This window comes from Salmo trutta, chromosome 20, assembly GCF_901001165.1.
Source record: "Salmo trutta chromosome 20, fSalTru1.1, whole genome shotgun sequence".
NCBI classification, from domain to species: domain Eukaryota; kingdom Metazoa; phylum Chordata; class Actinopteri; order Salmoniformes; family Salmonidae; genus Salmo; species Salmo trutta.
Window position 1 is genome coordinate 5,434,007 of NC_042976.1, and position 119,711 is coordinate 5,553,717.

A 119,711-nucleotide genomic window follows, 5' to 3' on the forward strand; every position below is an offset into this window, starting at 1 on the left:
AGGGGCTTGAATGAAAAACAACCAAACAAAATAAGTAATTTTCAGTTTAGATTTCAACTGACACAGTAACGTAATTTGTTTGAACGTCACAGACATTGCTTTTAGTCAACATCAGCTCTTAAAGTTCACTAAAGCTAAGAATCAATCCCGGGAATCGGCATTCTGAGATTTCTCAAGCCTTTCAGTTTCCAGAGAAACAAAATTACTACGTTGCACTGATGCAACATGAATATAGCATATTTAATTAATTGGAACATATTTAGGTGGAGCATTATTTCAATTAAATTATCTACCATATGAATGGTTAGGTCCAGCCTACAGTTTAATAATGTTAAAAAAATACATTAAAATGTATTAAAATGTTCATCACAATTATCTAAGCTACCACTAATATGTCTGAGATGACTATCAAAAGCCTAACAAACAAACTATCAAATTAAAGACCACAACAGATTATGTCCACAAGATGCCACAGAATGGAGCCAAATGTTGACCCAAAAGGATACTGAAGCTTCTCCACAGCATCATTATCGATGGTCCCTCGACTGTTGTAGACCAGAGTACTGCTTAACAGAATGGCCAGGGAGAAGATCCAGGCATCATTCTTAGAATCCCCCTGAAACAAGTATCACGTCAAATCAAAGCAAATTTTATTTGTCACATGCGCCGAATACAACAGACAACCTTACAGTGAAATGCTTACTTACGAGCCCTTAACCAACAGTGCAGTTTTAAGAAAAATACAAACAAAATAAAAATAAAGAAAAGTAACAAATAATTAAAGATCAGCAGTAAATAACTGTCACGTTCTGACCAGTAAGGGGTTATTGTAGTTTGGTCAGGACGTCGCAGGGGGGTATTTGGTTTATGTGGTTCGGGGTGTGTGTCTATGTAGAGGGGTGTTTGATTTATGTATTCCGGGGTTTTTGGGCACTGTTCTATGTTAGAGTATTTCTATGTTCTGTCTAGTCTAGTCTATTTCTATGTTTAGATAATTGGGGGTTGAGCCTTCAATTGGGGGCAGCTGTTTCTTGTTGCCTTTGATTGAAGGTCCTATAATTTAGTTAGTAATCTAAGAGGAATATGAAATATAAACTCGGACAAAACAGAGATGCTTGTTCTAGGTCCCAAGAAACAAAGAGATCTTCTGTTCAATCTGACAATTAATCTGGATGGTTGTACAGTCGTCTCAAATAAAACTGTGAAGGACCTCGGTGTTACTCTGGACCCTGATCTCTCTTTTGAAGAACATATCAAGACTGTTTCAAGGACAGCTTTTTTCCATCTACGTAACATTGCAAAAATCAGAAACTTTCTGTCCAAAAATGACGCAGAAAAATTAATCTATGCTTTTGTTACTTCTAGGCTGGACTACTGCAGTGCTCTACTTTCCGGCTACCCGGATAAAGCACTAAACAAACTTCAGTTAGTGCTAAATACGGCTGCTAGAATCCTGACTAGAACCAAAAAATTTGATCATATTACTCCAGTGCTAGCCTCCCTACACTGGCTTCCTGTTAAGGCAAGGGCTGATTTCAAGGTTTTACTGCTAACCTACAAAGCATTACATGGGCTTGCTCCTACCTATCTTTCCGATTTGGTCCTGCCGTACATACCTACACGTACGCTACGGTCACAAGACGCAGGCCTCCTAATTGTCCCTAGAATTTCTAAGCAAACGACTGGAGGTAGGGCTTTCTCCTATAGAGCTCCATTTTTATGGAATGGTCTGCCTACCCATGTGAGAGACGCAGACTCAGTCTCAACCTTTAAGTCTTTACTGAAGACTTATCTCTTCAGTAGGTCCTATGATTAAGTATAGTCTGGCCCAGGAGTGTGAAGGTGAACGGAAAGGCTGGAGCAACGAACCGCCCTTGCTGTCTCTGCCTTGCCGGTTCCCCTCTTTCCACTGGGATTCTCTGCCTCTAACCCTATTACAGGGGCTGAGTCACTGACTTACTGGTGTTCTTCCATGCCGTCCATGGGAGGGGTGCGTCACTTGAGTGAGTTGAGTCACTGACGTGGTCTTCCTGTCTGGGTTGGCGCCCCCCCTTGGGTTGTGCCATGGCGGAGATTTTGTGGGCTATACTCGGCCTTGTCTTCGGACGGTAAGTTGGTGGTTGTAGACATCCCTCTAGTGGTGTGGGGGCTGTGCTTTGGCAAAGTGGGTGGGGTTATATCCTGCCTGTTTGGCCCTGTCCGGGGGTATCATCGGATGGGGCCACAGTGTCTTCTGATCCCTCCTGTCTCAGCCTCCAGTATTTATGCTGTAGTAGTTTATGTGCCGGGGGGCTAGGGTCAGTCTGTTTCATCTGGAGTATTCTCTTGTCTTATCCGGTGTCCTGTGTGAATTTAAATATGCTCTCTCTAATTCTCTCTTTCTCTCTTTCTTTCTTTCTTTCTCTCGGAGGACCTGAGCCCTAGGACCATGCCTCGGGACTACCTGGCATGATGACTCCTTGCTGTCCCCAGTCCACCTGGCCATGCTGCTGCTCCAGTTTCAACTGTTCTGCCTGCGGCCACGGAACCCTGACCTGTTCACCGGACGTGCTTGTTGCACCCTCGACAACTACAATGATTATTATTATTTGACCATGCTGGTCATTTATGAACATTTTAACATCTTGACCATGTTCTGTTATAATATCCACCCGGCACAGCCAGAAGAGGACTGGCCACCCCTCATAGCCTGGTTCCTCTCTAGGTTTCTTCCTAGGTTTTTGGCCTTTCTAGGGAGTTTTTCCTAGGGAGTTTTTCCTAGCCACCGTGCCTCTTTCACATGCATTGCTTGCTGTTTGGGGTTTTAGGCTGGGTTTCTGTACAGCACTTTGAGATTTCAGCTGATATACGAAGGGCTATATAAATACATTTGATTTGATTTTGATTTGATTTGAATGTTTAATGTGGATTGTAAAGAGATTGAATTTTGACCCCTCACCTTCTCCACGTCCCCCAGCCCCTCTGTATCCAGCAGCACCAGGGTGTGGTCTGTTTTTTCAGGATGAGGGACACACTACATCCAGATGCCCTTAGTCTTGGACTGGATGGTGGCTCCAAGGGCAAAACCTAAATCAACAGAGATTATTGAGGACATTTACAGTATAAATATTAAACCAGCCTATAACACTGTTACAGAGCTGGACCAGAGCTACTGCAGACCAGAACAAGCTAGCTACTAGCTACGCCTTAGACCAGAGTTAGTTAGTACGGATGAGAACTAGTGCAGGCCAGAACTAGCTAACTACTAGCTACGCCGTGGACCAGAGTTAGTTAGTGCAGACCAGAGCTAGTGCAGACCAGCGCTAGCTAGCTACTAGCTACACCCTGGATCAGAGTTAGTTAGTGCGGACCAGCACTAGCTAGCTACGAGCTCTTACTAGTTTGTGTGGACCAGAGTTAGTGCGGACCAGAACTAGCTAGCTACTAGCTATGCCCTGGATCAGAGTTAGTTAGTGCGGACCAGCACTAGCTAGCTACGAGCTCTTACTAGTGCTGGTCCACAGTATAGCGGGGGGAGGGTGGCGGGTGACTCTCAGCTTTAATTTAAGTGTATTTTCCTCCATATTAGGTGAACTGTTTAGAAATTGTTGCACCTTTTGTACATATTCTCCCCTATTTTAGGGGACCAAAAATACTGGGACAAATTCACTTAGAAATTAATGGTAAATAATGTATTTTGTCATATTTGAGTCACTTTTGTTGTAAATAAGAATACGCATAGTTACGCATAGTCCTGAATGAATCGTGAATAATGATGAGTGAGAAAGTTCATACCTCCAAGACATGCTAACCTCTCACCATTACAATAACAGTGGAGATTAGCATTTTATATCATACCCCCAAGACATGCTAACCTCTCACCACTACAATAACAGTGGAGATTAGCATTTTATATCATACCCCCAAGAAATGCTAACCTCTCATCATTACAATAACAGGGGAGGTTAGCATTTTATATCATACCCCCAAGACATGCTAACCTCTCACCATTACAATAACAGGGGAGGTTAGCATTTTATATCATACCTCCAAGACATGCTAACCTCTCACCATTACAATAACAGTGGAGATTAGCATTTTATATCATACCCCCAAGACATGCTAACCTCTCACCATTACAATAACAGTGGAGATTAGCATTTTATATCATACCCCCAAGAAATGCTAACCTCTCATCATTACAATAACAGGGGAGGTTAGCATTTTATATCATACCCCCAAGACATGCTAACCTCTCACCATTACAATAACAGGGGAGGTTAGCATTTTATATCATACCTCCAAGACATGCTAACCTCTCACCATTACAATAACAGGGGAGGTTAGCATTTTATATCATACCCCCAAGACATGCTAACCTCTCACCGTTACAATAACAGGGGAGGTTAGCATTTTATATCATACCTCCAAGACATGCTAACCTCTCATCATTACAATAACAGTGGAGATTAGCATTTTATATCATACCCCCAAGACATGCTAACCTCTCACCGTTACAATAACAGGGGAGGTTAGCATTTTATATCATACCCCCAAGACATGCTAACCTCTCACCATTAAAATAACTGGGGAGGTTAGCATTTTATATCATACCCCCAAGACATGCTAACCTCTCACCATTACAATAACAGTGGAGATTAGCATTTTATATCATACCCCCAAGACATGCTAACCTCTCACCATTACAATAACAGGGGAGGTGAGCATCTTTCTGTCACTGTACCAATACTTTGTTAGCTCACTGTACATATATTTTTGTAACTCAGTCAGGGTCTTAACTTACTATTGAGAGTCAGAAAATCAGAATACACAAAGTGCAATTTCAAAATGCGTTGGTGCATCAGCAGTTTCCCTCTTGTTACTGTACGTCATTCACTCAATTAACCCATGTCAGCTTTTACGGTAGATTGCTAGGTAAGGTAGTCCAGACAGTTATCTAACCCTTAGAGTAGGCTTAATCATCACCAAATGACTGACTGGACAAGCAGGGCTTGTGCTCAGGGGCCCTGACCTCCAGGGGGTTTCCCATTGATTTTGTTAGTCACTCTCAAACAGATATGTTATGACCTGGCTCAATGGAAAGGGAAAGGGGGATACCTAGTCAGTTGTACAACTCAATGTATTCAACTGAAATGTGTCTTCCTTATTTAACCCAACCCCTCTGAATCAGAGAGGTGCAATCAACACCAAATGGACCCCAATTTAAGTTTAATTTAAGAACAATGTAGTTACACAGGATATACTTGTAATTATCATGTAGCAACTTATTGTAAAGTGAAACCCAGTAGTAGGGTATTTTAAATTCTATACTAGTTACAATGTAAAATTTGCAGTTAATAGGCTAATGAGGTGAAATTAGGAGACAACAGAACATTAAGTATAATATTACCATATTCTCTTTAAAGGATTTCAAGGATGAGAAAGTAATTTCAGAAGTTAGCATATTTCATTATTTACCAAAAACAGCTGCAAATTCCAACAAAACAACATCATGTTTTTAAGTTCTAGTTCCTTGCCTTGTCTAACAACACTATCATGAATCTAATATGTTTTGTGGTTCAGAGTGCAGTATTTATTTAGTTTCATAAGGGAGATGGAGAGGACAGGTTATGATTGTGACCATGGTGATTTCAATACTTTTGTTTAAATCTATCAAAAGTAGAGAACTTTCCAGACCGTGAGCGGTCTTCTTTCACAACATGTAATGAGGACAGGAAGAAGGGGTCCTTATGGTAAAGCTGACCCTGCTCATTCCTGATTCATTTAGGATTTTTAGAAAGATCTGAGTTGACCAACATTCTGCACACGTTTTTAAGGAATCACAGTTTTGGGAGAAATATTCCTTGACGTCACAGAGGGCTATTGTAAGGAACTACATGAGGTCATTTTTTCAGGTAATATTCATTTTTTACATTTTTGCAACAACTTTTTGGGAGAGTTTGAAATTGTGATCATTTCCTCATGACATTGGCATTTCTGTGCATGGAAATTAATAAAGTAAAAAAAATATTTGATATATATATATATATCTTTCTACGGTTATTACTGTGTAGCTACAGAGTTTTAGGGGAAACTTAATGTACAGTGTTACCAAAAAAGACTGATGATGTCCAAACCTGTTTGTAAAGAAAGATATATTTGTCTCTCACCATTTCTCTTCTGAGCCAGCTTGTTCATGAGGTAGGACTTGCCGGTGCGATACAGCCCGACCACAGACACAACTACGACTTTCTGTTTCAGTCCCTTCAGGTAGTCGATGGCCTCTGGTTCTATGCAAAGCTCTCCGTCGGCGTTTTTAACGAGGCACATTGGGGAGTCCATGGTCAAGTGACTTCACAAGATCGCTTCAAAGTAAATGGTTGATACAAGTTAATCATCATTAATACTTATTTTACCTCTATGATGCTATTCCTTGTCATGTCAATAGCAAAATACAACACATTTTGTCATCATGAACCATTTTACTTCCAATAATGATCTGTAACAATAATAAATAGTAAATAGTTAGACAGCATCTTAAGGCAAAATTCTAATGCAGGGATCTCCTGCTCCAGTAGTGACTGGTTCTATAGGCTTGTATTGTAATCCAGCACTAACATGCCTGGTCCAAAATATCAAGGTCCAGACTGAAGATCATCATTAGTTGATCATTTGACACAGGTTTGTTATTGCTATTTGTGTTTGTCTGCAAGAGTGACAGTAAAACATGAGAACAATTCTACAGCCAAATCAGGGTGGAGCAGATGATATAGATAAACTCTGAAAAATATTGATCATGAAGGAACGCCTGGGGTGAGAAATTTTATAAATGTCTCTTCATATTTATACAACGATCAGAGTTTTTCAGTTTGGTAGTTTAGTGCAAACAATACGAAAGTGGTCGCTGAAATCATTTTAAAAGACATCACAGGCCAAGAGTTTGAATACCTATGCGCTTGGAAATCAGAAGAGACAGGAAGTCAGGCTTGATACTCACATATACTCGTAGTTTCGCTGAGAGCCAAGTATCCTCTGCAATGATGGCAAAAGCACTAAGCTGCAGGCTATTTAAAGTCTGCAGACACTGAAAGTGAAAGTAGCATCCTATCTGATGAACTCTTTCATGACCTAAGTACAACAAGAATCCATCATAACAGGAACTGCTGTGGGAAACTACCCCAGATTTCAAGTGCCTTGTAGTAATGGGGGGTTGCAGACATTTTTTTTAGCCCGTGCTACAGTGCACTATTTTTGTGAGAAAATAAACAGTTTTTTTCCCCAAAATATGAGTTATTTATGAATATATTTTTTTATTTATTTTGACTTTTCAGTACCCTCGGCAACCCTACTTCCCACGGCAATGGTCCTAAGGTACTATGCCTTCTAACAAAAGGGTTTATCAAGAAAAAAGTCCTAAAGGATTCATTCAAGGCAGAAAGGAGATGGAGCACTCAACAAAAAAATGCAGAGATTAATTTCTTATTTGCTCAGTTTTAATCCATTGTTTGTGTCAAGAGAGGAGAGGTGAATAGTCTATAGTGCTAGTAAAACTAGAGTATAGACAGTAGGGGAAAAAGACCTGCTGTTATATCCATGGGGCGCAAACGTTCATTAAATATTGTCCGGATGTAGGGTGGATGGGTGGCGGTCTGGTTGAATAAAGAGAAAATAACCCAGTAAAAATCCATAAATAAATCATATTTCTTGTGTAATTTATATCGGTTTTCTCTTTCATTATTTTTATATTTCTGGCATTAGTGTTTAAGCCTACATTTTAGGGCCTAATTTTACTCACACCAAATAGCCTACAAGCCAATCCCCAAATGCTTTTGTGAATGATTGATACGAGTTAATCCTCATTAATTAAATAATATTATATGTTTGAGTATTACATATTAAATGCCCGAAATAAATCGTAACTCTCCATTTCTTGTGCCAATTGCAAAATACAAGGCCTGGTGTTCACTATCAATGTCTTAACTTATTGGAGGCTTTTATTCCAACCAAGCACTAACACACTATTCAAGTATTTAAAGGACGACTGCACTTCCTAATTTGGCCTCGTTTTTTCACCAATGCTCATTAACAAATGCTAGCGGCCATGACTGAAGCCAAACAAGAGTTGTCTTGGTGTGTGTTATGTTTGCCCATCATACCCAGGCAGGTACTGTTGTTTGTCCTTCCTGAGTCACAGTAGCATCATAGCCAGTTCCTCAAAATAGTAACTTCCTCAAAATAATCAGAATGAATCTAAGATCAATCAAAAAATCTGTAATTCATTTATACTTTTTTAGAGCAGAAATCTTAGTTGCGCAATTTTACATCTAGCTAAGGTTTTCGGGGCAGTATTTCTCAAGTAAAATTATTTGCATGAAAAACTAGTCAGTGCACTGCATACAGTCTATGGAGTCAGGAAGTCTAGCCGCGCGCTCAAGACTGCTTTATGAGAAAAATAACATGTCTCCATCATAGTTATTAAAGAGGCACATTGGGGAATCCATCGTCAAAATCCATGGTCAGTCAGGAGGCTGAGGAAATTTGGCTTGGCCCCTAAGACCCTCACAAACTTTTACAGATACACAATTCAGAGCATCCTGTCGGTCTGTATCACCAGCTGGTACTGCAACTGCACCGCCCGCAACCGCCCACCGGGGGCACACTGCCGGCCCTCCAGGACACCTACAGCACTCGATGTCACAGGAAGGCCAAAAAGATCATCAAGGACATCAACCACCCGAGCCACGGCCAGTTCACCCTGTTATCATCCAGAAGGCGAGGTCAGTACAGGTGAGACTGAAAAGCAGCTTCTATCTCAATGCCATCAGACTGTTAAATAGCCATCGCTAGCCGGCTACCACCCGGTTACTCAACCCTGCACCTTAGAGGCTGCTGTCCTATAGACATGGAATCACTGGCTACTTTAATAATGGAACACTAGTCACTTTAATCATGTTTACATACTGCTTTACTCATCTCATACGTTTGTACTGTATTCTATTCTACTGTATTTTAGTAAATGCCACTGAAGGGGTTAAGGTCCCAAAGACCCTCCCCATTATGTTTTTCTGCAGGCCTTATAATACGATACTGTTGCTACGTGTCTAAAGCTCTGCAACTATACGTTGCACAAGATATCTTTATTAGTCTTTGTGGTTAAGCCCTGGTTGTTATGAGAGTGAGCCTGGAGGCTGGGTCTGAGTCAGACTGAAACTAGATATAGAGAAGTACCAACTGTCTTGTTTTGACATGTTGATCTTGTGTGGCAGTTGACAATGCTAATGAATTCAGAGAAGCTACTGTACTAGGTTGCCTTATAAGGTAACCTCAGCATATTGCTGTATACCTACATTGACGTAGGTGATCATACCACCAGGGAGTGATCAAATGTATATAATCAGCTGTGTTTTAAGGTGGGGTGCAGAACTTACTCTCAAACATGCGTGCTGTGTTTCCGTTGTCAACTTCTGTCTGCAATTGCATTAATAAAGGTTTAATTGATTTACTTAAAGAATATATTGTCTGATTGCTGATTTCACCAATAAGCCAATGATTGACAAGGAACAAGGAACCTACGCCGACACCACTCCGACATTGCTTGTCCTAATATTTATGCATTTCTTAATTATATTTATTGTGCAACCGGGTCCTGGACTTCCCAACGGGCCGCCCCAGGCGGAGAAGGTAGGAAACAACACCTCCGCTTCACTGATCCTCAACACATGCACCCCACAAGGGTGAGTGCTCAGTCCCCTCTGTACTCCCTGTTCACCCATGATTGCGTGGCCATGCAAGCCTCCAACTCAATCATCAAGTTTGCAGAAAACACAACAGTAGTAGGCCTGATTACCAACATTGACTAGACAGCGTACAGGGAGGAAGTGAGGGCCCTGGCGGAGTGGTGCCAAGAAAATAACCTCTCCCTCAACGTCAAAACACGAAGGAGCTGATAATGGACTTCAGGGAACAGCAGAGGGAGCACGCCCCCATTTAGATCGACGGGACCGCAGTGGAGAAGGTGGAAAGCTTCAAGTTCCACTGCGTACACATCACTGACAATCTGAAATGTTCCACCCATACAGACAGTGTGGTGAAGAAGGCACAACAGTGCCTCTTTAACCTCAGGATGCTGAAGAAATTTTGGTTATGGCCCCTAAGACCATCACAAACTTTTACAGATGCACAATTGAGAGCATCCTGACGAGTTGTATCACTGCCTTGTACGGCAACTACAACGCCCGCAACCGCAGGGCTCTGCAGAGGGTGGTGTGGTCTGCCCAACGCATCACCGGGGGCAAACTACCTGCCCCCCGGGACACATACAGCACCCGATGTCACAGGAAGAGCAAAAAGATCATCAAGAACAACAACCACCCGAGCCACTGCCTGTTCACACCACTATCATCCAGAAGGCGAGGTCAATACAGGTGCATCAAAGATGGGACCGAGAGACTGAAAAACAGCTTCTATCTCAAGGCCATCAGACTGTTAAATAGCCATCACTCTCTCTCTTTTTCTCTCCCTCTCTCTTTCTTTCCCCCTCCACCTTTCACAGAGAAGCTCGTCATATGGATATGACTTTGTTCCTGCCTTCTCTGGGCACTACGCCCTCTACGATGGTGAGTGACTTCAACCTTTAAAACTACCTCAAGCTGCGGACACATTTCTTTAGGTTGTTGGGTTGTAATTTCAAACACCAAAAGTTAATGTTTGTATGTAGGAGGAATGTAAATTATGGGGTCAATGGAGGGTGGATAAGAAGTACGGGCCTGGAAAATGACTAAGTAAGGGAAAAGGCAATCACGTGGTTGATAAGGGTGGATAGCTGTGGATTAGTGAGGAATGTGGGCCGAGATCAGGTCACATGAAGGCAGAAGGAACAGTTTCATTTCACACATCACTTAACTTCCTGCCTACAGTAGCAACAGAAAATGTAATGTTTAGACAAACGGAGGAGACTCCAGCTAAAGGGGGTAAAAATACTGGTGCTGGTGGGAACATGTTTTTGTCTATGCAGCTTTTGGAGCCATTGAGTGAATAAACTTGGTTTGAGCTAGTTGTCCATTTAGTTTTTCAATCTGCTTGTCAGAACCTAACAAGGTTTTACGTGATGTCACTGTATTTGAGGTGTGTTTAATTTAACACACATGTATTCTGACCTTCAGTTCAACAGAGATGCATGTATATATATATATATATTTAGTTTGATTTCATCCTTTTCACCATCTCTCCTTCCTTCTATCATCTGTAGACAGACTCAGTCCACTAACACATCTCACCTGGTCTTTGCTGAGCTGGAGGCTGTCTGTTATCAGACTAGAGGTAAGGCTTTTCATTCCATTCAGACACAATCACACACATCAGATAGCACTCTGATATTAACTAATGGATGGATAATTGTCCAGATCTTGGATGCCATGAACCAGGACTATGGGGTTCCTCTAAGCCAGCTACAGGTGGAGAGATGCATGGGTAGAGACACGTACACACCCACACACACTCAGTAAACTCTAATATGAACTTTGACTCAAATACACACATTTGTATGTCCACTCCCAAGTACACACAGGCACATTGAAGTCACTCTACGCAGGAAAACATGACTGTAAAAGCTGACACACACAGAGTACATTCTGAAAGCAGATACACACAGAGTACATTCTAACATGAACCTCTACCTACTCCTGAGGCAGTGCAGTATTGGATTATCAAGTCATATGTGTTCCTGCACTGGGTTCAGCCATGGCAGCTGGAGTAGCAGAGGGGGCCAGTGTCTGGAGCCTGGCCCTTGGTGACCTCACAACCTTCTCTACTGAGTAATATCAACCCCAGATCAACCCAGAGGGTGTGGGAGCAGCATCAGACCTTGATCAGCTCTTTAACCATGAATGTAAAACCTTGTTGTTTTTCCATGAGGATATTAATTCATTAATTTCATTTCAATCCACTTCGTCAATTGACTGATTTGACACCAACCCTGTCTTAGGCATGACCATGAGACGCCTTATCAATATTTACCTCAGACTGCCATCTGGTGGTTAAATGTATACATTACAGAACAATACAGGTGCAACTAATTGCATAGTTTTCATGAGGACAGGATGATCCAATGATGAGTCAGTATGTAACTGTCTCTTTTTCTCCTGTAGAGAGAGAGTTCCGGAACACACGCTGAAAGAAGGCCGTCCAGAGGGCCATGAACCGGGACACCACGGAGCCTATCAGCAATGGGAACGGTGAGTATTGACCAATAAGACCACAGACTAACTTCAGTAGCCATCTCCTTTGTTGTGGTCTATCCTGCACCATTATGTATAGTATACATGGTATAGTCTCACCATGATACCCCGGGTCTCTCTCTATGTCCTGTATAACTGCAGTGTTGGGACTGAGGGTGGATGGAGGTTCCTGGGGTATCCCTCCCACCTCTCTCTCCATGTCAACTGACTTCTAGAGTCTGGTTGACATGTTGTTTATGTTGGTTGGTCTTGAGTGAGATGCTTCTCCACTCTAAAACTACCATAGTCAAACCATCAACACATCTTAACTGCATATGTTGATCATTTCCATGACTTAAAGATGATGATAATAAACCAATGTTATTACCATCTCTATGCTGTCATCTAAACCTGTCACCCTCGTCTCCCTCTAATCACACAGGCCACCACTAATCACTAGGAACTAAGGTAGCATGGTAATGAATATTGAATTGAAGGGGGAACATACAAAATGTAACACCCACCCCTCCACAGGTCCACATAACACCTAAATCTGATGGTTGTTTGGGCATACTGTATATTGCCTTCTCCCTGAGAGTATTCCTAGTCTTCAGGCTGATGCCAAGTACTGACATGGCCTCCTCTCTGTATGCAGCATTTCTGTACACTACCCCCTCCTCTTAGGCCCATGGCCAAAATCCCTACTGTGAACTAATCAGTGAAGAAATGCTATGTAGTGTGATTGGTGGAACTAGATAGACTGTGTGACTGAACTGTGATGGAGGACAGGAGACTCATTCTTCATGCCTGGTTTTACTTTGAATGTTTTGAAGGGATAGATCAGCATTTTGATAACTAAGCCCTGGAAGCAATGACTGGAAGTCTACAGGTGCAGCGCCATTTAGCATGCTAGCTGCCATTTAGTATGCTAGTTGCCATTTAGCATGCTAGCTGCCATTTAGCATGCTAGCTTCCATTTAGCATGCTAGCTGCCATTTATCAAATCCAACTTTATTTGTCACGTGCTGAATACAACAAGTGTAGACCTTACAGTGAAATGCTTACTTACAAGCCCTTAACCAACAGTGCAGTTCAAGAAGAGTTAAGAAAATATTTACTGAATAAACAAAATTAAAAGAATTGTAAAAATTCACACATAACAATAACGAGGCTATATACAGGGGGTACCGGTACCAAGTCAATGTGCGGGGGTACAGGATAGAGGTAATTTGTACATGTAGGTAGGGGTGAGGTGACTGTGCATAGGTAATAAAAAGTGAGTGGCAGCAGTGTACAAAACAAAGGGGGTCAATATAAATAGTCCAGTGGCCATTCGATCAATTGTTCAGCAGTTTCATGGAATGGGCATAGGAGCTGTTAAAAACTTTAGGGATAGCCCCCTTTTTTTCAATTTTCGCCTAAATGACATACCCAAATCTAACTGCCTGTAACTCAGGCCCTGAAGCAAGGATATGCATTTTCTTGGTACCATTTGAAAGGAAACACTTTGAAGTTTGTGGAGATGTGAATTGAATGTAGGAGAATATAACACAATAGATCTGGTAGAAGAAAATACAAAGAAAAAACCAACCAATGTTTTTTTATCACCATTTTTTAAATGCAAGAGAAAGGTCACTGTTACAGCCATCACTCTGGTTGTAATTCCCATAGTGTCCACAAGATGGCAGCAGTGTATGTGCAAAGTGTCAGATGGATAACTTGGAGAATGACTGATCCTCAAGACTTTTAGTGTCGCCAGGTACATTTGGGCAAATCGTGAAGGAGACATTTGCATTCTTATTCCATTTTTCTGAAAGAATATTGTCAAATCTGTATACTTGGACTTGGATTTAGCTTTCCAAGTATTAGTAGCCATATAATAAATTCAACACTTGCAAAACAACCAGTTTTCATGACTTCATAACTCTGAATATCCTTAAATTTTTTGTCCAAAATGAAAAGGCATGCTGTTGTACAAGGTTAGGAGCTACATTTTATGACATATATACGGTTTCCAGATACTCCCGTAAAGCCCAGATCATTGGCTATCTAGCTAGCTTTGTTTGATCCTGATTGGTGCTTATTTGATAAAGATACAGTTGTTCAAGTGATGGCCGCACGCATCATCGGCGTGCCATGAAGGCGTCGCTCTCTGACCAAATATGGTGTCCTATAGGATATACTACACCCCAAATGAAATAGTGAAGTCTTGTTACCTCTAGGATCTCTGAGGAATAGATATAAATGTGATTTGACTCGTGATTTTCACAGATTTCTTTCTTTGCAAATTGAACGAGTGGAAATACAAAATCGATCGTGCGTGCTATATAGACCTTTTTACTATATGAAAAAGGATTTTATCTAACAAAACGACACTTCATGTTATCTCTGGGACCCTTTGGATGATAAACCAGAGCAAGATTTCAGGATGTAAGTACACATTTCACCTTCAGAGGTGAATTTATCAAACCTATCGCATTGAAAAAGTGTTTTGTTTTTAGGAGCTCTCCTCAAACAATAGTGTGGCATTCTTTCACAGTGATAGCTACTAGAATTTAAGCTTTCAGCCGATATGACACTTCTATGTACCGACATTTGTTGTTACTCTAAAATCTGTGATCTTGATATAATGCGCTGCATGATTTACGACTGTCCCGTGTCCCGCAATTTTATGGCTTGGGGGTAAAAGCTGTTCAGGAGCCTTTTGGTTCTAGACTTTGCGCTCCGGTACCGCTTGCCGTGCAATATGAGAGAAAACATTCTATGATTTGGGTGACTGGAGTTCCTGACAACTTTTTGTGCTTTCCTCTGACACTGCCTATTATATAGGTCCTGGATGGCAGGAAGCTTGGCCTCAGTGATGTCCCAGTGATGTACGCACTACCCTCTATAGCGCCTTACATTCAGATGCCGAGCAGTTGCCATACCAGGCGGTGATACAACCAGTCAGGATGCTCTCGATGGTGCAGCTGTAGAACTTTTGAAGGATCTGGGGACCCATGCCAAATCTTTTCAGTGTCCTGAGGGGGAAAAGGTGTTGTCGTGCCCTCTTCACGACTGTCTTGGTGTGTTTGGACCATGATAGTTCGTTGGTGATGTGGACACCAAGGATCTTGAAACTCTTGTCGTGTCTTTGGGGTACCATTAAACTGAAGACATGTTTATCAATTAACTCCCTGTAATTATTATCACGCAATTAAACTGATTAATCGTTTAATTGTAATTAACTAGGAGATCGGGGCACCAAGGAAAATATTCAGATTACAAAGTTCTAATTTTCCTAATATAACTTTCCTATATTATAACATTATATATTATATTCTATTATAGTATAGGCCGATTATCTTCTGGTTTAAATGGTGTATTTTACCTCGCGTCCAGTCTCATTCCAAACGTCGTAAATTGTTGTATCTGCACGAACCCAGCCTTTACTAAGAGTCATCCATACATCAATTGTCTTAAAATCATTTATTTACTAAACTAAGTAATTCACAGAAAGCATACAAACAGTAATTATCGTCACAAAGAATTGGTAGAGGAATGTGCCCTAGTGGGCTAAACAGGCATGGCTGGTCTGTTAGACAAAGGGTCATAAACGGTCAGCTGAGGAGACACACAGAGTTCATTAATATTAACAATTGATATGCTAATCCATTGTACATGAACGCTCACTCATTCGGGAACAACTGCAATCAATATATATTTACGCTCAGTGTGTCGTCGGGATCCTTGTTGAAGAGTCGTTCTGTTGGAGAGTTCTCTCTCTCTCTCTCTCTTGGTTAGAATGGATCTTTCAAAGCGACATTCATTAATGTCGTTATAGAATGGATGTTTCGTTGGTCTTCGCGTTCAATGATATAATTTCTAGCTGCAGACTATTAATTAATATCAAAGACTTGTTCTTATTCTGTCGGTATCAATAGTCTAAAAGTTAACCACGTGGTATAGTTCACTTTCAGTATAGGAATTGGATGGTCAAACCTATTGGCCAACTCGCAATGGAGTGGAGGCCTGGTCTGAAGAAAGTAAATCAGGGTGGGGTTTTATAGTGAACATAGAACAGGCTTGTCACATGACGCCTGGTCCTGTCTGTGTCCCTGGGGGGCGTGCCAATGACTGATTTAATCTTTGAACATAAATACATTCTATCACATTAACATCAGTACACAGCATCTCAATGTGTCACAAATAGCTTTATCCTTTACATCTTTACATTTTATCCTCTTACATCTAGACGTTCCGCTAGCGGAACACCTGCTCCAATATCCAATGATAGGCGTGGCGCGAATTACAAATTCCTCAAAAATACAAAAACTTCAATTTTTCAAACATATGACTATTTTACAGCATTTTAAAGACAAGACTCTCCTTCATCTAACCACACTGTCCGATTTCAAAAAGGCTTTACAGCGAAAGCAAAACATTAGATTATGTCAGCAGAGTACCCAGCCAGAAATAATCACCCATTTTTCAAGCTAGCATATAATGTCACAAAAAACAAAACCACAGCTAAATGCAGCACTAACCTTTGATGATCTTCATCAGATGACACGCCTAGGACATTATGTTATACAATACATGCATGTTTTGTTCAATCAAGTTCATATTTATATCAAAAACCAGCTTTTTACATTAGCATGTGACGTTGATAACTAACATTCCCACCGAACACTTCCGGTGAATTGACTAAATTACTCACGATAAACGTTCACAAAAAACATAACAATTATTTTAAGAATTATAGATACAGGACTCCTCTATGCACTCGATATGTCCGATTTTAAAATAGCTTTTCGGTGAAAGCACATTTTGCAATATTCTGAGTAGATAGCCCAGCCATCACGGCTAGCTATTTTGACACCCACCAAGTTTAGCCCTGACCAAACTCCGATTTACTATTAGAAAAGTTTGATTACCTTTGGTGTTCTTCGTCAGAATGCACTCCCAAGACTGCTACTTCAATAACAAATGTTGGTTTGGTTCAAAATAATCCATAGTTATATCCAAATAACGGCGTTTTGTTCGTGCGTTCAAGACACTATCCGAAGTGTAAATAAGGGTCACACGCACGACGCATTTCGTGACAAAAAAATTCTAAATATTCCATTACCGTACTTCGAAGCATGTCAACCGCTGTTTAAAATCAATTTTTATGCCATTTTTCTCGTAAAAAAGCGATAATATTCCGACCGGGAAAGCGTGTATCTGTACAAAGAGAGAGAAAATAAAAGCATGGGATCCCCTCGTGCACGAGCCTGAGTTTCATTGTACTGTGACCGGCCACTATCCAAACGCGCTACTTTTTTTCAGCCAGAGCCTGCAAAGCCACGATTCAGCTTTTTGCCGCCTTCTGAGAGCCCATGGGAGCCGTAGGAAGTGTCACGTAACAACAGAGATCCCCTGTATTGGATAGAGATAATCAAGAAGGCCAAGAAATGGTCAGACAGGGTACCTCCTGTACAGAATCTTCTCAGGTTTTGGCCTGCCAAATGAGTTCTGTTATTCTCACAGACACCATTCAAACAGTTTTAGAAACTTTGGAGTGTTTTCTATCAAAAGCTAATAATTATATGCATATTCTAGTTTCTGGGCAGGAGTAATAATCAGATTAAATCGGGTACGTTTTTTATCCGGCCGTGAAAATACTGCCCCCTAGCCATAACAGGTTAATACATTCTATACAACCATGTGGATGCAAGTCTCATAGCTGAGGCTATTATATAAACCGTTTTATGGTAATATGGCTATATTGTCTCTTCTGAGTATCACAAAATTATACCAAGCGGACCAGTTCGTAGCTGGATTCTTCACCAATCTTCCATACCTTCTCCAGAACACAAATGTCACTCGGTTCCCCAATTCTGTGAGTTGGAAGAATTTCCTGTGTCTCTCTATGGGCCATGTGGCAGGAGATTCTTCTCTGGAATTTTACCACCCCTTCACACAGGGCCTGGGTGGGGGGAGGTAGGTTGGGGGATGGTGCAAAGGGGGAGGGGGTCAACTGTCCTCCCTGTACTCAAAGAGGCCAACGTCATGACACTCTCAACCCGCTCCACTACAGCCCTGTCGATGTTAATGGGGGCCTGTTCGGCCTACCTTTTCCTGTAGTCCACGATCAGCTCCTTTGTCTTGCTTACATTGAGGGAGAGGTTGTTGTTCTGGCACCACACTGCCAGGTCTTTGACTTCCTCCCTATAGGCTGTCTCATCGTTGTCAGTGATCAAGCTTACCACTGTTGTGTTGTCAGCAAACTTAATGATGGTGTTGAAGTTGTGTTTGGCCACGCAGTCGTGTGTGAAAAGGAAGTACAGTAGGGGACTAAGTACACACCCCTGAGGGGCCCCAGTGTTGAGGATCAGCGTTGCAGACTACCACGCTGATCCTAGAACCAGGAACAGATATAGCCCTTGGTTCTCCCCAGACCTGACTGCCCTTAACCAACACAAAAATATCCTGTGGCGTTCTGCATTAGCATCGAACTGCCCCTGCGATATGCAACTTTTTAGGGAAGTTAGAAACCAATACACACAGGCAGTTAGAAACGCCAAGGCTAGCTTTTTCAAACAGAAATTTGCTTCGTGCAACTCCAACTCTAAAAAGTTCTGGGACATTGTAAAGTCCATGGAGAATAAGAACACCTCCTCCCAACTGCCCACTGCACTGAGGATAGGAAACTCTGTCACCACCGATAAGCCCACTATAATTGAGAATTTCAATAAGCACTTTTCTACGGCTGGCCATGCTTTCCACCTAACTACCCCTACTGCATTCAACAGCATTGCACCCCCCACAGCTACTCGCCCAAGCCTCCCCCATTTCTCCTTCTCCCAAATCCATTCAGCTGATGTTCTGAAAGAGCTGCAAAATCTGGACCCCTACAAATCAGCTGGGCTTGACAATCTGGACCCTTTCTTTCTAAAATAATCTGCCGAAATTATTGCAACCCCTATTACTAGCCTGTTCAACCTCTCTTTCGTGTCGTCTGAGATTCCCATAGATTGAAAAGCAGCTGCTGTCATCCCCCTCTTCAAAGGAGGTGACACTCTTGACCCAAATTGCTACAGACCTATATCCATCCTACCCTGCCTTTCTAAGGTCTTCGAAAGCCAAGTCAACAAACAGATTACCGACTATTTCGAATCCCACCGCACCCTCTCCGCTATGCAATCTGGTTTCAGAGCTGGTCATGGGTGCACCTCAGCCACGCTCAAGGTCCTAAACGACATCGTAACCGCCATCGATAGGAAACAATACTGTGCTGCCGTATTCATTGACCTGGCCAAAGCTTTTGACTCTGTTAATCACCACATCCTCATCGGCAGACTTAGTAGCCTTGGTTTCTCAAACGATTGCGTCGCCTGGTTCACCAACTACTTCTCTGACAGAGTTCAGTGTGTCAAATCGGAGGGCCTACTGTCTGGACCTCTGGCAGTCTCTATGGGGGTACCACAGGGTTCAATTCTTGGGCCAACTCTTTTCTCTGTATACATAAATGATGTCGCTCTTGCTGCTGGTGAATCTCTGATCCACCTCTACGCAGACGACACCATTCTGTATACTTCTGGCCCTTCTTTGGACACTGTGTTAACAACCCTCCAGACGAGCTTCAATGCCATTCAACTCTCCTTCCGTGGTCTCCAACTGCTCCTAAACACAAGTAAAACTAAATGCATGCTCTTCAACCGATCGCTGCCTGCACCTGCCCGCCCATCCAGCATAACTTCTCTGGACGGTTCTAACTTAGAATTTGTGGACAACTACAAATACCTAGGTGTCTGGTTAGACTGTAAACTCTCCTTCCAGACTCACATCAATCATCTCCAATCCAAAGTGAAATCTAGAATTGGCTTCCTATTTCGCAACAAAGCATCCTTCACTCATGCTGCCAAACATACCCTCGTAAAACTGACCATCCTACCAATCCTCGACTTCGGCGATGTCATTTACAAAATAGCCTCCAATACCCTACTCAACAAGCTGGATACAGTCTATCACAGTGCCATCCGTTTTGTCACCAAAGCCCCATATACAACCCAGCACTGCGACCTGTATGCTCTCGTTGGCTGGCCTTCACTTCATAATCGTCGCCAAACACATTGGCTCCAGGTCATCTACAAGACCCTGCTAGGTAAAGTCCCCCCTTATCTCCGTTCACTGGTCACCATAGCAGCACCCACCTGCAGCACGCGCTCCAGCAGGTATATCTCTCTGGTCACCCCTAAAGCCAACTCCTCCTTTGGTCGTCTCTCCTTCCAGTTCTCAGCTGCCAATGACTGGAACGAACTACAAAAATCTCTAAAACTGGAAACACTTATCTCCCTCACTAGCTTTAAGCACCAGCTGTCAGAGCAGCTCACAGATCTCTGCACCTGTACATAGCCCATCTTTAATTTAGCCCAAACTACTACCTCTTCCCCTACTGTATTTATTTATTTTATTTATTTTGCTCCTTTGCACCATATTATTTATATTTTAACTTTTAACTTTCTTCAAACTACAAATCTACCATTCCAGTGTTTTTCTTGCCATACTTTATTTACTTTGCCACCATGGCATTTTTTTGCCTTTACCTCCCTTATCTCACATCATTTGCTCACATTGTATATAGTCTTATTTTTTCTACTGCATCATTGATTGTATGTTGTTTTACTCCATGTGTAACTCTGTGTTTTTGTATGTTGTCGAACTGCTTTGCTTTATCTTGGCCAGGTCGCAATTTGTAAATGAGAACTTGTTCTCAACTTGCCTACCTGGTTAAATAAAGGTGAAATAAAGAAATAAAAAATACGTGTGGTTGCCTACCCTTACACCTGGGGACGGCCCGTCAGGAAGCCCAGGATCCAGTTGCAGAGGGAGGTGTTTAGTCCCAGGCTCATTAGCTTAGTGATGAGCTTCGTGAGCATGATGGTTTTGAACGCTGAGCTGTAGTCAAGGAACAGCATTCTCACATAGGTGTTCCTTTTGTCCAGGGGGGAAAGGGCAGTGTGGAGTGCGATTGAGATTGTGCCATCTGTGGATCTTTTGGGGTGGTATGCGAATTGGAGTGGGTCTAGGGTATTTGGGAGTATGCTGTTGTTGTGAGCCATGACTAGCATTTCAAAGCACTTCATGGCTACCGACGTGAGTGCTACGGGCGGTAATCATTTAGGCAGGTTACCTTGACTTCCTTGGGCACAGGGACTATCTATTACAGACTTGGTCAGGGAGAGGTTGAAAATGTAAGTGATGATACTTGCCAGTTGGTCCGCTTTGAGTATACGTCCTGGTTATCCTTCTGTCCCCGCGGCTTTGTGATTATTGGCTCAGGTGGTAGAGCATGGTGTTTGCAACACCAGGGTTGTGTGTTCGATTCCCACGGGGGACCAGTACGGGGGGGAAAAAATTATGAAATGTATGCATTCACTAATGTAAGTTGCTCTGGATAAGAGCGTCTGCTGAATGACTAAAATGTAAAATGTAAAAAAAAATGTTTAAAGGTCTTGTTCACATCGGCTACCGAAAGATATATCACACAGTCGTCCAGAACAGCTGTTGCTCTCATGCATGCTTCAGTGTTGCTTGCTTCGAAGTTATCATAAAAGTCATTTAGCTCGTCTGGTAGGCTCGCGTCTGTGTTTCCCTTTGCAGTCCATAATAGTTTTCAAGCCCTGCCACATCTGACGAGTGTCCGAGCCGGTGTAGTAGGATCCAATCTGGATTAGTGTCCAGCTCCTTGAAAGCGGCAGCTCTAGCCTTTAGCTCGACGCGGATGTTGCCTGTAATCCATTGCTCCTGGTTGGGATATGTACGTACGGTCATTGTGGGGATGACGTCATCGATGCACTTATTGATGAAGCCGATGACTGAGGTGGTGTACTCCTCAATGCCATTCGATGAATCCTGGAACATATTCCAGTCAGTGCTAGCAAAACAGTCCTGAAGCGTAGCATCCGCATCATCTGAAATCTGAAAAGTCACTGGTACTTCCTGCTTTAGTTTTTGCTGTAAGCAGGAATCGGGAGGATAGAATTATGGTCAGATTTGCCAAATGGAGGGCGAGGGAGAGCTTTGTATGCCTCTCTGTGTGTGGAGTAAAGGTGGTCTAGAGTTTTTTTCCCTCTGGTTGCACATGTGGCATGCTGATAGAAATGAGGTAAAACGTATTTAAGGTTGCCTGCATTAAAGTCCCCAGTCACTAGGAGCACCACTTCTGGATGAGCCTTTTATTGTTTGCTTATGGCCTTGTAGCTTTGGTTGAGTGCGGTCTTAGTGCCAGCATCGGTCTGTGGTTATAAATAGATGGCTACGATTAATATAGATGAGAACTCTCTTAACCTGTTGGGGCTAGGGGGTAGTATTTTCACGGCCGGATAAAAAACGTACCCGATTTAAACTGGTTACTACTCTTTTCCAGAAATGAGAATATGCATATAATTAGTATATTTGGATGGAAAACACACTAAAGTTTCTAAAACGGTTTGAATGGTGTCTGTGAGTATAACAGAACTCATATGGCAGCCAAAAACCTGAGAGATTACAAGCAGGAAGTGGCCTGTCTGACAATTTGTGGTCCTTCTGTTGCATCTATCAAAATTACAGTATCTTTGGGGTTACGTGACACGTTCTAAGGCTTCCATTGGCTCCAGAAAGTGGATTGGGGCGTCTGCTGTCTCTGGGCAAGGTACAGGAACTCTGTTTGCCTGGTGGCTCAGAGACAGGTGATGCGCTTTCACAAGACTTGGCCATTTTTTTCTTCACCTGTTTGAATGAATACAAGGTTGTCCGGTTGGAATATTATCGCTATTTTACGAGGAAAATCGCAAAAAAATTGATTTTAAACAGCATTTGACATGCTTCTAAGTACGGTAAAGGAACATTTTGAATTTTTTTGTCACGAAATGCGCCCGCGCGTTACCCTTTGGATAGTGACCTGAACGCACAAACAAAACGGAGGTATTTGGATAATAACTATGGATTATTTGGAAACAAAACAACATTTGTTGTTGAAGTAGAAGTCCTGGGAGTGCATTCTGATGAAGAACAGCAAAGGTAATACAATTTTTCTAATAGTAATTCTGAGTTTACTGAGCCTCGACGTTGGCGGGTGTCTTAATAGCTAGCCTTGATGGCCGAGCTATGTACTCAGAATATTACAAAATGTGCTTTCGCTGAAAAGCTATTTTAAAATCTTACACCGCGATTGCGTAAAGGATTTCTGTATCTATAGGATACAGGATCTCTGTATCTATAATTATCTATAATTATCTATAATTATAGATCTATAATTATGTATTTTGTAAACGTTTATCATGAGTAATTTAGTAAATTCACCGGAAGTTTTGGGTGGGTATGCTAGTTCTGAACATCACATGCTAATGTATAAAGCTGTTTTTTGATATAAATATGAACTTGATTGAACAAAACATGCATGTATTGTATAACATAATGTCCTAGGAGTGTCATCTGATGATCATCAAAGGTTAGTGCTGCATTTAGCTGTGGTTTGTGTTTCTGTGACATACACTGCTCAAAAAATAAAGGGAACACTTAAACAACACAATGTAACTCCAAGTCAATCACACTTCTGTGAAATCAAACTGTCCACTTAGGAAGCGACACTGATTGACAATACATTTCACATGCTGTTGTGCAAATGGAATAGACAACAGGTGGAAATTATAGGCAATTAGCAAGACACCCCCAATAAAGGAGTGGTTCTGCAGGTGGTGACCACAGACCACTTCTCAGTCCTATGCTTCCTGGCTGATGTTTTGGTCACTTTTGAATGCTGGCGGTGCTTTCACTCTAGTGGTAGCATGAGACGGAGTCTACAACCCACACAAGTTGCTCAGGTAGTGCAGCTCATCCAGGATGGCACATCAATGCGAGCTGTGGCAAGAAGGTTTGCTGTGTCAGCGTAGTGTCCAGAGCATGGAGGCGCTACCAGGACAGGCCAGTACATCAGGAGACGTGGAGGAGACCGTAGGAGGGCAACAACCCAGCAGCCTTTGTGCAAGGAGAAGCAGGAGGAGCACTGCCAGAGCCCTGCAAAATGACCTCCAGCAGGCCACAAATGTGCATGTGTCTGCTCAAACGGTCAGAAACAGACTCCATGAGGGTGGTATTAGGGCCCGACGTCCACAGGTGGGGGTTGTGCTTACAGCCCAACACCGTGCAGGACGTTTGGCATTTGCCAGAGAACACCAAGATTGGCAAATTCGCCACTGGCGCCCTGTGCTCTTCACAGATGAAAGCAGGTTCACACTGAGCACGTGACAGACTGGAGACGCCGTGGAGAACGTTCTGCTGCCTGCAACATCCTCCAGCATGACCGGTTTGGCGGTGGGTCAGTCATGGTGTGGGGTGACATTTCTTTGGGGGGCCTCCATGTGCTCACCAGAGGTAGCCTGACTGCCATTAGGTACCGAGATGAGATCCTCAGACCCCTTGTGAAACCATATGCTGGTGTGGTTGGCCCTGGGTTCCTCCTAATGCAAGACAAGGCTAGACCTCATGTGGCTGGAGTGTGTCAGCAGTTCCTGCAAGAGGAAGCTATTGATGCTATGGACTGGCCCGCCCGTTCCCCAGACCTGAATCCAATTGAGCACATCTGGGACATCATGGCTCGATGTCTCGCTCCATCCACCAACGCCACGTTGCACCACAGATTTCCATTGATTATTTTTGTGTGATTTTGTTGTCAGCACAGTCAACTATGTAAAGAAAAAAGTATTTAATAAGATTTTTTCATTCATTCAGATCTAGGATGTGTTATTTTTGTGTTCCCTTTATTTTTTTGAGCTGTGTATATGCTTGCTTTGAAAATGGCTGTGTGATTATTTCTGGCTGGTTACTCTCCTGACATAATCTAATGTTTTGCTTTCGCTGTAAAGCCTTTTTGAAATCGGACAATGTGGTTGGATTAATGAGTGTCTTATCTTTCAAATGGTGTAAAATAGTCATATGTTTGAGAAATTTAAGCTATAGCATTTAATGTTTTTGTATTTCGCGCCACGGTATACCACTGGCTGTTGAATAGAGTGGGACGCTCACGTCCCATGTTTCCCATAGAAGTTAATAGAAAGTGTGGTCTACAGCTTATCCTGTTGCGGATCGGATCACGCTAGCGGGATCAAATTCGACAACATCCGGTGAAATTGCAGCTCGCCAAATTCAAAATACAAAATCGTAATATTAAACATTCATGAAAATACAAGTGTCTTACACCATTCAAAAGCTTAGAATCTTGGTAATCGAAATTAGTTGTCCGATTTAAAAAAAGGCTTCACGGCGAAAGAATAGCATTTGATTATCTGAGGACAGCGCCTCACGTACAACATGTTTTCCAAACCAGCACAGGCATCACAAAATAACAAATACTGCTAAAATAAATCACTTACTTTTGAAGATCTTGCTCTGTTTGCAATCCCAAGGGTCCCAGCTACACAATGAATTGTCGTTTTGTTCGATAAAGTCTTTCTTTATATCCCAAAAAGTCTGTTTAGTTGGCGCCATTGACTTCAGTAATCCACTTGTTCAACATGCAGACAAATGAGTCCAAAAAGCTACCGGTAAATACATGATAATATTTCAGACGCAAGAAAGGTGTTCAATAGAAAAGGAAAATAATGAAGAGCGCTCCCTCGCGCCAAAAGTCTCACTGTCCTGATGACAACACCTTGGAGAAACTACAACTACTTGTTCTTTTTTCAAAAAACAAGCCTGAAACCCTGTCTAAAGACTCGACATCTAGTGGAAGCCATAGGTACTGCACTCTGGGAGCTCTTTACAAGTATTTTCAATAGGCAAGCATTCATTTTCCGGATGGATTTTCCTCTGGTTTTTGCCTGCCATATCAGTTCTGTAATACTCACAGACATTATTTAAACGGTTTTAGAAACTTCAGAGTGTTTTTTTATTCAATTCTACCAATTATATGCATATCCTAGCTTCTGGGCCTGAGTAACAGGCAGTTTACTTTGGGCACGTCAGACAGGATAAAATTCAGGATACTGCCCCCTAGCCCTAAGACTTATCATAAGGTACTCTACCTCAGGTGAGCAATACCTTGAGATGTCTTTAATATTAGACATCGCGCACCAGCTGTTATTGGCAAATAGACACACACCCCCACCCCTCGTCTTACCAGACGTAGCTTCATGGAAAATCCCACCAGCTCTATATTATCATTGTCGTCGTTCAGCCGCGACTCGGTGAAACATAAAATATTACCGTTTTTTTTATGTCCCTTTGATAGGATCATCTTGATCCTAGGTCATCGATTTTATTTTCCAATGATTGGCCAATAGAACGGATAACAGTGGGAGTTTACTCGCTCGCGTACAAATTCTCAGAAGGCAGCCTGACCTCCACCCCCTTTTTCTCTGTCTTTTCTTCAAGCAAATGACAGGGATTTATGGCCTGTTCCGGGGAAAGTAGTATATCCTTCCCGTCGGACTCATTAAAGGAAAATGATTCTTCCAGTTCGAGGTGAATAATCGCTGTTCTGATGTCCAGAAGTTTTTCTCGGTCATAAGAGACGGTAGCAGTAACATTATGTACAAAATAAGTAAAACAATTAGTGCCACTTGTTAAATCCACAGTGTAGATGAATGGGAGGAGACAGTGTTAAAGAAGGATTTTTAAGCCTTGAGATAATTGAGACATGGATTGTGTATGTGTGCCATGCAGAGGCTGAATGGGAAAGGCATTTGAACGGGGTATAGTAGTAGATGCCAGGCGCACCAGTTGAAGTGTTTCAAGAACTGCAACGCCGTTGTGTTTTTCACACACAACAGTTTCCTATGTGTATCAAGAATGGTCCACCACCCAAAGGACATCCAGCCATCTTGACACAACTGTGGGAAGCATTGGACTCATCATGGGCCAGCATCCCTGTGTAACGCTTTCAACACCTTGTGGAGTCCATACCCTGACGAATTGAGGCTGTTTTGAGGGGAAAAGAGGGTGCACCTCATTATTAGGAAGGTGTTCCTAATGTTTTGTATACTCAGTAGGTCCACTTCAAGGAAAATCTATGAAAAGCATTGCAGGTCCTTACAGCCCTTCAGAATGATTGATTTGTGTCTGAGTGCATGGTATAGGTACCATGCTCTGCTGGTTAATAAAGGGAAATAATGTAATAATGTAATAATGGTAATGCTTTGTGAGGTATTGAGATGAAAGGGGATCAATATAAAGGAAAGACAGAATATAGTGATACAGGAAACTACACTGAACAAAAATATAAATACAACATGTAAAGTGTTGGTCCCATTGTTTCATGAGCTGAAATGAAAGATCCCAGAAATGTTCCATATGCACAAAAAACGTATTTCTCCCAAATGTAGAGCGCTAATTTGTTTACATCCCTGTTAGTGAGCATTTCTCCATTGCCAAGATAATCCATCCACCTGACAGGTGTGGCATATCAAGAAGCTGTTTAAACAGCATGATCATTACACAGGTGCACCTTGTGCTGGGGGAAAATAAAAGGCCACTCTAAAATGTGCAGCTTTGTCACACAACACAAGGCAACAGATGTATGAAGTTTTGAGGGAGCATGCAGTTGGCATGCTGACTGCAGGAATGTCCACCAGAGCTGTTGCCAGAGAATGTAATGTTATTTTCTCTCCATAAGCCGCCTCCAACATTGTTTTAGAGAATTTGGCAGTACGTCCAACCGGCCACACAGCCGCAGAGCACGTGTATGGCATTGTGTGGATGAGCAGTGTGCTGATGTCAATGTTGTGAACAGAGTGCCCCGTGGTGGTGGGTTATGGAATTGGCAGGAATAAGCTACAGACAACAAACACAATTGCATTGTATCGATGGCAATTTAAAGGCACAGATATAACGTGTTGAGATCCTGAGGCCCATTGTCTTGACATTCATCCACCGCCATCACTTCATGTTTCAGCATGATAATGCACAGCCCCATGGATCTGTAGACAGTTCATGGAAGCTGAAAATGTCCCAGTTCCTCCATACTCACCAGACATGTCACCCATAGAGAATATTTGGGATGCTTTGGATCGACATGTACGACAGCGTGTTCCATTTCCCCCATATATCCATCAACTTCACACAGCAATTGAAGAGGAGAGGGACAACATCACACAGTCCACAATCAACACCCTGATCAACTCTATGGGAACAAGATGTGTCCCGCTGCATGAGGCAAATTATGGTCAAACCAGATACTGATACTGATACTGTGATCTGTTTATTTTTTATTTTACCTTTTATTTTACCAACAGTTCTGTCAGGTTAGACAAACTAAAAAAAAAATAACTACCCACAAAAAACAAAGGGAAAAACAGGCTGCCTAAGTATGGCTTCCAATCAGAGACAACGACTGAAAGCTGCCTCTGATTGGAAACCATACCCGGCCAAGACATAGAAAAACAAAACATAGAATGCCCACCCACCTGTCACACCCCGACCTAACTAAACAGAGACAAGGGCCTAATGAATTTATTTAAATTGAATGATTTCCTTATATGAACTGTAACTCAGTAAAATCTTTGACATTTTTACATGTTGCGTTTATGTTTTTGTTCAATTGACTGTTCAGTACAAGCTGGTCAGTTGCTTATTAATTACTGAGAAATGTCAACCTTTAACATTTAATTCTAAGCTGTTGTAAGAGTAAATTAACCTGTTCAATGTGTTTCATATCCCAGACAATGATACAGATAAGGACCTTGGCATGTATGATTATCATAATAGTGCTTTTGGAAAGTATTCAGACCCCTTGACTTTTTCCACATTTTGTTACATTACAGCCTTATTCTAAAATTGATTAAATTCACAAAGCAAAATGACAAAGCAAAAACTGTTTTTTAAATATTTTTGCTCATTAATAAAAATAAAAAAAATGATATCACATTTACATAAGTATTCAGACCCATTACTCAGTACTTTGTTGAAGCACCTTTTGGCAGTGATTACAGCATTGAGTCTTCTTGGGTATGACGCTACAAGCTTGGCACACCTGTATTTGGAGAGTTTCTCCCATTCTTCTCTGCAGATCCTCTCAAGCTCTGTCAGGTTGGATGGTGAGCGTTGCTGCACAGCTATTTTCAGGTCTCTCCAGAGATGTTAGATCGGGTTCAAGTCCGGGCTCTGGTAGGGCCGCTCAAGGACATTCCGAGACTTGTCCCGAAGCCACTCTTGTCTTGGCTGTGTGCTTAGGGTCATTGTCCTGTTAGAAGGTGAATCTTCGCCCCAGTCTGAGGTCCTGAGCGCTCTGGAGCAGGTTTTCATTAACGATCTCTCTCTAGTTTACAGAGAGGGTTGAAAAAAAATGTAATCCATTTTAGAATAAGGCTCTAACAAAATGTGGAAAAAGTCAAGGGGTCTGAATACTTTTTGAAGGCACTATACATTTTCTTAAAACAATGTGAATCTAAATATTCCCATTCCTCTGGGAAGACATGACCAGTATTGTTATTATTTTGTTGTACAGTAAATTGTTTAAAACTATACAGAGATAATTTTTGATAGTATTTTTTTGTCTGTCAGATGATTTGCTGGAATCTTTGTTTAGTCTTTTCTTGAGAAACGGGTTTGGATGCCTCCATTCTGTTGTGCAAGGATGAATGTGCCTTCAATATGGATGTGCTGTATGTGAATGTGACAATGCACATTGCAATAAAGTTTAACTTAAAAAATAGTGTGTCTGGATTTTCCTACACTACTAGGCACTATAATGGATTGATGGACGCTATAATAAACTAACTCTGAAGTAAATTAACTCTTCTGACTTCTTGCTCCAAATTTACTACTTAATCTATGCTGTCTCGCATACAAATGTGTCACACAATGAAAGTAACCTTGAACGCTGGTGAGATGACATGGCCTCTATAGGTACTGTTGGAAAATTCTTCATTAGTCTGGGGAACCCAGAATCAAATCCTGCATGAGTGCTGGCTTCCGATCGACTACGCTTGACAAACCTCCTTCCCAGAGATGCCACCACAGTTTCAAAAGTGGTGTGGGAAAAATGTATTTTCTGTGGCCTGGAGTTTTTCCTGCTCTCATGTCCTGGTCAGGTAAAACTCTGGGTCCTATTCATTGGCTTTGACAGGGTCCAACGTAAACTTTTTTTCTCACTGGCCCGACCAGGCCTGTTGGCTAAAAATATACTGTCCCCAACAGAATTTCTACTATCCCGACATTGTGTCGTTTTTAATGCATTGGGGTCATGCAGGGCCTATAGATTGGCATGGTTTCTCCCTATATTCAGCTGTTATAAGGCAACATTATGATATATATTATAAAGGCTGTGTAATATAATTTAACAGTGTTGAAGGCAGGGCCTATAGATTGGCATGGTTTCTCCCTATATTCAGCTATTATAAGGCTACATTATGATATATATTATAAAGGCTGTGTAATATAATTGAACAGCGTAAGTCTTGATTCTATTCTTTAGAATTGAATTGTATTAATTACATTCATTTTGTTTCTAAAGTATGGTATTTTGTGAAGATGTTTTTTACATGTCAACATAGGAGGCTGACCAGGTCATAGCACCATCTCTGCTTCTTCTCTGGTTTGAAATGATGTTATTACTTGTATTGATAAGAAGAAACACTGTGCAGCCCTTTTCATTGAAGTCTCTAAGGCTTTTGACACTATAGATTACTCATTCAGAGGCCTTGTAGCTGGTGTTAAAATTATTTAACGGACGGAATGCAATGTGTATTTACTGATGGTGTTAAATCAGGTTTTCTGGACACAACACAGGGTGTCCCACAAGAAAGAAAAAAAAAAGGAAATGTATGTATTCATTCTACTGTAAGTCGCTCTGGATAAGACCGTCTGCTAAATGACTAAAATGTAAAATGTTGATCCGGTTATTTTCATTATTTACATGAACAATATTGGTTTATCTAATAAAAAAATGTACCTGTACTTGTATGCTGATGACACTGTTGTGTATGCTATTTCCCCCACGGATGACCAAGCTGTTTCAGAGTGTTGGGTTCTTATTTTTCAGAGTAAATAACCCACGGACACTAGAGAAGCTTTAACCCAGTTTATTCTTCCCAAAGGTTCTGTACAGCTGAAAACAGACAGCAAAAGACTTCAGACTTCACTGTTTATATTCATCCTACTTAAGACACTCCCCTTTCTCTCCAATCCTTACATGTTATGGCTCTACAGGAAGCTAATAAAGAGGGTAACATGATTCCGAACATTTATTACTCTCTTAAGAGAATCTGTCCTCACCTCCTGACCTCAACCCCTCTTTCATCTAATACACAGATGTCCATCTGTCTCCCCTGTATCAACACATCACTCTCCTCTCCTCCATCAAACACATTCCAAAGCCTTCTTCTTTCTTCTGAGAACCATTAACTTCTAACATAACCCACTCTCTTTCATTTTCTATCATTCATTAAATATCTCAACGTTCAAAGTTTAGCCAATTCCAACAAGAGCTACAGTCTGCATTTGTTGCTTTCCAGAAAATCTTTGTTGAACTTAAATTGGTACTTAATGCAGATAAAACCAAGTGTACAGTATGTTGTTTTCCAAAACACTTAAAAACGTCTGATGATTTAGTTATTTGGACCTTGGATGGTGCCCACATTGATCGGGTCCCAGCTTATTAATATCTGGGCATCTGGATAAAAAAAAAAGCATACAGAGATCATAGATCCATGTGAATGGCATCCAAGTTCTCCTCCGAGGACACGTTTCAGATACTGTAGATACCAAACATGGATATTACTGTAACACACATTTCAATAGTCATTCATCTGGGTACTGTAACAGAGAGACATTTTGTCCTCTTGACAGAGGAAGGGAGGACTGGCCCCTACAAGAATCTTTGTGTTTTGGGCCATTTGCCATGTGGCCCCAGGTGACATAAAGCACACATTTGATTGCAGGGCCTGCGACATCTTAAACTAAGATTTAAGGTTCACAAAAGGTCAATCAATCACATTTATTTTATAAAGCCCTTTTTACATCAACAGTTGTCTCAAAGTGATTTACAGATACCCAGCCTAAAACCCCAAAGAGCAAACAATGTAGAGGCAGAAGCACAGTGGCTAGGAAAAACTCCCTAGAAGGCAGGAACCTAGGAAGAAACCTAGAGAGGAACCAGGCTCATGCGGCCATGAACGGCAGATATACTTTCAAGACGTTCAAACTTTCATAGATAACCAGCAGAGAGAGATAAAACAGCGATGGCTGTAGAGGACAAACACTTCAACGCTTCAAGATTCAATATCAGTTGGCTTTTCATAGTCAGGCATTCAAAGTGGAGTGGAGTGGATCACATTACCATACAGCCTCGTTCAACAACATGTACGGGGGCCTGTGATTTATTGTTGAGCGCCACCATTAACGCTTCCATCTTTTTGTTCTGTTCCTCAGCCTGCTGCTTGTAGCCATCCAGCAGAGCCTTCTGATTCTGGGTATTGGCGTCCCTTTCCAGTTGATTATTCTTCTTTATCTCCTCGATCTCTTGCCTCATTAGCTCAGCCTTCTCCTTATGGCCCATCTCCAGGAGATATTTCTGCTCCTGCATCCTGCGGTCCAGGGTCCTGTTGAACTCCTGCTGCTGTTGCTTCCTCTCTTCCTCCATCTTCTCTTCCATCTCCCTCAAGTACTTCTCCTGGCCCCTGCTAATGTTCTCAATGGTGCGCTCCATCTCTGCCTGTTTCTCCTTGGATGCTTCCTTCTCCTGCTCCAGCTCAGCTGTTTTCATCTTCTCAGCTGGAAGAGCCAAGGAGAGAGATAAATAAGTAGGAAAACTGGATAACTCATTTTCTCATACAGATTCATACACATTAAAACCCTCTAGAGTCTATTGGCGCAACGGTGCTTCAATCTAAGTAACATAATAACAAAAATACCTATCAAAATCTGGCAGTTATAGCTAGAGATATGTATTTTTGCATTGGGCTACATCTCAATCCACCACATCCACCTATGTCGCCGATCCGCAACAGAAGATGGAAAGGGGCAGAGCTACTGCGCTGTTTGTCAGACATCCCGCAAATCGTTCTTCTCATGCACGCTGACTTCGGTCACCAGTTGTACTGTGTTTTCTCAGACACATTGGTGTGGCTGGATCCGGGTTAAGAAAGCAGTGTGTCAAGAAGCAGTGCGGATGTTTCGAAGGACACTTGGCTCTCGACCTTCGCCTCTCCCGAGTCCATATGGGAGTTGCAGCGATGGGACAATATTGGATATCAATTGGATATCATGAAATTGGTGGGAAAAAGGAAAAACATCTCAATTTGATTTTAAAACAAAAAATGCTAAATTATACAAATTGTAAATAGGATAATTTGACATAGTCAGTGTCACCCCAAACAGATTTTTGTGAGACTTGTGGACGTGACTGCATAGCAACGTAAATTAAGGTTGGGTTTGTTTCAATCCTACCCACAGCTGGCAGCAATCAGTTAATCATCAATTCAGAGTGCAGCTGCATGAGACCCGGTCATAATGTTCAATTTGGGTTGACTTTGGATATCCCTATGGGGACAGTTAGTTGAGCACCAGATTGCTATACAGTACCTTCAGAAAGTATTCATACCCCTTGTTGTTGCTTTGCCACATTTTTTGCAGTATTACTTTAGTGCCTTGTTGCATACAGGATTTATGTTTTGGAATATTTGTATTTTGTTCAGGCTTCCTTCTTTTTACTCTTTCAATTAGGTTAGTATTGTGGAGTAACTACAATGTTGTTGATCCATCCTCAGTTTTCTCCCATCACAGCCATTAAACCCTGTAACTGTTTTAAAGTCACCTTAAGCCTCATGATGAAATCCCTGACCGGTGTCCTTCCTCTCCGGCAACTGAGTTAGGAAGGACGCCTGTATCGTTGTAAAGACTGGCTGAATTGATACACCATCCAAAGTGTAATTAATAACTTTACCATGGGCATAGGGATATTCCATTTCTGCATTTATTATTTTAATTTTATTTATTTTATTTTTATTTTTATTATTTTATCTACCAATAGGTGCCGTTCTTTGCGAGGCATTGGAAAATCTCCCTGGTCTTTGTGGTTCAATCTGTGTTTGAATTTCACTGCTCGACTGAGGGACCTTACAGATAATAATTGTATGTGTGGGGTACAGAGATGAGGTAATCGTTCAAAAATTGAGCTAAACACTATTATTTAGACTTGCCATAACAAAAGGGTTGAATACTTACTGACTCAAGACATTTCAGCTTGTAATGTTTAATTAATTCGTGACCGATGTTAAAACCATAATTCAACTTTGACATTGTGTGTAGGCCAGTGACAAAACATCTGAATTTAATCCATTTTAAATTCAGGCTGAAACACAGCAAAATGTGGAAAAAGTCAAGGAGTGTGAATACATTCTGAAGGCTCTGTAAATAAAATCTGATTTGCTTTGATTTTAATTCTTCTTTCAAAATAGTAAATACTAACTAAATGCTTATTTGTCAAATCTGCCATTTACATGTTCTGATGGCAACCAATAATACAATCCAATTTGGATATATTTGGTTATTTTTACTCCATAATATTTAGAAGTTGTCATTTTGGGCGGGGCCTGTCATTACGGCAGGGCCACTGGTCTTATTTGCATCTTCCGAATGTTAGCCTACCACAGTAGATTTTATAATTTTATAATTGGAAGAAAAAAAAAGATTGAGGTGTGGCTTACCTTGGATTTTTTTCTCATTTTCCGTCAGTTTTTTGTCAGCTTGCAGGATGGAGTTGGACTCTGCACTCTTTCCCTTCAGGAACTGCTCCAGAACCTCCTCAGCCTGCAGAAAACATGCCTTTTAGATATTTGCATTGATTTTGATTCAAACCGTAACCATATGACTGAAATTAGTTGAAATGTTTAATTGTTCAATACAAACTAATGATGGATGTTTTGATTCTCTAATACATAACGTTGTTGATGTTGTTTGGAATCTAGCTCTTACTCTGACTCCTTTGTTGGGCTCAGCCCGGTACTGTGCCACTATGTTGTCATGGTGATTGCAGTAAAGCTCATAGCCTCCTGGTGTGGCGTACGTCCCCTCCTTCATCCCCTGATCCATCTGAGCAGACAGATTCTCCAGAAGGGCCTTGCACTTATTCTCTGAGGCATCCTTGTTTTGTTTGAAAAGGTCGGCGGAGTGGTTACCAATGGCCTCCTGAAAGATTTATTGGCAATTTTCAGAATCAGGTGTGTAGAATAAGATAAAAGATCAGACAATTATAGAAAGACAGTTCTAGAAAAGGTTTATTGCAGCATGCTAACATTGGAGAATACAGTATACACCATATGAGAAACACAGCAGCTATAAGTCCACCTAGATACAATAACACATTGTAGATCAGAATGTTCTCTAAGAAGCAACATTTTATAGAGTACAAGGTCAGGTTGACCTTCAGCTGACACCAGCTTCAGACATGTGAACCCTGGTATGAAATGACACTAGCTTCAGACATGTGAACCCCGGTATGAACTGACACTAGCTTCAGACATGTGAACCCCGGTATGAACTGACACTAGCTTCAGACATGTGAACCCTGGTATGAACTGATACTAGCTTCAGACATGTGAACCCTGGAATGAACTGATACTAGCTTCAGACATGTGAACCCCGGTATGAACTGATACTAGCTTCAGACATGTGAACCCCGGTATGAACTGACACTAGCTTCAGACATGTGAACCCCGGTATGACCTGATACTAGCTTCAGACATGTGAACCCTGGTATGAACTGACACTAGCTTCAGACATGTGAACCCTGGTATGAACTGATACTAGCTTCAGACATGTGAACCCTGGTATGAGCTGATACAAGCTTCAGACATCTGAACCCTGGTATGAACTGATACTAGCTTCAGACATGTGAACCCTGGTATGAGCTGATACTAGCTTCAGACATGTGAACCCTGGTATGAGCTGATACTAGCTTCAGACATGTGAACCCCGGTATGAGCTGATACTAGCTTCAGACATGTGAACCTTGGTATGAGCTGATACTAGCTTCAGAAATGTGAACCCTGGTATGAGCTGATACTAGCTTCAGACATGTGGACCCTGGTATGACCTGTCACTAGCTTCAGACATGTGAACCCTGGTATGAACTGACACTAGCTTCAGACATGTGAACCCTGGTATGAACTGAAACTAGCTTCAGACATGTGAACCCCGGTATGCCAATAGTGATTAAGGGTTACATATTGGCTCCATATCTATATTAGGCTTTTATTCAATATTGTGTTCTTTTTAATCCAAGATTAAAAATCTAATCTGAGCACTGATTTTCACAGTAGTGTTCTTTTGTCTCTAGAAGTTAATTGATTAATTGATTGAGGAACACCAATTCCACCTGGTGTCCTTGGATCCTACTGGTGTTACTGTCACTGATGATTATCATTTTGTTGCATCAGCTAATCAATCATTTGTTCTATTGAATTGCCTTGATGATGCTAAAAATGCATTGTGTTAGAACCAGGCACAGATTTCAAATGATGACTCTTACCACCAGAGCTTTCAAGAACTCCTCATTTTCGTCTTTGAAAGATCGCTTCATGAACGTCTGTGTGGCCTCGGTCTCTGAGCGAAGGTGGTTCTCTGACAGCTGATTGATGTCCACCGGGAATAAGGCCTTCACATCCTCCATTCCCTTCTGGTACACCGCCAGGCCCTCATCCACAGCAGCCTGGTTCTCAATTTTAGCCATGGCCAACACAGCATTCTCCAGACAGGGCACATTGCCTTTGGCTATGGTCTCCACATAGGTGGTGACCAAGTGCCCCAGCACTGCAATCAGACAGGTCGGAGGAAAAATTTGAATGTTTGAATTTAGTGGCACAATACAATTCAGAATCAATATGTGTATCCATTTTCACATACTGTACTGTAGGTAGATGTCTGACTCACTCTCTCCGGTCAATGTGTGTCCCCCTATAACAGTCTTCATACGGCTTTCCTGGTAAATGAAGCGGCAGAAAGTATCTACGACCTCTCTGAAACTTTCAGAAAGCTCAGCCTCGTCCATGGAGTCCAGTCGGTGCATGTTATCAGGAGTTGTAGGGGAGGGGAACACAAAACACTTGCGTGAGGGGAAGAAGTTCCGGATGCACTCTCGCGGAACGTTGTAGTCATTGATCTTTTTACCATAACCTGAAAGATAACATTGGCATTACTGGATTTTATAGTACAAGCAGATCTTGGGTACGTCCAAATAAAATCTCCTTTCTCCTCCAACCTATCAGAGCTCTTACAGCATGAACTGTCATGTTGTCAACCGAATCAAAGGATCAGAGAATGAATCTAGTACTGAAAGCATAAGCTACAGCTAGCTAGCGCTGCAGTGCATGAAGTGTGGTGAGTAATTGACTCAAAGAGAAAGCCAATAGTTTAACAGTTAACAAATTAATCTCTTTAAAAATGAAGGAGAAGCGATAGTGTTTATTTTGTTGTATTTTATCCACTTAGCTTGTGAATGCAGCTAGTTAGTTTAGCCTACTCAAACAGCCGGCTAAAACAAAGAGGGATGCTATGGTACCTAGCTGAATGTCTATCCAACACTGGAACTTTTCCAAGGTAAGATTTTGGTTTTACTAATTTATTGCCACTGGGGCCCGCCGGTTTAACTGCTAAACTGCTTGCTGACTGTTAACTGTAACGTTACTGTAGGAATGTAGCGGGTTTGGAAACACCTTACTTCTATTAGCTATGTTGACTATGACGTTAGCTAATATGGTGACAATGATGTAGACTAAGTGTAGTAGTTAGCGGTTATGATATGAAGGTTTGGCTTGGATTTTTTTTTGTCTGGTCACAGACAGCTGATGTGTTGTGCACTGAAGTCTACAAGTGAAGGGAAAAGGTGAGAGGAGGAGAGAGTGTAGACGTGAGAAGGAATTATATATATATATATATATATATATATATATATATATGAGCAAAATGATCATGCTGTTTGTATGTGGCTGCGATGAAAGTGAACTGTGTTTGCGTGTGATCAGGGGTGTATTAATTCTGCCGATTCTGTTGAAAAACATTTCTTAAGCTTTCTGCCAATATGAGATATGTCTCCTGGGAAATGTTCTTGTTACTTACAACCTCATGCTAATCGTATTAGCCTACGTTAGCTCAACCGTCCCATGGAAGGGACACCGATCCCGAAGAAGTAATTAAACTGGGTGAATGGAATATTAATGACAGTCATCCAATACGCTGTAATAGAAATAAGGCCATGTTCATGAAAAAAAAGATAATCCTCCCTCATCTTAAACGTCACCGACCGCCGCTGTTTCATTCATCTGCTGGCTCTTATATGTAACCTCACATTGAAGTGTTTTACCATGCTCTTTTCAGGACAACAAGGTCTACACGTAGAACAACAATTTGACATAAAGTGTTGCATTTGTGAGTTTTATTGCAAATGTAAAAAAATAAAAAACACAGTCCGCCTTAACAGAAACCTAATTAAAATGAATTTATAAAAATGCTGTAAGTCCAGAAATTGTTTGCTTAGTGGGAAATGAATATCCAACTACCCAGTGATAACTGTGTGGAGTTTGGAGTTTGTGACAGCAACTATGTGATCCTATTACGGTATTATAGACATTATGTCCTGGGATTTACTATGATCATCTATGTAGAAGAACCCCTTACAGTATTATAGACACTATGACCTGTGATTTCCTATGATCTTCTATGTAGAAGAACCCCATACAGTATTATAGACACTATGTCCTGGGATTTCTTATGATCTTCTATGTAGAAGAACCCTTTAGCTTCTAACGACTCTTGTGTAGCTTACATGTGTGTGTTTGTGAGTGTCTCAGCTTTTCATATTGGGGTCATAATAGTCTGTAGCTCAAACTGTTCGGACATTACAGACGTTTTTTGTGAGAACTGTTTTCGGGATCCGCCCTTGTCACACAAACTCCACTCTATCTCAGCCCCCACACAGGTTAATGGTTGGTATCTGCGGATACAGAAGGAATAGACGAATCCGATGCAAAAAAATACATATGTAGCTCAACACACAATGTTTAAAAGGGGTTGTAGGTAATAAATCACGCCGGTGTGATTGTGGGACTCAAAGGGAGTCCCTACCCGAGCCCCCAGCAGGGCTCCTGTGCGCTCTGTCGTCAGAGAGGGCGGCCAGATTTTGTGGGTACCCCCTGCTGCCTGTGTCTGCCTCGGTCAAGCACCGTTTGCCTCTCTTCCCAGACATGTTGATGAACGGTCCGGTCCCACCCCAGTAAACCGTTTCCTACTTGGACTTTCGAGACTGGGCATGCTAAACAAGCACTGCATATAACTAGCTATTCCTACCTGCCCACGGTGGAGTTGCTGGGGTAGCTCTCTTGTTAAGAATACATAGCGTAAAGGTGCTTGGTTATTCTAAATAGATACTTCGGTCAAAGATGCTAGCTAGCCTACCTTGCCAGAGCCCTTTTTGCTCCACGCAGGTTATACAGTTTCATGGAAACACTACGTATGTTGGAAGCTTGTCTATGTTTAATGTTCCCCCCTTTGTTACCCCACGTTCCACAGTCTCAATGGGGTTCAGGGGCTAAATCAATCTCTCCAGGGTGAGAGTGAGAAGTTGGGTCTTTGTCCACAAGGGGGTGCCCCTCCCACATAGGTTGCTCATTACTGAGATTCATTGCTGATCCCTGCCTGTAGATCACTGGCCTCTGGTGTCTAGTGATACAGGTTATGGTCTCTATAGGGGATTAGTTGTTGGTAGCGGAGTTGAGGGAACGAGCAGGGTTGGACACTATTATCCCACACAAAGTCTCTGTGGTTCATATGAGCCCCCAAATGAGCTGTCTGTCTCCAGCTCAACACTTTGCATTCCTGGGAATTAGATTCAATTACGATTCGCCCTGGTCTGTTACAATAGCTTTCTGTCCCATTCCCAGCTATGTTACAAGGTATTTTGTCGCCAGTACCTATGACTGGTCAGTAGGGTAACCTCCATGATAAGGCTTTTTCCCTAGGTCTATTTGTAAAGCATGCGTTCCAGCGCTGGGTGCCAGCCGGTTGCCGGAACGCATCTTACCACCTAAACCAAGTGATGCTCGTCACTGATCGCCAGAGCCTGTGTACCCAGAGAGGACCAGGCTTTAGACAAACCTTGGCACATGAACACAGGTTTTTCAACTGAATTCCAGTGTTCACGGGTGTAAAAAGTGTTGTGTCTCCCACATATGAGTTAGATGAAGTGTCCCATCTCCACGTTCAGACACACAATTGTCAAGAGTGGTGGAAGAATCTCTCCAAGTCCCAGGATTTCATTGGCCATGTCAGGCGTGATTGTAGATCCTTCAACCAAAGTCGCGAGAGTGTGACTCCCCATAGTATGTTGTACTCCTTCAGGGAACAGTAGTTATAGTCATAATGCTACGCTTTGCATCATACCGTGGTATATTGTCTGATATACACACAGCTGGAATGCTGTTTGAGCCAATCAGCATCTAGGTCTCAAACTACCTGGTTTTATAATAATCAATATCACCTTTCTTGAGTTGCAGGGAATTCTCCAGGTACTGGTCTGGAGTGATTTCTCCACCGTCGATCTCGAGCTGTAGAGTGAAATCTCTGACGGTCCACACAAAATTAGGAAAGAACTGCATAAACTGGGTGCCCTCTCCTTCCTCCTCATTGTCAGTGGTAGACTTCACCTTGATCCTCTCTGTCAGCTCGTTCACATATCTATAGGACCGGTTGAGGATTGATACAGGAGTTCCCAAAGCTCATGTCAATGTCATGCACAGTTTGAGTACAGGGGCTTGAATTTCAGGGAAGTGAAAAACAACCAAACAAAATAAATAATTTTCAGTTTATATTTCAACTGACACAGTAACGTCATATGTTTGAATGTCACAGACATTGCTTTTAGTCAAGACCAGCTCTTCATGTTCAATAAAGCTAAGAATCAATCACGGGAACCGGCATCCTGTGATTTCTCAAGCTCTTTACAGTTTCCAGAGAAAAGAAATTCTGCGTAGAACTGATAAACACGACATATGCAACTTGCATATAGCATATTTAATTAAATGGAACATATTTAGTTGGCGAATTATGAACATTTAAATTCTCTACCATATCAATGATTAGGTCTAGCCTACAATTAAATAATGTTAAAAATATACATACAAATTCATGAAAATGACCATCACAATTAGCTAGGCTACCAATAATATGGCTGAGATGACTGTCAAAAGCCTAACAAACAAGCAAACTATCATATCAAATACCACAACAGATTATGTCCACAAGATGCCACAGAATGGAGCCAAATGTTGACCCAAAAGGATACTGAAGCTTCTCCACAGCATCATTATCGATGGTCCCTCGACTGTTGTAGACCAGAGTACTGCTTAACAGAATGGCCAGGGAGAAGATCCAGGCATCATTCTTAGCATCCCCCTGAAATAAGTATGACAACATGTATTGGATCTCTGACTAAGTAATCATCTCATTTATAATATGAGCGTGCAGATATGTGTTCACTGTGCTTTGTTGGTAAATGAAGGAATGTGAAAATTTAATGTGGATTGTAAAGAGATTGAACTTTGACCTCCCACCTTCTCCACGTCCCCCAGCCCCTCTGTATCCAGCAGCACCAGAGTGTGGTCTGTTTTTTCAGGATGAGGGACACACCACATCCAGATGCCCTTAGTCTTGGACTGGATGGTGGCTCCAAGGGCAAAACCTAAATGAACACAGATTATTGAGGACATTTACAGTTTAAATATTAAACAAGCCTATAAGACTGTTACAGAGCTGGACCAGAGCTACCGCAGACCAGAACTAGCTAGCTACTAGCAAAGCCCTAGACCAGTTAGTTAGTGTGGACCAGAACTAGCTAGCTACTAGCTACGCCCTAGACCAGAGTTAGTTAGTGCGGACCAGAACTAGCTAGCTACTAGCAAAGCCCTAGACCAGAGTTAGTTAGTGTGGACCAGAACTAGCTAGCAAAGCCCTAGACCAGAGTTAGTTAGTGCGGACCAGAACTAGCTAGCTACTAGCTAAGCCCTAGACCAGAGTTAGTTAGTGCGGACCACAACTAGCTAGCTACTAGCAAAGCCCTAGACCAGAGTTAGTTAGTGCGGACCAGAACTACTGCTGACCAAAGTTAGGGGGGAGGGGAAGATAGATGCCCCATTTTATGGGACAAAAAGTATTGGGACAAATTCACTTAGAAGTAAATGCTAAATAATGTATTGTGTCATATTTGAGTCACTTTTGTTGTAAATCAGAATAGTATATGTTTGTAAACACATTTACATTAATGTGGATGCTACCTTGGTTGCACATAGTCCTGAATGAATCGTGAATAATGATGAGTGAGGAAGTTCATACCCCCAAGACATGCTAACCTCTAACCATTACAATAACAGGGGAGGTTAGCATTTCATATCATACCTCCAAGACATGCTAACTTCTCACCATTACAATAGAGTGGAGGTTAGCATTTTTGGGGCGGTAGAATATTTGCAATCATCATTATTCACGATTTATTCAGGACTATCTGTAATCATGGTAGCATCCACATTAAGGTAGATGTGTTTAGAAACATATTATTTTCTTATTTACAATAAAAGTGACTCCAAAATGACACAATGCATTATTTACCATTACTTTCCATTAAGCACAAAACAATCTGAAATGCAACCTAGTCAGTTGTACAACTGAAGGCATTTAACTGAGATGTGTCTTCCTTATTTAATAATCCAACCCTTTACATTTTTAATTACAACCTTTGCAGACAACAGACTAACCAGGAGAAATTAGGAGACAGGAGAACATTTTTCAGTTTGACATCTCTTTAAAAAGGGTTTCAAAGTTGATAAAGTAACTTTGGAAGCTAGCAGATTTCATTATTTACCAACAACAGCTGCAAATTCCAATAAAACAATATGTTTTAAATTCACGTTCCTATCATGAATCTAGAAAATACGCTTTGGGGTTGAGAGTGCAGCATTTATTTTGTTAATTAAGGGAGATGGAGATGACAGGTTATGATGTTGACCATGGTGATTTTTATTATTATTGTTATTTTTCTTTCTCAAAGTAAAGGGAAAGATAATTTTAGATCTGTATGGAAATTATTTTCATGGAATATATATATATGTACACACACACACACACTATACTTTATATAGCTAATATACTTTATATAGCTAATTTTATTTTATTTGATTTATTTCACCTTTATTTAACCAGGTAGGCAAGTTGAGAACAAGTTCTCATTTACAATTGCGACCTGGCCAAGATAAAGCAAAGCAGTTCGACAACATAGAAAAACACCGAGTTACACATGGAGTAAAACAACATACAATCAATGATGCAGTAGAAAAAAATAAGACTATATACAATGTGAGCAAATGATGTGAGATAAGGGAGATAAAGGCAAAAAATGCCATGGTGGCAAAGTAAATAAAGTATGGCAAGAAAAACACTGGAATGGTAGATTTGTAGTTTGAAGAAAGTTCAAAGTTAAAATATAAATAATATGGTGCAAAGGAGCAAAATAAATAAAATAAATAAATACAGTAGGGGAAGAGGTAGTAGTTTGGGCTAAATTAAAGATGTGCTATGTACAGGTGCAGAGATCTGTGAGCTGCTCTGACAGCTGGTGCTTAAAGCTAGTGAGGGAGATAAGTGTTTCCAGTTTTAGAGATTTTTGTAGTTCTTTCCAGTCATTGGCAGCTGAGAACTGGAAGGAGAGACGACCAAAGGAGGAGTTGGCTTTAGGGGTGACCAGAGAGATATACCTGCTGGAGCGCGTGCTACAGGTGGGTGCTGCTATGGTGACCAGTGAGCGGAGATAAGGGGGGACTTTACCTAGCAGGGTCTTGTAGATGACCTGGAGCCAATGTGTTTGGCGACGATTATGAAGTGAAGGCCAGCCAACGAGAGCATACAGGTCGCAGTGGTGGGTTGTATATGGGGCTTTGGTGACAAAACGGATGGCACTGTGATAGACTGCATCCAGCTTGTTGAGTAGGGTATTGGAGGCTATTTTGTAAATGACATCGCCGAAGTCGAGGATTGGTAGGATGGTCAGTTTTACGAGGGTATGTTTGGCAGCATGAGTGAAGGATGCTTTGTTGCGAAATAGGAAGCCAATTCTAGATTTCACTTTGGATTGGAGATGATTGATGTGAGTCTGGAAGGAGAGTTTACAGTCTAACCAGACACCTAGGTATTTGTAGTTGTCCACAAATTCTAAGTTAGAACCATCCAGAGAAGTTATGCTGGATGGGCGGGCAGGTGCAGGCAGCGATCGGTTGAAGAGCATGCATTTAGTTTTACTTGTGTTTAGGAGCAGTTGGAGACCACGGAAGGAGAGTTGAATGGCATTGAAGCTCGTCTGGAGGGTTGTTAAAACAGTGTCCAAAGAAGGGCCAGAAGTATACAGAATGGTGTCGTCTGCGTAGAGGTGGATCAGAGATTCACCAGCAGCAAGAGCGACATCATTTATGTATACAGAGAAAAGAGTTGGCCCAAGAATTGAACCCTGTGGTACCCCCATAGAGACTGCCAGAGGTCCAGACAGTAGGCCCTCCGATTTGACACACTGAACTCTGTCAGAGAAGTAGTTGGTGAACCAGGCGACGCAATCGTTTGAGAAACCAAGGCTACTAAGTCTGCCGATGAGGATATGGTGATTAACAGAGTCAAAAGCTTTGGCCAGGTCAATGAATACGGCAGCACAGTATTGTTTCTTATCGATGGCGGTTACGATGTCGTTTAGGACCTTGAGCGTGGCTGAGGTGCACCCATGACCAGCTCTGAAACCAGATTGCATAGCGGAGAGGGTGCGATGGGATTCGAAATAATCGGTAATCTGTTTGTTGACTTGGCTTTCGAAGACCTTAGAAAGGCAGGGTAGGATGGATATAGGTCTGTAGCAATTTGGGTCAAGAGTGTCACCTCCTTTGAAGAGGGGGATGACAGCAGCTGCTTTCCAATCTATGGGAATCTCAGACGACACGAAAGAGAGGTTGAACAGGCTAGTAATAGGGGTTGCAATAATTTCGGCAGATAATTTTAGAAAGAAAGGGTCCAGATTGTCAAGCCCAGCTGATTTGTAGGGGTCCAGATTTTGCAGCTCTTTCAGAACATCAGCTGAATGGATTTGATAGAAGGAGAAATGGGGGAGGCTTGGGCGAGTAGCTGTGGGGGGTGCAGTGCTGTTGAATGCAGTAGGGGTAGTTAGGTGGAAAGCATGGCCAGCCGTAGAAAAGTGCTTATTGAAATTCTCAATTATAGTGGGCTTATCGGTGGTGACAGAGTTTCCTATCCTCAGTGCAGTGGGCAGTTGGGAGGAGGTGTTCTTATTCTCCATGGACTTTACAATGTCCCAGAACTTTTTAGAGTTGGAGTTGCACGAAGCAAATTTCTGTTTGAAAAAGCTAGCCTTGGCGTTTCTAACTGCCTGTGTGTATTGGTTTCTAACTTCCCTAAAAAGTTGCATATCGCAGGGGCAGTTCGATGCTAATGCAGAACGCCACAGGATATTTTTGTGTTGGTTAAGGGCAGTCAGGTCTGGGGAGAACCAAGGGCTATATCTGTTCCTGGTTCTAAATTTCTTGAATGGGGCATGCTTATTTAAGATGGAGAGGAAGGCATTTTTAAAAAATAACCAGGCATCCTCTACTGACGGGATGAGGTCAATATCCTTCCAGGATACCAGGGCCAGGTCGATTAGAAAGGCTTGCTCGTTGAAATGTTTCAGGGAGCGTTTGACAGTGATGAGTGGAGGTCGTTTGACCGCTGACCCATTACGGGTGCAGGCAATGAGGCAGTGATCGCTGAGATCTTGGTTGAAAACAGCAGAGGTGTAATTAGAGGGCACATTGGTTAGGATGATATCTATGAGGGTGCCAGTGTTTGCGGCTTTGGGGTTGTACCTGGTGGGTTCATTAATAATTTATGTGAGATTGAGGGCATCAAGCTTGGATTGTAGAATGGCTGGGGTGTTAAGCATGTCCCAGTTTAGGTCGCCTAGTAGCACGAGCTCTGAAGATAGATGGGGGGCAATCAGTTCACATATGGTGTCCAGAGCACAGCTAGGGGCCGAGGGGGGTCTATAGCAGGCGGCAACGGTGAGAGACTTGTTTTTGGAGAGGTGGATTTTTAAAAGTAGAAGTTCAAATTGTTTGGGTACAGACCTGGATAGCAGGACAGAACTCTGCAAGCTATCTCTGCAGTAGATTGCAACACCGCCCCCTTTGGTCGTTCTATCTTGTCTGAAAACGTTGTAGTTAGGGATGAAGATTTCACAGTTTTTGGTGGACTTCCTAAGCCAAGATTCAGACACAGCTAGGACATCCGGGTTGGCAGAGTGTGCTAAAGCAGTGAATAAAACAAACTTAGAGAGGAGGCTTCTAATGTTAACATGCATGAAACCAAGGCTATTACGGTTACAGAAGTCATCAAAAGAGAGCGCCTGGGGAGTAGGTGTGGAGCCAGGCACTGCAGGGCCTGGATTCACCTCTACATCCCCAGCGGAGCAGAGAAGAATAAGTATGAGGGTACGGCTAAAAGCTATGAGAATTGGTCATCTATGACGTCCGGAATAGAGAGTAAAAGGAGCAGGTTTCTTGGGGCGATAAAATAGCTTCAAGGTATAATGTACAGACAAAGGTATGGTAGGATGTGAATACAGTGGAGGTAAACCTAGGCATTGAGTTATGATGAGAGAGATATTGTCTCTAGAAACATCATTGAAACCAGAAGATGTCATAGCATGTGTGGGTGGTTGAATTGAAAGGTTGGATAAGGTATAATGAGCAGGGCTAGAGGCTCTCAGTGAAATAAGCCAATAAACACTAACCAGAACAGCAATGGACAAGGCATATTGACATTAAGGAGAGGCATGCTTAGCCGAGTGATTATAATGGTCCAGTGAGATTCAGACAGCTAGTCGAGCCATAGGTAGCAAGCTGGCAGAAGATGGAGGGAGGTCTGTTTTTAGCCACCCCGTGCGTTTCCGTCTGTAGATTAGTGGGGTTCCGTGTGGTAGGGGGGACCAGTCCAATTGGCAAAATAGTTGTAGTTATAGTGGCCCAAGGAAATTGTCCGAATAGACCTATTCTGTCACGTCCTGACCATAGTAAAATATTATTAGAGTAGGTCAGGGTGTGATGGGACGTTTTGTGTTTTTCTATGTTTCCTATTTCTATGTTTTAGTTCTAGTTTTCGATTTCTATGTTTTTTGGGGGGATGATCTCCAATTAGAGGCAGCTGGTCCTCATTGTCTCATATTGGAGATCATACTTAAGTAGGGTTTTTTTCCATCTGTGTTTGTGGGTAGTTATTTTCTGTTTAAGTCTATGTACCTGACAGAACTGTGTGCTTTCGTTTTTTCTCTTTGTTATTTTGCTTCAGTGTTTTGAGTTATAATAAAATAAAATCATGAGCAATCAACACGCTGCGCTTTGGTCCCCTCTCTACGACAGCCGTTACATATTCAGATAGCAGCCGATAAGACAGCTAACGATTAGCGGGCCGCAGATGGGCGTTCAGGTTACGTCGCGATGGAGGGGCCAGTTGGATAACTCCCTCGGGCAGATAACGTCGGTAGTCCAGTCATGAAGGCCCGATGGGGCTCCGCATCGGCAGTAAAACGGGTCCGGATAGGTGATTATAGCCCAGGAGTGGCTGATGGAACTCTTCAGCTGGCTAGCTCTGAAATAATTGAGGTTAGCTCCGGGACCGACGTTAGCCAATAGACGCTAGCTGCAAGCTCCAGGTGTAAATGTCCAGAGCCTGCGGTAGAAATCCGGGGATATGGAGAGAAAATAGGTCCGGTATGCTCTGGTCTGAGTCGCACTGTAGAAAACTGGCGATAGCTGATGACCGCCAACCGTGGCTAGCTGAACTCGAACTTTAGCCAGTGAACTGGCCAACCTCTGGCCAGCTTCTGCTGTGGATTTCAGATTTGAGGTAAATAATACATTTTTTTTATTTATTGTTGAGGCGGGTTGCAGGAGAGTGTTTTGAGGTTGAGTTTTAGAAAAAAATATATAAAAAAATATGCGAAGAAAAGATGTAAATATATATATATACACACAGGACACAACAAGACGAGGACAGAGGACATCTGACTGCTATGCCATCTTGGAATGATGAAGTAATTTACTAAATGTATTTTGTTTTCGGTAAATTGTCTGCTTTTTGTGCTTTGGATTTAGTTTACATAAGCCTATGTAACAATAAATGTCAATGTTATACAATTCCAAAGTAGTTGTCTTTTGTTTCATATTAGTTCACTGTTTACTGTTGTAAGTTTCATCCTCGTTACTTTGCAGAGGCCACTAAACTGTCACGGCCATTGGAGAGGCCACTAAACTGTCACGGCCATTGGAGAGGCCACTAAACTGTCACGGCCATTGGAGAGGCCACTAAACTGTCACGGCCATTGGAGAGTCCACTAAACTGTCACGGCCATTGGAGAGTCCACTAAACTGTCACGGCCATTGGAGAGGCCACTAAACTGTCACGGCCATTGGAGAGGCCACTAAACTGTCACGGCCATTGGAGAGGCCACTAAACTGTCACGGCCATTGGAGAGGCCACTAAACTGTCACGGCCATTGGAGAGGCCACTAAACTGTCACGGCCATTGGAGAGGCCACTAAACTGTCACGGCCATTGGAGAGGCCACTAAACTGTCACGGCCATTGGAGAGGCCACTAAACTGTCACGGCCATTGGAGAGGCCACTAAACTGTCACGACCATTGGAGAGGCCACTAAACTGTCACGGCCATTGGAGAGGCCACTAAACTCTCACGGCCATTGGAGAGGCCACTAAACTCTCATGGACATTGCTTATTTGTATGCATTGTGTGTGTGCTTCACACCTACTATGTGAGTCACTGTACAGATGAAGTCCAGGCTTGGTGTTTTTACTTTACAGTGATGTTGTTTTGTAAACTTAGTCAACTGTAATTCTGTGTGTCTTACAACAATATATCCCTTTATTTGATTCACTAAGGAGTGAAGGATGCAGAGGATTTGGATGATGACATTTGGGAGCCACCCCTCCCCAACAAGCTGCTTTCTGTGAAATGGAAGGACACTAGGGAAGTAACCATGCTCACCACACAGCATAAGGCATTCAATAACAACCATGTCTCAAGGAGGGTGAAAAAGGAAGAATGTCCCCATTCCTGTTTCTGTGAAGGACTTACAATGCCAGCATGGGGGTGTGTCAACCTATCTGATGCTCTGATAGGCTACTACCAGGCTACTACCAGGTCTTCCACAAGACCAGGAAGTGGTATAAGACTTTTTTTTAACCCTTTTGTGGACATTGCTACAGTAAATACTTTCATTCTCCACAAGCAAATGGCCAAAACAAAAGGTCAAACCTCTCTCTCCCAGTTGGCCTTCGGATAGCAGCTGGTGTGGGAAATGGCTGAATTGGGGTCCCAAAGCAACCTCACAACCATCACAAGACCCCCCACTCAAGGTGAGTGCCACTATCCAACACACATGCCAAAAGACAAAAAGAAAGAACTGCAAGCATTTCACTAAACACAGACAGGAGAAAAGGGTGCAATGCCAGATCTTCTGTCCGAAATGCCAGTTCTCTTTTTGTTTCCTGTCAGAGAGAGAGACTGTTTCAAAGACTAACACAACATGCACAAGCTACAGTGAAATCTAATCATCTACACCTGGGATGTAAAACAAACACGAACGCCATTTTGTAAATAATTCAGCTTATGTCTATTTTTGCACTTTTTTTAGTGAAGGACACATGTGTAACCAAGTTTGTGTTTGATAAGACATGTTGATATATTCTTTAATGTATATCTGTTGTTTTTATATTGTTTTTGTGAACAGTTAATTTGTATATACATTGGATATGCCTAGGCTAAACGTTAAAGCACTTTGGAGAGGTTGAAAAACCATTTGGATATCCCTTGTATGTCCCTTGACACCACCACAATGTTTGAGAGAAGTTGGTGTTGTAGAAATGTAGTTTTCATAGTGAACAATAACTTTTGGGCACATCAAGTGTGCAAAAACAGTGCAATTACCACATTCAGACATTTTTGATAGGTTGAAGGGGCACATGAATGTACCCTGGATACCCCATAACACCACCACAGTTTGAGTGAGGTTCTGCCCCTGAACACTGTTCCCTGGTAGGCCATCGTTGTAAATAAGAATTTGTTCTTAATGTAACTGTATTGCTTCCGTTCCTCTCCTCGCCCCTACCACCACCTAGGCTCGAACCAGGGACCATCTGCACGCACAGACAACTGCCTCCCCACGAAGAATCGTTACCCATCGCGCCACAAAAGCCGCGGCCCTCGCAGAGCAAGGTGGAACAACTACTTCAAGGTCTCAGAGTGAGTGACGTCACCGATTGAAACGCTATTAGCGCGCACCCTGCTAACTAGCTAGCCTTTTCACATCGGTAACATTATCTGACTTGCCTAGTTAAATAAAGGTTAAATAAAATAAAAATATGGTAGAAATTGTGTTTTTATACTGAACAAATAGCATTTAGGGATTGCAGATATGTAATAGTACTGGAATTATCACATTTACAGGACATCTGCCACTTTGGAGAGGTTTAGGGACACTTGGAAACGTCTCGTGACCACACCTGACACCACTTACTAAAACATGTCATTTTTGTGTTGTTGGGTCTATCAATCCCATTTTTATCCAAAGCTGTTTGTAAATAAAGATATATTTGTCTCTCACCATTTCTCTTCTGAGCCAGCTTGTTCATGAGGTAGGACTTGCCGGTGCGATACAGCCCGACCACCGCCACAACTACGACTTTCTGTTTCAGTCCCTTCAGGTAGTCGATGGCCTCTGGTTCTACGCGAAGCTCTCCGTCAGCGTTGTTAACGAGGCACATTGGGGAGTCCATGGTCAAGTGGCTTCACAAGATCGCTTCAAAGTAAATGGTTGATACAAGTTAATCATCATTAATACTTATTTAACCTCTATGATGCTACTCCTTCTTGTGTCAATAGCAAAATACAACACATTTTGACATCATAAACCATTTTACTTTCAATAATGATATATAACAATAATAATAGTAAATAGTTTGACAGCAACTAAAGACAAAATTCTAATGCAGGGATCTCCTGCTCCAGTAGTGACTGGTTCTTTAGGCTTGGATATTAATCCAGCACTAACATGCCTGATTCAAAATATCAAGGTACAGGTTTGATACAGGTTTGTTAGTGCTGTTGGTGTGTGTCATGAGAACATGAGAACAATACTACAGACAAATCAGGGTAGGGAATGCAGCTGATAGAGAAACTCTGAAGAATACAGATCACGAAGGAACGCCTGGGGCAAAATAAAATTATTAACGTCTTCATAAATCTACAACAATCAGAGTTGTTCAGTTTGGTATCTTTAGTACAAGCAATAGGAAAGTGGTCGCTGAGATCATTTGTAAAGACGCCACTGGCCAAGTACTTATGGAGACAATTTGTCAGGATTAGGTCAACCAGCGAAGAGTTTGAATATCTGTGGGTTTGGAAATCAGAACTCATGTTAAAGTCAGGCTTGATACTCACATATACTCGTAGCTTCGCTGACAGTCAAGGATCCTTGCAAACCAATTTGGCAAAATAACCAAGCAGCAGGCTATTTAAAGGCTGCAGACACTGAAAGTGAAAGTGACCCGTCTGGTGAAACTCATTCATTACCTAAGTACTACAAGAATGCAGTTTAACAGGAACTACCTCCGATTCCCAGTTGCTTTTATTCATGAGTGCCAATGGAACTGTACAATGTACTAAAGTACAATGCCTTCTAACAACAAGGGCTTATCAAGAAAAACCTTGATAAGCCCTTGGATAAGGACTAATTCGAGGCAAAAAGGAGTTGGAGCACTAAACAACAAAGACCGAGATTAATTTCTTATTTGTTCAGTTTGAATCCATTGTTAGTGTCAAGAGAGGAGAGGTGAATAGTCTATATGTCACGACCGTGGAGAGACGGACCAAGGCGCAGCGTGATTGGAGTTCCACATCTTTATTAAGTGAAACAAACAAACAAACAAACAAACAAACAAACAAACAAACAAACAAACAAACAAACAAACAAACAACAACAACAACAACAACAACAACAACAACAACAACAACAACAACAACAACAACAACAACAACAACAACAACAACAACAACAACCGTGCAGCACTGCGGTGCTACATGCACTCTCTCAAAAACAATATCCCACAAAGCAGGTGGGAACAGGGAACCCTTAAGTATGATCCCCAATTAGAGACAACGAACATCAGCTGCCTTTAATTGAGAACCATACCAAGATCACCAACATAGAAATATATAACTTAGAACACCCCCTAGTCACGCCCTGACCTACTACACCATAGAGAACCAAGTGCTCTCTATGGTCAGGGCTTGACACTATAGGGCGAGTAAGACTAGAATATAGACAGTAAAGAAAAATACCTTCTGTGGTTATATCCATGGGGCGGGACGATTTAGGGTTATGAAATGTGGTCTATTTGTAGGGCGGATGGGTGGCGGTCTGTTTGAATAAATAGAAAATAATCCATAAAAAATCCATAAATGAATCATCATTGTTGTGTAATTTATATCTATAGATTTTATCCTTCATTACTTTTATCTATCTGGCATTAGTGTTTAAGCCTAAACTTTAGGGCCTAATTTTACGCACATCAAATGGCCTACACGAAAATCCTTTTGTGAATGGTTGATACAAGTTAATCCTCATTAATACTTAAATATTTGTCACGTCCTGACCAGTAAAGGGGTTATTTGTTATTATAGTTTGGTCAGGACGTGGCAGGAGGTATTTGTTTTATATGGTTTTGAATGTGTGTTTATGTAGAGGGGCGTTTGATTTATGTTTCCGGGGTTTTTGGTTTAGTTCTATATTGTATGGTTCTATGTCTGTTTCTAGGGTGTTTATTTCTATGTTTAGTAAATGAGATTGGGGCCTTCAATTGGAAGCAGCTGGTTATTGTTGCCTCTGATTGAAGGTCCTATAATTAGGAGTATGTTTGGTTTTGGGTGTTGTGGGTAGTTGTTCTTAGCATAGCTGTGTGTTGCTTGCAAGACTGTTTGTTGACTGCAAGACTGTTTGTTGACCGGCTGTTCGTTTTCTTGTTTTTTTGGGGGGGTGAATAAAAATGAGCATTCACGTACCCGCTGCGCCTTGGTCCAATTCATACGACGGCCGTGACAATATTAAATATTTGAGAACTAAATATTAAATCCCCCAAATAAACCCTCACACATCTTTCTTGTGCCCATTGCAAAATACAAGGCCTGGTGTTCACTATCAAGGCCTGATGTTCACTATCAAGGCCTGGTGTTCACTATCGATGTCTGGTGTCCACTATCGAGGCCTGGTGTTCACTATCAAGGTTTGGTGTTCACTATCAAGGCCTGGTGTTCACTATCAAGGCCTGGTGTTCACTATCAAGGCCTGGTGTTCACTATCAAGGTCTGGTGTTCACTATCAAGGTCTTATCCTATTGGAGGCTTTCATTCCAACCAAGCACTAACACACTATTCAAATATTTAACGGACGACTGTACTTCCTGATTTGGCCTCGTTTTTCACCAATGCTCATTAACAAATACTAGCGGCCATGACTGAATACCCTGGCAGGTTCTGTTTTTTGTCCCTCCTGAGTCACCGTAGCATCATAGCCACTTCCTCAAAATAGTGACTTCCTCAAAATAATCTGAATAATTCTAAGATACATTAAGAAATCTGTAATTAATTTATACTTTTTTTGCCGCTGAAATCTTAGTCGCACAATTTTACATCTAGCTAAGATGTTGGGTGCAGTATTTATCAAGTAAAAACATTTGCATGGAAAACTAGTCAGTGCACTGCATACAGTCTATGGAGTCAGGAAAGTCTGGCAGCACGCTCAGGACTGCTTTCTGAGAACAATAACATGCAATTGTTTTTAAAGAGGCACATTGGGAAACCCATGATCAAATGATCACTTCAAAGCAGCTAATGGTAGATACCAATTAATCATCATTGATTCTTGAATTAAATTCCCATGATAATGCATTCCACTCTCTTGTGCCTAGAGACAAAATGTATGAACATATTTTATTCTAACCCAGCATTGACACGATATTAAAATATTTAAGGTCCAGACTTAAGACCATTATTAATGTATTATTTGAAACAGGCGTGTTAGTGCAGATGTGGAACAAAGACTTGGAGATACCTAGGAAAAATAGGGCAGAATTCATACTTGAGATGCATACGCACAGCAATTGTTATTGATGGGAGTTTGCCATGATAGATTGAATTGAAATAAGTTTAGCCTGCAGATCTAAAGTTAGGATTCAGCCCATTGGTTCCCTGAAATGCTGTGTGGATCCCAGATACTCACGTAGACGCGTATTTTCTTTGCCAGATACAGCCAAGGATCCCCTGCAAATCAATCTCTAAATGGCAAACACTACACAGCAGGCTACTGAAAGTGAAAGTAGCCTCCAAGACCATGTTGTCATAAGCTCAAATGTTTTTTGTCACATGCTTTGTAGACAACGCTGGGTCAACTGTGTGCAGCCCTATGGGGCTCCCAATCACGGCCAGTTGTGATACAGCTTGGAATCTCTGTGCTAAAGGTGTCACTACAGACCCTGGTTTGATTCCAAGCTGTATCCAATATCCAATGATAGGGGGTGGCGCGAAATACAAACTCCTCTAAAATCCGAAAACTTCCATTTTTCAAACATGACTATTTTACATGAGCATTTTAAAGACAAGACTCTCGTTAATCTAACCACACTGTCCGATTTCAAAAAGGCTTTACAGCGAAAGCAAAACATTAGATTATGTCAGCAGAGTACCCAGCCAGAAATAATCAGACACCCATTTTTTCAAGCTAGCATATAATGTCACAAAAAACAAAACCACAGCTAAATGCAGCACTAACCTTTGATGATCTTCATCAGATGACAACCCTAGGACATTATGTTATACAATGCATGCATGTTTTGTTCAATCAAGTTCATATTTATATCAAAAACCAGCTTTTTTACATTAGCATGTGACGTTCAGAACTAGCATACCCCCCGCAAACTTCCGGTGAATTTACTAAATTACTCACGATAAACGTTCACAAAAAACATAACAATTATTTTAAGAATTATAGATACAGAACTCCTCAATGCACTCGATATGTCTGATTTTAAAATAGCTTTTCGGTGAAAGCACATTTTGCAATATTCTCAGTAGATAGCCCAGCATCACAGGGCTAGCTATTTAGACACCCAGCAAGTTTAGCCTTCACCAAACTCCGATTGACTATTAGAAAAGTTTGATTACCTTTGGTGTTCTTTGTCAGAATGCACTCCCAGGACTTCTACTTCAATAACAAATGTTGGTTTGGTCCAAAATAATCCATAGTTATATCCAAACAGCGGCGTTTTGTTAGTGCGTTCAAGACACTATCCGAAGTGTAAATAAGGGTCACGAGCATGGCGCATTTCGTGACAAAAGATTTCTAAATATTCCATTACCGTCCTTCGAAGCATGTCAACCGCTGTTTAAAATGAATTTTTATGCCACTTTTCTCGTAAAAAAGCGATAATATTCTGACCGGGAAAGCGTGTATACGTACAAAGAGAGAGAAAATAAAAGCATGCTATCCCCTCGTGCACGAGCCTAAGTCTCATAGTACTGTTACTGGCCACTATCCAAACGCGCTAATGTTTTTCAGCCAGAGCCTGCAAAGCCACGATTCAGCTTTTTGCCGCCTTCTGAGATCCCATGGGAGCCGTAGGAAGTGTCACGTAACAGCAGAGATCCCCTGTAATGGATAGAGATAATCAACATGGTCAAGAAATGGTCAGACAGGGTACTTCCTGTACAGAATCTTCTCAGGTTTCGGCCTGCCAAATGAGTTCTGTTATACTCACAGACACCATTCAAACAGTTGTAGAAACTTTGGAGTGTTTTCTATCCAAAGCTAATAATTATATGCATATTCTAGTTTCTGGGCAGGAGTAATAATCAGATTAAATCGGGTACTTTTTTTATCCGGCCGTGAAAATACTGCCCCCTAGCCATAACAGGTTAATGCAACCGCTGTGACAGATTTAAAAAAAGCTTCACGGGGAAAGCACACTTTGCAGTAATACGGCGCTCAGAAAACAACAGCAGGCAATACAGATACCCGCCATTTTGGAGTAATCTAAAATCATAAATAGCATTATAAATATTCACTTACCTTTGATGATCTTCATCAGAATGCACTCCCAGAAATCCCAGGTCCACAATAAATGTTGTTTTGTTCGATAAAGTCCATAATTTATGTCCAAATACCTCCTTGTTGTTAGCGCATTCAGTCCACTACTCCAAATGCAGGAAGCGCCGAAAATTTCACGACGAAAAGTAAAAAAAAGTTATATTTACGTTCGTAGAAACATGTCAAACGATGTATAGCATCAATCTTTAAGGCCTTTTTATCATGAAACTTCAATAATATTCCAACCGGACGATTCCAATGTCTTGAAAATGTAATGGAACACAGCTACCTCTCACGTCAATGCACGCCAATGAACTCATGTCCTTTCCTGAGTCAACAACTACCAACTTCCTTTGTTCGCTCTCTGTTCACCATAGAAGCCTCAAACAGCTTTCTAAAGACTGTTGACATCTAGTGGAAGCCTTACAAAGTGCAAAATGAACCCTAAGTCACTGTGTGTTAGATAGGCAATCACTTGAAAAAACTGCAAGCCTCAGATTTCCCACTTCCTGGTTGGATTTGTCTCAGGGTTTTGCCTGCCATATGAGTTCTGTTGTACTCACAGACATCATTCAAACAGTTTTAGAAACTTCAGAGTGTTTTCTATCCAAATCTACTAATAATATGCATATCCTACCTTCTGAGTCTGAGTAGCAGGCAGTTTAATTTGGGCACGCCTTTCATCCGGACGTCAAAATACTGCCTCCTACCCTAGAGAAGTTAAGAAGTAGCACCTCTTGGGAGCCAGCTTCAAGTTGTGTTTTGACAGACGAGAAAACACCATCTGGAGGCGTTCAAGTGCTAACTGCTCAGTAGGTGCAAAGACCGTTATGTCATCAAGACAGCACAGTAGGCTTGTGAAGTTCTCATCACCAAATATAGACATCATCATACGCATGAACGTTGAACTGTTCGATAGGCCCTGTGGTAACCTATTGTATTCATGGAGTCCAAACGGTTGTGAAAACGCAATATACTTCTTGTCCTCTTCGTGTAAAGGAACGTTATAGAAGCCTGACGTGAGATCCATTGTTGAGAAAAATGCATTTCCTCCGAGTGCAGCTAGGGCGTCGGCCTGGTGGGGCAAGGGATGGGCATCTTTTATTGTTCTGGCAGTGAGCCACCGGAAATCAGTGCAAATTCTGAGATCGTCATTTTTCCTCAACACCAGAACAAGCGCAGATGCATATTCTCTCATAGACTTGCGAATGATGCCTCTTTCTTCCATCTCATCCAGGGCAGTTCTCAGCTTCTCATAGTGGCTTGGAGATATCGGTAAGGCAGATGGAACGGCTTGTCATCGACAAGATTCATTCTGTGGACAAAGTCCTTTGCCTCACCACAATCCATTTTGTGCCTAGAAAAGTTTGACTCATGATTTTCAATGAGGTGCAGCATTCCAATGAGACTTCACAGGACTCCAAGTCTATATCCTGCAATCCAAGATCTCTCAGAACACTTGCCATCTCTTATTTTGTTCTTGATGGGATGTCAGAGCTCTGTGCACATTAGACTGGATACTGTCAACCCCCGGCAAGTCCTCTACTGCAATGCAAGGAGACACCTCAGCAATTTTTGTATTTCTCTTCAGAATTGATTATTTTGTTTGTAGGATTGGCTACTTTAAGTGGGATAGAATCATCTTCCCATAATGGAGTGATAACTCTCTGTCATGACGTTGGCCTGTGGGTAAGGTTTATGACCCCCCCATAAATACCTTGTTCCCTTCCCCTCTCTTCCTGACCCTACTGAAGGACTGTTGAATAGCCTTTGTTAAATATAGAGAGTCTGGGAACATCAAACAAATGGGGAAAAGGAACCATATTTTGGTAATAAAACCAGTTGGAAATATGCTTTGGAACTTAATGAGTATGGATGTCAGTTCGGTTGTCATCTGAGACATTATGACTGATGACAGGACGACATAAACTGTACCTGGGAAAGTATACACCCTCTAGTTATCAGAGTCACGTGGAATTGTTATGCAATTGAAATGTTTGACATTGAAATTGTTTGTTAGGAGATTAAATGTAATTTTAGCTTCCAAATGAGAGAATTGGGTTTTCATAAGGAAAGTGCCCAGCTTTATCAGTGGCCCGCCCCTGTGAAGAGACAGGGGTTATAAACGATGACACACCATTCTCCCCTCGCCACTATATAAGACAATGACACAATGTAACCGGGTTCCACTACGTGAGGTCTGCAGCCTCTGCGTTACAAGGACACACATGTCAAGTACAGAACTAAGCCAACCCCGGTGTGAGTTTTGGTTGTGAATGGTATGAACTTTGAACTTTTTCACTACAGAAGTGATACTTCCTAGGCGTTGAGTTAGCAGCGGCCGCTGTAGACGTGGGCTAGGAAAGGACGGACGACGGATCCAGTCTACCACAGACGAAGATACTTCAATGTATCCACTTTACCACCATTGACACTCTTGCGAGGACCGGAAGATCTGTTGGCCAACCCGACCAGCATCTACAACCAATCTACCGAAGCGCAGCTCAGAGTAAATAGTTATTGCATTTTCCTTTTCCAAATGGGCGGTAATTTAGAATGCATAATATTCTGTATTTACGATAGCATAGCTGCTGTTTCTTTGTTCCTAAGTCTTCCCGCTCTTTCATTCAAGCCCAACCCCCTTTCTTTGTGTAACAAGCCGCCATGTCGGCTCCATCCACCATGGACGTTTTCTGTATGACATCATTTGTATTCTGTGTATATGTAATTCTGTGTGATTAGTTAGGTATTTAGTAAATAAATAATTAAACCCAATTGTGTTTTGCTGATTCAACTTATTAGCCAGGGTTCGTGAAAATAACCAAGAATTTACAACTTTCATTGTGAGACTGAAAATAAAATGAGGATTAATATTGACGGCAATCGATGTAAAATATTAAAGTCTTTAAGAGTTTATTCGGAAGATAATGGCTCTATAAACACTCTTCCGTGGTGTCCCGACTTTCTAGTTAATTACATTTACATGATTAGCGAATCAGGTGATATTAATTACAGAGAAAGGATTTTCTAGAATAGCATGTCATATCACTTAATCCGGCATAGCCAAAGACACGACATCGTCCCTATCAGTATGTGTTTTGGTCTGGTCTTGGATTCAGTGAGTTCAACAATCACTGTACTACCTACTGATATGACTGCAGACACAGGTAACTTGTCCCAAACATGATGTTCACTCTGTGGCGGTAATGTCACCCTTTACTTGAGCTTGACCATACCTACCCTGTCTGGCACAGTTTGGACTCCACTTCTTTCCAATTCAGAAAGATGTAATATAAACTGACAGTGTTCATCACTTTGATTGCTATCGGGCATAGACATGAGTCTCGGATTCTTTCAGTAGCTTTATCAGCTTCTTGATGGCATTGCTGCCCAGTATCATCTCATCAACTTGGCCTGGCACGACATCCGTAAACTGCGACGTCAAGATCATACATTGCTTTAGGGGTAACCTGATGACTGCCACAGCAAACAATAACAACATCATCATCTGAAAACAAAATGCATGGTATTTTCAAATGGCAGGCATGTTACTAATCATTAAATTGCTACATTGCTACATTGGCTGGACATACTATAGAGCAAGTTAAAGTGTACAAATATTTGGGTGTGTGGGATGATGATAAGCTGAGCTCCACTGTGCATGTAGAGAACTTGATAAGGAAGCTCAAGCTGAGAATTGGTTTTTATTATCGGCATAAGGCTAGTTTTTCTTTGGAGGCCAGGAAGGAGCTGGTACGATGTACATTACTGGCGGTTTTAGATTTTAGTGATGTTATATATGTGCAGGCCTCAACCACTACCCTGAGAGCACTTGATTCAGTGTATCATGCAGCCGTCAGGTTCATTACAAATCAGAAACGTCATCATTGTGATCTCTACAGCGCTGGTGGCTGGTCGTCATTGACCAGGTCATGGTAGAAATAGTTTTAGTTACTTAGCGGTCTGTTCAAGCCCTAAATGACTTTGACCACAACCTATTCTCTCCTATTTATATCCATGTTATTTTTCTTTCTCTGATTATTGTACTCGGACTATTGGTTATTGCCCCTGTTTCTAGGTTTTTATAATTGTTCTCTTTTTGAGTATATTCTTACCTGCCTTCATGTACATATCTACCTCATTGTGAAAAACTGAGTTTAAATGTATTTGGCTAAGGTGTATGTAAACTTCTGACTTCAACTGTATCTACCTCAAATACCTTATTATTATTATCTATCCTGATGCCTAGTCACTTTAACCTGCCTTCATGTACAAGGGATCTTGTATATGAAACAGTAATTTCCGGGGTAGTTATGCCTCAGTATATGTAAGAGCTGTTACACTACGAGCGACAAGAAACCTCAAGAGAGAGAAAGTACAGAAAACATGTCTCCTAGACCAATTCTAGGTATATTGTGATTCACCTTCAATGAATGAAATCCCTGTCTCTGTCTCTCTCCCCCTTGGGGTATGTGTGAGGCCTAGTTGCATGGGTGGTGACAGGTTACTGTCACGCCCTGCCATGAGAGAGACGTTTTTCTCTGTTTAGTTAGGTCGGGGTGGGATATGGGGTGGGCATTCTCTGTATTTTATGTCTATGTTTTGGCCAGATATGGTTTCCAATCAGAGGCAGCTGTCTATCGTTGTCTCTGATTCGGAACCATACTAAGGCAGCCTTTTCCCACCTGTGTTTTGTGGGTAGTTATTTTCAGTTTTGTATTTCTGTTTAGTCTATGTACCTGAAAGAACTGTGCGCTGTCCTTTTTTCTCTTTGTTATTTTGTCTTTAGTGTTTTTGAGTTATAATACATTTCATCATGAACACTCAACACACTGCGCTTTTGGTCCCCTCTCTACGATAACAGTTACAAGCTGTGGGGTTACAAGCAGAGAGAACCCGAGGCCTTCTTTTCTAAGACATTAAAACATCTGTCTTTCCAGCAATTAAAAATATTTATACATTTTAAATATATATTATGTAGTAATGTGTGATAATAATATGTATGAGATATATATATATATATATGGTTTAGTAAAAAAAGAGGTATAGTTTAATATTGCATAGTAAACTTTTTTTAATAGTAATATGTTTAAATGTTGGTAGTAATATTTTTTTTTAAATAAAGGGTTTTAAAATGTAGTTTACCTTTAATGAAATATCTCTGTCTGTGAGTCTGTGGCGGTGTGAGCATGGGGGTGTGTGTGTGGCAGGGCGTTAGGTTACAAGCAGAGAAACTTACTGAAAACATTATTTTCTAAGACAAATACATTTAAAAACAGTATTTCCTACAATAAAATAATTATACATGTAAACATTTAATGGATATTAAAGTGTAGTATTGTATGATATTAATATGTATGATTTATATAAATGTTTAGTAAAAAAATAAAATTAAGGTAAGTGTTGAGTGCTCATGATGAAATTTATTATAACTCAAAAACACTAAAGACAAAATAACAAAGAGAAAAACGACAGCGCACAGGTACCTGAGTTTCATAAAAATAAGGTATAGTTTCATAATGCATAGTGCACTTTTTAATAAAAGTAATATGTAGACATTTCTGTATTAACATTTTAGAAAGGAAATAAAAGTTTTTCAAAAAGAAAAGTGTATTTACCTTCAATGAATGACAGCTCTTTCACGGGCTATGTCTCTGTGGGTGTGTCCAGGCTGCAGGGGGGAGGTGTCAGGTCTGTGGGTTTACATACAGAGAATCCTGATCAAGGAGCAAAAGGCCTTGTTTTATATGAATACAGTTAAAAAAAAGTATTTCCTTCAACAAAATAATTATAAATATAAACATGTATTATGTAGTATTGTTCAATAATAATGTGTAATATGCATGCATTTCAGTACTAAAGATTATAAAAGGAAATGTAATTTACATTGAATGAAATATCAGGCTCTTTCTGTCTCTGTCTCTCCCTCAAAGGTTGGTGGGGTGTGTGTGTGTCTGGGGGGGGGGGGGGGGGGGGGGTCCTGGCGTGTCCGAGGAGCTCATGACCTCTGTCACCCAAAAATATATTAATATATTAATAAATGTATCATTAGTCACTTTAAATAACACCACTTTAATAATGTCTACATTTCCTACATTACACACCTCATATGTATATACTGTTCTATAACATCTACTGCATCTTGCCTCAGCCACACGGCCATCGCTCATCCATATATTTATATGTACATATTCTTATTCATCCCTTTACATTTGTGTGTATAAGGTAGTTGTTGTGAATTTGTTAGATATTACTTGTTAGATATTACTGCACTGTCGGAACTAGAAGCACAAGCATTTCGCTACACTGACATTAACATCTACTAACCATGTGTATGTGACCAATACATTTGATTTGCATAGCAGCATGTAGCCTCATATGTTTATTTTACCATAATGTAGAACTCCTAAATGCTTCTAGAAATATAGCACTGTGCCTTGCGTGAAAGCCTGTTTTTCCAGATGACTGTGATCTCGCTCTCCATGGCCGATGTGAGCAAAACAGGTTTACAATCACAAGGCCGCCGGGCCAGATGGAAATACCAAGGCGGGTTCTCAAAACATGCTCAAACCAGTTTGCAAGTGTCTTCACAGACATTTTCAATCTCTTCTTGTCCCAGTCTGTAATCCCAACATGTTTCAAGCTGACCACCATTGTCCCTGTTCCAAAGAGCTCCATGTTAACCTGCCTAAATTACTATTGTCCTGTAGCACTCACATCTGTAATGATGAAGTGCTTTGAAAGGCTGGTCAGGACACACATCAACATCATCATCCCAGACAATCCTAGACCCACTCCAATTCACATACCACCCCAACAGATCCACAGATGATGCAATCTGAAATGCACTTCACACTGCCCTCTCCCACCTGGACAAGAAAAAAACGGAAAATGCTGTTCATGGACTACAGCTCAGCCTTCAACACGATAGTCCACTCCAAGCTCATCATCAAGCAATGAACCCTGGGACTGAACCTCTCTCTCCGCAACTGGATCCTGAACTTCCTGATAGGCCGGCTTCCAGGTGGTGAGGGTAGGCAACAACATCTCTCCTACGCTAACCCTCAACACCCTCAGGGGTGTGTGCTTAGTCCCCTCCTGTACTCCCCGTTCACCCACGACTGCATGGCCACTCATGAATCCAACACTATCATCAAGATTGCTGATGACACAGTGGTGGTCGGCCTGATCACCGAAGGAGGCTGAAAAGATTTGGTATGGGCCCTCAGATCCTCAAAACATTCTACAGCTGCACCATCGAGAGCATCTTGACTGACTTCATCACCGCTTGGCATGGCAAATGCACTGCCTTTGACCGCAAAGTGCTACAGAGTGTGGTGGCGGACAGACCAGTACATCACTGGGGCCGAGCTCCCTGCCATCCAGGACCTCTATATCAGGCGGTGTCAGAGAAAGACCAGAGAAATTGCCAAAAACTCCAGCCACCCATGTCATAGACCACCCATGTCATAGACATGTCATAGACTGTTCACTATGTACATATCTACCTCATACCTTATTATTATCTATCCTGATGCTTAGTCACTTTACCCTCCCTTCATGTACATATCTACCTCAAATACCTTATTATCTATCCTGATGCCTAGTCACTTTACCCTGCCTTCATGTACATATCTACCTCAAATACCTTATTATTATCTATCCTGATGTCTAGTCACTTAACCCTGCCTTCATGTACACATCTACCTCAAATACCTTATTATTATCTATCCTGATGCCTAGTCACTTTTCCCTGCCTTCATGTACATATCTACCTCAAATACCTCATTACTATCTATCCTGATACCTAGTCACTTTACCCTGCCTTCATGTACCTATCTACCTTTAAAACCTTATCTATCCTGATGCCTAGTCACTTTACCCTGTCTTCATTTACATATCTACCTCAAATACCTTATCTATCCTGATACCTAGTCACTTTACCCTGCCTTCATGTACACATCTACCTCAAATACCTTATCTATCCTGATGTCTAGTCACTTAACCCTGCCTTCATGTACATATCTACCTCAAATACCTTATTATTATCTATCCTGATGTCTAGTCACTTTACCCCGACTTCATGTACATATCTACCTCAAATACCTTATTATTATCTATCCTGATGCCTAGTCACTTTACCCTGACTTCATATACATACAGTGGGGGGAAAAAGTATTTGATCCCCTGCAGATTTTGTACTTTTGCCCACTTACAAAGAAATGATCAGTCTATAATTTTAATAGTAGGCTTATTTGAACAGTGAGCCAAAAAAACAAAAATCCAGAAAAACGCATGTCAAAAATGTTATACATTGATTTGCCTTTTAATGAGGGAAATAAGTATTTGACCCCTCTGCAAAACATGACTTAGTACTTGGTGGCAAAACCCTTGTTTGCAATCACAGAGGTCAGACGTTTCTTGTAGTTAGCCACCAGGTTTGCACACATCTCAGGAGGGATTTTGTCCCACTCCTCTTTGTAGATCTTCTCCAAGTCATTAAGGTTTCGAGTCTGACGTTTGGCAACTCGAACCTTCAGCTCCCTCCACAGATTTTCTATGGGATTAAGGTCTGGAGACTGGCTAGGCCACTCCAGGACCTTAATGTGCTTCTTCTTGAGCCACTCCTTTGTTGCCTTGGCCGTGTGTTTTGGGTCATTGTCATGCTGGGATACCCATCCACGACCCATTTTCAATGTCCTGGCTGAGGGAAGGAGGTTCTCATCCAAGATTTGACGGTACATGGCTCCATCCATTGTCCCTTTGATGCGATGAAGTTGTCCTGTCCCCTTTGCAGAAAAACACCCCCAAAGCATAATGTTTCCACCTCCATGTTTGATGGTGGAGATGGTGTTCTTGGGGTCATAGGCAGCATTCCTCCTCCTCCAAACACGGCAAGTTGAGTTGATGTCAAAGAGCTCCATTTTGGTCTCATCTGACCACAACACTTTCACCAGTTGTCCTCTGAGTCATTCAGATGTTCATTGGCAAACTTCAGACGGGCATGTATATGTATTCTTGAGCAGGGGTCACATTGCGGGCGCTGCAGGATTTCAGTCCTTCACGGCGTAGTGTGTTACCAATTGTTTTCTTGGTGACTATGGTCCCAGCTGCCTTGAGATCATTGACAAGATCCTCCCGTGTAGTTCTGGGCTGATTCCTCACCGTTCTCATGATCATTGCAACTCCACGAGGTGAGATCTTGCATGGAGCCCCAGGCCGAGGGATATTGACAGTTCTTTTGTGTTTCTTCCATTTGCGAATAATCGCACCAAATGTTGTCACCTTCTCACCAAGCTGCTTGGCGATGGTCTTGTAGCCCATTCCAGCCTTCTGTAGGTCTACTATCTTTAATTGCAGGGCCTACGACATCTTAAACTAAAATAAGGTTCACAATAGGCCAATCAATCAAATTTTATTTCATAAAGCTCTTTTACATCAGCAGTTTTCACAAAGAGCTTTACAGATACCCAGCCTAAACCTCCAAAGAGAAAGCAATGCAGAGGCAGAAGCACAGTGGCTAGGAAAAAGTCCCAAGAAGGCAGAAACCTAGGAAGAAACCTACAGAGGAACCAGGCTCAGGAGGCCATGAACGCCAGATATACTTTCAAGACGTTCAAACTTTCATAGATAACCAGCAGGGAGAGATAAAAACAGCGATGGCTATAGAAGACAAACATCTGTTTTTTATGTTCCTCAGCCTGCCGCTTGTAGTCATTCAGCAGAGCCTTCTGATTCTGGGTATTGGCGTCCCTTTCCAATTGATTCTTCTTCTTTATCTCCTCGATCTCTTGTCTCATTAGGTCAGCCTTCTCCTTATGGCCCTTCTCGAGGAGATCTTTCTGCTCCTGCATCCTGCGGTCCAGGGTCCTGTTGAACTCCTGCTGCTGTTGCTTCCTCTCCTTCTCCATCTGCTTTTTCATCTCCTTCAAGTACTTCTCCTGGCCCCTGCCCATGTTCTCAATTTTGCGCTCCATCTCTGCCTGTTGCTCCTTGGATGCTGCCTTCTCCTGCTCCAGCTCAGCTGTTTTCTTCTTTTCAGCTGGAAGATCCAAGGAGAGAGAAAAATAAGTAGGAAAACTAGTCAACTCATTTTCTCATACAGATTCACACACGTTAAAATCCCCTAGTGTCTATTGGCACAACAGTGTATCAATCTAAGTAACATAATTAAAAACATCCCATTAAAATCTGGCAGTTAAAGCTAGAGATATGTATTTTTGCATTGGGCTGCGTCTCAATCCACCACATCCACCTATGTTGCCATTCCGCATCAGAAGGTGGAAAGGGGCAGAGCTACTGCGCTGTTTGTCAGACCAGGAGACATCCAGCAAATCGTTCTTCTTATAAAAACATCTGTAGCATCCGAACGGTTTGGCCTAAAAACTAATATGATCAATGATCAAAAAGGGGAGACTCTCACGAACACGATGGTGTTCTTCATTTTGCTCTACCACAAGTGTCACGGGCTCGTCTACAGGTAACCCACGGGCTCGTCTACAGGTAACCCACGGGCTCGTCTACAGGTAACCCACGGGCTCGTCTACAGGTAACCCACGGGCTCGTCTACAGGTAACCCACGGGCTCCTCTACAGGTAACCCACGGGCTTGTCTACAGGTAACCCATGGGCTCCTCTACAGGTAACCCACGGGCTCCTCTACAGGTAACCCATGGTCTCATCTAAAGGTAACCCACGGGCTCGTCTACAGGTAACCCACGGTCTCGTCTACAGGTAACCCACGGGCTCGTCTACAGGTAACCCACGGGCTCGTCTACAGGTAACCCACGGGGCTTGTCTACAGGTAACCCACGGGCTCGTCTACAGGTAACCCACGGTCTCCTCTACAGGTAACCCACGGGCTCCTCTACAGGTAACCCACGGGCTCGTCTACAGGTAACCCACGGTCTCATCTACAGGTAACCCTTGGGCTCCTCTACAGGTAACCCACGGGCTCGTCTACAGGTAACCCACGGGCTCGTCTAAAGGTAACCCACGGGGCTCGTCTACAGGTAACCCACGGGCTCGTCTACAGGTAACCCACGGTCTCATCTACAGGTAACCCATGGGCTCCTCTACAGGTAACCCACGGTCTCATCTACAGGTAACCCATGGGCTCCTCTACAGGTAACCCACGGGGCTCGTCTACAGGTAACCCACGGGCTCGTCTAAAGGTAACCCACGGGGCTCGTCTACAGGTAACCCACGGGCTCGTCTAAAGGTAACCCACGGGGCTCGTCTAAAGGTAACCCACGGGGCTCGTCTAAAGGTAACCCACGGGGCTCGTCTACAGGTAACCCACGGGGCTCGTCTACAGGTAACCCACGGGGCTCGTCTACAGGTAACCCACGGGCTCGTCTACAGGTAACCCACGGGCTCGTCTACAGGTAACCCACGGGCTCGTCTAAAGTTAACTTCTATGGGCTAGGTGGGACGCTAGGCTTTACGGCGAAAGCATAAAATTAGATTATGTCAGGACATAAACTTCACAAGAAAAACCACACAGCCATTTTCTAAGCAAGGACATGCATCACAAAAACTGAAAATACAGCTAAAATATTCACTAACCTTTGATCATCTTCATCAGATGACACACATAGGACTTCATGTTACACAATACATGTATGTTTTGCTCGATAAAGTTCATATTTATATCCAAAAACCCCATTTTACATTGCCGCGTGATATTCAGAAAATGTATTCCCACCAAAACAACGGTGAATGAGCACATCAATTTATAAAAATACTCATCATAAACGTTGATAAAATGTACAACAGTTATTGAAAGAATTATAGATATACTTCTCCTTAATGCAACCACTGAGTCAGATTTTAAAATAGCTTTACGGAGAAAGCACATTTTTCAATATTCTGAGTACATTGCTCAACCATAAAAGCAAGCTATACAGATACCCGCCAAGTTCTGGGGTCAACTAAACTCAGAATTAGTATTATAAATATTCTCTTACCTTTGCTGATCTTCGTCAGAATGCACTCCCAGGACTCCTACTTCCACAAGAAATGTTATTTTTGTTCGAAATACTCAATATTTATGTCCAAATACCTCATTTGTTTGTGCGTTCAGATCACTATCCAAAGGCATAACGCGTGAGTGTAAATCCAGACATGAAAAGTAAAATAGTTCCATTACCATTCGTAGAAACATGTCAATCGTTGTTTACAATCAATCTTTAGGGTCTTTTTAACATAAAACGTAGACAATATTCCAACCGGACAATAGCGTATTCATTACAGAGAAAAAAGAAGGAGTGGCGCGCCAAATGTGCCCGCGCAGTAAACAACTCACTGGTCCCGGGCAGTCCACTCATTGACTGAGCTTCTATTTTCTGCCCAGTAACAGGAGAGGGATGAAACACGTTTCTAAAGGCTGTTGACAGCCAATGGAAGTCTTAGGAAGTGCAACGTGACCCCACAGACACAGTAGTTTCGATAGGGATTCAAAAGAAGAACTACAATTCTCAGATTTTCCACTTCCTGGTTGGATTTTTCTCAGGTCTTTGCCTGCCATATGAGTTATGTTATACTCACAGATATCATTCAAACAGTTTTAGAAACTTCAGAGTGTTTTCTATCCAAATATACTAATAATATGCAAATATTTGACTCTGGGCCCGAGTATTAGGCAGTTTACTCTGGGCACGCTTTTCATCCGAAAATGAAAATACTGCCCCCTATACCTTAAAAAGTTAACCCACGGGCTCGTTTTAAGGTAACCCACGGGCTTGTCTACAGGTAACCCACGGGCTCGTTTTAAGGTAACCCACGGGCTCGTCTACAGGTAACCCACGGGCTTGTCTACAGGTAACCCACGGGCTTGTCTACAGGTAACCCACGGGCTCGTCTACAGGTAACCCATGGGCTCGTCTACAGGTAACCCACGGGCTCGTCTACAGGTAACCCACGGGCTTGTCTACAGGTAACCCACGGGCTTGTCTACAGGTAACCCACGGGGCTTGTCTACAGGTAACCCACGGGCTTGTCTACAGGTAACCCACGGGCTCGTCTAAAGGTAACCCACGGGCTTGTCTACAGGTAACCCACGGGCTCGTCTACAGGTAACCCACGGTCTCATCTACAGGTAACCCACGGTCTCATCTACAGGTAACCCACAGGCTCGTCTACAGGTAACCCACGGGCTCGTCTACAGGTAACCCACTGTCTCGTCTACAGGTAACCCACAGGCTCGTCTACAGGTAACCCACGGGCTCGTCTACAGGTAACCCACGGTCTCCTCTACAGGTAACCCACGGTCTCATCTACAGGTAACCCACAGGCTCGTCTACAGGTAACCCACGGGCTCGTCTACAGGTAACCCACGGTCTCGTCTACAGGTAACCCACAGGCTCGTCTACAGGTAACCCACGGGCTCGTCTACAGGTAACCCACGGTCTCCTCTACAGGTAACCCACGGTCTCATCTACAGGTAACCCACAGGCTCGTCTACAGGTAACCCACGGGCTCGTCTACAGGTAACCCACGGTCTCGTCTACAGGTAACCCACAGGCTCGTCTACAGGTAACCCACGGGCTTGTCTACAGGTAACCCACGGGCTCGTCTACAGGTAACCCACGGGCTCATCTACAGGTAACCCACGGTCTCGTCTACAGGTAACCCACGGTCTCGTCTACAGGTAACCCACGGACTCGTCTACAGGTAACCCACGGGCTCATCTACAGGTAACCCACGGGCTCGTCTACAGATAACCCACGGGCTCGTCTACAGGTAACCCACGGGCTCATCTAAAGGTACGAATCAAACAGAAAATGTGTACTTGAGCGAGGGGATTATTGCTAGACCAAGTAAACACATTTTGACGTGCATTATTTTGTAAATCAAATTGATCCCCACTGGAAATCACCCACAACAGCACATATTGCATGTACAGCTATGCAGTTTGAAGAGGGGAGCTTTGCAGGTAGTCTGGTTCATATCTAGGGCCTGGTGTATTCAACTTGTATTTTAAAGAGCAATTGCCCGTAAAAAAATGACTTCTTATTTAGAAAATAGCTTATCGATATGAGTAAAACATTTATTCCACTATCAAGATTTTCTACAAAGGCCTCCCGAGTGGCACAGCAGTCTAAGGCACTTCATCGCAGTTCTAGAGGCGTCACCACAGACCCGGGTTTGATCCCAGGCTGTGTCGCAGCCGACCGCCACAGGGAGACCCATGAGGGGGCGCACAATTGGCCCAGTGTCATCCGGGTTAGGGGAGGGTTTGGCCGGATGTCCTTTTCCCATCACGCTCTAGCAACTATTTGTGGAGGGCCGGGCGCAGTGCACGCTGACTTCGGTCACCAGTTGTACTGTGTTTCCTCCGACACATTGGTGCGGCTGGCTTCCGGGTTAAGCGGGCAGTGTGTCAAGAAGCAGTGCAGATGTTTCGGGGGACGCATGGCTCTCGACCTTCGCCTCTCCCGAGTCCGTACGGGAGTTGCAGCGATGGGACAAGACTGTAGTCACTAATTGGATATCACGAAATTGGTTATTCAATTTGGTTATTATTGTGGAGTATCTACAATGTTGTTGATCCATCCTCAGTTTTCTCCTATCACTGCCATTAAACTCTGTAACTGTTTTAAAGTCACTATTAGCCTCATGATGAAATCCCTGACCGGTTTCCTTCCTCTCCGGCAACTGAGTTAGGAAGGACGCCTGTATCTTTGTAAAGACTGGGTGAATTGATTCACCATCCAAAGTGTAATTAATAACTTTACCTTGGTCAAACGGATATTCAATTTCTGCCAATAGGTGCCGTATTACTGAAAATATTGGAAAACCTCCCTGGTCTTTGTGGTTCAATCTGTTTTTTGAAATTTACTGTTCGACTGAGGGACCTTACATATATCTGTATGTGTGGGGTACAGAGATGAGGTAATCATTCAAAAATCAAGATAAACACTATTATTTAGGCTTGCCATAACAAAGGGGTTGAATACTTACTGACTCAAGACATTTCAGCTTGTAATGTTTAATTAATCCGTAACCCATGTTAAAACCATAATTCCACATTGACATTGTGGAGTATTGTGTGTAGCCAGTGACAAAACATCTGAATTTAATCCATTTTAAATTCATGCTGAAACACAGCAAAATGTGGAAAAGTCAAGTATACAATCCAATTTAGAAATATTTGGATATTTTTACTACATAATACTTAGAAGTTGTCATTTTGGGCGGGGCCTGGCATTAGGGTGGGGCCACTGGTCTTGTTTGCATCTTCTGAACATTAACCTACCACAGTAGATTTATTATTTTATAATTGGAAGTAAAAAAAAGATTGAGCTGTGGCTTACCTTGGATTTTTTTCTCATTTTCAGTCAGTTTTTTGTCAGCTTGCAGGATGGAGTTGGACTCTGCACTCTTTCCCTTCAGGAACTGCTCCAGAACCTCCTCAGCCTGCAGAAAACAGGCCTTAAAGGTTGTGGCACTGATTTTGATTCAAACCGTAACCAGGTGACTGAAATTAGTTGAAATGTTGGTCATCATTACTGACTAATGATGGATGTTTTTTGATTCTCTAATACACAACGTTGTTGATGTTGTTTGCTTTCTAGCTCTTACCCTGACTCCTTTGTTGGGCACGGCCCGGTACTGTGCCACTATGTTGTCATGGTGATTGCAGTATAGCTCATAGCCTCCTGGTGTGGCGTACGTCCCCTCCTTCATCCCCTGATCCATCTGAGCAGACAGATTCTCCAGAAGGGCCTTGCACTTTTTCTCTGAGGCATCCTTGTTTTGTTTGAAAAGGTCGGCAGAGTGGTTGCTAATGGCCTCCTGAAAGATTTATTGGGAATTTTCAGATTCAGGTGCGTAGAATAAGATAAAAGATCAGACAATTATATAAAGACAGTTCTAGAAATGGTTTATTACCGGATGCTAACATTGGAGAATACAGTATACACCATATGAGAAACACAGCAGCTATAAGTCAACCTCGATACAATAACACAATGTAGATCAGAATGTTCTCTAAGAAGCAACATTTTATAGCATACAAGGTCAGGTTGACCTTCAGCTGACAACAGCTTCAGACATGTGAACCCTGGTATGACCTGACAATACCATCAGACATGTGAACCCCGGTATGAACTGACACTAGCTTCATACATGTGAACCCTGGTATGAACTGACACCAGCTTCAGACATGTGAACCCCGGTATGCATTGTGCATTGTGTGTACCAGGCACAGATCTCAAATGATGACCCTTACCACAAGAGATTTCAAGAACTCCCCATTTTCATCTTTGAAGGATCGCTTCATGAACGCCTGTGTGGCCTTAGCCTCTGAGCGAAGGTGGTTCTCTGACAGCTGATTGATGTCCACCGGGAATAAGGCCTTCACATCCTCCATTCCCTTCTTGTACACCGCCAGGCCTTCATCCACAGCAGCCTGGTTCTCAATTTTAGCCATGGCCAACACAGCATTCTCCAGACAGGGCACATTGCCTTTGGCTATGGTCTCCACATAGGTGGTGACCAAGTGCCCCAGCACTGCAATCAGACAGATGGGAGGAAAAATATGAATGTATGTATTTAGTGGTACAATAAAATGTAGAATCAATATGTATCCATTTTCATATACTGTACTGTAGGTAGATATCTGACTCACTCTTTCCGGTCAATGTGTGTCCCCCTAAAACTGTCTTCATAGGGCTCTCCTGGAAAATGAAGCGGCAGAAAGTATCTGCAACCTCTCTGAAGCTTTCAGAAAGCTCAGCCTCGTCCATGGAGTCCAGTCGGTGCATGTTGTCAGGAGTTGTAGGGGAGGGGAACACAAAACACTTGCGTGAGGGGAAGAAGTTCCGGATGCACTCTCGCGGGAGGTTGTAGTCGTTGATCTTTTTACCAGTACCTGAAAGATAACATTGGCATTACTAGATTTTATAGTAGAAGCAGATCTTGGGTACGTCCCAATAATACCTCCTTTCTCCTCCAACCTAGCAGAGCTCTTGAAGCATGTACTGACATGTTGTCAACCCAATCAAAGGAAAAGAAAATTTATTTATTACTGAAAGAATAAAACTTCTTAAGGATCCGCCCCTTTTTCTCAATTTTCACCAAAAATGACGTACACAAATCTAACTGCCTGTAGCTCTGGCCCTGAAGCAAGGATATGCATTTTCTTGGTACCATTTGAAAGGAAACACTTTGAAGTTCGTGGAAATGTGAAAGAAATGTAGAAGAATATAACACAATGAATCTGGTAAAAGATAATACAAAGAAGAAAACAACCGTTCTTTTGTATTTTTTTGTACCATCTTTGAAATGCAGGAGAAAGGCAATAATGTATTATTCCAGCCCAGGTGCAATTTAGAATTTGGCCACGAGATGGCAGCAGTGTATGTGCAAAGTTTTAGATTGATCCAATAAACCATTGCATTTCTGTTCAAAATGTTGTATCAAGACTGTCCAAGTGTGCCTAATATGTTTATTAATAACTTTTCATGTTCAAAATAGTGCACTCTCCTCAAACAATAGCATGGTATTCTTTCACTGTAATAGCTACTGTAAATTGGACAATGCAGTTAGAGTAACAAGAATTTAAGCTTTCTGCCAATATCAGAAATGTCTATGTCCTGGGAAATGTTCTTGTTATTTACAACCTCATGCTAATCACATTAGCCTACATTAGCTCAATCATCCCCTGGAAGGGACATCGATCCTGAAGAAGTTGCTAGCTAGCACAGCAGTAAATAAAGTGTGGTGAGTAGTTGACTCAGAGAGAAAGACAATAGTTTAACATTTTTTACAAATTAATTTCTTTAAAAATGAAGGAGAAGAGAGAGAGTGCTATATTTTGTTGTATTTTTTTCCACTGGCACTTAGCTAGCAAATGCAGCTAGCTTGTTCAGCCTACTCAAACAGCCGGCTAAAACAGAGAGGGATGCTATGTTATCTAGCTTGTCTATCCAACACTGGAACTCTTCCAAGGTAAGCTTTTGGTTTTAATAATTTATTGCCACTGGGTTCCGCTGGGTTAACTGCTAAACTGCTTGCTGACTGTTAACGTTACAGCATGAATGTAGCGGGCTTACTTCGATTAGCTATGTTGACTATGATGTTAGCTAATATGGTGAAAATGATGTAGACTGTGTGTAGAGGTTTGCGGTTATGATATGAAGGTTTGGCTTGGATTTTTTTTCCCTGGTCACAGACAGCTGATGTGTTGTGTACTGAAGTCTACAAGCAAAGAGAAAAGGTGAAAGGAGGAGAGCGTGAAGAGGCGAGTGTCACGGTTGTCGTAAGGAGGAGCGGACCAAAGTGCAGTGTGTGTGTCGTTCCACATTTTATTTATACTGTGAAACTATGCATTACATAAATATACTGACTGACAAAAAAAAAAAAAAAAAACATGACGCAGAGGTGAAAAATACACTACTCAAAATTAATCTCCCACAAACCCTGGTGGGACAAACACCAACTTAAATATGACCTCCAATTAGAGACAACGGTGAATAGCTGCCTCTAATTGGAGATCATCCCAAACACAGCCCAACATAGAAATACAAAACTAGAACCCATCATAGAAATACGAAACTAGAACATAATAACATGTCACGCCCTGACCTACTCTACCATAGAAAATAACAACTTACTATGGTCAGGACGTGACAGCGAGAAGGAATTATATTATATTATATATATATATAATGAGTAAAATGATCATGCTGTTTGTATGTAGCTGCTATGAAAGTGAACTGTGCATGTGATCAGGGGTGTATTAATTCCACTGATTCTGTTGAAAAACACTTCTGAAACGGAAGCAAACAGAAGGAAACGGGGATAAACATACCTGAATTTGTCCAATAGAAACTATCGTTTGCAACTGTTGGACTAATGATTACACCCTAGATCAGATAGATGAAGACAAGAGTGTGCAAGGTGGTATTGAATGTGTCACTGTCTGTCACATTGATTACTCAAATTTTTCTCACGACCTGTGCACCTACAGTTGAAGTCGGAAGTTTACATCCGCCTTGGCCAAATACATTTAAACTCAATTTTTCACCATTCTTGACATTTATTCCTAGTAAAAAAAAGTCTTAGGCCAGTTAGGATCACCACTTTATTTTAAGAATGTGAAATGTCAGAATAATGGTAGAGAGAATGATTTCTTTCAGCTTTTATTTCTTTCATCACATTCCCAGTGGTTCAGAAGTTTACATACACTCAATTAGTATTTTGTAGCATTGCCTTTACATTGTTTAACTTGGGTCAAACAATTCGAGGAAGCCTTCCACAAGCTTCCCAAATTTACCTCTCTGGGGTATGTGGGACGCTACTGTCCCACCTGCGGGACACACTATTCAACAGCCAGTGAAATAGCAGGCACATCAAATTCAAAACAACAAAAATCTCATAAATCAAATTTCTCAAACATACAACCATTATATCCCATTTTAAAGATACATTCTCGTTAATCCAACCACATTGTCCGATTTCAAAAAGGCTTTACGGTGAAAGAATAGCATTAGGACAGCACCTTTTCAAGAATAACCACACAACCATTTTCCAAGCAAGGAGAGGTGTCACAAAAACCAGAAATACAGCTAAAATTAATCACTAACCTTTGATGATCTTCATCAGATGGCACTCATAGGACTTCATGTTACACAATACATGTATGTTTTGCTTGATAAAGTTGTTATTTATATCCAAAAAAAACATTTTACATTGGCCCGTAATGTTCAGAAATGTTTTGCCTCCAAAAACGTCCGGTGAATGAACACATCAATTTACAGAAATACTCATCATAAACATTGATAAAATAATAAACTATTATTCAAATAATTATATATAAACTTCTTCTTAATGCAACCGCTGTGTCAGATTTCAACAAAGCTTTACGGCAAAAGCACACTTTGCAAAAATCTGAGTACTGCGCTCAGACAACAACATCAAGCAATACAGATACCCGGCATTTTGGAGTCAACTAAAATCATAAATAGCATTATAAATATTCACTTACCTTTGATCTTCATCAGAATGCACTCCCAGGTATCCCAGGTCCACAATAAATGTTTGTTTTGTTCGATAAAGTCCATCATTTATGTCCGAATACCTCCTTTTTGTTCGCGCGTTTAGTCCACTACTCCAAATCCAGGAAGCGCGCAGAAATGTCACGACAAAAAGTCAAAAGAAGTTCTATTTACGTTAGAAGAAACATCTCATATGATGTATAGCATCAATCTTTAGGATGTTTTTAACATAAATCTTCCATAATTTTCCAACCGGACGATTCCAATGTCTTCAAAAAATAAAAGGAACACAGCTGACTCTCACATGAATGTGCGCCACTGAGCTCATGTCATTTTCTGAGTCATCAACCATGAGCTCTTGTTCTTTTCCTATTCACAGTAGAAGCCTGAAACAATGTTCTAAAGACTGTTGATATCTAGTGGAAGCCGTAGGAAGTGCAAAATGAACCCTAAGTCACTGTATGTTTGATAGGCAATCAGTTGAAAAACTACAAACCTCAGAATTTCACACCTCCTGGTTGGATTTTTCTCAGGTTTTTGCCTGCCATATGAGTTTTGTTATACTCACAGACATGCTTCAAGCAGTTTTAGAAACTTGAGAGTGTTTTCTATCCAAATCTACTAATAATATGCATATCCTACCTTCTGTAGCAGGCAGTTTAATTTGGGCACGCTTTCATCCAAAATTCCGAATGCTGCACCGTACCCTAGTGAAGTTAATTTGGGTGAATTTTGAACCATTCCTCCTGACAGAGCTGCTGTAACTGAGTCAGGTTTGTAGGCCTCCTTGCTCGCACACGCTTTTTCAGTTCTGCCAACAAATTTTCTATGGGATTGAGGTCAGGGATTTGTGATGGCCACTCCAATACCTTGACTTTGTTGTCCTTAAGCCATTTTTCCACAACTTTGGAAGTATGCTTGGGGTCACTGTCCATTTGGAAGACCCATTTGCAACCAAGCTTTAACTTCCTGACTGATGTCTTGAGATGTTGCTTCAATATATCCACTTAATTTTCCATCCTCATGATGCCATCTATTTTGTGAAGTGCACCAGTCCCTCCTGCAGCAAAGCACCCCCACAACATGATGTTGCCACCCCCGTACCTCACGGTTGGGATGATGTTCTTCGGCTTGCAAGCCTCTCCCTTTTTCCTCCAAACATAACGATGGTCATTATGGCCAAACAGTTCTGTTTTTGTTTCATCAGAACAGAGGACATTTCTCCAAAAAGTACAATCTTTGCAAACCATAGTCTGGCTTTTTTATGGCGGTTTGGAGCAGTGGCTACTTCCTTGCTGAGCGGCTTTTCAGGTTAAGTCGATATAGGACTCGTTTTATTGTGGATATAGATACTTTTGTACCTGTTTCCTCCAGCATCTTCACAAGGTCCTTTGCTGTTGTTCTGGGAGTGATTTGCACTTTTCGCACCAAAGTACGTTCATCTCTAGGAGACAGAATGCGTCTCCTTCCTGAGCGGTATGATGGCTGTGTGGTCCCATGGTGTTTATAATTGCGTACTATTGTTTGTACAGATGAACTTGGTACCTTCAGGCATTTGGAAATTGCTCCCAAGGATGAACCAGACTTGTGGAGGTCTACTATTATTTTCTGATTTCTTTTGATTTTCCCATGATGTCAAGCAAAGAGGCACTGAGTTTGAAAGTAGGCCTTGAAATTCATCCACATGTACACCTCCAATTGACTCAAATTATGTCAATTAGCCTATCAGAAGCTTCTAAAGCCATGACATCATTTTCTGGAATTTTCCAAGCTGTTTAAAGGCACAGTCAACTTAGTGTATGTAAACTTCTGACTCACTGGAATTGTGAAACAGTGAATTGTAAGAGAAATAATCTGTCTGTAAACAATTGTTGGAGAAATTACTTGTGTCATGCACGAAGTAGATGTCCTAAACGACTTACCAAAACTATAGTTTGTTAACAAGAAATGTGTGGAGTGGTTGAAAAACGAGTTTGAATGACTCCAACCTAAGTGTTTGTAAACTTCCGACTTCAATTGTACGTTGTAAACTTTTCATTCATAGGCTAGGTTGTAGCAATCTCATGATAGGTTTAGGGAAAATTTGAGTATAATATAGTCGCCTAAACTTATCGATGTTACATTGAACTGGGTGAATGGAATATGAATGACAGTCTTCCAATATGCTGTAATAGAAATAAGGCCATGTTCATGAAAAAAAAGAATCGCCCTCCCTCATCTTAAACGTCACCGACCACCACTGTTTCATTCATCTGCTTGATCTTTTACTTAGCCTCACATAACATTGGCATTACTACGCATTACTATTACTTGAAATGTTTAACCATGCTCTTTTCAGTACAACCAGGGATACACATAGAACAACCATTTGTCATGAACAATTGCATTCGGAAGTTTTATTGCAAGTGTAAAAAAATAAAAAAATACGGTCCGCCTTAACAGAAACCTGATTAAAAATGAATTTATAAAAATGCTGTAAGTCCAGAAATTGTTTCCTTAGTGGGAAATTAATAAATGAATAATTAATATCCAACTACTCAGTGATAACTGTGTGGAGTTTGGAGTTTGTGACAGCAACTATGTGGTCGTATTATAGACACTATGTCCTGGGATTTCCTATGATCTTCTATGTAGAAGAACCCTTTAGCTTCTAACGACTCTTGTGTAGCTTACATGTGTGTGTTTGTGAGTGTCTCAGCTTTTCATATTGGGGTCATAATAGTCTGTAGCTCAAACTGTTCAGACATTACAGACGTTATTTGTGAGGAGAACTGTTTTCGGGATCCACCTTGTCACACAAACTCCACTCTATCTCAGGCCCCACACAGGTTAATGGTTGGTATCTGCGGATACAGAAGGAATAGACGAATCCGATGCAAAAAATACGTATGTAGCTATAACACACAATGTTTAAAAGGGGCTGAAGGTAATAAATCACGCCAGTTTGGGACAACCCGGCTCCTGTGCGCTCCATCGCCAGTAAGGGTGAGGCTACTTGAAGAGAGAGGGCGGCCAGATTTTGTGGGTACCCCCTGCTGCCTGTGTCTGCCTCGGTCAAGCACCGTTTGCCTCTCTTCCCAGACATGTTAATGAACGGTCCGGTCCCACCCCAGTAAACCGTTTCCTACTTGGACTTTCGAGACTGGGCTAGCTAAACAAGCACTGCATATAACTAGCTATTCCTGCCTGCCCACAGTGGAGTTGCTGGGGTAGCTGTCATGTTAAGAATAATGCTTTGGTCAAAGATGTTAGCTAGCCTACCTTGCCAGAACCCTTTTTGCTTCATACAGGTTAAACTGTTTCATGGAAACACTACTGTCACGTCCTGACCAGTATAGGGGTTATTTGTTATTGTAGTTTGGTCAGGACGTGGCAGAGGGTATTTTGTTTATGTGGTTCGGGGTGGTGGTTTATTTAGTAGGGTGTTTGTTTAGTTAGTTTCCGGGTTTTGGGTTATGTTCTATGTTTTGTATTTCTATGTTCTTTCTAGGTCTTTGTATTTCTATGTCTAGGTTTTGGGTGTTGGACTCTCAATTGGAGGCAGGTGTTTTTAGTTGCCTCTGATTGAGAGTCCTATATATAGGTATGTGTTTTGTTTGTAGTTGGTGGGAGATTGTTCCGTGTATAGTGTCAAGCCTTACAGGACTGTTTATCGTCGATGTGTTTCTTTTTGTATACGTGTTTATTTAGGGTTTTCCTTCTTTCCTTATAATAAAGAAGATGAGTATACATTTCCCTGCTGAGTTTTGGTCTCATCACTACGACAACCGTGACAGAATCTCCCACCAAAAATGGACCAAGCAGCGGGGTAAGGAGCAGAAGAACAAGTATACGGACTATCAGGAGAAATGGACCTGGGAGGAAATTCTGGACGGGGCTGGACCTTGGCACCAGGCTGGGGACTTTCTCCCTCCGGAAGAAATCGTGGCAGGCAAGGCGGAGAGGCGTCGGTACGAGGCTATATAGGTGCCGATAAAGCACGAGAGGCATCCCCAATAATTTTTTTTGGGGGGGGCACACGGGCAGTTTGCCTGGACCAAGGGTGAGCCCTAAGCCAGCTACCCGTGCTTATATGGAGAAACGTGTAGAGTGGAGGGCGCCAAGTTATGAAGAAGTGCGCATGATCTCGCCCATTCGCTCGCACAGGCCAGTGTGAGCTATTCCAGCCCCTTGCAGATGCCGTGCTAGAGTGGGCATCCAGCCTGGTAGGAGGATGCCTGCGCAGCGCGTCTGGTCGCCGGTACGCCTCCTAGGACCAGGCTACCCTACGCCCGCTCTACGCACGGTAACCAACAAGCCCCTGCACAGCCCAGTTCGCCCTGTACTAGCCCCCCGCTCGTACAGGGCTGCTAGTTCCATCCAGCCAGGACGGGTTGTGCAGGAGGTGCAATCAAGACCACCTGTGCGCCTCCATGGCCCAGTCTTTCCAGTTCCCGCCTCTCGTGCTGACCTGGAAGTGCGAACCTCTAGTCTGGCACGTCCAGTACCAGCTCCACGCATCAAGCTTCCAGTGAGTCAGCCTAGTCCTAATCAGCCTGTTCTCGCTCCTCGCACTAGCCATGGGGTGCGTGTTCTTAAACTGGCAGTTCCAGTACCAGCACCACGCATCAGGCTTCTAGTGCGTAATAGTAGTTCCTCTCGGCCGGTTCCTGCTTCCTGCACTAGCCCTAGGGTGCGTGTCTCCAGCCTGGTACCTCCTCTACCAGCCCCACGCATCAGGCTTCCAGTGCGTCAGCCCAGCCTCGAGAGTCCGGAGACAGTGCCCCGTCCAGAGGGTCCGGAGACAGTGCCCCGTCCAGAGGGTCCGGAGACAGTGCCCCGTCCAGAGGGTCCGGAGACAGTGCCCCGTCCAGAGGGTCCGGAGACAGTGCCCCGTCCAGAGTATCCGGCAACAGTGTCCCGTCCAGAGTATCCGGCAACAGTGTGCAGTCCGGAACCGAGTGAGTCTGCATACAGTCCGGAACCAAGTGAGTCTGCCTGCGATCCGGAACCGAGTGAGTCTGTCTGCGATCCGGAACCGAGTGAGTCTGTCTGCGATCCGGAACCGAGTGAGTCTGTCTGCGATCCGGTACCGAGTGAGTCTGCCTGCAATCCGGTACCGAGTGAGTCTGCCTGTGATCCGGAACCGAGTGACTCTGCATACGATCCGGAACCGAGTGAGTCTGCATACGATCCGGAACCGAGTGAGTCTGCCTGCGATCCGGAACCGAGTGAGTCTGTCTGCGATCCGGAACCGAGTGAGTCTGCATACGATCCGGAACCGAGTGAGTCTGCCTGTGATCCGGAACCGAGTGAGTTTAAATATAACTTTGAACTGTGCGAGTCTGCCTACAGCTCGGAACCGAAGGAGTCTGCCTACGGTCCGGAGCCAAGCGAGTCTGCCTACAATCTAGAGGGTAGAAGACCGGAACCAGAACCACCTCCAGTATAGGTGGGTTGGGGAGGTGGGGTGTAGCACAAGTGCTGTCGGTGACGGCAGCCACCCTCCCTTCCCTCCCTTTTTGTTTAGGGGGATTTTTTTTTTGGGGGGGGGGGGGGGGGGATTTTTGTTTTTCATGGAGGTGCATCCGGGGTCTGCACCTTTGGGGGGGGGGGGTACTGTCACACAGTATAGAGGTTATTTGTTATTGTAATTTGGTCAGGACGTGGCAGAGGGTATTTTGTTTATGTGGTTCGGGGTGGTGGTTTATTTAGTAGGGTGTTTGTTTAGTTAGTTTCCGGGTTTTGGGTTATGTTCTATGTTTTGTATTTCTATGTTCTTTCTAGGTCATTGTATTTCTATGTCTAGGTTTTGGGTGTTGGACTCTCAATTGGAGGCAGGTGTTTTTAGTTGCCTCTGATTGAGAGTCCTATATATAGGTATGTGTTTTGTTTGTAGTTGGTGGGAGATTGTTCCGTGTATAGTGTCAAGCCTTACAGGACTGTTTATCGTCGGTGTGTTTCTTTTTGTATACATGTTTATTTAGGGTTTTCCTTCTTTCCTTATAATAAAGTAGATGAGTATACATTTCCCTGCTGCGTTTTGGTCTCATCACTACGACAACTACGTATGTTGGAAGCTTGTCTATGTTTAATGTTCCCCCCTTTATTACCCCACGTTCCACAGTGTCAATGGGGTTCAGGGGCTAAATCAATCTCTCCAGGGTGAGAGTGAGAAGTTTGGTCTTTGTCCACAAGGGGGCGCCCCTCCCCCATAGTTGGCTCATTACTGAGATTCATTGCTGATCCCTGCCTGTAGCTCACTGGCCTCTGGTGTCTAGTGATACAGGTTATGGTCTCTATAGGGGATTAGTTGTTGGTAGCGGAGTTGAGGGAACGAGCAGGGTTGTACACAACCACCCTATTATCCCACACAAAGTCTCTGTGGTTCATATGAGCCCCCAAATGAGCTGTCTGTCTCCAGCTCAACACTTTGCATTCCTGGGAATTAGATTAAATTACGATTCGCACCGGTCTGTTACAACAGCTGTCTGTCCCATTCCCAGCTATGTTACAAGGTATTTTGTCGCCAGTACCTATGACTGGTCAGTAGGGTAACCTCCATGACAAGGCTTTTTCCCTAGGTCTGTTTGTAATGCATGCGTTCCAGCGCTGGGTGCCAGCTGGTTGCCAGAACGCATCTTACCACCTAAACCGAGTGAGGCTCGTCACTGATCGCCAGAGCCTGTGTACCCAGAGTGGGCCAGGCTTTAGGCAAACCTTGGCACATGAACACAGGTTTTTCAACTGAGTTCCACAGTGTTCACAGGTGTCAAAAGTGGTGTGTCTCCCACATATGAGTTAGATGAAAAGTGTCCCATCTCCACGTTCAGACACACATTTGTCAAGATTGGTGGAAGAATCTCTCCAGGTCCCAGAATTTCATTGGCCTTGTCAGGCGTGATTGTAGATCCTTCAACCAAAGTTGTGAGAGTGCGACTCCCCATAGTATGTTGTTCTCCTTCAGGGAACAGTAGTTTTAGTCATAACGCTACACTTTGCATCATATCGTGATATATTGTCTGATATACACACAGCTGGAATGCTGTTTACGTCAATCAGCATCTAGGTCTCAAACTACCTTGTTTATAATAATCAAAATCACCTTTCTTGAGTCGCAGGGAATTCTCCAGGTACTGGTCTGGAGTGATTTCTCTGCCGTCGATCTTGAGCTTTAGAGTGAAATCTCTGACGGTCCACACAAAATTAGGAAAGAACTGCTTAAACTGGGTGCCCTCTCCTTCCTCCTCATTGTCAGTGGTAGACTTCACCTTGATCATCTCTGTCAGCTCGTTCACATATCTATAGGACCGGTTGAGGATTGATACAGGAGTTCCCAAAGCTCATGTCAATGTCATGCACAGTTTCAGTACAGGGGCTTGAATTTCAGGGAAGTGAAAAACAACCAAACAAAATAAATAATTTTCAGATTAGATTTCTTTGAAAGTCACAGACATTGGTTTTAGTAAACATCAGCTCTTCATGTTCACTAAATCCAAGAATCAATCCCGGGAACCGGCATCCTGAGATTTCTCAAGCCCTGTACAGTTTCCAGATAAATAAATTACTATGTAGTACTGATAAACACGACATATGCAACTTGCATATAGCATATTTAATTAAACGGAACATATTTAGTTGGCGCGTTATTAATATTAAAATTCTCTACCATGTCAATGATTATGTCTAGCCTACAATTAAATAATGTTAAAAATATACATACAAATTCATGAAAATGTCCACCACAATTAGCTAGGCTACCACTAATATGGCTGAGAATACTGTCAAAAGCCTAACAAACAAACTATCATATCAAATACCACAACAGATTATGTCCACAAGATGCCACAGAATGGAGCCAAATGTTGACCCAAAAGGATACTGAAGCTTCTCCACAGCATCATTATCGATGGTCCCTCGACTGTTGTAGACCAGAGTACTGCTTAACAGAATGGCCAGGGAGAAGATCCAGGCATCATTCTTAGAATCCCCCTGAAACAAGTATCACGTCAAATCAAAGCAAATTTTATTTGTCACATGCGCCGAATACAACAGACAACCTTACAGTGAAATGCTTACTTACGAGCCCTTAACCAACAGTGCAGTTTTAAGAAAAATACAAACAAAATAAAAATAAAGAAAAGTAACAAATAATTAAAGAGCAGCAGTAAATAACTGTCACGTTCTGACCAGTAAGGGGTTATTGTAGTTTGGTCAGGACGTCGCAGGGGGGTATTTGGTTTATGTGGTTCGGGGTGTGTGTCTATGTAGAGGGGTGTTTGATTTATGTATTCCGGGGTTTTTGGGCACTGTTCTATGTTAGTGTATTTCTATGTTCTGTCTAGTCTAGTCTATTTCTATGTTTAGATAATTGGGGGTTGAGCCTTCAATTGGAGGCAGCTGTTTCTTGTTGCCTTTGATTGAAGGTCCTATAATTAGGTATGTGTTTGTTAGGGGTATTGTGGGAGGTTGTTCTTGTATTGCTGTGTGTTGCCTTCAAGACTGTTTGTCGGCGGTCATCGGTTTCTTGTTTTGTTAATTAAGTGTTCACATTAGAAGTTAAATATGAGCACTCAACCCGCTGCGCCTTGCTCCATTCCTTACGACGACCGTTACAATAACAATAGTGAGACTATATACAGGGGGTACCGGTACAGAGTCAATGTGCGGGGGCACCAGTTAGTCGAGGTAACTGAGGTAATATTTACATGTAGGTAGAGTTATTAAAGTGATTATGCAAAGATAATTAACAGAGAGTAGCAGCAGTGTAAGGGGGGGCAATGCAAATAGTCTGGGTAGCCATTTGATTAGATGTTCAGGAGTCTTATGGCTTGGAGGTAGAAGCTGTTTAGATACCTCTTGGACATAGACTTGGCGCTCCGTTACTGTTTGCCGTACGGTAGCGGAGAGAACAGTCTATGACTTGGGTGGCAGGAGTCTTTGACCCTTTTTAGGGCCTTCCAACATGTATTGGATCTCTGACTAAGTAATCATTTAATTTACATGATGAGTGTGCAGATATGTGTTCACGGTGCTTGGTTAGTAATCTAAGAGGAATATGAATCTTTAATGTGGATTGTAAAGAGATTGAACTTTGACCTCCCACCTTCTCCACGTCCCCCAGCCCCTCTGTATCCAGCAGCACCAGGGTGTGGTCTGTTTTTTCAGGATGAGGGACACACCACATCCAGATGCCCTTAGTCTTGGACTGGATGGTGTCTCCAAGGGCAAAACCTAAATGAACAGAGCTTATTGAGGACATTTACAGTATAAATATTAAACCAGCCTTTAACACTGTTCCAGAGCTGGACCAGAGCTACCGCAGACCAGAACTAGCTAGCTACTAGCAAAGCCCTAGACCAGAGTTAGTTAGTGTGGACCAGAACTAGCTAGCTACTAGCAAAGCCCTAGACCAGAGTTAGTTAGTGCGGACCAGAACTAGCTAGCTACTAGCAAAGCCCTAGACCAGAGTTAGTTAGTGCGGACCAGAACTAGCTAGCTACTAGCAAAGCCCTAGACCAGAGTTAGTTAGTGCGGACCAGAACTAGCTAGCTACTAGCTAAGCCCTAGACCAGAGTTAGTTAGTGCGGACCAGAACTAGCTAGCTACTAGCAAAGCCCTAGACCAGAGTTAGTTAGTGCGGGCCAGAACTACTGCAGACCAGAGCTAGGGGGGAGGGGAAGATAGATGCCCCATTTTATGGGACAAAAAGTATTGGGACAAATTCACTTCGAAGTAAATGCTAAATAAAGTATTGTGTCATATTTTAGTCATTTTTTATGTAAATAAGAATAGTATATGTTTGTAAACACTTTTACATTAATGTGGATGCTACCATGGTTACGCATAGTCCTGAATGAATTGTGAATAATGATGAGTGAGGAAGTTCATACCTCCAAGACATGCTAACTTCTCTCCATTACAATAACAGGGGAGGTTAGCATTTTATATTATACCTCCAAGACATGCTAATCTCTAACCATTACAATAACAGGGGAGGTTAGCATTTTTTTTGGGGGGGGGGGTAAGACATTATTTACCACTCATTTCTATTGGGCACAAAATAATCTAAAACACAACCAAAACAAACAGCAAATAGCTCCAACAAGTTTGTGGAGTGACAAGGTTGATATAATCATTGTGTTCCAGGAATACGGGACCAAATACTAAACCTACTTTAATACACATGAATTTGTCCAAATACTTTTTGTCCCTTAAAATGGGGGGAGTATATACAAAAAGTGCAAAAAATTCTAAATGGTTCACTTGGTATGGATGAAAATACCCTGAAAATAAAGCTGACAGTCTACAGTTTAACCTCATATTCATTGTATCATTTCAAATCCAAAGTGCTGGAGTACTGAGGCAAAACAACAAAAAATGTGTACCAATACTTTAGTAGCTCACTGTATATATACTGTATATATACATGTATATATGACCATCTTACCGATCCTCGACTTTGGCGATGTCATTTACAAAATAGCCTCCAACACCCTACTCAACAAATTGGATGCAGTCTTGGATCACAGTGCCATCCGTTTTGTCACCAAAGCCCCATATACTACCCACCACTGCGACCTGTACGCTCTCATTGGCTGGCCCTCGATTCATACTCGTCGCCAAACCCACTGGCTCCAGGTCATCTACAAGACCCTGCTAGGTAAAGTCCCGCCTTATCTCTGCTCGCTGGTCACCATAGCTGCACCCATCCGTAGCACGCGTTCCAGCAGGTATATCTCACTGGTCACCCCCAAAGCCAATTCCTCCTTTGGCCGCCTCTCCTTCCAGTTCTCTGCTGCCAATGACTGGTACGAACTACAAAAATCTCTGAAACTGGAAACACTTATCTCCCTCATTAGCTTTAAGCACCAGATGTCAGAGCAGCTCACAGATCACTGCACCTGTACATAGCCCCTCTATAAATATCCCAAACAACTATCTCTTCCCCTACTGTATTTATTTATTTAGCTCCTTTGCACCCCAGTATTTCTACTTTACACACTCATCTACTGTCAAATCTACCATTCCAGTGTTTTAATTGCTATATTGTATTTACTTCGCCACCATGGCCTATTTATTTGCTCACATTTTATATAGACTTATTTTTCTACTGTATTATTGACTGTATGTTTGTTTTACTCCATGTGTAACTCTGTGTTATATGTGTCGAACTGCTTTGCTTTATCTTGGCCAGGTCGCAGTTGTAAATGAGAACTTGTTCTCAACTTGCCTACCTGGTTAAATAAAGGTGAAATCAAATAAATAAAATATCTACTGTATATATATTTTTGTAACTCAGTCGGTGTCTCAACTTACTATTGAGAGTCATAAATGTAGAATACACAAAGTGCAATTTCAAAATGTGTTGGTGCATCAGCAGTTTCCCTCTTGTTACTGTACGTCATTCACTCAATTAACCCATGTCAGCTTTTACTGTAGATTGCTAGGTAAGGTAGCCTAGCCAGCTATCTAACCCTTAGAGTAGGCTTAATCATCATCAAATTACTGACCAGACAAGTATGGCATGTGCTCAGGGGCCCTGACCTCCAGGGGGTTTCCCATTGATTTTGTTTAATGTTATCAATATGTAACTATTGTGCTTTGTAATTACATGTTGGAATGTCACCTGTGTATTACCATGGTAATAACTCCTCATTTTGTTAAATGTAACTATGCGGTGCCGGTCCAAGGCTAGGACCTGGTAACAACAATTGTAACAAGGCATACTCTGTCATTAACTGCTGGTTATTTTCAATAGGTTTATTAATATGTTATGACCTGGCTCAATGGAAAGGGAAATGGGGATACCTAGTCAGTTGTACAACTGAATGTATTCAACTGAAATGTGTCTTTCTTATTTAACCCAAGACCTTACATTTTTAATTACTATGTAGTTACAATGTAACAACCTTTGCAGACAACAGACTAACCAGGAGAAATTAGGAGACAGGAGAAAATTTTTCAGTTTGACTTCTCTTTAAAAAGGTTTTCAAAGTTGATAAAGTAATTTCAGAAGCCAGCAGATATTATTATTTACCAACAATAGCTGCAAATTCCAATAAAACAACATGATGTTTTAAATTCACATTCCGATCATGAATCTAGCAAAAAAAAATTGCCGTTCAGAGTGCAGTATTTATTTAGTTTCATAAGAGAGATGGAGATGACAGGTTATGATGGTGACCATGGTGATTTGTTTTTATTTTTATTTCTCAAAGGAAAGGGAAAGATCATTTTTAGATCTGTAAGGAAATTATTTTCATGAAATTATTTTCATCATACACACACTATACTTTATATAGCTAATTTTGTTTTTGGTAAATTGTCTGCTTTTTGTGCTTTGGATTTAGTTTACATAGGCCTATGCAACAAGAAATGTAAATGTTATACAATTCCAAAGTAGTTGTCTTTTGTTTCATATTAGTTCACTGTTTACTGTTGTAAGTTTCATCCTCGTTACTTTGCAGAGGCCACTAAACTGTCACGGCCACTGGAGAGGACACTAAACTGTCACGGCCATTGGAGAGGCCACTAAACTGTCACGGCCATTGGAGAGGCCACTAAACGGTCACGGCCATTGGAGAGGCCACTAAACTGTCACGGCCAATGCTTATTTCTACAAATATGGTAGAAATATGGTAGAAATTGAGTTTTTATACTGAACAAATAGCATTTAGGGATTGCAGATATGTAATAGCACTGGAATTATCTAATTTACAGACACCTGCCACTTTGGAGAGGTTTAGGGACACTTGGAAACGTTCCGTGACCACACCTGACACCACTTACTAAAACATCTGCCCATTTCTAGTTGTTGGGTCTATCAATCCCATTTTGTTTCTAATATTGTTCACATGATGTGTTTCCAGCTCTGGGAATCAATAATTCACTTATAGCTTGTCAATGAAAGATGACTTTCAAAATAAAAAATAAACAGTTTTTTGTGTGTGCTTGATCTTGATCTGAACTATGTAACTCCTATCTATTTTATGATAATTTCCACATAATCTCCCAGATCTCTTCTTTCCAAACATACCAAGTTTTGGCATGTCAGAATCATCTAATTACACATGAATAGCAGCTACTTTTGGGGATGTCTATTTTGGCGGAAATCAACATTTTGCCAATTTATCTAAGAGGTTAAGCACAGATAATGTCTTCCTGCCATACAAATATTGTACGAGTTTCAAGATTCCCTGTCCTACTATGTTTCTACAGTTAATACTGTGTAGTTACAAAGTAGTAGGGGAAACTTTATGTACAGTGTTACCAAAAAAAGACTTTGAGGCACAGATGATGTCCAAACCTGTTTGTTAAGTAAGATATATTTGTCTCTCACCTCTTTTCCTCTGAGCCAGCTTGTTCATGAGGTAGGACTTGCCGGTGCGATACAGCCCAACCACCGCCACAACTACGACTTTCTGTTTCAGTCCCATCAGGTAGTCGATGGCCTCTGGTTCTAGGCAAAGCTCTCCGTCAGAGTTTTTAACGAGGCACATTGGGGAGTCCATGGTCAAGTGGCTTCACAAGATCGCTTCAAAGTAAATGGTTGATACAAGTTAATCATCATTAATACTTATTTAACCTCTATGATGCTATTCCTTGTCGTGTCAATAGCAAAATACAACACATTTTGTCATCATGAACCATTTTACTTCCAATAATGATCTGTAACAATAATAAATAGTAAATAGTTAGACACCATCTTATTAAGGCGAAATTCTAATGCAGGGATCTCCTGCTCCAGTAGTGACTGGTTCTATAGGCTTGTATTGTAATCCAGCACTAACGTCCCTGATTCAAAATATCAAGGTCCAGACTGAAGATCATCATTAGTTGATCATTTGACACAGGTTTGTTATTGCTATTGGTGTTAGTCTACCAGAGTGATAATAAGACATGAGAACAATTCTACAGCAAAATCAAGGTTGGGCATGCAGCTGATATAGATAAACTCTGAAGAGTACCGATCATGAAGTAATGCCTGGGGTGAAATTTGTTATAAATGTCTCTTCATAATTTTACAACGATCAGAGTTTTTCAGTTTGGTATCTTTAATACAAACAATAGGAAAGTGATCGCTGAGATCATTTGTAAAGACACCACAGTACTTATGGAGCCAATTTGTCAGGATAAGGTCAACCAGTGAAGAGTTTGAATACCTATGGGTTTGGAAATCAGAACTCAGGTTAAAGTCAGGCTTGATACTCACATATACTCGTAGTTTCGCTGACAGTCAAGGATCCTCTGCAAACCAATTTGGCAAAATAACCAAGCGCAGGCTATTTAAAGGCTGCAGACACTGAAAGTGAAAGTAGCCTCCTGTGTGGTGAAACTCATTCATTACCTAAGTACTACAAGAATGCAGTTTAACAGGAACTACCTCCGATTCCCAGTTGCTTTTATTCATGGGTGCCAAGGACATTTTGTGGTGATCATTTTTTTGTGGAGGGGGATGTGTTTTTTTTTGTTTTTTTGCAGACAGCTACAGTTGAAGTCGGAAGTTTACATACACTTAGGTTGGAGTCATTCAAACTCTTTTTTCAACCACTCCACAAATTTCTTGTTAACAAACTATAGTTTTGGCAAGTCGGTTAGGACATCTACTTTGTGCATGACACAAGAAATGTTTTCAACAATTGTTTACAGATGGATTATTTCACGTATAATTCACTGTATCACAATTCCAGTGGGACAGAAGTTTACATACACTAAGTTGACTGTGCCTTTAAACAGCTCTGAAAATTTCAGAAAATTATGTCATGGCTTTAGAAGCTTCTGATAGGCTAATTGACATCATTTGAGTCAATTGGAGGTGTAGCTGTGGATGTATTTCAAGGCCTACCTTCAAACTCAGTGCCTCTTTGCTTGACATCATGGGAATATCAAAAGAAATCAGCAAAGACCTCAGAAAAAAAATTGTAGGCCTCCACAAGTCTGGTTCATCCTTGGGAGCAATTTCCAAATGCCTGAAGCTACCAAGTTCATCTGTACAAACAATAGTACGCAAGTATAAACACCATGGGACCACTGTCTTCTAGAGATGAACATACTTTGGTGCGAAAAGTGCAAATCAATCCCAGAACAACAGCAAAGGACCTTGTGAAGATGCTGGAGGAAACAGGTACAAAAGTATCTATATCCACAGTAAAACAAGTCCTATATCGACATAACCTGAAAGGCCGCTCAGCAAGGAAGAAGCCACTGCTCCAAAACTGCCATAAAAATGCCAGGCTACGGTTTGCAACTTGTGGTGGCTAATTTCTGCATTACCAAATGAGGAGAGTTACAAACTTCACACACCAGTCAGAGTTATACTTATAACTACATCTTTAATAATTAAGAGCTTTTTGCAAAAGCTCTTTGACTTTCAATGATGCACTATCTCTAATGAACAATTGAAAAGTGATTACACAAAAGTACAAAGATCTTTTATAGCCAAGATACACCCCTCTCAACGTACATGACGAACCACAGATAAATAGAATGGGTCACAAGGTTAAGATTTGTATGAAAGATATCTATAAAACATAGCAGACAGCAACTGCTGTGTCAACAGTTTTCATTGTATAGACCAGTGTCTGGTCCTCCTACTCCAAACTGGAACCGTCTCTCCCTGGTACGGTATAGAACAGAACCATTAGCTCATCCAATTTCATAAATCAATTGACAACTCTAGATACTCCCATCGCAAGTAAACCCCCTCTTGACTCCACTCCTGGACAAGCTCACTGAGGGGAGTGAGACTCTAGGTCATACACTATCCCAAGATAAGTGCAACATCAGAGGGGACATACAATGGTCCAGACACTGCCATACACCTTCCCCCAATGCCAAAAGAGGGAGTGACTTGTGCACAGACATTGTGGAGACAAGTAATTGGTTCCCCATTAATCACGCCATCCCTTCACATGGTATAACAGATACATTCACATATGACAAGTATCTCACACAAGCGTATTATGCAAATAAAACAACTTAATAACCTCTCTGGGCTAGGTGGGACGCTTGCGTCCCACCTACTCAACAGACAGTTGAATCCCGTGGCGCGTTATTCAAATACCGTAGAAATGCTATTACTTCAATTTTTCAAACATATGACTATTTTACAGCATTTTAAAGACAAGACTCTCGTTAATCTAACCACACTGTCCGATTTCAAAAAGGCTTTACAACGAAAGCAAAACATTAGATTATGTCAGCAGAGTACCCAGCCAGAAATAATCAGACACCCATTTTTCAAGCTAGCATATAATGTCACATAAACCCAAACCACAGCTAAATGCAGCACTAACCTTTGATGATCTTCATCAGATGACAATCTTAGGAGATTATGTTATACAATACATGCATGTCTGTTCAATCAAGTTCATATTTAAATCAAAAACCAGCTTTTTACATTAGCAGGTGACTAGCATGTGACTAGCATTCCCACCGAACACTTCCGGTGAATTTACTAAATTACTCACGATAAACGTTCACAAAATACATAACAATTATTTTAAGAATTATAGATACAGAACTCCTCTATGCACTCGATATGTCCGATTTTAAAATAGCTGTTCGGTGAAAGCACATTTTGCAATATTCTCATTAGATAGCCCAGCCATCACGGCTAGCTATTTAGACACCCACCAAGTTTAGCACTCACCAAAGTCAGATTTACTATAAGAAAAATGTTATTATCTTTGCTGTTCTTCGTCAGAATGCACTCCCAGGACTTCTACTTCAATAACAAATGTTGGTTTGGTCCCAAATAATCCATTGTTATATCCAAATAGCGGCGTTTTGTTCGTGCGTTCAAGACACTATCCGAAAAGGTAAATAAGGGTGATGAGCACGACGCATTTCGTGACAAAAAAATTCTAAATATTCCATTACCGTACTTCGAAGCATGTCAACCGCTGTTTCAAATCAATTTTTATGCCATTTTTCTCGTAAAAAAAGCAACAATATTCCGACCGGCAAAGCGTGTTTACGTTCAGAGAGAGAGAAAGTAAAAGCATGGGATCCCCTCGTGCACGAGCCTCAGTCTGATGGCCCTCTGATCGACCATCATCCAAACGCGCTAAAGTTTTTCAGCCAGCGGCTGGAATTACATCATTCAGCTTTTTCCCGGGTTCTGAGAGCCTATGGGAGCCGTAGGAAGTGTCACGTTACAGCAAAGATCCTAAATTTTGTTTAAACAGAGCCAAGAAGCTCAAGGAATGGTCAGAGAGGGTACTTCCTGTTTGGAATCTTCTCAGGTTTTTGCCTGCCATATGAGTTCTGTTATACTCACAGACACCATTCAAACAGTTTTAGAAACTTTAGGGTGTTTTCTATCCAAAGCCAATTATATGCATATTCTAGTTTCTGGGCAGGAGTAATAATCAGATTAAATCGGGTACGTTTTTATCCGGCCGTGAAAATACTGACAGGCGTCTGCAAGGTGGCCATGTTCACCACACTTACGGCACAGCTTGGGCTGGTCCTGGTAGCTAACATGGCCCCTGTTCTCTCCGAGGACTATGGTGGGTTGAAAGCCATCCCATCCACCATAGTCCTCGGACTATGGTGGATGTGATGGCTTTCAACCCACTATAGCCCCCAGGGTCCTCCCTCTGCTGGACAGGGACCCTCCAGGCCCCTGTCCAGATCCCATCGGGGTCCTTCACCTGGACCAAGGGCCCCTTCACGTTGCAGTACCTGCCCAGCCATACTGCAACGTCCTCCGGCTGTACAGTTTCATTGTACATACGGATAATAACGGTTTTAATGCTATTATCCATCAGCTTTGTCACCTCAAACATCGCTGTGAGGGACCCCTGGGTGTTCAGGGCATTCTGGAGTTGCCCCCAGAACTCCCGCAGGAAGCTGGCATTGGCAAAACTGACATTGAAGCCTTTCCCATAGCGGAGGGCTAAGATGCAAACCAAGTTTTTTTTTTTTGAATTTTCTGGAGAAATCCAATCAGGAAAACTCCATTCTTTTTCCTCCCTTCTCCGTTAACCCCATGCATTACCTTCCTACTCTGTCTGCCCCTAACTGACTTGAAGAACATAGTGGAAAAAGTCTCATTGTGTTCTAGAAAGCAATTATGCACACGCTCCAGGAAAGCTCGAGCCTTCCGCTCCTGCAGCTCCCTGAGCTGCGCCTTCAGGGCTGCGGATCTCTCCCAGTCAATCGACCCGCTGAGGTTGCCTGCCTCGTACTCGAGTTCGATCAACCTTTGGATATGATCAACCTCGCTCCCTTTTTTTCCTCCTGCAATATCCTATTATAAAAACCCTAATCCTTACCTTAACTAAATCCCACCACTCTAACAGCCCCTCACATATGGACCGGAGGCCTTCAAGCCACCGAAAGAAACCAAAAAGGCATCAACGAAAGCTTGCTCCTCCAGCACATCCCGATCTAATTTCCAGTACCCCCTACCGAAGAGGCAGACTGGCGACCCCACCTGCAGGAGCACCCCGTCGTGATCTGAAAAGAAAACAGGCAACAGCCGCCCAGACAACTGACCCAAAGACCTGGATAGAAAAATGTAGTCAAGCCTCCGAGCAACCCCCCGGGAGTTGCGTCAAGTGGGACCAGCCATTGTCGGAGTAGTGTGCAGGCCTCCATCAACCAGACCATGGCAAGCCATTAGCCCGGTGATGGCGCCTGCACTGCTATCTCCCCTACCCCTAAATCTATATTAAAATCACCTATCACCAAGTGCCTATTTGTAACACACAGGGGTGCCAGACAGTCCACCATCTCCCTCCTGTCTGCCGCCACCTGTGGCCCATACACCCCCACTAACCTATACCTAAAAGTGACATCCACCCCCAAAAAAGTGCCCTCTATTTTCACCTGCCTATTCCCAAACAAAATCCCCACCCCTGTTGAATGAACCCCACCTATACCCCAAACTGACTCCCCCTTGTCCCACTCCCTCCTAAACCTATTTACATCCCCACCATCCCTCAGGTGAACCTCCTATAAAAAACAAACATCAAAACCCACCCCCTCCAAAAAACTGAAAACCGCCCTCCTCTTAACAAAATCCCTCAAATCCCTTACATTTAAACTAACAAAAGTAACAGAAATATCCATTATAAATTAAAACAAAAACCCTTCCTCAGCAAAAATAAACCCACAACAAAAACAGGAGACTCACCCGATGCTCCCCTGCTCCATCTCATCCGGCGGGGATGTCGTCTCCTCTCCTGATGTCCCCCCGTCCTCCTCCATCTCTCCAACCCAGGATGCAGGCATGGTGTTAGGCCTCTGAATGCCCTGCATCCTGGGTTTCCCACCAAAACCCTCCATTTCTCCCTCCCTGTAGCCTGCCGGGCTGAGAATAGGGGACCCCGTCTCCCCAAACAGGAGTTGAGATTCCCCCCCCCGACGACCAGCCCTGAGCCACACCTTGGGAGTCACCCTCCACCAAGTGCTGAAGGGCTGAGGAAACCAGCAAGGACAAAGAAACTTCTCCCTCCCCCATCACTCGCTTGGCCACCCTCAGTCTGTCGAGCGCCCCCCCTCCCTTTCTTCTTTGGTGTTGGAGGTAACGGGGAGACACCACCCCCCTTCCCCACCAGCTCCTCCACCAATCCCCTAATTTCTTCCACGAGGGCGCTCAACATGCTGTCTCTCCACCACGCCACCCCCTCCTCCACAGGCCTGCCACCGGCACCCCCCCTCCACCACCTCTCCCTCCACTGTTGCTCTCTCTCGCTCCTCCACTCCCTTGCTTCCTTTCGCCTCCTTTCCTTCCTCCCCTTCAAGTTCTTCTGCTCCCGTGTCTTGTCTTTCCCCTTCTCCTCCTGCTAAAGCTCCTTGCTCCTCCTCCTTCCGTGCGTCCTTCCCCTCTGGGCCCGTGCTGCAGACGGCCTTCCTTCCCCTCTTCTTCCCCCATCCCCCTCTCCTGCTCCCCCCCAGCTGCAGACTTGTATGACCTCTGACGAGCCGGGCACTACCGCCACAGGTGTGCTGACGAGTCACATCCGTGGCACGCCTTAGGCACGTCGCAGTCCCTTGCCTCGTGCTCCCCAGATCCACAAAATCTGCACTTTCTTGTGCTGCACGAGGTGAGAATGTGACCGTAGGCCATACAGCGCCTGCAAAACGGAGGCTGACGGGCATAATACAACGTCCCCCTATCAGCCCCCAGGGAGAACATCGCCGGAGAATGGAGGTAGCCACCCAACCCCTTCGGGTCCTCTCTGAGCAGTGCCTGGGAAAAAAAGCAATAATATTCCGACCGGGAGTGATTGTTTTCGTTCAAAGAGAGAGAAAGTAAACATGGTGTCAGCTCGGGCACGCGCACCCCAGTCTCTCATTGTCCTCTGATAGACCACTTACCAAAGGCGCTAATGTTTTTCAGCCAGGGGCTGGAATTACATAATTCAGCTTTTCCCCGGGTTCTGAGAGCCTATGGGAGCTGTAGGAAGTGTCACGTCATGCCAGAGATCCCCTGTTTTGGTTAGAGATGATCAAGAAGGCCATGAAATGGTCAGAGAGAGCACATCCTGTTTGGAATCTTCTCAGGTTTTGGCCTGCCAAATGAGTTCTGTTATACTCACAGACACCATTCAAACAGTTTTAGAAACTTTAGGGTGTTTTCTATCCAAAGCCAATAATTATATGCATATTCTAGTTACTGGGCAAGAGTAGTAACCAGATTAAATCGGGTACGTTTTTTATCCGTCCGTGCAAATACTGCCCTCTAGCCCCAACAGGTTAATTATCTATATTACCCAACTAATTCTGATTCATCCGCCACAAACTGAACATAGGGTCAAAGATCGTACTTTTTGGAGAAATGTCCTCTGGTCTGATGAAACAAAAATAGATCTGTTTGGCAATAATGACCATCATTATGTTTGGAGGAAAAAGGGGGAGGCTTGCAAGCCGAAGAACACCATCCCAACCGTGAAGCACAGGGGTGGCAGCATCATGTTGTGGGGGTGCTTTGCTGCAGGAGGGACTGGTGCACTTCACAAAATAGATGGCATCATGAGGATGGAAAATTATGTGGATATATTGAAGCAACATCTCAAGACATCAGTCAGGAAGTTAAAGCTTGGTCGGAAATGGGTCTTCCAAATAGACAATGACCCCAAGCATACTTCCAATGTTGTGGAAAAATGGCTTAAGGACAACAAAGTCAAGGTATTGGAGTGGCCATCACAAAGCCCTGACCTCAATCCTATAGAAAATGTGTGGGCAGAACTGAAAAAGTGTGTGCGAGCAAGGAGGCCTACAAACCTGACTCAGTTACAGCAGCTCTGTCAGGAGGAATGGGCCAAAATTCACCCAACCTATTGTGGGAAGCTTTTGGAAGGCTACCCAAAATATTTGACCCAAGGTAAACAATTTAAAGGCAATGCTACTAAATACTAATTGAGTGGATGTAAACTTCTGACCCACTGGGAATGTGATGAAAGAAATAAAAGCTGAAATAAAACATTCTCTCTACTATTATTCTGACATTTCACATTCTTAAAATAAAGTGGTGATCCTAACTGACCTAAGACAGGGAATTTGTACTAGGATACAGTTACAGCCCCAACAGATCTGCAGATGATGCAATCTGAATTGCACTTCACACTGCCCTCTCCCATCTAGACATGAGGGGAAATAACTATGTGAGAATGCTGTTCTTAGACTACAACTCAGCGTTCAACATGATAGTCCCCTCCAAGCTCATCACCAAGCTACGGACCCTGGGACTCAACCTCTCTCTCTCTGCAACTGGATCCTGGACTTCCTGATGGGCGGCTTCCAGGTGATGAGGGTAGGCAACGACATCTCTCCTACGCTAACCCTCAACACGCTCAGGGGTGTGTGCTTAGTCCCCTCCTGTACTCCCCATTCACCCACGACTGCGTGGCCACGCATGAATCCAACGCTATCATCAAGATTGCTGATGACACAATGGTGGTTGGCCTGATCACTGAAGGTGATGAGACAGCCTAAAGGGAGGTCAGAGACTTGTCAGAGACTGCAGTGTGGTGGCAGGACAACAACCTCTCCCTCAAAGTCAATAAGACCAAGGAGCTGATCGCTGACTACAGCAGAAAGAAGGGAGAGCATTCCCCCATCTACATCAACGGGGCAGTTCTGGAGCGGGTCAAGAGCTTCAAGTTCCATGGTGTCCACATCACTAAGGCCTTAACATGGTCCACACACACCCGCACAGTCATGAAGAGGGCACAGCAGTGCCTCCTCCCCCTCAGGAGGCTGAAAAGATTTGCTATGGACCCTCAGATCCTCAGAACATTCTACAGCTGCACCATCGAGAGCATCTTGACTGGCTGCATCACCACTTGGTATGGCAAACGCACTGCCCTTGACCGCAAAGCGCTACAGAGGGTGGTGCGGACAGACCAGTACATCACTGGTGCCGAGCTCCCTGCCATCCAGGACCTCTATATCAGGCGGTGTCAGAGGAAGGCCAGAAAAATTGCCAAAAACTCCAGCCACCCGTGTCATAGACTGTTCACTCTGATACAGTCCGGCAAACGGTACCGAAGCATCGGCTCTTGGACCAACAGACTCCGAGACATTTTCCACCCCTAAGCCATAGGACTGCTGAATAGTAAATTAATGGTACCCAAATGAACTACACTGACTCTACCTTGCACTGACCCTACGCACACTCACTAGACTATATACACACACTCATTAGACTGTATATACACACACTCACTCACTCGACTATATATACGCACCCACTCACATGCACACACACACACACACACACACACAAAACACAGACATACAGTGGCTTGCGAAAGTATTCACCCACCTTGGCATTTTTCCTATTTTGTTGCCTTACAACCTGAAGTGAAGATGGATTTTTGGGGGGTTTGTATCATTTGATTTACACAACATGCCTACCACTTTGAAGATGCAAAATATTTTTTATTGTGAAACAAACAAGAAAAAGACAAAAAAATCAAAACTTGAACATGCATAACTATTCACCCCCCCAAAGTCAATACTTTGTAGAGGCAGCTTTTGCAGCAATTACAGCAGCAAGTCTCTTGAGGTATGTCTCTATAAGCTTGGCACATCTAGCCACTGGAATTGTTACCCATTCTTCAAGGCAAATCTGCTCCAGCTCCTTCATGTTGGCTGGGTTCCGCTGGTGTACAGCAATCTTTAAGTCATACCACAGATTCTCAATTGGATTGAGGTCTGGGCTTTGACTAGGCCATTCCAAGACATTTAAATGTTTACCCTTAAACCACTTGAGTGTTGCTTTAGCAGTACACTTAGGGTCATTGTCCTGCTGGAAGGTGAACCTGCGTCCCAGTCTCAAATCCTTGGAAGACTGAAACAGGTTTCCCTCAAGAATTTCCCTGTATTTAGTGCCACCCATCATTCCTTCAATTCTGACCAGTTTCCCAGTCCCTGCCGATGAAAAACATCCCCACAGCATGATGCTGCCACCACCATGCTTCACTGTGGGGATGCTGTTCTCGGGGTGATGAGAGGTGTTGGGTTTGCACCAGACATAATATTTTCCTTGATGGCCAAAAAGCTCAATTTTAGTCTCATCTGACCAGAGTACTTTCTTCCATATGTTTGGGGAGTCTCCACACATGCGTTTTGGCAAACACCAAACGTGTTTGCTTATTTATTTTTTGAAGAAATTGCTTTTTTCTTGCCACTCCTCCGTAAAGCCCAGCTCTGTGGAGTGTACGGCGTAAAGTGGTCCTTTGAACAGATACTCCAATCTCAGCTGTGGAGCTTTGCAGCTTTTTCAATGTTATCTTTGGTCTCTTTGCTGCCTCTCTGATTAATGCCCTCCTTGCCTACTCCATGAGTTTTTGTGGGCGGCCCTCTCTTGGCAGGTTTGTTGTGGTGCGATATTCTTTCCATTTTTTTATAATGGATTTAATGGTGCTCCGTGGAATGTTCAAAGTTTCTGATATGTTTTTATAACCCAAAGATGATCTGTACTTCTCCACAACTTTGTCGCTGACCGGTTTGGAGAGAGAGCTCCTTGGTCTTCATGGTGCCGCTTGCTTGCGCCCCTTGCTTAGTGGTGTTGCAGACTCTGGGGCCTTTCAGAACAGGTTTATATATATATATATATATATATATATACAGAGATCATGTGACAGATCATGTAACACCTAGATCACACACAGGTGGACTTTATTTAACTAATTATGTGACTTCTGAATGCAATTGGTTGCACCAGATCTTATTTAGGGGCTTCATAGCAAAGAGGGTGAATACATGTGTATGCATCACTTCTCCGTTCAATTTTTTTGTTTTTTGAAACAAGTAATTTTTTTTACATTTACATTTTAGTCATTTAGCAGACGCTCTTATCCAGACCGACTTACAGTAGTGAATGCATACATTTTTTTTCCTGTGCTGGCCCCCTGTGGGAATAGAACCCACAACCCTGGTGTTGCAAACACCATGCTCTACCAACTGAGCTACGGGGAAGCACTTCACCAATTTGGACTATTTTGTTTATGTCCATTACATGAAATCCAAATAAATATCAATTGAAATTACATGTTGTAATGCAATAACATAAGAAAAACACCAAGGTGGAAGAACTTATACAAGGCACTGTATACTTTACACACATCATTTGCTGCTGCTACTTGTGGTGGCTAATTTCTGTATTACCAAATGAAGAGAGTTACAAACACACCAGTCCGAGTTAAACTACATCTTTAATACTTAATTAAGATACTTTTGCAAAAGCACTTGACCTTCAATAATGCACTCTCTCGAATGAACCATTGCATAAGGTAATTACACAATAGCTACAGAGATCTTTTATAGCAAAGATGCACCCCTTCAATGTTCATTGACATACCACAGATACATAGAATGGGTCACAATATTAAGTTTTGTATGACAGATATCCATAAAACACAACAGACAGTAACTGCTATGTCAACAGGGTTCATTGTATAGCCCAGTATCTGGTCTCCTTAGAACCGTCCCTCCCTGGTACGGTATAGAACAAAAACACAATTTCATCCAATGGCATATATCAATTGTCAACTCTAGATACTCCCATCTCATCTCAATCTTGACCCCACTCCTGGACAGGCTCACTGGGGGGAGTGAGCCTCTAGGCCATATACTATCCCAGGATAAGTGCGAGATCTAGCAGAGGACATACAATGGTCCAGACACTGCCATAATCCTCCCCACTATAAAGAAAAGGAGGGAGTGACTTGCTCACAGACATTGTGGAGACAAGTCATTGGTTCCCTATTAATCACGCCATCCCTTCACATGGTTTAAGAATAGGTAAAGACACATTCCCATGACGACAAGACTGACCTCTCCCCTCTCTGGGCCCCAAGTGTCTGAGCCCCAGCTAAGGGAGACGTGCAAGTGAAAAACACCAGAGTCCAATGGACACTTTCTAATGACAAGTATCTCACATAAGCATATTATACTAATAAAACATCTTAATTATCTATGTTACCCAACTAATTCTGATTCATCCACGACATACTCTATTCTTTATTTTACTCTTATCTATTCTTATGCCTAGTCACTTTACCCTGCCTTCATGTACATATCTACCTCAAATACCTTATTATCTATCCTGATGCCTAGTCACTTTACCCTGCCTTCATGTACATATCTACCTCAAATACCTTATTATTATCTATCCTGATGCCTAGTCACTTTACCCTGCCTTCATGTACATATCTATCTCAAATTCCTCGTACCGCTGCACATTGACCTGGTACTGGGACTTCCTGTATATAGCTTCACATTGATCTGGTACTGGTACCCCCTGTATATAACTTCACATTGATCTGGAACTGGTACCCCCTGTATATAACTCCACATTGATCTGGTACTGGTACCCCCTGTATATAACTCCACATTGATCTGGAACTGGTACCCCCTGTATATAACTCCACATTGATCTGGAACTGGTACCCCCTGTATATAACTCCACATTGATCTGGAACTGGTACCCCTGTATATAACTCCACATTGATCTGGAACTGGTATCCCCTGTATATAACTCCACATTGATCTGGTACTGGTACACCCTGTATATAACTCCACATTAATAATTGATATATTGGATACACGTCTCTATCTCAACCAAGAATAAACGTTGAAGGATAGGACTAAATCAAATACATTTGTAGACAGACTAAGTCAGCGGAACAGATGGAACTATCCAATACGAAGACATAGTACATCTCCTTCAAATGTTGATATTTGGTTGAGTTGACAACCAAACACAATTCAATGTCCAGTTTGTCTACAAATGAATAATTGATATGTTGGTCTACATCTCAACCCCCCCAAAATCCTACTTTAATACTAGGACTTAATCTAATCTTAAATGCATTTTAAATAAAGTCTGATTTGATTTAGTCCTATTCTTTAAATTTAGATTTTTGGTTGAAATGGAGAAGTGAATTCAACATATTCATGATTAACTTCAAGATTACATTTGAAATCAACCAACGCTTGAAACCCTAAGCTTATGTATTGTCTATTTTTAGTTGATCCCTGGATTGAATTGAAGTAAATATGCCTTCAGAAATAATGTACAGCCATTTACTTGTTCCACATTTTGTTGTGTTACAGCCTGAATAAACAATGGATTAAATGTAGATGTTTTTTCACTGATTTACCCACAATACCCCATAATGTCAAAGTGGAATTATGTTTTTCAAAATGTTAAAATTAAAAGCTGAAATGTCTTGAGTTAATAAGTATTCAACCCCTTTGTTATGGCAAGCCTAAATAAGTTCAAGAGTAAACATTTCCTTAATTAAGCCTAGGCGGCCCACTAGCGGGACAACTTCCGGTGAAACTGGAGGCCGCGCAATTCAAATAAATAATCATAAAAATTATGGATATTAAACATTTAGGTACATACAAGTGTCTTATATTGGTTGAAAGCTTAAATTCTTGTTAATCTAACTGCACTGTCCGATTTAAAGTAGCTCTTACAGCGAAAGCATGCCATGCGATTGTTTGAGGATGGCGCCCCATATATTAAGGTTTCATAAATTCACAAATAGCGATTAAATTTTCACTTACCTTTTGAAAATCTTCCTCTGATTTGTCATCCAAAGGGTCCCAGCTATAACATGTAGTATCGTTTTGTTAAATAAAATCCTTCTTTATATCCCAAAAAGTCTGTTTACTTGGCGCCATCGATTTGAGTAATCCACTCGTTCAACATGCAAAGAAAGGAATCCAAAAATCTACCCCTAAACTTTGTTTCAACAAGTCAAAATACGTTTCTATATATTCCTCAGATACCCTAAAATGTAATCAAACTATAATATTTCTTACGGAAAGAAGTATGTTCAATAGGAAACCGATTTTAGCAGGTGCGTCTTGTCTTCTTGGCGCACGCCAGCACGGATTTACAAGACTATGTCCCTTTACTAAAACTGTAATTTCTTACTCGTTTTTAAAGTTACAAGCCTGAAACCTTGAACATAGACTGATGTCACCCAGTGAAAGCCATAGGAATTGCATCATGGGAGCTAGAATTGAGTATGCCCTTATACTGGTTGGTTTTTCTTTGGATTTTCTCCTACCATATCTATTGTGTTATATTCTCCTACATATTTTACAATTTCTACAAACTTCAAAGTGTTTTCTTTCCAATGGTAACAATTATATGCATATCCTGGCTTCAGAGCCTGAGCAACAGGCAGTTTACTTTGGGCACGTTGTTCAGACAGGAAGTAGAGATAAAAGGAGACTTCAAGTGACATAATAAATTGCATGGACAAGAAAAAGTAAGGGTCCCTCAGCCGAACAGTGAATTTCAAACACAGATTCAACCACAAAGACTAGGGAGATTTTCCAATGCCTCGCAAATAAGGGCACCTATTGGTAGATAACATAATATTTTTTTTTAAAGACATTGAATATCCCTTTGAGCATGGTGAAGTTATTACACTTTGGATGGTGTATCAATAGACCTATTCATTACAAAGATACAGGCGTCCTTCCTAACTCAGATGCTGGAGAGAAAGGAAACCGTTCAGGGATTTCACCATGAGGCCAATGGGGACTTTTAAACTGTTACAGAGTTTAATGGCTGTGATAGGAAAAAACTGAGGATGGATCAACAACACTGTAGTTACAGACTGAAAAGAAGGAAGCCTGTACGGAATAAAAATATAAAAATATTCCAAAACATGCATCCTGTTTGCAACAAGACACTAAAGTAGTAGTGCAAAAAAATATGGCAAATCAATTCACTTTTTGACCTGAATACAAAGTGTAATGTTTGGGGCAAATCCAATACAACACATTACTGAGTACCACTCCCCATATTTAAGCATAGTACAGGGATGCAAACTGGTGAGGGCCCAAAAAGGTGACACTTTTTTTTGCACTGAAACACGCAAAAAAATCCCTGCTAGGGTGAAATTCAGGTTTTAACTTATTAAACAACAAAGAATATGATCTACATGATCAGTCTCTGTGTGTAAAATTAAACGTGGTTAATGTGTAAAAGAGATAATACAGTAGACGGCATGTGTCCAAAAGTGATTGGTGACCTATTTTATGTGTCACATTGTTATGCCCATTTATGTACATCCTGTCTGGATGTTCTCACTCTATGGAGTGAGAGCTTATGTAACCTGATAGTGCAGCTGTGCAGTGTATTATGTGTTTGAACATTTGAAAGAGTTGGGCAATGTTGTAGTGAACTTATGGCTCTCTTGTATATGAAACAGTAATTTCCAGGGTAGGTGAGTATAAGTTCAGCATTTTGTTTTTTTTTACATGTAATCTAAGATCTTAAAACAACCTAATATATATACAACTTTTTGCATTCACCCCTTGGCTATATAAACCACACTCTAGCTTTCATTTGTGTTATAATATGTAATTGTGGATTTGATTATTTTTCATTATTTAGCCTATGTCATGACGTTGGCCTGTGGTTAAGGTTTATGACCCCCCCCCATAAATACCTTTCTCCCTTCCCCTCTCTGACCCTACTGAAGGACTTGAATAGCCTGTGGTAAATATAGAGAGTCTGGGAACATCAAACAAATGGGGAAAGGAACCATATTTTGGTAATAAAACCAGTTGGAAATATGCTTTGGAACGTAATGAGTATGGGTTCCGTTGTTATCTGAGACATTATGACTGATGACAGGACGACATAAACTGTACCTGGGAAAGTATCCACCCTCTAGTTATCAGAGTCACATGGAATTGTTATGCAATTGAAATGTTTGATATTGAAATTGTTTGTTAGGAGATTAAATGTAATTTTAGCTTCCAAATGAGAGATTTGGGTTTTCATAAGGAAAGTGCCCTGCTTGATCAGTGGCCCACCCCTGTGAAGAGGAGGGGTTATAAACGATGAAACACATCCTACCCCCCTCTCCACTATATAAGCCTTTGACGAAAAGATAACCAGGTTGTTCCAGTACGGGAGGTCTGCAGCCTCTACGTTAGAAGGACACACATGTCAAGGACAGAACTAAGCCAACCTCGGTGTGAGCTATGGTATGAACTGGTATGAACTTTGAGCTTATTTACTACAGAAGTGATACTTCCTAGCCGTTGAGTTAGCAGCGGCCGCTGTAGACGTGGGCTAGGAAAGGACGGACGACGGATCCAGTCTAACAGATGGACGAAGATACCACCACGTATCCAATTTACCACCAGAGACATTCTTAAGAGTTTACAGGAAGATAGATCTGTTGGCCAACCCGGCCAGCATCTACGACCAATCTACGGAAGCGCAGCTCAGAGTAAATATTTATTGCATTTTCCTTTTCCAAATGGGCGGTAATTTAGAATGCATAAGATAATGTATTTACGATAGCCTAGCTGCTGTTTCTCTGTTCCTAAATCTTCCCGCTCTTTCATTCAAGCCCAACCCCCTTTCCTTTGTGTAACCAGCCATGATGCAGGTTCCGTCCACCAGGACGTTTTCTGTATGACATCGTTTGTATTCTGTGTATATGTAATTCTGTGTGATTAGTTTAGGTATTTAGTAAATAAATAATTAAACCCAATTTTGCATTGCTGATTCAACTTGTTAGCCTGGGTTCGTGAAGATAGCCAAGAATTTACAACTTTCATTATGAGACTGAAAATAAGATAAGGGTTAATATTGACTGCTATCGATGTAAAATATTACAAAGTATTTTAAGAGTTTATTCGGAAGATAACGGCTCTATAAACGTTCTTCCGTGGTGCCCCGGCTTTCTAGTTAATTACATTTACATGATTAGCTTAATCAGGTAATATTAATTACAGAGAAATCATTTTATAAGTTAGCATGTCATATCACTTAATCCGGCATAGCCAAAGACACGACATATGAAGCCCCGTGCGAGGAATCTAAAATAGGATGAAGCTTTCATTTTGATTCAGCCTATATAAAATTGAAAAGGAGATTACATAATATACCAAGTTTATTATATACATTATGGGAATTGTAGACCGGAATTATTGGTGCGTGTGTGCTCTGGAGAATCGCCTCCGTGTTGTGCTCTGAGGTAGTCAGTGGCGAGCATAAGCTATACAGTTCTGTAGGAGGACTGATAAAGCTATCTGAGAAATAGAGCGTTTGGCCAAACGCTAAGTATTTCTGCCTCTCGCGTTTCAAACGCGTGTTGGCTAGGTCATTATTCATTTCTCGAGCGAGGACAAAGACCCAGCCGATTGAAATTTAGGAGAGATTAGCTTGACCAGCGATAAGTATCTCTCTGTCTCTCTCGCGTTTCGATGCGAGTAGACCACGGTGCATTTCGATTGTTTGCCGTGAGTTCCGGTTAAAACATCGTCAAATATCGCCGAAAAGGGTTTGAACATAATACGTTATAAGTAAAACCTTTCCCTTGCCAAGGGAATCCTATGTTGAGCATTTTTCAGGCATCAAGTAGCATTAGCTTGCTCGAGATGATAAGCTAACAAAAGGGAAAACAGCCATTTTGTTTTGTGCCACATTGTAATTCATCCGACTTGTGGAACGAAAGTCCCGCCCTGGGTACTTCCGTTTGAGTTCAGCGTGTGCCAGCAGGGACCTCTGAAGAGTCACCAGTACTTTCCTTCAAGAATAATTAGTCAGGTGACACTCAAGTCGTTACTTGTGATATCCAGATGGATATCGATGTCTTATTCAATTGAACTAATAAGTGAAATTGTGAAATTGCCAGATTTACATTCTCAAGTTTAAATAATATCCAAATTGATGAGTTTTCTAAATGAAACATTGTAGTCTTTTTTCCACATTAACCTAGATGAATAAACCTCTCAGGTTAATTAAAGTTTAAATCCCAAATAGCCTATACAGGTTTGATTTATCATTAAAATTGATCAATCAGTAAAATTTGGTTTTTGCAAAACCCATTCAGTAATCCAGTACTGACAGAAGTCCCGCCCCAGCGGGAATCCCATGTGGCTTCGGCCCAAGGAAGAAGTGTACCATAGTGGGGAGTGTTCCCAACATTTGAACTACTGTTTACACTTATGATATCCAATCAATGGAGATTGTATGGATTATCATCTCATTCAATTTAATAAATTAAATTGTTGAACATACCTTAATGTTCTTGCAATCAAATGAGACACTTTTAAACTTCCCATATTAACCTGGATGAAGCAACCTCTCAGGTTAATTCAAGTTTAATACCCAGATAGCCTACCCAGGTATGATTAATCATTGGCATTGATTAATTAATTCAATTTGCTTTTGCAAATTCATTCACGTCCAACTTCCACATTACTGGTACAGTACTGATGGTTCGTCAACATCTATGAATAGATTAAACTTGTCTTTGCAGCTTCCAATGAATTCCAAACCCAAACATTGAAAAAAAATAGGAACATTTTTCCTCTAAATTTTTCTAATAATATGCAAGCTACCAAAGGAGGTGGTCACCACTCCTCCGCTAATTAGTGAACCTCAACCCATAAAAGGATCGATCTCTGACCTCAGCAGGGATACCAACCCTAATTATGACATTAGCGAAAACACAGCCGAAATTGCGAACGCTCTCCAAAATCAACCATCAAACACAGGCTTTGTGACGGTTCTCTCCACTTTAGCACTTATGTATCGCCATCAAAGTTTGGCATCGATCCAATACCACAGTGCACAGCTGAAGCAGGTGCAAGACATGGCTAACATGAGGGCACAGGTGGAGAGAACTGAGCAACTATTGACAAAAGCAGGAAATGAAAACATTCTGCTAGTCGAGGAACTGCGTTTGAAATCGGAACAATTAAAAGTAATTGCAAATACTTATGACGATGAACGAGCACAAACTCTTCAACAAAATCATCGTCTGCAGGAACAACTCGATTTAGCCAAAACTAAATGCGATGTAGTCCACGCCAAACTAGATAAATCTGTCGAGTTATCTACAAACAGGAGCGCACAATTTGATAACATGCAGGCAGTTTTGTTGAACGTTACTCAAGGTAACAATGTTCTACTCCAAATTCTGCAGACCAAAGACGATCAGTTGATGAACACAATGTCAAAGTTGGATGACAAATCAGCAGAACTTATTGAAGTCGCTGACCAATTGAATGATGAGAGAACTCAGGTGATGAGGATGGAAATATTGATTTCTAAGCAAGCAGAGGAAATCTCATCACTGAATCTCTCGCTCCGTACTCGAGACCTCTATCTGCAAACCATGACAGATAAGTTTGAGACCGAAAGGAGCAGGTGTGACACTCACGTGTCCAAAATTGGTACTCTAAGCGCTCAAGTGGACTCTGCAATGCAGCAGAAGACCACCCTTAGGTACCATCTGGAGGAAGTCCAGAATGTTCACGCTCTACAGCATGACTATCCATCCAAGCAACCGGAGTCCAGTACTCAAAGGAGTGAAGACGATAGATTTCAGACATTGCCTCCATCATGTGTCCCTCAGTCTTCTCCTCTTGGCCATTCGGCACTGAGTAATATGGAGCCTCTTGGCCAACAAAGCCAAAGCTTGGCTTCTCCTCTTGGCCTGTCGGCCCCAATTTCTCCACAGGATGAAGCCAATCCTCTCCGCCCGCTTGGCGCGGAATACCTTGACAAACTCATCAAGAATTTCCCCACCTTTGACCCCGTTCCAGGTCAGCCAAACGATACTGAGACGTTCCTAGCTGACATAGAGGACGCGTTGGGTGGCTACCCGAACGCTACGGGTTCTGACAGGGTTTACCTGTTGAAGCGAACGTCGAATAGACACGTGACGAGGTTCATTCGCCTACAACAGCAAAACGTGCTAAATGACTACGCTAAACTTGCCACAGCTTTGAAATTAGAATTCAGTGGTTCTGCGACTCGCAAACACGATAGCTCATTGGCTAACACGGTCAAACAAGCTCGGAACGAACACCCACAAGCTTTCTATCATAGGCTTCGTTCAGCTTACTTTGGCCTACTCACGGAACCAGGAATGGAAGAGCTGTTACCATTCAAACAAATGTTTCTGTCGAACATGTATCGCACCTTCATTACCTACTTGGGCCCTGCAGCCCACGTTGGCTTGCCTATCTTACAACTCATAGAGCTTGCAAGCACAGCTTTTGAGGTATCAAAAGCTCGCAACGCTAAGAGCCCTGACCACTCGGTTTTGAAGTTTGACCAGGAGCACTCACTCCAGTTAGAGGGTACATTATCAGGTATTGGAGCGTCGAGAGATGACGCACAACAACAGTTTCTACCACGAAACCGTGATTCCAATAACCGCCGCGGTCGAAATAACTGTAAAGTACGTCGCCTTCAAAACGACTACCGCTACAATCGACCTGTTCGCTACGTTCCTGCACCCAACCCACACAAAGTGTCAGAGCACAAGGGTAACAAAGGGTTGAAGGACGATCAAAACATAGACCAATGTTCTCGAGAAGTCCCACTACGGGAAGAACTAAAGCGAGAACAATTTGAGAAAAGGGTAAAAGATAAGTCACAAGGACTAAACGGGGAATTACCGGACACCAGGTCCGCAGAAATTAACACCCATAGCAAGGACGTTAAAGTTCAAATTTCTCCCGCTCTCATTCAAGACCCTATCCAGGGCCCGCTTGATCAAGAAACAAGCCCCCGGGATTTGTCTATAGACTTTGATACAAAAGTTGCGAAGAAAAAGGTCAAACGCTTCGTTAAAGCCAAGCCCACTCTTAATCGGAAAAGTCAATCTGCTTCCATCTTGAACAGACATGGCACATCACGTCGTTGCAAACGACCACTCCACTTTGTGGGGAATATGTCTACTAACCACGAATCTAAACGGCCATACCTGGAAACAGTCCTGGAGGATTGCTTCACTTGTCATGCGCTAATTGATTCGGGTGCGACAATATCACTCATCTCTCAAACATTGTTTGATGATCTCAAAAGGGCTTTGAAGCCAACTAAACGTTGGTTAAAAGTGGAACGATGCGACACTCCACTTCGAGGGGTCACTCAGACTACCTCGCCTCTCACATTGAGAGTCATGCTGAAACTACAGTTCAAGGACGTATCGCTCGTTCACCCTGTGTATGTTACCAGCCTCGAAACTGTACCCCTGCTACTTGGAGCAGACTTGATGGATCGGTTACTCCCATTGATGGATTGGAAAACCAACCAGGTATGGTCACAGGCCACAGTGCCTTCTCCACTGACCACACTGTCTCCCCTTAACGCTAGCTGCAACGCAGTCCTTCACGAGGGGTATCTGTCAAAAGCACCCCTTGGGAAAAAGACGTTTAGAAACCTCTTGGTGCAGAATCCGATCCAAGGCGATATTACGATATCTCGACACATTCCATAAGCCAATCTGATTGACCATTCTTTTCATGATTTCGAGCCAGCTGTCTCTGTGAATTAGCAACTTCCCTCCTCCTTGCAGTCGTGCAATACGGTAGTTGAGATGAACTTCTCTTGCCCTTCGGACACTTCCGCAAGCACTGCGGCCGTCTCAGCAAGAAAAACATCGATGCGCAGAGTATACTCTGCTTCCGATGATACACCTTATGCTTTGTTGGGGACTGTCACCCCTTACAATGACACTAATGGCGTCAGTCCAGCAACTGACCCGATGACTCCCACTGGTGAAACACTTTGCGATATCACAGACCGATATCCTCGTCTCAGTTCGCAGGTACGGAAGAGGTTGCCACACGCGGACGCGGTGGTGACTGACATGCCTCGACAGCCACTTAGTGCTTTGAAGCACAAACACCAGGGGATTTGGTTGAAAGGTTACAGCCATTCTCATAATAACGCGGTCACTGACAACTCGTACATAGGGTCTGAACTTTTCGTTTGCGCCTCGGACACCAACACCACCCGCTGGTGGGGGGGTCCCGAGACACAAAGGGGGGGAATAGTAGCCCAGACCCATGATGAGCCTCATCGAGGCCGGTGGGGGGGTCGAGACTACGGACAACACCGTACGAGGCCGCCAGAGCATAAATCAAATCTAGTCGTAAACTCCCCTATGAGAACAATGAGGAACAGACAGGCCCCTAGACGGGGATTATCTTAGAACACATCTAAGATAGTTCTGAGGTGTACCACACTGGTCGTAAAGGAAGTCCAGTGGACTTGTCCACCTCCAAAACAAATGGCAACAATAATCATTCCTTGCCATGTGTAGGTTCAACTACAATACAACTAGTAATATGCTCCAATCATGTGTTCCGGTAGATAATATTTCAGAATAAATCGGTAGGACAACTGGACCCATTGAATACCAGTGCCAAAACCACAGTCAGTCCAGCAACACTCAGTAAGATGATTAGTAACCTCACAAGTTAAATTGCTATTGATAATAGCATCATAGGAGTCGCTCAGAGTGCAACACGGGGAAGGGAATCTCCATTGCACTCTTCCAATGGTTAACACATGCCACTAATAAATAGAACCCTCCGTTCAGGAGAAAAGTTATTAGAAGTCATGAACCATGATCACACCACGTACGACTGGTCTAATACTTAGAGTACTTCCGTCGTGAGGTTAGCTCCTCCGTGGATAACATAGCTATGAAATAGACTTCATACCTACCGCCACTACAATAGTGGTAGATACAGTGTCTTGTAGAAAAACTACTACAGACTCCCTTGACACCAATTCTGACTGACCTCCAGGCATTGACCTGAAAATTACCTGACTACGTCAGACTCATTCTGAACAAGTTGTAATCTGCCAGGATACTTGGTTTTCTTCCCTTGACATGCGCGATTGTGTAAGCATAAACGCACATGCACAACGGAACATCCAATTAGGATTTATGCTAGGATCACTTAAAACCTCTTGAGACTCTCATCCCGTTAGCGGGATCATTTTCCAGCGAAAAACTCCTAGCGACATTAGCATAACGAAATTCAATATATATTTTTTTTTCAAATATAGGGCTGTCTCATATCGTTTTATAGATACACCTCTCTTGAATCGACCCTCGTTGTCCAATTTCAAAAAGGTTTTACAGGAAAAGCACAATATTAGATTATGTTAGAGGAGTACATGGTAAAAGTAGCATCATATGAATTTTCCAACCAGGCACATGCATCACATATAACCAAAAAACAGCTAAATGCAGCACTAACCTTTTACAAACTTCATCAGATGACACACCTAGGACATCATGTTACACACAGCATGCAATCTTTTGTTCAATAAAGGTCATATTTCTATATAAAAACAGCATTTTACATCTGCACCTGACGTTGACTAACTATTTTTTCATAAAATGCGTCCCGGGAAACAGTGCTACAATTTTATAAATTACTATTCGAAAACGATTTTTTTTATATATTGTCAATCTAAGATTTATAGATGAATATCTCTTGAAAACACCCGTCATAACAGATTTTAAATTAACTTTACAGGGTAATCACACTTTGAGATAAAAGGGGATGCGATACTCAGAAAATGAGCTAGAAAGCCTAGCTCGTCGCCATCTTGGAACAATCGCACATCACATCTGATCTTGTATAATATTGCCAATAATCCCTCACCTTTAGTTGTCTTCATCAGAAAGCACTTCCAGGTATCCCAGGTCCACGACAAATGTATTTTCGGTCGAAAAAGTCCATCCTTTATGTTCCATTAGCTTGCTGTTGTTAGCGCGTCCTAAGGCTGTAACCAAATGTTGATCCGTGCTACTTGGCCACTTGGCTAACGAAAAATGACTATTTTCCCTTCGTTAGGTTCGTTCAAACAAGTCAAACGTTGTATAACATTAATCTTCAGGGCCTGTTTCAACAAGAGAGCCAATCAGATTAGAGTGGGACGATTTCATTGTGTTTCAAAACGTTTCCAAAGGTGGGGGCAGACACGGCCGCCGACGTCACAATGCTGATGGCCCTCCTACTGTGACCAATTGCCACATCGTCTCCTGCACTGAGTTTCGACAGCAGAAGCTTCAAAACACGTTGTAAAGACTGGGGACATCTAGTGGATGCACTGGAAAGTGCTCAATTATCATTTTTTCACGTTGTGAATTACAGGGAAGGCTGTGAAGTCGAGTCCACAATTCAGAATCCCACTTCCTGGTTCAATCGGTCTCGGGGTTTTGACTGCCATACGAGTTCTGTTATACTCACAGACACCATTCAAACAGTTTCAGAAACTTTAGGGTGTTTTCTAACCATATAAAATAAGTATATGCATGTCCTAGCTTCTGAGTTTGATTAGTAGGCCGTTGAAAATGGGAACGAATTTTTTTCGCTGTGGCGCCCCCAGTGGTAGGATATACGCAAGAGGTTAAGGGTCCAAGCAAAATACCAGCCTTAGTAAAGTTGAACATTTACTTCTAGCCCTTTGACTCTACAGCACTCACCAGTTTTCTAACCAGAAGTCCATAGGTCATCACTGTAGACTGCCCAAAACTAGTGCCTTACAGCTGTAGACTTATCAGGATAGTACCCTAAGCGCCACCCCGCAAATTAGGAAAGCCCTAAATATGTCATTAGACAATGCCATGATAGGGTCATTTTGCCAAGACCATGGACGTAGATAGAATACAGTCCAATTAGATGATTAAGGTGGGATAACTATATTTTGTTTTGTTTATGCTTTCATTCATTTTGTTTCATTTTCTTCGGCACATAGAAAGTGATAGAGCCATAAACAACTCCCCCATACAACCATCAGTTAGTGCCACAACGGCGCTCATTTGGGAGGAAATGTAATGATATATTTCATGAGTGTGTGTGCGTTGTTAACATCTGCCTAAGTTACTGCCCAGATATTCCAGTCTGGACGACCAGACGACGGTTCCGGAACGGCGATCCCAATCCGGACATCCGCTGCCGAGTCATGGAACGGACTTCTTCATTTGCAGAGACCCTACCCGGGTCGACCACCAGAGGGGGGACTGCAATAGCAACCACCAACTGGACATCTGCTGCCTAGCCTTGGAGCGGACTTCTTCATTTGCAGACACCCTACCCGGGTCGACCGCCAGATGGGGACCACAACGATGATCCACAACCAGGACAACCCACGTTCATTTTTATGTTGGTTTACAACATGCAGTTTAATCGCAAGATTGAACCCAACATGGGGGGACTGTCATGACGTTGGCCTGTGGGTAAGGTTTATGACCCCCCCCCATAAATACCTTTCTCCCTTCCCCTCTCTGACCCTACTGAAAGACTTGAATAGCCTGTGTTAAATATAGAGAGTCTGGGAACATCAAACAAATGGGGAAAGGAACCATATTTTGATAATAAAACCAGTTGGAAATATGCTTTGGAACACAATGAGTATGGGTTCCGTTGTTATCTGAGACATTATGACTGATGACAGGACGACATAAACTGTACCTGGGAAAGTATCCACCCTCTAGTTATCAGAGTCACATGGAATTGTTATGCAATTGAAATGTTTGATATTGAAATTGTTTGTTAGGAGATTAAATGTAATTTTAGCTTCCAAATGAGAGATTTGGGTTTTCATAAGGAAAGTGCCCTGCTTGATCAGTGGCCCACCCCTGTGAAGAGGAGGGGTTATAAATGATGAAACACATCCTTCCCCCCTTTCCACTATATAAGCCTTTGACGAAAAGATAACCAGGTTGTTCCAGTACGGGAGGTCTGCAGCCTCTACGTTAGAAGGACACACATGTCAAGGACAGAACTAAGCCAACCTCGGCGTGAGCTATGGTATGAACTGGTATGAACTTTGAGCTTATTCACTACAGAAGTGATACTTCCTAGCCGTTGAGTTAGCAGCGGCCGCTGTAGACGTGGGCTAGGAAAGGACGGACGACGGATCCAGTCTAACAGACAGACGAAGATACCACCACGTATCCAATTAACCACCAGAGACATTCTTAAGAGTTTACAGGAAGATCTGTTGGCCAACCCGGCCAGCATCTACAACCAATCTACCGAAGCGCAGCTCAGAGTAAATATTTATTGCATTTTCCTTTTCCAAATGGGCGGTAATTTAGAATGCATAAGATAATGTATTTACGATAGCCTAGCTGCTGTTTCTCTGTTCCTAAATCTTCCCGCTCTTTCATTCAAGCCCAACCCCCTTTCCTTTGTGTAACCAGCCATGATACAGGTTCCGTCCACCAGGACGTTTTCTGTATGACATCATTTGTATTCTGTGTATATGTAATTCTGTGTGATTAGTTTAGGTATTTAGTAAATAAATAATTAAACCCAATTTTGTATTGCTGATTCACCTTGTTAGCCAGGGTTCGTGAAGATAGCCAAGAATTTACAACTTTCATTATGAGACTGAAAATAAGATAAGGGTTAATATTGACTGCTATCGATGTAAAATATTACAAAGTATTTTAAGAGTTTATTCGGAAGATAACGGCTCTATAAACGTTCTTCCGTGGTGCCCTGGCTTTCTAGTTAATTACATTTACACGATTAGCTTAATCAGGTAATATTAATTACAGAGAAATCATTTTATAAGTTAGCATGTCATATAACTTAATCCGGCATAGCCAAAGACACGACACCTATATGCAATTAACTATTGACTTTTTCATTTGTAAATCACTATTATAACACAAATGAAAGCTAGAGTGTGGTGTCTACACTAACGAGTATGAATTTGGTAATAAAAAACTTTTTTACAAGTTATATGCATGAAAATAAAGATGCTTAAAACATTTTGAAAATTTTGAGAGATTTTTGGAAACTATAGGGGCCTCCTAGGCCTTGTTAAGGACAAATGTCTGTAAAGATAAACTCAGCAAAAAAGAAATGTCCTTTCACTGTCAACTGCATTTATTTTCAGCAAACTTAACATGTGTAAATATGTGAATGAACATAACAAGATTCAACAACTGAGACATAAACTGAACAAGTTCCACAGACATGTGACAAACAGAAATGGAATAATGTGTCTCTGAACAAAGGGGGGTCAAAATCAAAAGTAACAGTCAGTATCTGGTGTGGCCACCAGCTGCATTAAGTACTGCAGTGCATCTCCTCCTCATGGACTGCACCAGATTGCCAGTTCTTGCTGTGAGATGTTACCCCACTCTTCCACTATGGCACCTGCAAGTTCCCAGACATTTCTGGGGGGAACGGCACTAGCCCTCACACTCCGATCCAACAGGTCCCAGACTTGCTCAATGGAATTGAGATCTGGGCTCTTGGCTGGCCATGGCAAACACTGACATTCCTGTCTTGCAGGAAATCACGCACAGAATGAGCAGTATGGCTGGTGGCATTGTCATGCTGGAGGGTCATGTCAGGATGAGCCTGCAGGAAGGGTACCACATGAGGGAGGAGGATGTCTTCCCTGTAAGGCACAGCGTTGAGATTGCCTGCAATGACAACAAGCTCAGTCCGATGATGCTGTGACACACCGCCCCAGACCACAGCTGCACTATCAGGTCCACCTCCAAATCGATCCTGCTCCAGAGTACAGGCCTCGGTGTAACCCTCATTCCTTCGACGATTAACACAAATCCGACCATCACCTCTGCTGAAACAAAACCGCGACTCGTCAGCGAAGAGCACTTTTCCCAGTCTTGTCTGGTCCAGCGACGGTGGGTCTGGTGAGCACATGCCTTACAACAGGCCTACAAGCACACAGTCCAACCTCTCTCAGCCTATTGCGGACAGTCTGAGCACTGATGGAGGGATTGTGTGTTCCTGGTGTAACTCGGGCTTGTTGCCATCCTGTACCTGTTATTAAGGGGGGGTAAAAGTGATCTCTTTAAGTCATAAGTAAAGGGCCCATCTTAAAGAGTACAATTACCCTTTCAAAAAGAGGATGGTGTGATTGACTGAGACAGCCACCCCCAGGACAACGTTTAACTGTTTTTCAAACATTTGTTATGTGGTCTCCTGAGGGTTGTAAACATTTGTTGACCCTTCATATGGATATGCCGAGAAGTATTTTGGAAGGTCAGAGGTTCGACAGGTTTAAAAAATGCTGGTACAAGCACACATACACACACAACCCCATGTATTTGCCTTAGAAAATAATGTTTTCAGCAAGTTTCTCTGCTTGTAACCTAACGCCTTCCCACGCCTTCACACACACACACGCACACGCACACGCACACACAGACACATACAGATAGCCTTATATTTCATTAAAGGTAAATTACATTTCAAAACTCTTTATTTCTTCACAAATGTTACTACCAGCATTTAAACATATCACTATTATTAAAAGTGCACTACACACTATTAAACTATAGCTCTGTTTTTTACTAAACCTTTTATATATATCATATATATTATTATCACACATTACTACAAAATATATATTTAAAATGTATAATTATTATTAATTGTTGGAAAGACAGATCTTCGGGAAGGGTTCTCTCTCTCTCTCTCTGCTTGTAACCCCACAGCTTGTAACCTGTCACCACCCATGTAACCAGGCCTCACAAATACCACAAGGGGAGCGAAACCGATTTCATTCATTGAAGGTAAATCACAATACACCTAGAATTGGTCTAGGATGATGTTTTCTGTAGATTTCTGTGGTTTATCTGTGACTTCTCATCGGACACTCACTAAACCCTAAACCTCAACTAAATCTTGTAATAAATAATGTGGAAATTGAGCAAGTTGAGATGACTAAATGCTTGGAGTAACACTAGATTGTAAACTGTCATGGTCAAAATATATTGATACAAAAGTAGCTAAGATGGGGAGAGGTCTGTCCATAATAAAGTGATGCTCTGCCTTATTAACACCACTATCAACAAGGCAGGTCCTACAGGCCCTAGTTTTGTTGCACCTGGACTACTGTTCAGTCATGTGGTCAGGTGCCACAAAAAATGACTTAGGAAAATTGCAATTGGTTCAGAACAGGGTAGCACGGCTGGCCCTTGAATGTACACAGAGAGCTAATATTAATAATATGCATGTCAATCTCTCCTGGCTGAAAGTGGAGGAGAGATTGACTTCATCACTACTTTTATTTATGAGAGGTATTGACATGTTGAATGCACTGAGCTGTCTGTCTAAACTACTGGCATACAGCTCGGACACCCATGCATACCCCACAAGACATGCCACAAGAGGTCTCTTCACAGTCCCCAAGTCCAGAACAGACTATGGGAGGCACACAGTACTACATAGAGCTATGACTACATGGAACTCTATTCCACATCAAGTAACTGATGCAAGCAGTAAAATTTGATTTAAAAGACAGATAAAAAAACACCTTATGGAACAGCGGGGACTGTGAAGCAACACAAACATTGGCACAGACACATGCATACACACATACGATAACATTCACACTATACATACACATGGATTTAGTACTGTAGATATGTGGTAGGGGCCTGAGGGCACACAGTGTGCTCTGAAATCTGTGAATGTATTGTAATGTTTTAAAATTGTATAAACTGCCTTAATTTTGCTGGACCCCAGGAAGAGTGGGGATCCATAATAAATACAAATAGGACAAGTCTAACAGTTACTTATACTCAGACAGACCTACCTGGAAAATACTTTTTCATTTCACAAGCTCCCTAAACAGCAGCTCCATAAGTTCACTACAAAAAAGGTCACAACTCTTTCAAATGTTCAAACATATTCCACAGTTCAACAAGGTCACTACACACCATTCACCAGGACAGCTTTAGTGCAAACACAGGCTTTACCCAAAACAGCTGCACTATCAGGTTACATAAGCACTCACTCGATAGTGTGTGAACATCCGGAACGGATGTATATAAATGGGCATAACAATGTGACACATAAAATAGGTCATCAATCACCTTCGGACACAAACCGTCTACTATAATTCTTCTGGCCTCTATAGTTAATGTTGGAAAAGTCTTGATTATTCTAGGGAACCCAGAATAAAATCATGCATGAGTGCTGGCCTCTGAGAGACTACTATTGACAAACCTCCTTCCCAGAGATGGCACCTCAGT

General features: G+C 42.2%; 2 protein-coding genes, 1 long non-coding RNA gene and 1 pseudogene across 4 annotated transcripts; 1 reads left to right on the forward strand and 3 right to left on the reverse strand.

Moving 5' to 3' along the window:
* LOC115155452 (guanylate-binding protein 1-like) overlaps positions 1-7,048 on the reverse strand; it is a 22,773-nt pseudogene extending 15,725 nt beyond the window's left edge.
* Positions 7,049-10,489: 3,441 nt separating this feature from the next.
* LOC115155318 (uncharacterized) lies at positions 10,490-12,264 on the forward strand. The gene is made up of 3 exons (XR_003868027.1): positions 10,490-10,595; positions 11,228-11,298; positions 12,126-12,264. It is a non-coding gene; the product is annotated as an uncharacterized LOC115155318 (long non-coding RNA).
* An 18,939-nt stretch (positions 12,265-31,203) lies between these two features.
* Positions 31,204-90,634, reverse strand: LOC115155455 (guanylate-binding protein 1). Of its 2 annotated transcripts, none has more exons than XM_029702079.1 (10): positions 90,620-90,634; positions 50,889-51,083; positions 41,741-41,868; positions 41,473-41,582; positions 40,669-40,865; positions 37,068-37,310; positions 36,667-36,947; positions 35,112-35,324; positions 34,844-34,946; positions 31,204-32,909 (listed from the first exon to the last, which is right to left on the reverse strand). In XM_029702079.1, exons 2-10 carry the CDS (start codon positions 51,058-51,060, stop codon positions 32,467-32,469), a joined length of 1,890 nt encoding a protein of 629 aa, XP_029557939.1. In that variant the 5' UTR covers positions 51,061-51,083; positions 90,620-90,634; the 3' UTR covers positions 31,204-32,466. The 2 variants fall into 2 exon arrangements, with proteins under 2 accessions (XP_029557939.1, XP_029557938.1); XM_029702078.1 differs by lacking the exon at positions 90,620-90,634 and adding an exon at positions 51,725-51,826.
* On the reverse strand, positions 65,823-90,704 carry LOC115155454 (guanylate-binding protein 1-like). The gene is made up of 10 exons (XM_029702077.1): positions 90,620-90,704; positions 89,747-89,941; positions 85,511-85,638; positions 84,287-84,396; positions 83,510-83,706; positions 73,056-73,298; positions 72,657-72,937; positions 72,008-72,220; positions 71,740-71,842; positions 65,823-66,465 (listed from the first exon to the last, which is right to left on the reverse strand). Exons 2-10 carry the CDS (start codon positions 89,916-89,918, stop codon positions 66,002-66,004), a joined length of 1,911 nt encoding a protein of 636 aa, XP_029557937.1. The 5' UTR covers positions 89,919-89,941; positions 90,620-90,704; the 3' UTR covers positions 65,823-66,001.
* Positions 90,705-119,711: the final 29,007 nt, after the last annotated feature.

Coding starts and splice junctions, on each gene's coding strand:
- LOC115155454 (XM_029702077.1), bottom strand. CDS start 89,918: ATGGACTCCCCAATGTGCCTCGTTAAAAACTCTGACGGAGAGCTTTGC. Junction 85,639..89,746: donor GCTGGCTCAGAGGAAAAGAG/GTGAGAGACAAA, acceptor CTGTTCATTTAG/GTTTTGCCCTTGGAGACACC. Junction 71,843..72,007: donor TGCCCAACAAAGGAGTCAGG/GTAAGAGCTAGA, acceptor TGTTTTCTGCAG/GCTGAGGAGGTTCTGGAGCA.
- LOC115155455 (XM_029702079.1), bottom strand. CDS start 51,060: ATGGACTCCCCAATGTGCCTCGTTAACAACGCTGACGGAGAGCTTCGC. Junction 37,311..40,668: donor TTCCCTGCAACTCAAGAAAG/GTGATATTGATT, acceptor GTTATCTTTCAG/GTTATGGTAAAAAGATCAAT. Junction 35,325..36,666: donor AGTTCTTGAAAGCTCTGGTG/GTAAGAGTCATC, acceptor TAAATCTTTCAG/GAGGCCATTGGTAACCACTC.